Source organism: Ahaetulla prasina, chromosome 1, assembly GCF_028640845.1.
Source record: "Ahaetulla prasina isolate Xishuangbanna chromosome 1, ASM2864084v1, whole genome shotgun sequence".
NCBI classification, from domain to species: domain Eukaryota; kingdom Metazoa; phylum Chordata; class Lepidosauria; order Squamata; family Colubridae; genus Ahaetulla; species Ahaetulla prasina.
The window spans coordinates 1,212,314-1,354,093 of NC_080539.1; the positions used below are offsets into that span (position 1 = coordinate 1,212,314).

General features: G+C 46.6%; 4 protein-coding genes and 1 pseudogene across 9 annotated transcripts; all 5 read right to left on the bottom strand.

Annotated features, from left to right (window-relative positions):
* Window positions 1-4,246: 4,246 nt before the first annotated feature.
* Window positions 4,247-21,446, bottom strand: ERAL1 (Era like 12S mitochondrial rRNA chaperone 1). Of its 3 annotated transcripts, none has more exons than XM_058163938.1 (10): window positions 21,244-21,446; window positions 12,794-12,921; window positions 12,332-12,409; window positions 11,217-11,263; window positions 10,898-10,959; window positions 10,611-10,723; window positions 8,911-9,177; window positions 6,965-7,114; window positions 6,784-6,864; window positions 4,247-4,999 (listed from the first exon to the last, which is right to left on the bottom strand). In XM_058163938.1, exons 1-10 carry the CDS (start codon window positions 21,368-21,370, stop codon window positions 4,877-4,879), a joined length of 1,176 nt encoding a protein of 391 aa, XP_058019921.1. In that variant the 5' UTR covers window positions 21,371-21,446; the 3' UTR covers window positions 4,247-4,876. The 3 variants fall into 3 exon arrangements, 2 of the variants coding, with proteins under 2 accessions (XP_058019921.1, XP_058019920.1); XM_058163937.1 differs by having other exon boundaries at window positions 21,046-21,445; XR_009152808.1 differs by lacking the exon at window positions 4,247-4,999 and having other exon boundaries at window positions 8,907-9,177; window positions 21,046-21,446.
* A 15,536-nt stretch (window positions 21,447-36,982) lies between these two features.
* Window positions 36,983-75,492, bottom strand: FLOT2 (flotillin 2). 3 transcript variants are annotated; one of them, XM_058163940.1, is made up of 11 exons: window positions 75,336-75,492; window positions 62,974-63,055; window positions 53,257-53,347; window positions 44,751-44,874; window positions 43,517-43,635; window positions 42,875-42,988; window positions 42,657-42,776; window positions 40,945-41,159; window positions 39,788-39,971; window positions 38,770-38,919; window positions 36,983-38,549 (listed from the first exon to the last, which is right to left on the bottom strand). In XM_058163940.1, the coding sequence occupies exons 1-11, from the start codon at window positions 75,382-75,384 to the stop codon at window positions 38,511-38,513; spliced, it is 1,287 nt and encodes a 428-aa protein (XP_058019923.1). In that variant the 5' UTR covers window positions 75,385-75,492; the 3' UTR covers window positions 36,983-38,510. The 3 variants fall into 3 exon arrangements, with proteins under 3 accessions (XP_058019923.1, XP_058019924.1, XP_058019925.1); XM_058163941.1 differs by lacking the exon at window positions 53,257-53,347 and adding an exon at window positions 54,971-55,061; XM_058163942.1 differs by lacking the exon at window positions 53,257-53,347 and having other exon boundaries at window positions 75,336-75,390.
* A 7,170-nt stretch (window positions 75,493-82,662) lies between these two features.
* Window positions 82,663-104,884, bottom strand: DHRS13 (dehydrogenase/reductase 13). 2 transcript variants are annotated; one of them, XM_058163943.1, is made up of 5 exons: window positions 104,678-104,869; window positions 92,887-93,005; window positions 91,008-91,131; window positions 89,654-89,965; window positions 82,663-83,105 (listed from the first exon to the last, which is right to left on the bottom strand). In XM_058163943.1, the coding sequence occupies exons 1-5, from the start codon at window positions 104,811-104,813 to the stop codon at window positions 82,846-82,848; spliced, it is 951 nt and encodes a 316-aa protein (XP_058019926.1). In that variant the 5' UTR covers window positions 104,814-104,869; the 3' UTR covers window positions 82,663-82,845. The 2 variants fall into 2 exon arrangements, with proteins under 2 accessions (XP_058019926.1, XP_058019927.1); XM_058163944.1 differs by lacking the exon at window positions 82,663-83,105 and adding an exon at window positions 88,733-89,013 and having other exon boundaries at window positions 104,678-104,884.
* A 12,927-nt stretch (window positions 104,885-117,811) lies between these two features.
* On the bottom strand, window positions 117,812-128,064 carry LOC131188594 (dehydrogenase/reductase SDR family member 13-like). Its single transcript, XM_058163946.1, has 5 exons — window positions 127,926-128,064; window positions 126,421-126,539; window positions 121,411-121,534; window positions 119,407-119,718; window positions 117,812-118,236 (listed from the first exon to the last, which is right to left on the bottom strand). Exons 1-5 carry the CDS (start codon window positions 128,059-128,061, stop codon window positions 117,977-117,979), a joined length of 951 nt encoding a protein of 316 aa, XP_058019929.1. The 5' UTR covers window positions 128,062-128,064; the 3' UTR covers window positions 117,812-117,976.
* Window positions 128,065-140,374: 12,310 nt separating this feature from the next.
* LOC131188521 (dehydrogenase/reductase SDR family member 13-like) overlaps window positions 140,375-141,780 on the bottom strand; it is a 24,576-nt pseudogene continuing 23,170 nt past the window's right edge.

The following is a 141,780-nucleotide window of genomic DNA, read 5'->3' on the forward strand; positions in this document are numbered from 1 at the left end:
CCGCCCCATTTGTTCAGGGCTGGGCTGAACTGCCCCCATGGCCCTTGGAGCCTCCCAGGGGGATCCTGCACAAAACTGCAGGGCAAAATCCCCTTCACTTGCTACTTTGGAACTAGTCCTCTACTTATAACCATTCGTTTAGTGACCACTTGAAGTGACAGAGAGGCGGCATTACAGCGGGTTTTTTCAGGGCTCTGGAATAACCTCTGACACCTCAGCTGATGGGCGTCTTAATTGACCCGATCAGCTGGGATCAGGGGTCAATGTGGGAGGGACCAGACGGATCAATCCACAAACTTCTTGAACCGGTCATTGGAGAAAGCGGCCATAGGAGAAAGTGCACCATCTGGACGAGAACTTGGCTTTATAGAGAAAAGATTCCCTTTCACACCTACTTGGACTTAATAGATAGAATGGATAAGTGGCTAAAGCGAGGAGGGAGAGTGGGTGTGTATCAATATGTTCTCCATTTCCAGTATGGAGAAAGCCGCGAAGAAAGTGAAAAGTGAAGGTTTTTTTTCCTGAATGAACTAAATGAATTGATAAACTGATTGGGGATTGTCTTAAAAGTGTGGATTTGGAATTAAGAAGCACTAGAAAATTGTTTTTATTTTGAGGAAGAAAGAGAATGATTATGAAGGGATTTAAAATGAATGGAAACCGATTAAAGAATTGAAGAAGCTTGGACAGGCCTAGTTTGGTTATACTGCAGTGCCATCTAGTGGCAAAAAAGAAAAGACTTTAAAGAAAGGGAAGTGATCCTAAGACTTAAAAGCTGACCTTGAAAACGCTGGTGGTACAGATAAGAAAAGGGATGTTGGAGAGAGAAACACATTCTGGAAAGGAATGAAGAGTGCTGAATTTGTTTTTTTTTACTTTTTCAGTTTTTGTTTTTTTTGTTTTTCTATTTGTCTTTCTGAGTATGACTGTAACTTTGTTGCTTTTATCCTTACAATTTATACTGATATTGTTTCCTGATTGCTTATTTGTAGCCTATGACATCATTAAGTGTCGTACAACCACACCTGGCCAATAAAAAATTCTATTCTATTCTATTCTTTCTGAGTTTTTTGAAGTACTTTGTTTTGGAATTGGTTTTTTGGTTATTTCCTCCTGGGTTTTTTCCCCCCTAGTTTACTATTTGGTGTTGAAACAAAGCATGGAAAATTTTTGTTTTTGTTTTTTTGTCTTCTCTGAGTGAAAAAAGATAGAGGTGGACCGTTTTAAATTTGGATTAAGGCAAGAAGAGCCTGAAGAAGCTTCATTTTTTTTTAATTTTTTGGTGTTAATTTTTGGTTTTTATATAATTTCCTTTTTCTTTTCTCTTTCCTTTTTCTCTCTCTCTGTGCTGGACAGTATTTGTAGATAATTTTTCTCTTGGAGGGGTGTATTGAATTTTTCCACAAGTTCTTTGTTTTTCTATTATTCCCCCCCTATTTTTACTTTTTTTAGTTCACCCATCGGGGTGAACTAGATATTTGGATTACAAATACTAACCATAAGTGGATTACAAATTTGGGATATATAACATCAAAAAATGAAGAAATTTACAGCATACCTGCATTCAGCAGCAGGCTCCTCTACAACAGAAACATTAAAAACATCAGAAATCATGGATTTAAAAAATCTCATAGAGTCGCTGCATGATGATTTGAAAGAAGACTTAAAAGAAATGAAGGAGATGATTGGAAGAAATGAAGAAAGAATTCAAAAAGGCAGATTTTATAGAAAAGAAAATGGATGGAAAGGACAAAAGAAAAAGTGTAGATGGACTTTAAACCAAACAATTGTAAATGAAAAAGAATTTCAACAATTTCTGGAAAAAGAATTGGAGTTTTTCTTCAAAGTAAATAAAAAGGAAGATACATCTCTTGAAAATGTATGGGATACAATGAAAGTATATATTAGAGGCCTGGTGATAACATATTTGGGGGGGGGGAACAAAAAGAAAAGACAAACGCAGAAGAAACTCGAAGAAGAATACAAAAGATTAGAGAAAGAATTCCAAAAAATCCACAAAATGATAAAGTTAGAAAACAAATGGAATTAAAAAAAACATGAAATAAATTTAATTGAACAAGAATTTTTGGCACATAAATTGAGGTCCGCCAAACAGAAATTATCTGAAAATGCAAATAAACCAGGCGGATGGTTGGCATACAAAAGGAAAAAGAGAAGTAAGTTAATCGGCAAGATGAAAAAGGAAATGAAGAAAAAAATAATTGAAAACTATTATGAGAGACTATATAATCAAGAGAAGTTACCCGATTCTCAAATAACAGACCCCAAATTATTAAAACAAATAGAAGAATATGGAGAGGTTGCAGGACTAAAAATAAATAAAGCCAAAACAAAAATATTGGTTAAAATATAACAGAAAAACAGAAGAGAGAATTGACGGAAAAACTAAATATTCAAACTGTGAAGAAAATGAAATATTTAGGAATATATTTAACCTCAAGATAAAGGAAGATAACTACTATAAACTAAAGAAACAGATTAAGGAAGACTTGGAGAAACGGAAAAATCTAGTTATTAAAGGGAAAGACAGAGATAGTAAAGATGAACATATTGCCGAGACTGTTGTTCCTATTTCAGACAATACCGATAAAAGTGGAAAAGACATATTTTGAACACCTTAATAAAATAATAAGGAAGCTTATATGGCAAGGGAAGAAAGTGAGAATTAACATTAAAATGTTACAAGATGCAAGACTACGTGGAGGATTTGGACTGCCGAATTGGGAGCTATATTATTATATTAATTGAGGTCGTAAATCGAGGACAACAGGGCACAATAGAACCCCAAATTTCTGTTGAGTTTCGCATCATTTTACGACTTTTCTCACCTCGCTCTGTTAAGTGAATCACTGTGGTGGCTGAGTTGGTCACGCGGTCGTTTAAGTGAATCCGGCTCCCACATTGACTTGACTTGTCAGAAGGTTGCAAAAGGGGATCACGTGACCCCAGGATCCTGCAACCGTCGTGAATATGAGTCAGAGGCCAAGCGTCTGGATTTTGATCACGTGACCCTGGGGATGCTGCAACAGCTGTGAGAAAAGTGGTCCTAAGTCACTTCCCTCCCTCCCTCCCTCCCTTTTCCCTTCCTTCCCTTCCCTCCCTTCCTTTCTTCCCTGTAAGTTTGAACTGTCACTAAATGAACTGTTGCAAACCGAGGACTCCCTGTACCGCCTCCCCCATCCCAGCTGAGGAGAAGGCACCTTCTCTGATCAGGAGGTTCATTTTATTGCAATTCAATGCCGGTCAAATGAACCGATGACCCCGGACAGTCTTTACTCACGGAGGGGCCCAGCCTGGAGGGAGGCAGCGCCAGGACCCCCGGCCTTGGCTTTCTCTGCCATGCCTCCCTCTGGATGGGAAGGGGTCACCCCAACGCTATGGGGGTGTCCAAGATATGCGCCATCACACGCCTGCCATCCATGAACAGCCATCGGGCTGAGACGAAGGACCCCTTGACACAGGGGAGGAAGTTATTCCAACTGCAGCCAACATCTGCCAGAGGTGCTTCCGAAGGGCAGGGGATTCCAGCCTCTGTGCCAGGCAGGGCAAGAGTACAGTACTCACAAAAGTCAAAGAGACAAGATGGCACCAAGTTTCTTCTGCCAACCAAGGAGGCAAGAGGGTGGCATTGGTTCGGACCTGCCGGCCATTTGCCCATCGCCCCTTTGGGGTCTCCGAGATGGGAAGGAGGGAGCTCCATTTCTACCACCATCCCTGGCACAAGAGACAGAGGTGGGGGGGGGGGCTTCAGAGTCCAGTTAGCGCTCTGGCCGGACAGGAGCCGCGTCCACAGAGATCTGTCCTGGCAGGGCGGGCAAGAGGCAGGAGGGCTCACTCCTTCAGCTGGACGGAGAGCTTCAGCTGCACTTCACACAGGAAGGCGTTCATCAAGTCGTAGCCGGCCTCAGTGGCGATCCTGCCAATCACCTCACCGTGCTGGCCGATCAGCATCTTCTGCAGGAGGAGCAGAGAAGAGCCTTCAAGACAGCCCATCATCCCTTTTTCCCAGGACCCCCACTCCCTCCCCTTCCTGCTTCTCTGCATCCCACCTTTTCACCTCCTCTCTTTACGTTCCTGCCTATCTGCCTGCCACCTCCCTCCCTCCCTCCTTCCTTCCTCCCTCCCTTCCTCTCTTCCCTGTAAGTTTGAACTGTCACTAAATGAACTGTTGCAAACCGAGGACTCCCTGTACCGCCTCCCCCATCCCAGCTGAGGAGAAGGCATCTTCTCTGATCAGGAGGTTCATTTTATTGCAATTCAATGCCGGTCAAATGAACCGATGACCCCGGACAGTCTTTACTCACGGAGGGGCCCAGCCAGGAGGGAGGCAGCGCCAGGACCCCCGGCCTTGGCTTTCTCTGCCATGCCTCCCTCTGGATGGGAAGGGGTCACCCCAACGCTATGGGGGTGTCCAAGATATGCGCCATCACACGCCTGCCATCCATGAACAGCCATCGGGCTGAGACGAAGGACCCCTTGACGCAGGGGAGGAAGTTATTCCAGCTGCAGCCAACATCTGCCAGAGGTGCTTCCGAAGGGCAGGGGATTCCAGCCTCTGTGCCAGGCAGGGCAAGAGTGCAGTACTCATAAAAGTCAAAGAGACAAGATGACACCAAGTTTCTTCTGCCAACCAAGGAGGCAAGAGGGTGGCATTGGTTCGGACCTGCCGGCCATTTGCCCATCGCCCCTTTGGGGTCTCCGAGATGGGAAGGAGGGAGCTCCATTTCTACCACCATCCTTGGCACAAGAGACAGAGGTGGGGGGGGGGCCTTCAGAGTCCAGTTAGCGCTCTGGCCGGACAGGAGCCGCGTCCACAGAGATCTGTCCTGGCAGGGCGGGCAAGAGGCAGGAGGGCTCACTCCTTCAGCTGGACGGAGAGCTTCAGCTGCACTTCACACAGGAAGGCGTTCATCAAGTCGTAGCCGGCCTCAGTGGCGATCCTGCCAATCACCTCACCGTGCTGGCCGATCAGCATCTTCTGCAGGAGGAGCAGAGAAGAGCCTTCAAGACAGCCCATCATCCCTTTTTCCCAGGACCCCCACTCCCTCCCCTTCCTGCTTCTCTGCATCCCACCTTTTCACCTCCTCTCTTTACGTTCCTGCCTATCTGCCTGCCACCTCCCTCCCTCCCTCCTCCCTCCCTCCCTTTCTATCCCATTCCTTCCAGCCCATCTGCCTTCCTCCCAGCTTCCTTCCTTCCTTCCGGCCTACCTTCCTCCCTCCCATTTTCTCTTTCCTCCCTCCCTCCCCCTCTTGTCGCCCAGGAAAAAGCCCAGGCAGAGCAAGCAGGGCTGGACAGAAAGTGCCAAGAGTGAGGAAAGCCCAAATGATGATCCTAAAGTCGTTCTCTTCAAAAGGGGCATTTGGGGGCTTTCTAAATGCCAATCACTGAAAGCATTGCTATATATCAAGGGTGTCCAATCATGGCAACTTTGTGGACTTCGACTCCCAGAATTCTTCAGGTCTTCAAGTTGCCATGGTTGGACACCCACCCCTGCTCTACATAAACCAGAACACACCTTGAGGCACCCAGCTAAACTCCGATCAGAAAGAACCACACCAGGATCAGGCGAAATTTTCATTACCCCCAGACGGCGCCAATCCGCACATTTCCTACACCACCGTGCCCTTGAACATGTACAAAGCAAAGTCTTCTGCTTCAGGCATGGAGCTGGGATTGGATTCAATTGAGTCAGTTCAATTCAATTCAATTCACGGAACGCTAATGAAGAGCATTCAGAAGCTTCGACTGGTCCAGGAGGCGGCTGGGCAGGTAGCAAACAGTGCCAGCTCCAGGGCTCACTTAACACCATTGGTGGGTGAGCTACGCTGGCTCCCAGCGTGTTTCTAGGCGTAATTCAAAATGCTGGTGATCACTTTTAAAACCCTCCCTGGCTCGGGACCGGAGGTGGGTGGGTGGGTGGATCCCCTTTTTCAAAGTCTCTGCCTGTCCAATTCGACCCAGCTGGGGGCACCTGCTGCAGATCCCGTCAGCCAAAGCATGTCGGTTGTTGGGAACTGGAAGACGGGGCCTTTTCAGCAGTGGCCCCGCGGAACCCCCTCCCTTCGGAGATTAGAAGGCCTCAGTCCTGTCAGCCTTTCGTGATAAACTTGGCCTGCAGCCCTGAATGCATCATCAGGGGCCTCATTTCGCAGTTTTCCTGTTCCTTGGTTAACTATCTCAGGTGCTGCGTTTACAGGTTATTTTCCACTGTCGGCCACAACTGAGCCCCAAATTTCAGTTTATTGAGTTTTGTCCCATTATACAACCCTTCTTGCCACAGTCGTTAAGTGAATCACTGCAGTGGTTAAGTTAGTCACATGGCTGTTAAATGAATCCGGCTTCCCCATCGACTTTGCTTATCGGAAGGTCACAAAAGAGGATCATGTGACCCCCCCCTCCCCAGGACTCTGCAACCGTCATAAATACGAGTCAGTTGCCAAGCATTTGAATTTTGATCACGTGACCGGGGGATGCTGCAACGGTCACTAAGTGTAAAAAAAGGGTCACAAGTCACTCTTTTTCAGTACCAGTGTAACTTCAGTCACTAAATGGATGGCTTTAAGTCAAGGACTACCTGTGTTTATTTTTGATACATTTTCTATTATTTTTAAAATGCTTTTTGTTTTCATTCTTTTGGAATTGACTGAGATGGGCAGCTATGGAAATGGAATTCAACAAATAACTACTGAAATGCATTTTCACCCCTACGCTGCCCCCCACCCACCCCCAAGAAGGGAGACCCCAGCCACAAACACTCACCACGTATCTCTCCTTCGGGACTTCCAAATTCTGCACAATCTGGAGCTCTCCAGCCGGGCCCTCTTCCCAAAGGGCCGTTTTCTGGAAGAGACAAAGCCCACAGGAGGTCTGCCATGAACCTGCCGGGCAAGCAGGGAGGGGGCAAAGGTGGGACTAGGGAGCTGCAGGCGCTGGAGCTCACCTGGGTCACCATGTAGGGCACTTCGTGGGGCAGGTGTTCCAGGAGTCTCGCCCGGATGAGGTTAGCGCAGATCTCTTGCGGGGACTGGCTGGTCAGGACCTCGCTGTGATACTCCCAGGGACCTGGCTGGGCCTGCTTGAGGAGGTATTTCTGTGGGCACAAAGGATCCTGGCTCACACCTGCAGGAGCGGAGGCCTCCCTGCGTCTGCTTCCTAGCCTACCCCTGCCGCCCCCCACCCCCCCCACTGCAGAGAGGATTCCTCTGCTGGCTTTGACACTTCTTCTCTCCTATACAGGTAGTCCTCGACTTATGGCCACAATTGAGCCCAGATTTTCTGTTGGTAGTCAGAACAGTTGCTAGGTGAGTTTTGACCCATTTTGCAATCATTCTTGCCACGATTGTTAAGTGAATCATTGCCATTTTTAAGCGAGTCACACGGTTGTTAAGTGAATCTTTGCTTCCCCACTGACTTTGCTCATTGGAAGGTCGCAAAAGGACATCACATGACTGTGGGACACAGCAACAAATAGGACTCAGCGGCCAAGCGTCTGAATTTTGATCACGTGACCACAGGGAGGCTGCTACAGTTGCGTGAAAAACAGTCATAAGTCACTTTTTTCAGTGGTGGTTTTAACTTCGAATGGTCACTAAACAAGAGGTGATATAAGTCAAGGACTACCAGTATCGATGAAAACTCTCAGTCATCCAGGTAGAGTTGTCAGCAAGGTGAGTCACTGGACTTCTTTTAATTTTTCTTTGTATTTAAAATGTTTTGCTGCTTATCCAAGTAGCTTCTTTTGCTCCCCTAGTCTGAACAGGCCCCTTAGGCAAGCAGGCAGGCTCTTTCCTCCTAAATCTTTTCTCTTAAGCCAGAATTCCCCACCCAGCATAGCACAGCTGGCTGGGGAATTCTGGGAGTTGAAGTCCACAAGCTTTAAAGTTGGCCTAGCTATACAGAAGCTACTTAAACGAAACAAACATTTCCAACCAGAAACGAAAAGAAGTCCAGGTGCCATGAGTCAACTGCCAGATTCTGACAACTTCCCCCAACTCAAAAGAAAACCCAGTTTTAAGCTGAAATATTTTCTGCTGTTCTTCTCTCCGCCTCCCCATTTTGTTTAATCCCGGGGAGGCTGGGAATGAAGCATGTCAATCAAAGTCTATATGGCAGGACTCACTGCTGGCGTGCCAGATATGTCACATGCTGGCCACGCCCATCCCCGGTTTAGCGAAGGTGAAAAAAAGTCCTGATACGTCACGTGACAGCGCGAGTTTGACATCCCTGGTCTATGGAGGTTCTCCATCATCCAGGTCAGGACTGTTCCCCAAAGGTACTTTTCCAAAAGCAACTGGACTTTGTTATGGGGTTTTTTTGGTTTTTTGTTTGTCTTGTTTGAAAACCTTTCACTTCTCATCTGAGAAGCTTCTTCAGGTCTTCAGAGTGCTTTCCTTCCTTCCTTCCCATTCCTATCACCTTTTTTCTTTCTTTTCAAGTTCTGGATGTTCCAACACTGGAGTTTTTAAAGAAGAGATTGGAAAACCATTTCTCTGAAACGGTCTAAGGTTTCCTGCCATAGCAGGGAGTCCAATAGAACATGGGTCTCCAACTTTGGTCCCTTTAAGACTTGTGGACTTCAACTCCCAGAGCTTTGCTGGCTGAGGGACTCTGGGAGTTGAAGTCCACAAGTCTTAAAGGGACCAAAGTTGGAGACCCCTGAACTAGAAGATCCCTTCCAACTCTGTTGTTTTGTCTTGTCTCTTCCCTCCCACCTCCCCCCCCCGAAGAACTGAAGAAGCTTCTTGGATGAGAAGCGAAAGCTTTTCAAGGAAAACAACAAAGGCCCCGTTGCCTTTGGGACAAGCCTTTCCAGGGCTTCCCCTTCCCCGTGGCCGCCTAGGGCTCAAGGGCTGAGCACTGGCCTCCTAGCAGGGGTCACTCACGTGCCTTCAGAGTGTCCACCTCCTCCTCCTGCAACGCAGCCAGCATGAAGATCTCCCGGAAGCCAGGCCAGCCTTTCTGGTCCTTGGAGCCCTCCGGGGTCTCGTTCTCCTTCGCAGAAGCCAAGCCCGGCCCCTTCCCCACGATCTCCGCAGGGGCGTTTTTGGGGGGCCTGTACAGAGGCCTGGTTCCCAGCTTCTTTCCTCCAAAGGCGCCTTCGGTCAGCTCGACCACCAGCTCCAAGAGAAGGCCCTTCTGCTTCACCAGGTCCACCTGAAGCCACAAAGTGGAAGGGAAATCAAGTCAGCTGCTTCTCGGGGAACGGCAGAAAACGGACATTCAAAGAAGACCCAGGGATCCACCGAGCACGACCTTTGGGTGTTTGTTTTCTATTTATTATTTTTAATTATGACTTTTTAAAAAAAAAACACATTAGGATTATTTTATTTTTTATTTCTTTATTCATTTATCTTATGGCCCCTTCGCATCGTGTTTCAGTAAAACAGAACACGGGTGAAAATACAAAACACAGAACATAAAATCGGAACTCTTTAACAAAAGTGTGTCTAAGCTGAAATAGAATTTTTTATTTTGTTAAAATTTACTGCATTACTGGTAGTTCTTAACTTACGGCCACAATGGAGGCCAAAACTTCCACTGCTAAGTGAGACATTTGTTAAGTGAGTTTTAAGCCATTTCATGACATTTCTTATCACAGCTATTAAGGGAATCACTGCAGTTGATAAGTTAGTAACGACTTTCTCGCTTAGCGATGGAAATCTTGGGCTCAGTTGTGGTTGTAAGTGGAGAACTACTTGTCCTTATCCTAAAAGACATGCTAAAATAGAATCCCGTGTCTCTGGGATACTGCAAACAGGTGTTGCCAAGCTCTCGAATTGTGGTCATGTATGGGGCTGGGGGCAACTGTCCAAACTTCAGATGGGGATCCCGAGTCCCCTTTTTTAGGTACGTCATTAACTCTGAACACTCCCTAAGCGACTGCTTCTAAGTGGAGGACTATCAGTGAAATTAGTTTGCTTCTCGTCGCATTAACACAGGAAAGAGAAAATTCCAAGAATACCTTCTTTCTTATAGGAAAGATTGATTTAGACCCCTGCAGCATCCCCATGGTCACGTGATCAAAATTCTGACGTTTGGCAATGGACTCGTATTTATGACTGTTGCAGTGTCCTCAGGTTAGGTGATCACGTTTTGTGACCTTCTGACAAGCGGAGTCAATTTGGGGAAGCCAGATTCATTTAACACGCGTGCTACTAATTTAAGATCTGTAGTGATTCAGAAAGGTCATATAATGAGGCAAAAGTCACTTGTCTCACTTAGCAACAGAAATCTTGGGCTCAATTATAAGTCGAGGATTATTTGTACTGAAGACCCCACAAGCAGAAGTTTTTCACACAACATGTATTTGAGAATAACTGAATAAGAGAGTTGGAAGGGACCTTGGAGGTCTTCTATTCCAGCCCCCTGCTCAAACAGGAGACGGCTGCCCAGTCTCTTTTTGAAAACCTCCAATGTTGGAGCGAAACATCTGGAGGGAAGCTGTTCCACTGGTTAATTGTTCTCACTGTCATCACAAGCCAGAGAGGCCTCTTTGGCTCGTGGTGAATGAAAGACCCACCGAACCCAGAGATGACCCAGCAGGTGATACCCCTCCCCAGGCCGAAGTCAGAGCCAAACAAACTCACCTTGTTCAAGACAAGGAGGCTGGGAACCTGCGGAAACTGCTTCAGACAGCGAAGTACCTGCGGGTGAAGCTGGTGCCGGGTGTGGCGATCGGAAACATCCACAAGGACCAGCACTTAAGAAAAGGAAGGAAGGAAATGAACTTTGGGTCAACCATCTTTCTTGTGGGAGTGCAAAGTGAAATGCAGATAAATTTGTGGCACAAGCATGTGGCAGCCCTGCCACCTTCACCTAATCACTGGAATGAAACCAGGGAATGACATCCGATGAATGCAGGCCAAATCCTCACCTAAATCCGCATCGTTCAAGCTTTTGAATGGGTCGGACAGCATGGCCTTTTCCAGGTTGTGTCTGAAATGGGAGACAGGCAAAGCTTCTGTCATAAAGTGAATACTTATCTCACACCCACACCCACACGAGACCCACTACCCAGAGCAGAGGTGTCCAACCATGGCAACTTAAGACTTGCAGACTTCCATGGCTGGGGAATTCTGGGAGTTGAAGTCCATCCCTCTTAAAGCTTACTGAATGGGGAATTCTTGCAGTTGGGAGTCCACAAGTCTTCATGTGGCCAAAGTTGGACACTCCTGGTCCAGTCTCTTTCGTACCTTTTGCCTTTGGCAGCGGTGGTGAGGCCAGGGGTGTCCAAGATAATCTAGGGAGAGAACAGGAATTTAAGCATGTTCAAATCAGGACAACATTTTCCATACTTTTGGGACAATCTATCCAGGGTGCCTTGAGCTGTCACACTGACCAGCCTTCAGGAGAGAGGGACAACCTGGGCAGCCAAGCTATTCCCTGCAAATTGAAGTTTGCATTCTGGTCAGGAGAGCCATCTCTTCTGAAAGGATCAGGGAGAGAAAAAAGGAGGAAGGATCCACAATGTGATCTTTTAGATACCTGAAAAGTCTCCCTTTCAGCACCTGAAGCTGCCTCCCTTGGTGATCCACACAGATGGAAGCTGCTCACGCAGTCCCCGACTTAAGCCGGTCGCTTCGACTACAGGTAGTCCTTGACTTAAACCTATTCTTAGTGACCACTTAAAGTTACCATGGCACTGAAATAGTGACATGCCCGTTTTTCAGTTATGACTGATGCAGCAGGCCCATATCATGGTGTGTTGTGACCCAGGTTCCTGGACTCGGACTCCTAGACTCGGATGATTCAGAAAGTGAGGAAGAAGACCTGGCAAGGCCTGCTTCTCCTGGGCCCTCTCCCTCCCTGGCACCCACCCAAAGGGAGGAGGAGGGGCCTGCAAGGCCTGATTCTCCCGGGCCTTCTTCTGTTTTGGCAACGCCCCAAGAACAATTTTGGTTTGATGCAAAACTGTGCGGACGTGACCGGCGCGCACAGCAGAGGCGGCATTGGGACAAAGTCAAAGAATGATGATTAACGCAGTGACACCTAGAGGCTATAAAAGCAGGAGGCGGAACTTCCTGGCTTTTTGTCTTGGACAAAGCAGTGAATTTGCGCCGGCAAACTGTTTCAATGGAGGGAAGAATATCTTAGTAAGTAACTCCGGCTTTATCTATAATTTCTTAGTTATCTCCAGAGACTTGGCAGGCTTGTGGGTAGATGTGGCCAGAACATTTATCTATGTAAATAAACTAGAAAAGAAGACCTTTGACTGACTCTTTGTTGGGAGTATTAGGGGAGGGAAACAGAACATGGTTTTTCTTTGAATATTGAAAGAAAAACAGTTCACTGTTATTGGAATACTCACCAGTTGGGTATCCTCGGCTGTGATGACGCCTTGAGCGTTGCATCTTGTTGTGTGTACCTTCCTGGAGACGGGCAGGATCTGCCAAAAAAACTCAGAACGTTTTATATCGTAAGGCCTGAAGAGTAGCGTTTATTTTAGTCCTCAAACTTACGACCAGAATTGGAAGCAGAACTTCCATCGTTAAGCAAGGTGGGTTAAGTGAGTCGCATGCAATTTTACCACCATTCTTGCCAGGGTTGTTAAGTGAATCACACCCTCGCTAAGCGAATTGGGCTTCCCCAACTGATTTTGCTCATCAGAAGTTAGCTGGGAAGGTCACCAGTGACCATGGAGATGCCGCAACAGTTGTTCAGTGAGAGGAATGATTGTCAATCACTTTTTTCAGTGCCGTTGTAACTTCGAATGGCCACTAAACGAGTGTTGACGTGCTGACAAGAATTCAAGCCCTGTTTGTGCCTTTACCTTCCGTCCGAGCAGCTGATTCGACAGGGTGGACTTGCCAGCGTTGGGAGCCCCGATAATGGCCACTCTCAAGACTTTGGGGTTCTTCGGCTGATCTGGGCGGTGGGACATCAAGGATTTATGATCACCTGCAGGAACAATGTAAAGGTTCAGTGGGTCACCATGAGGGATTTCGGCAAGTGGCGATCAAAACTCGGGAGGTATTTCCACGCTCTAAATATTATGCATTTCTCTGGCACCCCGATCCGCGCAGAAGGATGTGTTTATTTATTTATATCCCACCTTTATTATGGTTACAAATGTATCAAGGCAGTGAGCATATTCAACACATCTTCCTCCTCCTATTTTCCCCACAACCACCCTATGAGGTGGGCTGGGTTGGGTTGAAAGAGAGGGACTGGCCCAAATTCACCCATTTGGCTTTCATTCCTAAGGCAGGACTAGAACTCACCATCTCCTGATGATTGGCCCAAATTCACCCACCTGGCTGTTATTCGTAAGGCAGGACTAGAACTCATTGTCTCCTGGTTTCCAATCTGGTGCCTTCACCACTAGACCAAATTTATTTACTTACTCAATTTCCTAAGTGACCTAGATGACTCTGGGTGGCTTACAACATAATTTTGTGTGTGTGTGTGTGTGTGTGTGTATAGAAACACTCACACATACACACAAACAAGAGTACAGAATAACAGAGTTGCAAGGGACCGTGAAGATCTTCTAGGAGTCCAACCACCTGCTCAAGCAGAAGACCCTATACCATGCTAGCTGAGGAATTCTGGGAGTTGAAGTCCACAAGTCTTAAAGTTCCCAAGGTTGGATACTCTCATCTTCCTCCATTCCAGACAAGTGGCTGGCTGTCCAGTCTCTTTTTGAAAACCTCCAGAGTTGGAGCACTCACAACTTCTGGAGGCAACTTCTGTTCCACGGGTTAATTGCTCTCCCTCTCAGGGAGTTTCTCCTTAGTCCCAAGTTTTTTCTCTCCTTGATTGGTTTCCATCCATTGCTTTTTGTCCTGCCTTCAGGGGCCTTGGAGAATAGACTGACCCCCAACTCTTCTTTGGGGCAACCTCTCAAATACTGGAATACTGCTATCATGTCCCCTCTCTAGTCCTTCTCTTTGTGAGACTAGACATATCCAGATATTATATTAATTACACACACTATATATGTATGCATGGTAGGTACCACCTGCGGACACACTGTGGACAGCCCCACAACCTGTTACATGTCAAGGTCCTCTTCAAAAACGATGGACGATCCATCCATCCATCCATTTCTATACACACAGACACACACACAAATATATATATGTGTCTAGTTTAATAAAAAGAAGGACTAGGGGAGACATGATAGCTGTGTTCCAATATCTCAGGGGTTGCCACAAAGAAGAGGGAGTCGGGCTGTACTCCAAAGTACCTGAGGGTAGAACAAGAAGCAATGGGTGGAAACTAATCAAGGAGAGAAGCAACTTAGAACTAAGGAGAAATTTCCTGACAGTTAGAACAATTAATAAGTGGAACGACTTGCCTGCAGAAGTTGTGAATGCTCCAACACTGGAAATTTTTAAGAAAATGTTGGATAACCATCTGACTGAGATGGTGTAGGTGTCAGCCTCCACTCCAATCTTCATATAGTTTTGAATGATTATATCAGTAGATAGAATGTAAAATGTTTATTTCTGTATTATAAACTGTTAAGGAAATGAGATGTATCATGCCTCCGTCCAGGGTGAGGGAAAGGAGCCTATTATGAGTGTCGGCTGACATAACAGGGGGGAGGGATGATTAACTACTGAGTGTTATCAGCGCGCGCTTTTCTAACCGACACTTCATTCCTAAGTTGACTGACATCCAGAGACCTGTGGAAGAAGATTACCACGAGGGGCCGTGAAGGAGTTGGCATTGGACCAGACCAGCCTGACCTCCTGGAGGAGGAGGGACAATTGGGGGGATATGATATGTTAGCCATATTTTGTCTCAGTTCCAGCTTTGCTTGGCTGCTATCAAGACTGTAAAAGTAAAAGTACTTGTTTTCATTCCAAATGAAGTCAAGGTGAATTCTTTCCTATTTATAGTCGGAGGTAGCCTGACATTAAGCTGGAACTCACATCATGTCTACCAACCAGGATTGCAATCGCAATACCGAGGGGAGAAACCCAAATGTGATGGAAGGCCTGCCGGCTGAGCTGGGGAGGCGTCCGGAGGAATTTCTGCTGACACTTTCGACCCTGAGCTGGAAGATTGCAGAGCTCGGTGGGCAGAGCAACTAAAACTGGAAGAGGAAGGGTGGAAACCAAGCACCGAAAAGCTTCCCTCTGGAGTAACTAAAAGGAAAAAGAAAAAAGGAAAAGAAAAACTTTCGGAAACAGAACAAGAGATAAGGGACAAGCTCCAGTTGGAGGAAGCCTTACGTCTGTTCCGTGAAGTGAAAGTGAGGCAAGCAGCTCGCCAAAGGTATGAATCCCCTATTCGGTCCTCCAGGTGGGAGGGAGAAGAGGAGGAAGAGAATACAAAGGGGCCAGCTAAGGGTGACTTCCAGGGTGGTGAGATTTCTGAAGAGCCAGGGCTGGAAACTCTCTCCCCAGAGGAGGCTGAATTGGATGAGGGCCGGGCGCCACCTGCTGACCAAGCAAGGCCGCGCAGGGGAAGGAAAAAGCCAAAAATTCCCCCCATATCAGAGAAATTTGATGGAAATGCGAAGGAGTTGGGACTGTTCCTGGCAGTGAATGACCACATGATAGACTGGGGGGAAGATTATTGGTCACAGGCAGCACAAGTGAGAGCTGTGACTCATAATTTGACCGGAAGAGCAGCTGCGTGGTATGTGTCGTTACATACAAACCACTCCCCCTTACTGCAAAACTACGAGCATTTTATGACTGCACTGAGGAGGAGGTTTGAGGACCCCCTGGCAGAGCAAAAGGCCAAAGGTCGGATGAAAACCATCAGGCAAGGGAGGAGGCCGGTGGCTGATTATAACCAGGAGTTCAGTGATTTAGTTCCCTTGATGAGAGGGTGGTCGGAGGTGACCCTTGTAGACATTTTCAAAGATGGTCTGAATGGAGATCTCTATGAACTGTGTCGAGCACGAGCCTCTCCAACTACGCTGTATGGCTGGTACACCCTGGCAGCAGAGATGGAAATCGAGTTAGTGAAGGACCGCGGCAGAAGACAGCGCATTGGAGGCCATCCTTGGCCGTTTTCCAGAAGGAACTTATAGGGACGTCCCTAGATTGGAGGGAGGAAGACCACGTTCGTCTGCGTGCTACAGATGTGGAAAAGAAGGCCACCGAGCAGCCGACTGTAGGGTTAAGTTGATGCCAAGCGCGACCTCTGGTGGTGAAAGGAACCAGTGAAGCCAGCGGCTAAGGCGCGTAAACCAGCAAAAGTGGGGAGGCCGTTGCCAAGAAGGGCACGCCCATCAAGGAGGATGGCGGTGTCGACCGATACTGATGACAGCAAAACCACGTCAGAGTCCGATGAAGACCTTCTGGTGAGTTGGGCACGGGGCCCTTTGGACATTCCAGTTAATCTACACGTACCCTCTTCGGGTAATAAGGGGGAACTGCTAGCACTACTCGATTCTGGATGCACTAGATGTATGGTCAGTCCCGAACTAGTAGAAAAAATGGAACTAAGGTTGAGAACCTTAAGTAGGCCCATAGCGTTTGCCCAGTTAGATGGCTCTGTGGCAGGGGAGGCCCGCCCATTTCGTAACGGAACCCCATAGAAATGATAATAGGAGACCACCGAAATTCTGAACTTCATAGTAGCCCCAGGAATGGACCAACCCCTGTTGTTAGGCTTGTCATGGTTGCGGAAATGGAACCCCCATATTAACTGGAGAACGGGAGTCCTACGTTTCCGTTCCAAAACCTTAAAAGGGAAAAGGAAACCCAAGAAGGACCTACCGTGACCTTGCACCAGGATAAGTTAGGGGCAATGATTGAACGGATAGACGGGGAAGAGAGAATACCCAAGGAATACTGGGACTTGCGAGAAGTCTTTAGTGAGAAAGCATCAGGCGTACTTCCTCCCCATAGGCCTATTGACTGTGCCATAGACATCCTTCCGGGGGTAAAGCTTCCAAAGCCAAAAGCTTATCCCATGACCCAAAAGGAATTGGGAGAACTACGTAAATTCATAGACAAAAACCTAGAGCGGGGCTTTATCCAACCGGCTAGGCCTCGTGTGGCGGCGCCAGTGATGTTCCGGGAAAAGAAAGATGGCTCCTTCGCCTTATAGTTGACTATAGGAACCTAAACGCAGTGTGCGCCGAAAACATATATCCCATGCCACTCATGAAAGATATGTTAGCACATTTAGCGAAGGGAAAATTCTTCACCAAACTGGACCTGCGAGAAGCCTACTACAGAGTTCGTATAAAAGAGGGGGATGAATGGAAAACCGCTTTCAACTGTCCACTAGGATGTTTCCAGTTTAGTACTGCCATTTGGACTGCAGGGGCGCCGCAGTTTTTATGCAACTAATAAATGAAATACTCCATCAGCATTTATTCAAAGGGTTCTTGTCTACCTTGACGACATACTTATCTATACAGAAACAATGGAAGAACATATTAAACTAGTAAGAGCTGTACTCAAAAAGTTATTATCTGCAGAACTATATTGCAAGCTATCCACATGTGATTTCCATCAAACCAAAATAGACTACTTAGGTATCGATTTCGGCTGATGGGTTAGAAATGGATCCAGAAAAAGTGAAAGCTGTCTTGGAATGGGCCCCCCCACGCACACGCAAACAACTCCAAAGTTTTTTGGGATTCGCAAATTTCTATCGTCAATTCATCCCCTCCTTTGCTCAAATTGCTTTACCAATAACTAACCTCTTAAAAACTAAAGGAGACACGAAACCCAAACCATCATTACCCCTTGAATGGACAATGGAATGTCAGGCAGCTTTTGAAAAATTGAAACGACTTTTTGCCGCTGAACCTATTTTAAAGCACCCTGACATGGATGTTCCTTTTGTAATACAAGCTGATGCAAGTGATGTAGCAGTCGGAGCCGTCCTGCTCCAAAACAATGCTGATGGTAATTTACAACCCTGTGCTTTCACTTCTCGAAAATTGACTGAAACTGAAAGACGATGGGCTATTTGGGAAAAGGAAGCATTTGCAGTTCATTGGGCTCTACGGACATGGAGACAATTCTTAGAAGGTTCAAATCATCCTTTTGAAGTTTGGACTGATCACAAAAATCTAGAAGCTCTAAAGACTCCTAGAAAACTTTCACCTAAACAAGCCCGCTGGGCTCAATATTTTAACCGCTTTAATTTTACTTTACATTATATTCCTGGGGGAAAAAACTTCTTAGCAGATGCTCTCTCACGTTTACCCCAATACAATTGCACTCGCTCCGAGGTGGTTCAACCAATACTTCCCGTACAACAGTTGGCGGCCCCAGCAATAACTAGAAGCCACTCCAAAGCTGACCCCTCACTCCCAGATGAACTAACCAAGTCGTTTAAAGAAGCTTTAAACACCGATGACTGGTACTTAACCCATTCCATGAATGCACACTCCGTGATGGACTAGCTTGGATTGGAACAAAACTATATGTTCCTCTATCACTCAGAGAAACCATCCTACAACGATGCCATGATGCCAAAATGGCAGGGCATTTTGGATTTGTGAAAACTTTGCATCTTCTTAAAAGACAGTTTTGGTGGCCAAGTCTTAAAAAAGACATTCAAGCATATGTAGCAAGTTGCCCTATTTGTGCATCATCCAAAAGGCCTCCAGGAAAACCTCCTGGACTACTTCAAACTGTAGCCAGGCCAGGAACCCCATGGAAAGAAATATCCATGGATTTCATAGTGGAATTACCTGAAAGTTCAGGCAATACTGTTATATGGGTTGTGACTGACCTTTTCTCCAAACAAGTCCATTTTATTCCATGTTCAAAAATACCCTCCTCAAAGACTCTAGCAAAGTTGTTTGTACAACACATTTATAGACTTCACGGAGTTCCTGATCGCATCATTTCAGATCGAGGAGTTCAATTCACTTCTCAATTTTGGAAAGAATTTTTACGACTCATTGGCTCCGCCCAAGGATTAAGCTCCTCCCATCATCCTCAAACTAATGGAAGCTGTGAGCGTTCGAACTCTGTACTAGAACAATATCTGCGATGTTATGTTAACTACCAGCAAGACAATTGGTCTGATCTCTTACCTTTTGCTGAAGTTGCCTACAACAACTCAATTCATAGTAGCACAGGATTTACTCCCTTTAAAATAGCTTCAGGTCAAGATTTTGTTCCTATCTCGGAACTCCCAAAGGAAGAAACTACTGTTTCCTCTTTGTCAGAATGGATAGATCAAATACAAAGCACATGGAAAATGACTCGCAAAGCGATCGACGACGCTCACCGTGCGCATAAAAAACAAGCAGATAAAAAAAGGTCCCCTGAGAATAAATATCAAGTGGGCGATAAGGTTTATCTTTCCACCAAATATCTTCAAACCACTCAGAAATCTAAGAAACTTGGACCCAAATATGTGGGACCTTTCCCCATAGTAAAAATCATCAACCCCGTGACGGTACAACTAGATTTACCAAAAACACTTAGAAGAATCCACCCCGTTTTCCATGTCAGTTTGCTGAAACCTGAACACACGTCTACTTTCCGTCCTAACCGTACACCCCCTCCTATACCAATTCTCATAGAGGGAGAACAACACTTTGAAATAAAAGAAATTTTAGATTCAAGAAAACATAGAAATAAAATTCAATATCTTATTTCCTGGAAACATTTCCCGTTATCCCAAGCTGAATGGGTGAACAAAGAAGATGTTCGTGCATCGGAAAAGATAGCACAATTCTATAAAAAATATCCTGACAAACCCTAACTTCTCTTTTTTCTTTCTAGGACTGACGTCCTTGTTGCAGGAGGGCCGAATGTCAGCCTCCACTCCAATCTTCATATAGTTTTGAATGATTATATCAGTAGATAGAATGTAAAATGTTTATTTCTGTATTATAAACTGTTAAGGAAATGAGATGTATCATGCCTCCGTCCAGGGTGAGGGAAAGGAGCCTATTATGAGTGTCGGCTGACATAACAGGGGGGAGGGATGATTAACTACTGAGTGTTATCAGCGCGCGCTTTTCTAACCGACACTTCATTCCTAAGTTGACTGACATCCAGAGACCTGTGGAAGAAGATTACCACGAGGGGCCGTGAAGGAGTTGGCATTGGACCAGACCAGCCTGACCTCCTGGAGGAGGAGGGACAATTGGGGGGGATATGATATGTTAGCCATATTTTGTCTCAGTTCCAGCTTTGCTTGGCTGCTATCAAGACTGTAAAAGTAAAAGTACTTGTTTTCATTCCAAATGAAGTCAAGGTGAATTCTTTCCTATTTCTAGTCGGAGGTAGCCTGACAGTAGGGTTCCTGCCTTGGCAGGGGGTTGGACTAGAAGGCCTCCAAGGTCCCTTCCAACTCTGTTGTTATGTTATGTTATATAATTATTCTCAATGAAAAAGGGCAGTTTTCTTTTTGTTCTAATCTACCGTGAAGCTTCTGATCAAATCCGGAACATCGTCTCTTACACAAATGCAGCAAAGAAGTGCGCACTTATTCCTACAGCTCCCGCACAGGGTGGCTTCCCACGTGGGGCTCGTTCTGTCGTTCACAAAGCAACCTGCATTTCCCACCGACCCCTTGAAGCCATCGGGAGTATCAGAATTGCAAGTAGCCCTCGACATACAGCCACAATGGAGCACAATAGTTTCTGTTGCTAAGCGGGACAGGGGTTAAGTGAGTTTTGCCTTTCTTGCCACAGTTGTTAAGCGAATCCCTGCAGTTGATAAGTCAGGAAAACGGCTGTTAAGTGAATCCGGCTTTGCTTGTCAGAAGGCCGCCAGAGGGGATCATGTGACCCCCGGGACGCCGTGACCGTCATAGATACGAACCAATTGGCAAGTATCTGAACTTTGATCACGTGACCATGGGGACGCTGCGACCGTCACAACTATGAGTCAGTTGCCAAGCGTCTGGATATAAACCACGTGACCATAGGGAGGCCACAACGGTCGTAAGTGTGAAACACGGCCCTGAGTCACTTTTTTCAGTGCAGTTGAACGGTCACTAAACGAACGGCTGTAAGTCGAGGATGCCTGCACAAGGACGGGCTGGGAAAACCCTCCTTCCTGGGCCAAGAGGGGAAGAGACGCCTGCCTCAGGGACCCCCCCATCGCCCCCCCCTCCAGGGTCGAGGCCCACCGTGAAAGGCGCAGGCGGGCGGGGCGGGCGGCCCCCCCAGAGACGGATCCGCTTCTCCCGGGGCGATCCCGGCCAGGTGGTCCAGGGCAGACTCGCGGCTCTGCGGACGAGCCGAGGCGGCCCAGAGGAGCTCCACAGGGCCGTTCCCCGGAGGGTCCGAGCGCCCGCAAGCCCGGCCTGCCTCTTGCCTCTTCACACCTCGTGGCCGCGAGTTCCGCAGGCTCAGTGCGCGGGCGGAGGCCGGCTCCAAGCGAGGGGAGGCGGCCGGGAGGAGCCGGGCCCGACGCGCGGCCAGGCCCAAAGCCCGCCAGCCCAGCGCCGCCATGGTGATCCAGCGCCTCACGAAGCGCCCTCACTCGCCTGCGCCGCCATCTTGGCTCTCGCGGCGCGAAAGGCCTTATGGGAGGCGAGGGAGGAGGAGGAGGGAACCGACCACAGAGACGAGCGGCGGGTAGAGCGACGCGGGGAGCCGCGCAGAGGCGTCGTGGGCGGGGCGCCGCTGCCGCTTTCTTCTTTGTGCGCTTCCATTTCACAGCCCTCCCCCGAGCATGCGCAGACCGCCTGCTTTAATTGGGCGCGCGTGTGCGGCGTCTGTGTCACGTGGTGGGGAGAAGGCCTGAGACAAAGTTCCTCTGAGCATACGCAGAGTGCATTCCGGACTTACTTGATCTCTGTGGGCCCAATTCTTCAAATTCTCTCTGCAGCAACCCCCGCTCCCCTGCCCTTGAGTTCCTCTGAGCATGTGCAGAGTGCCTTTGGGTCCTGGCCCTTTGATCTCTATGGAGCTTGGGAGGGTCTACTTAGTTTGCTTGTTGCAAATTCTTCAAAGGCTTCAGCGGTCTCTGCAGCACCTTCCCCCCCTCCGCTGCCCTTCAGTTTCTCTGAGCATATACAGAGTGTCTTTGCGTTCCAGATTCTTTGATCTCTATGGAGCAAGCCCCGATCTATTTTATTTTATTTATTTTATTTATTTTTATTTTTTGTCATAACATCATACATAAGTATAAGCATGAAGCAACAGTAGGACAGGAACGCTAGGCACGTTTGTGCTCTTATGCACGCCCCTTACAGACCTCTTAGGAATGGGGTGAGGTCAATAGTAGACAGTTTTTGGTCGAAGCTTTGGGGATTTTGGGAAGAGATCACAGAGTCAGGTAGTGCATTCCAAGCGTTAACAACTCTTGTTACTGAAGTCATATTTTCTGCAATCAAGATTGGAGCGGTTAATATTAAGTTTAAATTTATTGTTTGCTCTTGTATTGTTATGATTGAAGTTGAAGTAGTCTTCAACAGGAAGGACATTGCAATAGATGATTCTATGAGTTAAACACAGGTCCTGTCGGAGGCAGCGGAGTTCTAAGTTTTCTAAACCCAGGATTTCAAGTCTGGTGGCATAAGGTATTTTGTTGTATTCAGAGGAGTGGAGAACTCTTCTTGTAAAATATTTCTGGACACATTCAATTGTATTGATGTCTGAAATGTGGTATGGGTTCCAGACAGGCGAGCTATATTCAAAAATTGGTCTAGCAAATGTTTTGTAAGCTCTGGTTAGTAGTGTAGTGTTTCTGGAGAAGAAGCTACCTAAGATTAGGTTTACAACTCTTAATGCCTTTTTTTGCAATGTAGTTGCAGTGGGCTTTGGCACTTAGGTCATTGGATATGAAAACTCCAAGGTCTTTAACAGGGTGGGGGTCATCTGTAAGATAATGTCCGTCGAGTTTGTATTTAGTGTTTAGATTATTTTGTTCCCTTAGTTCGAGTGTTTCAAGGGCTTGATTGGCCTCCGTTGCTCTCCAGTTCCTCTGAGCATGCACAGAGTACCTTTTGAGATCCACCCAGTTTGATCTCCACGTCTCTTTTCTGCCCTGACTATTTTCTTAGTGCAAGCATTTCAAGGGTTTAACCATTCTCTGGAGCCCCCCCCCCACCTCTGCCCTCCAGTTCCTCTTGTTAGAAGCAGTTCGCATATGGAACTCCCTGAGACAGTGACTCGAGAGCAGCAAAGAATTTTTATTCACGTATTTGCAAAGAGGGGTGCACAAAAGGTGGAGCGAGAAGAAGGAAGCATCCATCATCCGCTTTTTACTCCCCTGCACAGGTTCAGTCCTCCCTCCCTCCCCGTTCAGCACAGCATCCTGTTAAAAACACATCTACCTGATACGGTTCGTCCTTCTCCTCTACCCTTAAAGCACGACCAAAGCATGGGCTCTGTTGTTATTTCCCTACTTCCTGGGCTTGTGGTTTCAGCCGGCATTCAGGCTGGCTCCTCTTGTGGTTTCCCACAGCTGACTTTTAGCTCCTGCAAAGCGTCAAAGCAGTTTATAGTGGTTCCATTTAACGCATCAAACTTCTCCTTTTTAGAAACAACAGCAACTCCGTTTTCCTAGAAATGATCGTTGTGATTCTTGTTGGAAGGAAAATCCATCTGGTTCAGTTCCAAGCAGGGAGAAAGACTCTGGAAGCAGGGAGGCTGTTTGGAAAGAGGGTTTATTGACGGACAGGACCACGTGGGTCTGGGGTCCTGGTGCAGCTGGTGCAGTCCTGGAAGGGAGAGTCAGGTATTCATACCAGAGCAGGGGTCTCCAACCTTGGCAACTTTAAGCCTGGCAGACTTCAACTCCCAGAATGCCCCAGCCAGCAAATTCTGGGCATTGAAATCCTCCAGACTTAAAAGTTACCAAGGTTGGAGACCCCTGTACCAGTTTGACTGGTTTGGGCAAATTGGTAGTGGCGACCTGCGGGTGGTGGCGGGGGCTTCCCACATTCTTTTAAATGATCACTTTTCTTATAAACGATACTCTGAGCATACACAGAGTGCTTTTTGCAAAGATGCGGCAGCCCTGCCATCCTCTCCTCTCTAGGGGTCTGGGGTCTGCCATCAGCCCCCACCCAACAGAAGGGACACGGGGCATTTGGGGTGCTTATGGAGGAGAGAACTGAGGGTGCTGTGAGATCCCCTGCCAAATGGCACACAATTGCCCCCTCCTCGCATTATAAACACAGATGAAATGCCCCAAAGAAGCCCACCCAGGCCTCCCTGTAGGGTGGTCCCTCCTGCCTTCTCGGGACACCCTTCCTGGCAAGGACCCCCAAATCTTCCCAACCGGCAGAGGAGGCTGAGTAGAACCCCAATCCCCCTCCCCTCTCCTTGATAAAATCCCAACTAGACTTTAAAAATCTTTATTAATTAAACCCTTGGCGTCTCCATTGGAATTCTTCTTTGGCCTCCGTCTTAAAAATGATAAATTAAGTGTCTCTGTGTGGATTAATGGAAAGTACCCTCATCCTGCATGGGGTATATGGTCCCACTTTGGCCACCCAGTCCAGTCCCATCCCACTGAGGCAGGGTCGAGACGGATGGTCCCAGCTTCCCACGCTCCATAAAAATAAGAGGCAGCAGACTCGGGAGGACTCGGGTCATATGCTTTATTTTTGCACAGGAAGATGGGCTACGGTGTTCTTCTGAGGCCAGTGGCGTCTTCCTGTTTTCTGCTGGAAGGAGATTATCTGGCAGGGCAGAAGAACCCTTACCATTACTAAACTCAGTAATGGTAACGGTTTCGCTGACACGCCGTGAGGCCGGCCTTCCAAGATGTTTGCAGGGCACTGGTGTTGCAGGTCAGAGTGCAGCCCCTTCCCCTCGTCTGCACCCCCACTTTCCTGGGGTTACCCACCCTCCATGCACAGAAATGTAGCTGCTCCCCTTGATAAAGTGAACCTGGTTTACATTGCTCAGAAACGCTTATTGCTTTCCTACTGCTGTAAGCCTGGGGAACAGCACGGGACTGGACTAGTCCAGGGGTCTCCAACCTTGGTCCCTTTAAGACTTGCGGACTTCAACTCCCAGAGTTCTTAACTCAGAGTTGAGAAACTATGGCCCCTTTGATGACTGTGGACTTCAATTCCCAGAATTCCTGAGCCAGCCATATTGGCTGGAGCTCAGGAATTCTGGGAGTTGGAGTCCACAGGTCATCAAAGGGGCCATAGCTGCCCATTCCTGCCTTAGGACAGGCTCAGGAATCCTTTCCACTCCCTGGCATTTCAACTGATGGAAAACATCCCCTCTGCAGGCAAAAGCGTCTGATCCGGAAAAAAATAAAATTAAAGATAGGAAATGCCACTCCCCAGCCTCCTAGTCCATATTAAGGAGTCAGGCTCTCTGCTTTATGCTTGCCCTTTTCCTGCTGGCGCTCTCCCTCGAATTAATAAAAATAAATCTTTTGCAGCCAAGGTGGTGGAGATTCTCCTTGAGTGGAAATCTTGAAGGATGGATCCAGGAGCCCCAGATAGTACATCATCTATACTGTAGTGTCTGATTCCAACTTACAGTATATGATGATATCCGAACTGGAACCTCAACAAGTTTTTTTTTCCTTCGCAGTGATGCCTGCAGCTGGAGCACTGGGAGAAAGAGTGGGGGGGGGGACAGAGAAATTAGAGAGATAAAACTAACTTAAAATGCGCAGTGGGGCACTGGCTGCACCCGCCCAAAAAGTGGGGTTTTTCAGCTATGCTCAGATTATGCTTTGCACCTGTACATAAATAAATAGTTGGGACTCTTCGGACCAATCTGCAAATTCCAAACTGAACTGAACTAAACTAAATTAAACTAAATTTAAACTAATCTAACCGAATCTAAACTGAACTAAATTATAAACCAAACTGAACTAATCCTGAAGCAAACCCAACCTAACCTAACCCATAACTGCAATAAAATTAAAATTAAACTGGAAACTAAACTACGTTGAGCTGAACTAAACTAAAGTAAACTAAACCTCCTAATATTGTAATTCCCTGGGGAGGAAAACGAAACCATTCCACTTATTTATTGACATAATTACAAAATTGATTGACAGGATGATTGCTCTCCACCTAAAGGGGCTGCCTCTTAAGGCCTTTTATTCTTTGCAGCGGATTGAGGCTTTCCAAATCTTTGGAAGACAGGCTGAACTGAAATGCAGTGAAAATACCTGTTCCTTACTGGTTTACCACCCTTCAAAGAAACAGAAATAAAACTTGACGGGCAGCACCCTCCTTGCTTTGGGAGGGTTTTGGGATTCTGGAGCAAAGTAATTTAAGAAACTGCTCACATAAAGAGGTTGTAAATATTCTCAGACATACCCATTAAAGCAACATGTTCAGAAATGTTTTATATTTCCCCGAGACTGTCGGGAAGCTAAATCGTATGATGAACGGTTGCGGGAATTTGGTAGGTCTAGTTTAATGACAGGAAGGACGAGGGGGGGGACACATGATAGCCATCTTCCAATATTGGAGGGGGGGGGTGGCTGTTCCAAAGAAGATTTGGGGGTCAAGCTATTCTCCAAAGCACCAGAAGGCAGGACAAGAAGCAACGGATGGAAACTCATCAAGGAGAAAAGCAACTGGAACTAAGGAAAAATTTTCTGACAATAAGAAGGATTAACCAGTGGAACTGCTTGCCTCCAGAACTTGTGGGTACTCTACATCACAGGAGGCTTTTCAGAAGAGATTGGAGATTTGTCCGAAATGCTTTAGGATTTCCTCTTCACAGGAAGTTGGACTAGAAGATCGCGGAGGTCCCTTCCAATTCTATGATTCTATAACAAAATAACAGAGTGGGAAGGGACCTCGAAGGTCTTCTAGTCCAACCCCCTGCTCAAGCAGGAGACCCCCGACCATTTCAGACCGAAGGTTCTCCAAACTCTTCTTAAAACTCCTCCAGTGTTGGAGCACCCACAATATCTGAGGCAAGATCTTGGGCAGCGGGTTGGCTAGAAGACCTCTGTGGTACCTTCCAGCCCTAGGATTGAATGATTCAACGTCCAGAAGACAAGAGCTGCACACACAGCAACACCCACGCACCACACATCACTTCCAAGGTTCCCCTTTTCCCCCAGATGGTTCCTGGCATCAGGTCCAGTGAGGCCCCCACCCCAGGGTCTGCCTGCCCCCTCCCCAGGTGAGTCCTTACCCTCTGGTGCATCTGGTCCTTCCAAGGGCAGCAGCATCGAGTGGGGGCTTGGGAGGGAGGCCCATTTATAGCCCCCGCAGCTGAGGCAGCCTATCTCATCAGCCCTCCTGCTTGGCCCCTCTCCAACCCCCCCCCACCCCCAGACAGCCAGGAATCCCAAGTGCTCTAAAGACACCCAGGTGGGGCTGAGATAAGGCAGCTTCAGGCCAAGTGGGGCTCCCCCCACCTTTCCTTCAGGGTGGGGGGGCTTCAAATTGGCCTCCCCACCCTCAGCTCACTAACTCAGCTGGTCTTTCTCTTTGGGGAATCCCCCCACCTCCCAGTTTCTGTCAATGACCCCCCCCCCCCCCGAACGTCAAAATACAGTCAAGGCTGAAGGGCAGCTCGGAATGAAAATGGGAGAGACTTTTAAGGGTGCGAGTTCAAGTTTTGGCTACCAAAAAAAAAAAGCCGTGACTAATAATCCATCTGCCCACTAACTGAACCCAAGATGAAAAAACCCCTTTGGCCTCAGTGTGAACATGAACAAAGCTGCCTCTGAGCTTAAGCAGAAAATCTTCTGCGGCACAGCTAGCTCCAGTTTTATTCATTTAGCATTTTGAATACGTTAATTTGGCCAAGTCTGGTTAGTTAGACATATAATAATTTTGCTTCTTTATCCCTACAGATAATCTTCCACTTACAATCATTCAATTGGTGGCCGTTCGCAGATACAGCGGCACTGAGAAAGACGACCTATGGCCGTTTTTCACACTTACGGCCGTTGCAGTATCCTCACATTCACACAATCAAAATTTCAGCTACTTGGCAACTGGTTCACATTTATGACCGTTGTGTTGCTGTGTCCCAAGATCGTGTGATCCCCATTTGTGATATTATTATTATTATTATTATTTATTCGATTTTTATACCGCCCTTCTCCCGAAGGACTCGGGGCGGTGTACAGCCAGGGTAAAACAAACGGTACAATATACAATTAAAATACAGATTAAAAAACTTATTATATAGTTGGCCTAAAAAACTTTAAAATATATAAAACTAAAAAACCCCTTAAAATTAATAATAGAAATTTAAAACCAATAAAATTTAAGCCAGCCCCGCGCGAATGAATAGATGTGTTTTCAATTCGCGGCGGAAGGTCCGAAGGTCAGGTATTTGGCATAAACCCGGGGGAAGTTCCAGAGGGTGGGAGCTCTTCTGATGAGCAAAGTCAATGGGGAAACCAGATTCACTTAGCGACCGGGTTACTAGCTTATCAACTGCAGTGTTTCACTTAACAACGGTGACGAGAAAAGTCGTAAAACAGGGCAAAATTCACTAACGTCTGCCTTGCTTAGCAATGGAAATTTTGGGTCCAATTGTGGCCGTAAATCGAGGAGTGCCTGCAACTCAAGGCAGTGAACATCCCTCCTCCTCCTTTCTCCTCCTCTTTTCCCCCCCTGTGAGGTGGGCTGGGATGAGAGGGAGGGATCTGCTGAAAATCAACCAGTTCACAGAATCAGAATCAGAATAGAGCTGGATGGGACCTTGGAGGTCTTCTAGTCCAGCCCCCTGCTTAAGCAGGAGATCCTATACCATTTCAGAGGGTCAGGGTCCTTGTGATGCCCACGGCTTGAAGGTGCCCAGGCCTAGTGCTGAATTGTATTACCAACGGTGGTTTTCTTGCAACCTTTCATGACCTATCTAGATAACACCATCAGTGCTAGAAGGGAGACGGTTTTGCAAAGAGGAGGAGGAAGGGGAGAAAGAGAAGGAAGGAGGAGGAGGGAGGAGGAGGAGGAGTGTGGGGTCCCTGGTGCTTTCTGAACCTGGTGGTTTTCTTGTGGACCTTTCATGACCCAACTAGGTAACATCATCAGTGTTAATTGTTTCATTCTGCAGGTGTTGTAGGGATGAACCGGACACTGGAAGCTGGGCCAGGAGCCGAGTGTCTTTGCTTTTTGGCCATTGGCGTTTTGGGGGGTGGATGGGGGAGACAAGAGGTGGGGCTGGTTAGAGAACTCAGATCGGGAAACCAAGCCAGGTTTCCTCCAATGACTCACCCCAGGGAGTGTGTTTGTCCGCTTGGCCTGTCCGCTGCTGATAAAGACCGCCGTAGCATCCTCCCCATAATCCCCTCCTTATCAGGGACCCGGCCCAGGCAGACAGCTGGGCAGGGAGGCCTCAGACTACACAGCCAACCCTCCACTGCACCCAGCTTGGTGCCCTGTGATGCCATCTGCCTCTTTTCAGCCCAGTGTGTTTTGTTACATGGCGGTCAAGTCCCTGCCTGCCCCATATCCCTTGGGGATCCTAAGGGGAAATGGGGTGCAGACCCAATCTGCTTACCCACAGGAGTCCTCGAGTTACAACAGTTCGCTTACTTACAGCGGCACTGAAAAATGTGACTTGTGACCGTTTTTCACACTTACGACCGTTGCAGCGCTCTGTCACATGGTGGCAAAATTCAGACTGACTCATATTTATGACGGTCGTTGTGTGCCAGGGTCACGTGATCCCCTTTTGCAGCCTTCTGATGAGCAAAGTCAATGGGAAGCCAGATTCACTTAATAGAATAGAATAGAATAGAATTTTATTGGCCAAGTGTGATTGGACACACAAGGAATTTGTCTTGGTGCATATGCTCTCAGTGTACATAAAAGAAAATATACGTTCATCAAGGTACAACATTTACAACACAATTGATGATCAATATATCAATATAAATCATAAGGATTGCCAGCAACAAGTTATACTCATACAGTCATAAGTGGAAAGAGATTGGTGATGGGAACTATGAAACGATTAATAGTAGTGCAGATTCAGTAAATAGTCTGACAGTGTTGAGGGAATTATTTGTTTAGCAGAGTGATGGCCTTCGGGAAAAAACTGTTCTTGTGTCTAGTTGTTCTGGTGTGCAGTGCTCTATAGCGTCGTTTTAATGACAGTGTGACTAAATTAACAAATGCAGCAGTTTGCGTTTTTTGCATTAAGAACCATGGCAGGAAAAGTCATAAAATGGGGTAAAAACTCACTTTTTATTTTATTTTATTTGCATTTATACCCCGCCCTTCTCCGAAGACTCAGGGCGGCTTACACTATGCCAAGCAATAGTCTTCATCCATTTGTATATTATATACAAAGTCAACTTTTATTGCCCCCAACAATCTGGGTCCTCATTTTACCTACCTTATAAAGGATGGAAGGCTGAGTCAACCTTGGGCCTGGTGGGGCTTGAACCTGCAGTAATTGCAAGCAGCTGCTGTTAATAACAGACTGTCTTAGTCTGCTGAGCCACCAGATGTTTCCCTTGGCAACATAAATTGTGGGCTCAGTTGGGGTCGTAACCCGAGGACTGCCTGTTACTGAATTATGTCTCTTTGGTTCTCCAGAAAGGCTTAGGTGGGATCGCCGTGTCCGATTCTCGTCCGGTTTGGGGTTCAGGAGGAGCCTGATCTGCCTCGCCCTGCCTTGTGGAGCCCTTCTGAGGTCATATAGTCTTTCCTTGTCTTCCACATTGGCTTTGCTTGCCACTTTGTGTGCCAGAGGTGCCCATTCCAAGATCAGTTTGTTGGCCAAGGTTTCCCAAGCGGTCTGTCAATTGTTCAATGCTCTGATAAGCAATGACTCTTTCTGATCAGGGGCCACTTTAAGACTTTGTGACTTCAACTCCCAGAATTCTCCACTTTCCACTGGAGAATTCTGGGAGTTGAAGTCCACCCATCTTTAATGTTGCTATGATGGAGAAACATTTTTTGGAAAGAGGCAGCCGGGTTAGTAACAGTTCACTTAGTCCTTGACTTACGACCATTCATTTAGTGGCCGTTCAGAGTTGCAATGCACTGAAAATACTGTCTGATGACCGTTTTTCACACTTACGACCATTGCAATATCCCCGCGGTCACGTGATCAAAATTCAGACGCTTGGCAATTGACTCGTATTTATGACGGTTGCCGCGTCTCCGGGGTCACGTGATCGCCCTTTGCAACCTTCTGACAACCAAAGTCCACGGGGAAGGCAGATTCGTTTTACAACCATATTACTCACTTAACGACAGAAGAAATTCACTTAACAATGGTGGCAGGAAAGGTGATAAAATGGGGCAAAACTCACTTAGCAACTGTCTCTCTTTGCAGTACAGATTTTGGGCTCAATTGTGGTTGTAAGTCAAGGACTACCTGTCTTCCAAATATAGTTTAGTGGATGCAAAATTGTCCTGTATCCCAGATGCTATGGCTCAAATTGTACTTAATCGCAGACGGTGTTGGCAGGGGGGCAGAGGTCGACCTCGAGGCGCCTCCTTTGTGGGGTGCCACAGGGGTCGGTTCTCTCGCCTCTCCTGTTCAACATCTACACGAAGCCGCTGGGTGAGGTCATCAGTGGTTTTGGGGTGAGTTATCAACTGTACGCGGATGATACCCAGCTGTACATTTCCACCCCTGACCACCCCAATGAAGCTGTCGAAGTGTTGTCTCGGTGTTTGGAGGCCGTGCAGGTCTGGATGGGGAGAAACAGGCTCATGCTCAACCCCTCCAAGATTGAGTGGCTGTGGATGCCGGCATCCCGGTACAGCCAGCTGCAACCGCGGCTGACTGTTGGGGGCGAATCATTGGCCCCAATGGAGAGGGTGCACAATCTGGGTGTTCTCCTGGATGGACGGTTGTCTTTTGAAGATCATTTGGCGACCGTCTCCAGGAGAGCTTTTTACCAGGTTCGCCTGGTCCGGCAGTTGCGCCCCTTTCTAGACCGGGATGCCTTATGCACGGTCACTCACGCCCTCGTCACTTCTCGCCTGGACTACTGTAACGCTCTCTACATGGGGCTCCCCTTGAGGTGCACCCGGAGACTTCAGTTAGTTCAGAATGCAGCCAGCGGGTGATAGAGGAGCCACTCGTGGCCCCATATAACACCGATCCTGCGCAGGCTGCACTGGCTACCTGTGGTTTTCGAGTGCACTTCAAGGTGTTGGTTACCACCTTTAAAGCGCTCCATGGCATAGGACCGGGATATCTTGGGACCGCCTTCTGTTACCACATGCCTCCCACCGACGATGCGCTCTCATAGAGAGGGCCTCCTCAGGTGCCGTCAGCCAAACAGTGCAGGCTGGCGACCCCAGGGGAGAGCCTTCTCTGTGGGGCACCTACCCTCTGGAATGAGCTTCCCCAGGACTTGACAACTTCCAGACCTCCGGACTTTTCGCCGCGAGCTTAAAACATATCTATTCTTTCGAGCAGGACTGGCTTAATAGGGTTTTAAATATGGATTTTATTGGGGTTTATTTCATATTTCGTATTGTATTTTAAATTCAGGCTATTGGAATAAGTTTTTTAAAATATTGTTTTTATTGAATGTATTGTCTTTATTTTATCTGCCTGTTCACCGTCCTGAGTCCTCCGGGAGAAGGGCGGTATACAAATTAAATTATTATTATTATTATTATTATTATTATTATTATTATTATTATTATTATTATTATTATTATTATTATTATTATTATTATTATTATTATTATTATTATTATTATTATTATTTCATGCCGCTAGTCCTGATGGGTTTCAAAAGAGAAAAGAACAGCTTTTAAGGTATTTATAGACCTTTATTTGAGGGCCAGTTTGGGCTGCTGGTTAAGGCATCAGGCTAGAAACCAAGAGATGGTGAGTTCTAGGCCGGCCTTGGGGACAAAGCCAGCTGGATGACGTTGGGCCAGTCACATTCTCTCAGCCCTAGAAAGGAAGCAACGGCAAACAACTTCTATCACCACCAGGGGGCATCTTCTCGGACTTCAACTACAGCTGGTCCTCAACTTAGGACCACAACTGAGCCCAATTTTTTTGTTGCTGTGTGAGACATTTGTTAAGTGAGTTTCACCCTATTTTACCTTTCTTGCCACCGTCATTAATGGTCATTAAGTGAATCTGGCTCCCCCATTGATTTTGCTTGTCAGAAGGTCGCAAAAGGGGATTACGTGACCCCGAGACACTGCAATCATCATTTTTACCAGTCAGTTGCCAAATTCTGAATTTTGAGCATGTGATCATGGGGATGCTGCAAAAATTGTAACTGTAAAAAACAGCTGTAAGTCAGTTTAGTTTGGTTTGGTTCTGCAACCCAACAAGACATTCACAGACTTCAGAGGATAATTAGAACTGCAGGAAAAAAAACAATTACTACCAACCTGCCTTCCATGGAGGACCTGTATACTGCACGAATCAAGAGGGCCGTGAAAATATTTGCAGATCCCTCACATCCAGGACATAAACTGTTTCAACTCCTACCCTCAAAACGACGCTATAGAGCACTGCACACCAGAACAATTAGACACAAGAACAGTTTTTTCCCGAAGGCCATCACTCTGCTAAACAAATAATTCCCTCAACACTGTCAGACTATTTACTGAATCTGCACTACTATTAATCTTCTCATCGTTCCCATCACCCATCTCCTTCCACTCATGACTGTATGACTGTAACTTTGTTGCTGGTAATCCTTGTGATTTATATTGATATTGATTGTTCCTGATTGCTTATTTGTGCCCTGCGATTATTATTGTCGTATCATTAAGTGTTAAATTGTACCCTATGACCATCAATTGTGTTGTAAATGTTGTACCTTGATGAACGTATCTTTTCTTTTATGTACACTGAGAGCAGATGCACCAAGACAAATTCCTTGTGTGTCCAATCACACTTGGCCAATAAATTCTATTCTATTCTATTCTATTCTATTCTATTCTATTCTATTCTATTCTATTCTATTCTATTCTATTCTATTCTATTCTGAAAGTCTCTTTTCTTTTATGTACACTGAGAGCATATGCACCAAGACAAATTCCTTGTGTGTCCAATCACACTTGGCCAATAAATTCTATTCCATTCTTCTATTCTATTCTTTTTTTCAGTGTCATTGTGGCTTCAAATGGTCACTAAATGAACTATTACAAGTCTAGGACTACCTGTCAATCAAAGGCGAGAAATATTTGAATTATCTTTGTATGTGCCACTTAGAAGGCCATTTAGACCGAAGCAGAATATTTTCTAAAATACTTTAAAGCTGTTCTAAACAAATACACACACACACATATATACAGGGCCCCCCCAGGTTTTATCCCTAAATCTGGCAAGTATAGGTAGTCCTTGACTTACAACCATTCGTTTAATGACTGTGTTGAAGTTACAATAGCACCAAAATGACCATTTTCACACTTACGACCGTTGTAACATTCCCATGGTCACGTGATCAAAATTCAGATGCTTGGCAACTGGCATGTACTAATGACGGTTGTGCTGTCCCTGGGTCATGTGATCACTTTCTAGCTGGCTTCCGACAAGGAAAGGCATTAGGGGAAGCCAGATTTGCTTAATGACCGAATGTTTCACTTAACAACTACATAAAGCTAACGATCCACCTTTCTCTTCTACAGAGTTAAGACACTTGTGAAAAAGACCCCCAAAAGGAACATCTGGAATGCCAGCTAAGGTGCTGGTTATGGGTTTTGTTCTACCAGCTGCCCACCTCCAAGACCGAAAAAGTGCAGAGAAGAGCAACCAGGATGATGAGGGGATGATTGGAGGCTAAAACCTACAATGAACGGTTGCAGGAACTGGGCCTGGCTAGACTAGGGAAGAGAAGGACCAGGGAAGACAGGAGAGCATCTCCCAATATTTGAGGGGCTGCCCCAGAGAGGAGGAAGGGGGTCAAGCTGTTTTCTAAAGCACCTGAAGGCCAGACAAGGAACAATGGATGGAAACTGACCAAGGAGAGATTCAACCTGGAAATGAGGAGGAATTTTCTGACGGTGAGAACAATCAACCCATGGAACAGAAGTTGCCTTCGGAAGTTGTGGGAGCTCCATCCCTTGGAGGCTTTCAAGAAGAGACTGGACTGCCACCTGTCAGAAATGGTGTAGGGTCTCTTGCTTGGACGGGGGTGGGTGGGGGGTTGGACTAGATGACCTACAGGGTACCTTCCAACTCTGTTAATCTGCAAAACCTTCTGGACCATGTTTCTTGGCCTTCTCCATCAGGGTAGGACGGCAGACCCAGTCGAATGCTTTAGGTGTCCCATTTTCCCAGCATTCCCTTCGAAAGAAGAGAGCTTGAGCTGGGGAATTCTGGGAGTTGAAAGTCCACAAGTTGCCAAGGTTGGAGATGGTGATCTAGAGATGGGCCAAAGAAAGACGCTGGTGATTGGGGCCCCTCCAGCTGGTCTGGCACCAAAGCTACAGGATTTGGGGGTGCTGCCGATTGAAGATGAACAGGGGGGCAGCTTCAAGCCCCACAAGTGCATGCCAGGGCAGGGTGTTCCTTGCCGATCACCCAAGAGAGTCAAGGAATGGGTGGCATCTTTCTGGGCAGTGCCAGAAGAAGAATTATGCCCGTTATCAGTCTCCAGCTGGACCTCCTGCCCTGCCCAGGAGGCCCCCACCAGCTGCTTCTCCCCAGATAAGGACCCCCCAACAAGGAGTCCAAAAAGGACTGTATCCTGCCTTATCGGTAGCTCCACCTGGGATGCCCCACCCGAGTGAGCTGCCCCCCCTCTGAACAGAAGCTGGGGCGTCACTAGTCCCAGGGGTTATCAGAGGGAGCAGAGACAGCCGCCCTGCGTGGCCCTAAGGGCCCTGTAGCTCTCAGCAACCGACCAGGCAGATGGCTGGCTTCAACTCCCAGGATTCTGCTGGTGTGGGGGGGAGAATCATAAAATCAGGAGATTGGACCTTGGGACCTTGGAGGTCTTCTAGTCCAACCCCCTGCTCAGACAAATGGTTGTCCAATCTCGTCTAAAAAAAACCTCCAGTGTTGGAGCAACCACAACTTCTGGAGGGAAGCCGCTCCACTGGTTAATTGTCCTCACTGTTAGGAAGTTTGTTAGTTCCGCGTTGAATCTCTCCTGGATCAGTTTCCATCCGTTGCTTCCTGTCCTGCCTTCTGGGGCTTTGGAGACTCACTTGATTCCCTCTTCTTTGGGTAGCCTCTCAAATATTGAATAGAGCAGAGCAGAATAGAAAGAGTTGGAAGGGACCCCGGAGGTCTTCTAGTCCAGCTCCCTGCTCAAGCAGGAGACCCTAGACCAGGGGTCTCCAACCTTGGCAACTTTAAGCCTGGCGGACTTCAACTCCTGTGTAGGGTTTCCTGCCTGGGCAGGGGGTTGGACTAGAAGACCTCCAAGGTCCCTTCCATCTCTGTTATTATGAACTCCCAGAATCCCCCAGTCAGCTTTGCTTTGCTGGGGAATTCTGGGAGTTGAAGTCTGCCGGGCCTAAAGTTGCCAAGGTTGGAGATCCAGACCAATGGTTGTCCAATCTCTTCTTAAAAACCTCCAGCGATGGAACACCCAGGACTTCTGGTGGCAAGCTGTTCCACTGATTGTCCTCACTCTTAGGAAATTCCTTATTTCTAGGTTGCTTCTCTCCTGGATTAGTTTCCGTGCGTTGCTCGCTTCTTGTCTTGCCTTCTGGTGCTTTGAAGAATAAGTTGACCCTCTTCCTCCTCTCTGTGGCAGCCCCTCTAATATTGGAAGACGGCTATCACGTCTCCCCTTCATTAGACCAGCCATGCCCAGTTCCTGCAACCGTTCTTCATATGTTTGAGCCTCCAATCACCCCCTCATCCTCTTGGTTGCTCTTCTCTGCCCTCTTTCTAGAATCTCAGCATCTTTTTCATATTGTGGTGACCAAAAGTGGACAGTCTCCCAGGTGTGAAGTCCACTCGTCCGACAGCTGCTGAGGCAGCATCTCAGTGAACTTCTAGGGCTCTCCAAAACTTGGCATCTGGCTGGGGAATGCTGGGAGTTGAAGTCCACAAGTCTCAAAAGTGCCCACGTTCCGAGACCCCCAGCAATAGAGGAGCCCGCCTTCGGGCAAAGCCTCAGCAGCAGCAGCAGCGGAACAAGGGGCAGAGCCAAGGCAGGGGGTCTTTGGCCAGCCAGGGGAAGAAGGCGGCCCTCAGACCCTCGACCGGTGTTCCTGCCAGAAGCCCCCCTCCTCAAGAGTCAACACTAGGAGCAGCTTTAACAAGATCACAACAACTTTATTGTCCATTATAACTTCACATTTGGCTAAATGAGAATTCCTGGCCACGTTGGGCCAGGCCAGCAGCCATGCGCCACGCCCAAGCAGGGAAGGGAGTGGGGGAACAGGCAGCTTCTGTGGGGCAGCGGGCTGGCCGAGGGGGGCTGCAGAAGGAGCAGCGGGGCTGGGAAGGACTTGGTGACCTCCAGAGGCCGAGGAGGCAGCCCTGCAGGGATGCTAACCTTTAGAAATGGGACTCCAGCCTCGTGGCATCCCCCCCGCCCCCCCCAGCCCAAGACCCTGGCAAGGACCCCAATTCACAGCACGGGAGGTGCCACCCTGAGAATCCAGGGCGCCTCATTTCCCTCCTTGCCTTCACAGCAAATGGGAGGGCAGAGCTGCCCCCAAATCAGTAACAGGATGGATCCCCTCCTCCGCAGACCGAAAACACCTTTCGTGGACTGTAAGGGGGGTGGGGAGAGGTGTCAAGCCAGCCAGACAATTTGAGCCCTCAGAGTTAGGCAACACCAGGGCCAGTTTCCCCTCTGGTCTCAGCATGGAGCCCCGGCCTTTCTCAGGGGGGCGTCAAGGAGAGAGCCCCCCAAAACAGGGTGCGAGGAAGGGGCCTGCTGTTTGGGGGAGGTCATTGGGGGCTCGAAGCCGGCCCTTGGAAGCTGCCCGGATGAAAACTCGTGCTGGTGAGGAAGGGGGATGGGCCGGAGGAGCAGGGCAGAGCCCGGAGGGGGTCTTCAGGCCCCCCAGCCTGCCCTTCCAGGGCTTCCGAGGCACGGAGGGGGGGGTGGCAGCATGCAACGTCTGGGATCCAGACGGACCGGTCAGGCACTTTCGCGGGTGGGCCAGGTGGGCCAAAGGGGAGGCGGTTCCACTGGACACAGGCAAAGCTGCGGACGGCTGGTGAGGGGTGGGCTCTGGGAGGTCGGACCCCCCACTCCCCGCCCAAGGAGGAGGCAGCAGACCGGCTAAAGACCAGGAACAATCTGGAGACAAACTACTGAATGGAGGGAGGCTGTGGGAAGGGGGACGACTCCCAGTCAAAGCCGTCTGTCAAATCCCCCCCCTCCTCTTCCGGGCACCTGGGCAGACCCTGCGCTTGGGGGCTGCAAGGCAGCCCATCCACTGGAGGGATGGAGAGGATGGGGGAGGTCAGAGACCTCCAGGTGTGTACTTGAAGGGCGGGGAGGTCAGGCCCATAGGGGGCAAGCAACAGTCTGTGTGGGGAGGGGGGTGGCGGGTGCAGGCAGTCAAGGCACGAAGTGGGAGGGGAGGGGGAGAGGGGGGAGGGGGACGGGAGGTGTTGGCTAGCACGACACAGAGCAGAGAAACGACTCGGAGACCCTTCTCTTAGAGATGCAAGGGCGGTTGGGGGGACTGGGGGGCAGCCGTGTTCCTCCCACGATTAAGGCACCCACTGAGAGGGGCTCCCCCCCATCCCCTGCTGAACCACGAGACCGCAGCGGGTGGGAAGTGCATCATGGGAGGGGTGGTCTTCCCCAATCGGTGGAGACTCAGGCTTGCACTCCGGTGGCCTTCTGGATCAGGGGAATCTGCAGGAGGAAAAGAGACGGAGACTGCAGCCGCCAAAATGGGTCTCCAGGCCCCCCACCTGGCATTACCCTCAGTCTCCACTCTCTGCCTTGAGGGCAGCCCCTCCCCCAACGACCTCAGGTGGAACCCCGCCTCCAGCAACCAGGCTCCTGCATCCCATGCGGCAGACCTCCCGGGCCAAAGGGGGCGAGTGCGAGGAGGCGCGGCCCCCTGGCTCACCTTGGTGAGATCGACTCCGGTGAGGGCATGCACAGACGCCGGGATCTCAGCCAGGAGCCGGTTCACCTCCGACGTCACCTTGTTGTTGTCTCCGCTGAGGATGACGATCTCGTCCACCTTGGACAGGGGAGCCGAGACCTTGGCTGCGATCTGCGGAGGGAGAACAGAATGACAGAGTTGGGAGGGAGCTTGGAGGTCATCTAGTCCAACCCCCTGCTCAGGCAGGAGACCCTAAAACCATTCCTGACAGAGGGCAGTCCGGTCTCTTCTTGAGGGCCTCCAGTGATGAAGCTCCCACAACTTCCGAAGGCAACTTCTGTTCCATGGGTTGATTGTTTTCACGGTCAGAAAAAAATCCTCCTTATTTCTAGGTAGAATCTCTCCTTGATCAGTTTCCATCCATTCTTCCTTCTCTGGCCTTCAGGTGCTTTGGAGAATAGTTTGAGCCCCTTCCTCCTCTCTGTGGCAGCCCCTCAAATATTGGAAGACTGCTGTCATGTCTCCCCTGGTCCTTCTTTTCCCTAGACTAGCCAGGCCCAGTTCCTGCAACTGTACATCGTAGGTTTCAGCCTCCAGTCATCCCCTCATCATCCTGGTTGCTCTTCTCTAGAATCTCAACATCTTTTTTAACAGAATGACAGAGTTGAAAGGGACCTCGGAGGTCTTCTAGTCCAACCCCCTGTTTAAGCAGGAGACCCTATATACTATTTCGTACAAATGGCTACCCAGTCTCCACAACTGCACCCATAACTTCTGGTGGCCAGCGGTTCCACTGGTTAATTGTCCTCACTGTCAGGAAATCTCTCCTTAATTTCGGGTTGCTTTAGTTTCCATCTTGTCCTGCTCTTGTCCTGCCTTCAGGTGCTCTGGAAAATAATTTGACCCCCCTCCTCTTTGGGGCAGCCCCTCAACTACTGGAACCTGTCACCCCTAGTCTTCCTTTTCGTTAAGGATGAAGATGCTCAGCAGGAGGGAAAGGGAGCCCCCTGCCCCCCCCCCCGGCAGGCCAGGCACTCACGTGAGGCAGGGCGTCCAGCACCAAGGCCATCTTGGCTGCCTCCCCATACTGCTGGTAGGCCTCCGCCTTGAGCTTCATCTTCTCGGCCTCGGCCTTGCCAATGGCCTCGATCACCAGGGCTTCGGCCTCGCCGATCTTGCGGATCTTCTCCCCTTCGGCCTGGGCGATCAGCACCTGCTTGACCCTTCGGAGAGGAAGAGACGGGCACTGCTAAAGGGGTCCGGGGGGGGGCCCTCGGCCTTCTCGGTCAGGGCAGAGCATGGCCACTTTAAGACCTGTGGACTTCAACTCCCAGAATTCCTCAGCCAGCAAAGCAAAGCTGCCTGATGAATCCTGGGAGTTGGAGTCCACAGGACTTAGTGGCCAAGGTTGGAGAGCCCTGCTCTGGAGGGTTGAGTCTTCCCACCTGTGGAAGGCCTGCCTCGACTTAGCCCAACGTTTCCATTGCTAAGCGAGATTTGTGCTTCGTTTTACAACCTTTCTGCCACCCTTCTTAAGAGAATCACTGCAGTCATTCAGTGAATCAGTCGGTAAGCGAACTTGGCTTCCCCATGGAATGTGCTGGTCAGAAGGTCACCAAAGGGGATCCCGTGACCCCTCCCCCCCGTGGGACAGTGTGACCATCATAAATACGAGTCAGTTGCCAAGCCTCTGAATTTGGATCACATGATGCTACGACGGTCGTAAGCGTGAAACACAGTCCTACCAAGTCACTTTTTTCAGTGCGGCTGTTTGAATGGTCACTAAACAGACTGTTGTAAGTCGAGGACGACCTGGAGGACGGGTGGGGGGGGGCCTTTCAGAATATCAAAAGTTGACTTTGTATATAATATACAAATGGATGGAGACTATTGCTTGACACAGTGTAAGCCGCCCTGAGTCTTCGGAGAAGGGCGGGATATAAATGCAAATTAAAAAAAAAAAGGGATGGGGCCGATCTAATTTTTTTTGTGTGGGGGGGAAGGACATTGCAGAAGGTGGGCACCACAGCAGAGAAGACGAGACCTCTTGGGACTCCCCCCCCCAATGTAGGTCTCTAACTGATGGTCCCCATCATTTCACCCCATGAGGAGATTCAGGATTGGGGAGGGGGGAAGCCCGTGGAACAAACAACCCCCCGCCCGAGCCAGGTCTCCTTCCCTCTGCCCCACGCTCACTTTTCCCCCTCGGCGATCTCCTGCATGCGGTGGGCCTCGGCCTCGGCCGGCAGCCGGACGGTGGCGATGAGCTCTTTGTCCATCCTCACGATCTCCTTCTCCTCCACGTCGATCTGCCGCCGGCGCTGGACCACCTCGATTTCGATCTCCTCTTGGCGGATCTTCTGCTGCTCCTTGGCGCCCTGCAGCTCGTAGGCCAGCTGAGCCTCGGCCGACTGTCCGGAGGAAAGGAGGCGGTCAGAGCCAGGGAGTGGCCGGGGTTAAGGCCGCTGCTCTGCCTGGAGCCCTGAGGGGGGGGGTTGATTTTCCCTCCAACCCAGAGCTGCGGAGGAGGTTTCTCCTTGCCAACCCAAATCTTTTCCTGGTTTTCCCACCCAAGACCTTTCTCACTGCCCCCTTGGCTCCGCCCCCACCCCCCACCCGAGGCTGGGATAGCCAAAACATGCGGGGTCCTGGATGAGCTCTCTGAGCTGGGCTGGTTTTCTTGCACTCATTTCCTGACCCGACTAGGCAACATCATCAGTGCTAGAAGGGAGGGTTGTGGAGAGGAGGAAGAGGAGTAGGAGAAGGGGAAGAAGAAGGAATTAAGTGTGTGTGTGCGGGGGGGGGGGAGATTAAGAGGAAGGAGGAGGATTTTGGGGTGTTTATTAATCTCTGAGCTTGGCTGTTTTCTTGCAGACATTTCGTGACCCGACTAGGTAACATCATCAGTGCTAGAAGGGAGTGGAGTTTGCAAGGAGGAGGAGGAGGAGAAGGAGGAAGAAAAAAAGGACTGGGGTGTCCCTGCTACTGAGCTTGGGGGTTTTCTTGCAGACCTTTCCTGACCCGAAGGGAGCAGGGTTGGCTCTCTGTTTATATAGAAGTGTCTTGCCCTGCCTGTGTTGATGGGAGCCTTGTTTTCCTTTTGGTGGCTCCTTAATGAAGGAACTGCTGGAGAATTCCGGCACTGAGACAAATCAGCTGTTATTAGGCATATCAAGATAAAAGACATTTAATTCCACTCAAAAGAAAGAAAGAGACCAAGATAGCTTCTTGCTGGCAATCAACACCCAGATATGCAGAGATTCAATTAACACCAGAGTGACCAGACCGACAATCAAGCGTCAGACAATCCGCCCATCAGGAAACTGACAGACAAATCAAGAGGAAAACCAGGCTAATCAAGGAAGCATCTCCCACCAACACTGACAGGGCAAGCTGTGACATATCAGCTGGGAGCAAAGCCCACGGCCTACTGGCACTGATGATGTCACCTAGTTAGGTCACGAGACGTCTGAAAGAAAAACACCAGGCTCAGAAAGCCTCAAGGACCGCCCAGTCCTCCTGCCCCCCGCAAAACTCTACTCCCTTCAACCACTGATGCCGTTACCTTACTGGGTCATGAAACGTCTCAAGTAAACAGTCAAACTCAGAGAGCACCAAGGACCCCACAATCCTCCTTTTCCTCCTCCTCCTCCTCCTTTGCACAAAGACACTCCCTTCCAGCACTGATGGTGTCACCTAGCTGGGTCATGAGACGCCTGAGAGAAAACCAGCAGACTCAGAGAGCCCCAAGGACCCCAAGGTCCAGCCCTGGGCTTCAGAGGTCCTCTTCTGCTGGGATCCAAGCGTAAAGGGAGCTTCTAGGGAAGGTGCTGGGGGCTTCCCAGGCTCTTTTCTCCTGCAGCTTCAAGCTCTCTCCCCCCCCCCCGCCCCCCACAGGAGAGTCTCACCTTCATGTTGATCTCCTGAGTGAAGGCGGCCTTCTTCATTTCAAAGGCCCGCTTGGAGTCGGCCACTTTGGTGTCCGCCATGAACTTCACATCTAACATCTCCTTCTTGCACTCGGCCTCCTGCAGCAACAAAAAGCCCACGTCCGCTCAGCGGGGGCCCCAAGGACCCTCCAGAGAAGAGGGCAAAGCAGCTGAGGGGTTTCGCTCACTCCACGTACCCGGATGCCGGCGTCTCGCTCGGCTTCGGCCACGCCGATATCGGCGTCTCGCTGGACCACGGCAATCTGGGTTTTTCCCAGCGAGCTCAGGTAGCTGACTTTATCGTAGACATCCTGCAAGGGAAGGAATGAGGAGGGCTCAAGGCCGGATCCCCCTCGGGAGGGTGCAAAACGCCCCCTCAGCACATTCCAGTCTCACCTTGAACTGGGATGTCAACTCCCAGAATTCCCCAGCCACTGTCTATGGAACAATTCCCAGAATCCCTCATCCACCGTCTGTGGACTTCAACTCCCAGAATCCCTCAGTCAACAGGTGTGGACTTCCAACTCCCAGAATCCCTCAGTCAACAGGTGTGGACTTCAACTCCCAGAATTCCCCAGCCACTGTGTATGGAACAATTCCCAGAATCCCTCATCCACCGTATGCCAGGCCCCAAACCAAAAATGAGAGGTGGTGATTCTTCAGGATCTTCAGACCTGGAGACCGAATCTTGCCGGACTGAAGACTCGACTCTCTGGGAACTCTGAGGGAGCAGCCGTCTTCTTCCCCCTCTTTCTCTCACCTAGGCTGTCTGGGAGGTTCCCCCTCCCTCCCTCCCTCCCCCCTGCCCAAAGGTGCCCCCCAGCCCCAGCCCCTCGTACCTTGATAGTGAAGCTGAGGATCTCGATGCCCATCCTGCCCACGTCTGGCGCTGCCACCTCCCGCACCAGCTTGGCAAACTGGTCTCGGTCCTGATAGATCTGCTCCACGGTCAAAGTGCCTGCAAGGCCGAGAAAGAAATCACGCACCCACAATATACACACACGTGTACAAAAACAAACACCGACAGCCGAACAGGACGGAGGGGAGCAAGTCTCAAAAGGGACTCCTTTGCCTGGGTTTGCAGGCAGTTACTGACGGTCCTCGACTTACAGCTGTTCATTTAGTGACTATTTGAAGTTACGACAGCACTGAAAAAAATGATGTGACTGGTTTTCACACATATGACCATTGGAGCATCCCCAGGGTCACATGATCAAAATTCAGATACTTGGCAAGTGGCATGTATTCATGACAGTCGCAGTGTCCGGGGCAACTGATCTCTGTTGGCAACCTTTTGACAAGCAGAATAACAGAGTTGGAAGAGACCTTGGAGGTCTTCTAGTCCAGTCCCTGCTCAAGCAGGAGACCCTAGACCATTCCAGACAAATGGCCGTCCAGTGTCTTCTTCAAAAGCCTCCTGCGATGGAGCACCCACAACTTCTGGTGGCAAGCAGTTCCACTGGTTAACTGTCCTCACCGTTAGGAAATTTCTCCTTAATTCCAGGCTGCTTCTCTCCTTATCTTTCATCCATTGCTTCTCATCTTGCCTTCTGGTGCTTTGGAAAAATAGATTGGCCTAGTTTGACCTAGGATCTCAACATCTTTTTTTACATCGTGGTGACCAAAACTGGATCCATTATTCCAAGTGTGGCCTTTCCAAGGCCTTATAAAGTGGTATTAACCCCTCACATGATCTTGATTCTATCCCTGTTAAGGCAACATAGGATTGTGTTGGCTTTTTTGGCAGCTGCTGCACAATGCGGGCTCATATTTAAGTGGTCGTCCACTAGGACTCCAAGATCCCTCTGGCAGTTACTGCTGTTGAGCAAGGTACCAGCTATTTTTCTTGGATGAGAAGCAAAATGTTTCCAAAGAGGGGAAAAAAAAACCCCTCCGATTGGAAAAAGCATCTTCCGGACAACCATGACCTGGATGAGGAGTATCTCCACAGACATCTGCCAGCCTAAGTCGCCTGGCCTGGCCTCACAAGGGAGACTAGGAGGCAGTTTGTGCTTCAGTTACGAGCGCTTTGTAAGCCATTTATTCATGACCTTCCTGCCTGCCGATACGCACCCAGGATGGACCGAAGGTGCCCCTCCAACGTCTGCAGAACCACGTTCTTGATGTCCTGGACATTCTTCCCCAAGAACTGCTCGCAAGCAACGGCCAGGAGTTCCTTGTCGGTCATTATTTTCACCTACAGGCCAAAGGGAAACAACGTGAGAAGACCCGGCTGGTCACCAGAGATGGCCAGGTGGACATTTGCTTGGCTTTTAGGACTCCTGGCTTCCCAGAGGCCAGCCAGAGGAGAGGGAACCCCTCAGCCACCCTCCCCCCTAACCCTTTTAAGACCAGCCAGTAGTGGGGAAGAGGTCAGGAGAAGAACCCAAGGCGAGAAGGCTGACCTCCCGATGGAGGCACCAAAATGGTGAATTCAGGTGAAACCTCCTTAGGGGCTTGTATGCTGCTATGTTCAAGGGGACTCTACTTTAAAGAGAGTCCCAGGGCCCCCCGGGTTCCGGCACAAAAGGAGGTGCTTTCAATTAACGAGACCAGTACAGGTAGTCCTTGACTTACAACAGACTGTTCAAACTTACAATGGAGCTGAAAAATAGTGCCGTTTCACACTTATGACCGTTGCAACATTCCCTGTGATCAAAATTTGCAGCTGGCTCCTATTTACAACAGTCCCATTCTCCTGGGGTCACGTAATCCCCTTTTGTGAACTTCTGAAAAGACGAATCCATGGGGAAGCCAGATTCACTTAATGAGCACGGGACTAGTCTAAGCAGTGATTTGCTTAACAACGGTGGCAAGGAAGGTCGTAAAATGGGATAACACTTACTTAACAGCTGTCTCACTTAGCACTGGAAATTTTAGGCTCAGCTGTGGTCATAAGTCAAGATCTACCTGCATTTGTCAACCTTATAAACTTTTAAGATAGGAAGACTTCAACTCAGCAGGCTGAGGAATTCTGGGAGTTGAAGTCCACTTACCGTAAATGTTTATAAGGTTGGAAAATATTAGTCTATTTGAACTGATGGATCATTCTACACTGCCCCCCAGACCTGTAGCTTCATATAGATCAGGGGTGTCCAAACTTGGCCCCTTGAAGAGTGGTGGACTTCAACTCCCAGAATTCCCCAGCAAGCAACTTGCTCATGTTTATAGCTCATACTGGCTGGGGAATTCTGGGAGTTGAAGTCCACCATTCTTCAAAGGGCCAAGTTTGGACACCCCTGATATAGATATTAAATCCCTATTTCTTTGGCCACTTGAAAATGGGTGGACTTCAACTCCCACAATGCTCCAGCTGGCTGGCTTCTCAATTTCCTGCCGGCTAGGGAATTCTGAGAGTTGAAGTCCACCTATCTTAAAAGTTTATAAGGTTGAAAAATTTTGGTCTATTACTCTAGTTGAACTCATGGGCCACAGCTTCATATAGATCAGGGGTGTCAAACTCAAGGACTGTGGGCTGGATCAGGCTTAGATCTGGCCCCTGGGGCCACCCTGGAACAGTGGAGGACTGACCCGCGGTGCCTCTGCCACCTTCCCAACCTCTGTTTTTGGCTGCGACGGCCTCCTGCGACCCTCTACCCCTGAAGATGGACCTCCGTTTTGGATGGCAGAGATGCTCGAGCTGCCACAGGTGCCCCCGACATGAGTGACGTCGAACTGGCCACACCCATCCTGCCCCCCCAAGGTCAAACACAACCCTGATGCGGCCCTCCATGAAATTGAGTTTGACACCCCAGATACAGACATTAAATCCCTATTTCCTTGGCCACTTGAAGATGGGTGGACTACAACTCCCACAATGCTCCAGCTGGCTGCCTTCCCGATTTCCTGCTGGTGGGGAATTCTGGGAGTTGAAGCCCACCCATCTCCAAGTGGGCAAGACTGAGAAACACTGAACTGGCCCACACAAAAATCTGTACCAAATTCTACGGTTAAGCCTCTCTTCCTCCTTAGCCGCTGCCGGCAGTTCTGTTTTCCTTAATTTAAGCAAGATCTCTTCCCCCTTCCCCAGCCCAGCCCAGCCCCCACTTGCGGGACCCCACGATTATATTGCAAACACAGCCAAAAGGAGATATAGGTAGTCCTTGACTTAAAACAGTTTGCTTAGTGACCGTTTGGCTCTGGAAAAAGTGACTTACAACCGTTTTTCACACTTAACGAGCATTACAGAATCCCCACTGCAAAATTCAGACATATTTATGACGGTCGGAGTGTCCTGAAGCCCCTTTTGCGACCGTCTGACAAAGTCGATGGGGAAGCCAGATTCACTTAACAACCCTGTTACTAACTTGAAAGTAAGCATGAAAGGTTGTAAAATGGGGAAAAACTCACTCAACATCTGTTTTGCTTAGTAACAGAAATTTTGGGCTCCATTGTGGTCGTTAAGTCAGGGACTACCTGTATTTTGGGATCCAGGCCAGGCAAGGAATCCAGCAGAGGAGAGGCTGTTAAAACTGTGCAGGGAACGGGGCTGAGTCAATGGGTCTGGCCATGTCAATCTCCTGCCTTGGGAAAGGGGGTTGGGCTAGAAAACCTCTTGAGGTCCCTTCCAGCCCTAGTTCTCCTTGGTTCAATTTTGAGAGTCAGTGACTAAGATGGGCAACCTCAGAAATTCAACAAATAGATGAATTTTGAAACCAACCTCTTCACTTTGACAAGGTTCCCTCCTAAACACAGATTGCAGGTAGTCTTCAACTTACATCCGTTTTGCTTAGTGACCATCAGCACTGCAAAAAAACTGACTTGCGACTGGCCGTTGCAGCATCCCTGGGGTCACGTGATCAAAATTTGGGCGTCGGGCAAACCAGCATTTAACACGATCGCAGCGTGCTGGGTTAGGGGATTGAAACAGGCAGCCCTTCAACAAGCAAAGTCAATGGAGAATCCGTTTGGATTTAGAACATGGAATCACAGGGTTAGAAGGGACCTTGGAGGTCTTCTAGTCCAACCCCCCCTGCCTATGGCAGGAGACTCTATTTGGCCGCTTTTAAGCCTCGGGGACCTCTTATGAGTAGCCAAGGTTGGAGATCCCTGCCCTATATCATCCCCTTTTAATGACCCCATAATCCCTTGTGGGGTGGAGTCTGGGCAACTGAATGAAGCTAGCAGAGCGCTGAATGGCCGGATGCCTTTCCTGTCGCCAATGCAGAGTTTTGTTCAGCAGATATATTCTCATTGTGCCCCTGCCTTATCACTCTGGATAAACGCTTCATGGCTGCATGAGGAACTTCACAACCGCAACTGATTGGCTTAACAACCATGGCAGAAAAAGATGGTAAAATCAGCCATGATTCCCTAAATTGCTGTCTTGCTTAGCAAGTTTCATTCTCCTCCCAACTGTGGTCGTAAGTTGAGGACAACCTGCATACATTGAAAGCCTAGGAGAGAACCATCGAAAAACGTTCAATTTGCTAGAAAATTGTGCCCAGGTACATATACCACCAGGGACACGTCCAGGTGATGGACTATGGAGAGGCCTTGGCACTCTTCCAGGATCAAGGATGAGGGTGGGTGGGGGATTTGCAAAAGCCCCCAATTCTATCAGGCCCTTATAACCCAAAAGAAAGCCACTCAAGTGACAATGCTCTGTACATCTGTCCAGAATCCAGATCTTGTAGCCAGGGGCTGCCACAAAATTGAGGAGAAACTTCCTGATAGTGAGGACAATTAACCAGTGGAACAGCTTGCCACCAGACGTTGTGGGTGCTCCATCACTGGAGATTTTTAAAGAAGAGATTGGACAGTCGCTTGTCTGAAATGGTATAGGCTCTCCTGCTTGAGCCGGGGTTGGACTAGGCGGCCTCCGAGGTCCCTTCCAGCTCAATTCTGATCCTGCCCTCCCAAACACTGAGGGCAGGTGTGTAGGAAAGACCAGGATCAGCCTAGCTACCACTAATACAGGTAATCCTCAATTTACGACCTCTTATTTAGTGACCATTCAAAGTTACAAGGTGACTGGGGAAAAACGTGACTTATGACCAGTTTTTCACACTAAACGACCATTGCAGCTTCCTCATGGTCACATGACCAAAATCCAGACGCTTGGCCAACCGACTCACATTTCTGACCGCTGCCGTTTCCTGGGGTCCCACAATCCTCTTTTGCAACCTTCTGACCAGCAAAGTCAAGGGGGAAGCCAGAATGACTGAACAGTTTTTATCTTACTAAGTTAACACCTGCAGCGATTCCCTTTAACGACCGCAGCAAGGAAGGTCGTAAAATGGAGCAAAACTCACTTAGCAACTGTCATGCTCAGCAATGGGCTCCATTGTGGTTGTAAGTCGAGGAATACCAGCACCTGGTGCAACCTTCCACACCTGCCTTCATCAGGGTGGCAGGAGAGTGGCGAGGGGCTTCACCGCTGGCCCCAAGGAAAGCCCGGGGGACCCAAGACCCTCCTCCAGGCCAACTCTAGGATAGGAGACACCCAGAGTAACACATCTGGTGTAAGCTCTCCTCCACCAAGGGGGCGCTCTTCTCCAGGGCTTTGAGTGGGTCTGGGTCTCCACAAGGGGCTTCCCAGCATTTAACAGATTCACAGAGTTGGAAGGGACCTTGGAGGTCATCTAGTCCAAGCAGGAGATCCTCCACCATTTTTGACAGATAGCAGTCCAGTCTCTTCTTGAGGGCCTCCAGGGATGAAGCTCCCACAACTTCCGAAGGCAACTTCTGTTCCATCGGTTGTTGGTTCTCAGAGTCAGAAAATTCCTCCTCATTTCCAGGTTGAATCTCTCCTTGTTCAGTTTCCGTCCATTGTTCCTTGTCTGGCCTTCAGGTGCTTTGGAAAAATAGCTTGACCCCCTTCCTCCTCTCTGGGGCAGCCCCTCAAATATTGGAAGATGCTCTCCTGTCTCCCCTGGTCCTTCTCTTCACTAGACTAGCCAGGCCCAGTTCTTGCAACCATCGATTGTAGGTTTTAGCCTCCAGTCATCCCCTAACCATCCTGGTTGCTCTTCTCTACACTCTTTCTAGAGTCTCAACTTCTTTTTTATAGCATGGTGACCAAAACTGGATGTCGTATTCTAGGTGTGGTCTTACTAAGGCTTTATAGTGTGGTCTTAGTACTTCCCTTGATCTGGATTGTGTATCTCTGTTAACGCAGTTTAGGATTGCATTGGCTTTTTTAGCTACCGCCGCACATGGGTGGCTCATATTTAGCTGGTTGTCCCCTAAGACTCCAAGATCCCTCTCCCAGTTCCTGCTATTAAGTCTGGTTTCACCCAGCCTATATGTGCAATTCAAGCAGGATTGGGGTGGCAGCTGGGAACTGCTCCCCAGGGCTCAAGATCCAGACTGGGGCCCGGATAGAATCAGAATTGGTCTCTCTCTTCCTTATACCCTACTCTGTGCCTTAAAACAGGGCTGTCCAACCTCAGCAACTTTTAAGACTTGTGGGCTTCAGCTCCCAGAATTCCCCAGCCAGCAGGGCTTTGATGGATCTCATATTCCAGCTTCCCCGAAAATAAGACCCAACCGGAAAATAAGCCCAAATATGATTTTTCAGGATGCTCATTATATAAGCCCTACCCCAAAAATTAAGCCCCAGTTGTCAGCCAGATGGATGCATTTAGTACCATATTTCCCTGAAAAATAAGACCTAACCGGAAAGTAAGCCCGGATGCATCTTTTGGAGCAAAAATTTATAAGAATTTATTTTCGTGGGAAGATGGGGTATGTCAGTAATATATGCATAAAGCTACTCATTACTAGTGACACGTTGGCCTCAATACAGGTAGTCCTCAACTTAACAGTTCATTTAGTGACTGTTCAAAGTTACAATGGCACCAAGTAACTTATGACTACTCATGACTGTATGACTGTAACTTTTTGTTGCTATCATTAAGGGTTAAATTGTACCCTATGACCATCATTTGTGTTGTAAGTGTTGTACCTCGATGAAGGTATCTTTTCTTTTATGTACACTGAGAGCAGATGCCCCAAGACAAATTCCTTGTGCGTCCAATCACACTTGGCCAATAAAAATTCTATTCTATTTTTCACACTTACCACCATTACAGCATCTCCAACGATCACGTGATCGAAATTCAAATGCTTGGCAACTGGCATGTACTTAGGACGGTTGCAGTGTCCCGAGGTCACACGATCCCCTTTTGCAACCTAGTGACCAGCAAAGCCACTGGGGAAGCCAGATTCATTCAACAACTGTGTTACTAACTTAACAACTGTGGCAAGAAAGGTTCTAAAATAGGACAGAATTCACTTGTCTCACTTAACAACAAAAATTTGGGCTCAATTGTGGTTGTAAGTCGAGGACTACCTGTATACTGATTCATGGTTGATATGGTCTAAATATATTCCCAACCTGTAGTCAATTTTATCATCTCATAGCTGGGTTGATGTTTTTTTTTTTGCCTTTATCTCCTATGTATGTTATGAAATGCTACAGATTTTTTTTCCTCATCTGTGTGTGTTTGTTTTGCAAATCTGGAGTTCCTTTTTAGTCTACTTAGGGCTTCTTGAACAAAATCACCTTTTCTTCTAATTTTTCTCATGGGGCGCTCAGCATTGATGTGGTAGATGATGTCTCCTGATTTTGGGGGATTCGTAATTTTGAATAAACACCAAGCATATTATGTTACAGCTTTTTATTTTTATTCTCTTCCCAGGATGGCCGGAAGAGCTATGCGGGAAATGGAATGGCATTTTCCTCGGCTTTCACTATGATTGCTGCTGGGCTGTCGGACAATATAATCTTTTGTTTTAATTATTCAACTGAATTATTTAAAATTCAATTCAGTGTAATTATTCAATTGGATTATTTAAAATTTAAAATTTTTGCCCGTTCATATTTCGTTTTGTCCCCCTTTGGCATCCATTCTTGAATGATTCTATTCCACCATTTCTTCGCTCGTAACGTAACTCTTGTCCCGCAGTGAGCTGGCCGTGGTGAGCTGTCCTAGACCCAGGGGCCTTGGGTAGGGTAGGATGAAAAAGGAGATTCGTTCTTTTAAATAATACTACAGTAGTACTGCTATCCCTTTGGTTACTACGGGTATGGCTGAAGGTAGTTGGCTGGGGAATTCTGGGAGTTGAAGTCCACCCCTCTTACTAAATTTGCCAAAGTTGAGAACCACCGGTCTACTCAAACCCCTGAAAATAAAAACAGGCATCAAGTAAGTGGTAGCCAAAGACAACTGAAACTCCATCTCTTTGTGGTAAACAGACCTCCTCCCATCAGCCTCTTATAGCGTCCTCCCACAGAGAAAGGAGAGAGAAAGGAGCCGTGGTGGCTCAGGCTGTAAGAAGCCTGTTATTAAAACACAGCTGCTTGCAATTACTGCAGGTTCAAGCCCCACCAAACCCAAGGTTGACTCAGCCTTCCGTCCTTTATAAGGTAGGTAAAATGATGACCCAGATTGTTGGGGGGGCAATAAGTTGACTTTGTAAATATACAAATAGAATGAGACTATTGCCTTACACACTGTAAGCCGCCCTGAGTCTTCGGAGAAGGGCGGGGTATAAATGTAAATTTAAAAAAAATTCCATTTAAGTCCTTCATTTTTAAACATCCCTATGATTAGGAAGGGACCAATGGTGTGGCCCATCCTGTGTATCAGCTAGCATCCCAAAGACAAAATAAGCGGGGCCCATGGTGCCCTCCGAGCTGCGTTGTTTTCTTGCAGACGTTTCATGACCCAACTAGGTAATGTCATCAGTGCTGGAAGGGAGTGAGGTATGCTCTCTCTATATATGCACAAGTGATTTGGGTAGAATATTCGTAGCTCCGGGTGGAAGGGTGGGGGTCCTTGGGGCTCTCTGGGTTTTGCTCTTTCCTTGCAGACTTTCATGATTCAGTTAGGTGAGACTGTCAGTGCTAGAAGGGAGGAGGAGGAGGAGGAGGAGGAGGAGGAGATGATGACAACCATGGGAGTCCTTAGTGCTCTCTGAGCTGGGTGGTTTTCTTGTAGACGTTTCATGACCCAACCAGGGAACATCATCAGTGCTAGAAGGGAGTGGGGCTTACTCTCTATAAAGCAAGAGCCCTTTCTTGTAGCACTGATGACGTAACCTACTTGGGTGATAAAATGTCTGCAAGGAAACCACCAAACTCAGGGAGCGCCAAGGACCCCACATTCCAACCCTGAGCTACAAACATTCCCTTCTATCGGCACAAAATAGGTACCCCAAGTAGCGATGCAACAGCTTCTGGATTCAGTGCCCTGCTCCTGATCCAAACACCAGAAACACCAAACTAAAAACCGGAGCAGAGGAGAACGTCCAGACTGTGTGACCGGCCCAGTGACCCGTCTCGTAATCCAGCAACGTAGACTCCGCAGCAGGCAGACGCGCTCTGTGACGTGCGGAGGGAAGCACCCGTTTAGTGACCACGAATAAGAAGAAGCAGACGGGCTTCCCACCCGAAACGTGGCCGTTGTGCAGCGTGGGCTGGTGGCAGGGGGAGTGAAGAAGCCCCTCCCCAGCTTTGGCAAAAGAAAGGCTCCCTCCGTCCGGGTGACCGCTGCCTCCTGGCCGGCAGGGAGGGGAGGAAGGTTAGACCAGAGACATGCATTCCTGAAAAGAGGCGCTGGAGGTACTGTACCTGGGCCACACCTGTGACAGTTAAAGCTACCCCCTCCGCCGTCTCTACGTCCTCACACCTGGGCTGTAACGTCATTATCTCTAGGGAAATCCTGCCAAGAAACGTAAAATATTGGCGCGTTTCCAGGTGGCTGGCCCAATTCTCCCCTTCTCGGCTCAGGGGGGCCACCTGCTGCAGGGGGTCCAAGGTAACACGGAGGCTTCCCGGCCTTTTGCGGGATAACCAGGCTGCCGGTCTGCTTCGGCCGACACCATCACAAAAGGGAGGCTTTCGGGAGAGCAGCTTTCCATTCACCACGGGGATTGTGAGATGCTGCTGGGGCTGGGAAGTGGGGGGGGGGCACGAAGGTCTGATCTGCAGGCCCTAAGGCAGCTTCTCCCCTCTCTGGCAACCCCCCCCCCCAAAGGGTTGCTCGGAGGTCCTGAAGCTGTTCCTGGCTAGCTTCAACCCTACAGTCAAGACCACCCATGGCAGGGGAGCCTTCCCTGGTCCTAGAAATCAAGGAAACCATCCCCCCCTTTTAATAAAGAGAATAAGTGACCCTGGTAAGCCATGTGTGAATCTGCCTGACCTGGAAGATTATCTGCTGTCTGATACCGGTTTCCATTGTTTCATCAGCCTTGTATGCCTATTGTTAAGCAAAGTTAAAAGACTACGGACTTCAACTCCCAGAATTCCCTAAGGAGTGTGGGGCAGTTTTACAGCCCATGGGCCACATCTGGCCCTTTGGCTGTCGCTGTCTGGCCTCCGTGGGTTGCCTTAACTTTGAAAGCAATTATTATTGGGGTTTTTTTCAATTTACGTACAGGTAGTCCTCGACTAATGACAGTTCCTTTAATGACCGAAGTCATGTTGGCGCTGAAAAAAGGGCTCATCCTCCCAGCACCTCCACGGTCGCGTCATCAAAATTCAGAAGTTTGGAAACTGACCGGTATTTATGACGGTTTGCCGTGTCTCACATTTACGACCTTCTAGCGAGCCAAGCCCATCTGGGGAAGCCAGATTCCCTTCGCAACCGTGTGATTCGCTTAGCAACTGCGGGGATTCGCTTAACGACGCCGGCAAGGAAGGTCGTAAAAGGGGGCAAAGCTCACGTAACAACTGTCTAGCCACAGGGCCCGAGTGTGCAGTACCTGTATCTTTCTTTTCTTCCCAACGTACACATGTGCGTGCGGGCGTGCCTACGCAACTTCACAGCCCTATTGCTTCCGTTCTCCGCCACAATCCCAGGTTTTTGATGTGGCTCCTCGGGAAAATTCATTGCCCACCCTTGGCCCAGGTTGATGGAGGCCTCCTGGGCCAAAGAGACCCACACTGGCAGGTCTGAAGAAACCTGCCCATTTTGGACCTAGCAAGGGGTGGCACAGTTTGCCCCGGGGTTCAGCTGCTGCCCCCAGACACCTGGGTCGGGTGTTGCTGTGTCAGGTTTGCGAAGCGAGTGCCAGCCGCGTTCCCACCGAGACAAGGAGCATTCCCCATGCGCCTCTCTGGATCACCATGGAGGGCAACAGCAGGGAGCCAGAGCCAGAGACAGAAGGGGGGTGCGGGGGGGGGGAGGAAAGGCGAGAGGACCGGTGCCAGGAGGGGCCTGTCGGAAGAAAAACAGGCCGGGGAGGGGGCCTTCGGCTGCTGCTGCTGCTGGTGCTGCGTGGGATAGAAGGAGGCAAGACGGAGAAGGGTTAGGCAGAGACGTGGGAAGCAGGAGGATTATTACCTGAGCGACCCCCGTTACGTACAGTGGCACCCCCTCCGACGTCTCAATATTCTCACAGCGACATAGGATGGTCATGACTTCCAAAGACAGTCTGAGCAGCGATAAATAAGGGTGGGACACACCAAACACACAAAGGCGGTTACCAGAGAGAACAGAGACCCCCTTGCCGAGAGAAAAGACGGGGCTTTGTGCGTCTTTGGGGGGAAGGGGAGGGAGGAAAATGGGCATTTCAGGGCAGGATGTGCGTCGGGGTGATTGACTTTGTGGGGTATATGATATGATAGGGGCTCCAAAGGGGGAGATCAGCCTTCTCCAACAGGGTCCAGGCAGAGGGAAGGCTCCCCTTTGTGGTCTTAGGTCCAGGAGGGGAGGGCATTGGGGCGCAGGAAGATCAGAAAGGATCCGGCCCCTTGGGGGAGCACCCTGTGCCCGGGTCTCCTCCAGAGACTAGTCCAGCTTTGAAGTCTCTTTCCGGACACCCCCGCTCTGGTGCAATGGATGGCGACGAATGGATGGAAGCTAAGCAAGGAGAGAAGCAACCTGGAACTAAGGAGTCGTGTCTTGACCGTGAGAACAAATTACTCCTTGGAACAACATGACTCCAGTAGTTGTGGGGGCTCCAAAACTGGAGGCTCCTAAAAAGAGATTGAACAACCACTTGTCTGAAATGGTGTAAGGGTCCCCTGCTCGAGCAGGGGTTGGGCTAGAAGACCTTTAAGGTCCCTTCCAACTCTGTTATTCTGTTAATTAATCGGTGGAATGACGTGCTTTCAGAAGTTGCGGGTGCTCCAATACTGGAGGCTTTTAAGACTTCGAGAATTTTAAGACTCGTGGACTTCAGCTCCCAGAATTCCTCAGCCAGCTTAGTTTAGGGGGCTGGGGAATTCTGGGAGTTGAAGTCCACAAGTCTTAAAATTCACGAAGCTGGACATTCCGGACAAACGCCTGTCCAGTCTCTTCTGGAAAACCTCCAGTGATGAAGCCCCCACAGCTTCTGGAGGCAACTGATTGTTCCACTGGCTAATGGTTCCAATGGATTCTTTCTGCACGGAGGAAGAAAGAACCCCGGGTGACACCACCCAACTCAAGCTGGATTGAGTGGGGGCCTCTTGGGTGACTCCCCCTGGCCTCCTGTCCGTCTCTCCTGGCAGAGCAGAGGCCGGATGCCGTCACCCCCCCTGGGGCCTCCAGGCAGGCTTGGAGTGGCAGTGCTGGCAGCTGAAGGGGAGAGGGAGTCCTGCCAAGCACACGTTGGCAAGGAGCTCTGATCCTTCCTGGAAGCCCCGGGTGTTCCCTTCTTCCCTTCCTGCTCCCCCCCTCCTTTCCCGGGCAAAAGAAGGGGGAGGGGAATCCGTGCATCCCTTCTTCCTCTGCCTGGGTTCCCCGAGAGCAGGAAGGGGAGGGGAAGGAAGGGGAGGGGCTGCTGTCCCCCTGCAAAAAGGGGGCCTGGAGGGGGGCTGCTCCAGAGGAAGGGGGAACAGGGACTGGGAAATGGAGCCCTCCCTGCTCTGCGGATATCTTCCAAAGTGCCAGCTTTGGAGACTTGCCAAGGGGACCCTAGAAACCTCGGAGGAAGCTTTCAGGCCCCCCCCCCTTGCCCTCCCTGGGAGGAGGCCTTCCCCCCACCAGTCTTGGGGTCCTCCCCGGGGAAACCCAGAGCCTCGTCTTTTTCTGTGTTAGTACAAGCAGAAGGGGAAGGAGACCCCCCAACAACCCCATCCCGTGCTGCAAAGCCTGGCCCATCACCGGGGTGGGGGGGAGAGGGGGGGCTTCACACAGCAGAAAGGACGGCACCATCACAAAAAGGGGGCCCAGAGGTTGCACAGAAGACGCCCAGGGAGGGAAGGAAAGAAGGAAGGAAGGAGTGAGTGAGGGAGGGAGAGGATGGGAGAGAGGGAGAAAGGACAGGAGAGGAAGAGGAGGGAGGGAAAGGAGGAAGGAGAGGATGGGAGAAAGGATAGAAGAGGAAGAGGAAGGAAGGAGGGAGGGAGGGAGGGAGGAAAGGAGAGGATGGGAGAAAGGATAGAAGAGGAAGAGGAAGGAGGGAGGGAGGGAGAGGAGGAAGGAGAGGATGGGAGAGAGGAGAAAGGACAGAAGAGGGAGAGGAGGAAGGAAGGAAGGAAGGAAGGAAAGGAGAGGTGGGTGGGTGGGAGAGAGGAGAAAGGACAGAAGAGGAAGAAGAGGAGGGAAAGAAGGAAGGAGAGGATGGGAGAAAGGATAGAAGAGGAAGAGGAAGGAAGGAGGGAGGAAAGGAGAGGATGGGAGAGAGGGAGAAAGGACAGAAGAGGAAGAAGAAGGAGGGAGGCAGGAGGAAGGAAGGAAGGAAGGAAGGAAAGGAGAGGGTGGGTGGGTGGGTGGGAGAGAGGGAGAAAGGAGAGAAGAGGAAGAAGAGGGAGGGAGACAGAAAGGAAGGAAGGAAGCAAGCAAGCCTCCCCATCTAGGCTGGCCCCAAGCCACTGGATATGCCAGCCAGCCCATTAGCTGCAGAAGACAATCCTGCCCATCAGAAGCGCCAAGCGCCCCCTACTGGCTCTGAAGAGCAACACCTTTACAACTCGGAGCAGCCTTGCTCGTGGGTCGTGTGGTGTGACAAAAAAATAAAGCCAAGGGAAGCTAACTCATCCTTCGGCCTGCACAACCGAGACATGTTTACTTCTGGGGTTAAAAACAAGGTGAAGGTTAGCATTAGCAAAGGCAAATGAGATTGAGGATGAGGAATTGGGACTCTCCAGTTTTGGGAAAACGGTGTTTCCAAGCTTTGGGGGGGGGGGAAGCAAAATATACCTGTTATGCTCTAAGAAATGAAGCAAATTCACCCCAAAACATCCTTTCGTGTTGACTAGGATGTTTTAAAAGATTTCCAGCCTGGCCGCAGCCTGGAGGGTTCTTAAAAGTCTTCTCAAGAGGTTGTGTCTCTTTGAGAAAAAGTAGTAATTTAAAAAAGTGTAAAGTTGAATTAAGACTCCCAAATATGGAATCTCACATTTTAGGAGGAACTCGCTAGCTGCGCTGAGCCAGGGACGCGGCAAAGATCATGATTTCATTCACATGGATGAAGTTTAAACTCCTGATTTTAAGGAATGGATTCAAGACGCGCGTTCTTTAAAATATTACTTTTTGAAACGTCTGGTCTCTTTTTGAGGGAGATGGGGGGAGGGGTGTCTAGAAATGCGGAATATAAACAAATAAATACATAGATCAGAGGTGGCCAACCTTGGCGACTTTCAGACCTGTGGACTTCAACTCCCAGAATTCCACAGCCAGCATGGGATTCTGGGAGCTGAAGTCCACAAGTCTTAAAATTGCCAAACTTGGGACATATGATCTGATCTAGATTCAACCAAGAAGATTATGAAGCAATTGATTTTTACATGATCTACATTTAATAATGTTCGGAGGCGAATTAATGCTATATCAATATATGGATTTTTGAATTCCTGCAATGCAGGCAGTTTCTTCATGTATTATCCCTCATGTAGATTTATTTTCTTACACTTCACTAAAATGAAATTATAAGTAAACCTCCCGGTATTAATAATGAAGTCATCCTAATTTATATTTATTTATTTATATTTATTTATTTAAACATACAGGTAGTCCTTGACTTAGACCCATTCGTTTAATGACCGAAGCTACATGAACAACTGAAAAAAAAGGGATTTATGACCATTTTTCACGCTTAATGACCGTCGCAGTATCCCCATGGTCACGTGATCAAAGTTCGGAGGCTTGGCAATTGACTCATATTTACGACGGTTTGCAGTGTGCCAGGGTCACATGACACCCCTTTTGTGACCTGCTGACCAACGAAGTCAACAGGAAAGCCAGATTCACTTAACGATCGTGCAACTAACTTAACCACAATGATTCGCTTAATGACGACAGCAAGAAAGGCTCTCAAACGGAGCAAAACTCGCTTCGTAACCGTCTCTCTTAGCAACGGAGGTTTTGGGTGCAATTGCGGTCGTAAGTTGAGGACTACCCGTATTCCATATTTCTTAACCCCAGATCTCCCTATCATTATGATATTATGATATTATGACCTATCGTGACAGGTCATTATCCTGTCATGATGATATTGATGTCCCAAGAGCTTCATTCTTGGGGGTGCAGGAGAGAAAGGGGGAGCCTGCCCCTCCTGGTTCGGTGTTCCTGCAGGGGCTGTTCTGTTCAGGGGGAAGAATCTCAGCGGTCAACCCCTCCCCTCCCTGGGCACAGGGAGGAGTTGTTCAATCCCGGGATGGACAGAAGGAAGGAAGTTGAGCCCGGGGATGGCAGCGGACAGTCAGCCAGGATCGAGATCTATTGAGATCTCTATCATCTATGGAGATTCTCAGTCATCCAGGTCATGGTTGTCCCCAAAATGCCGTTTTTGAAGAGGCAACTGGACTTTCTGGTGTTTCTTTGAAGACGTTTCACTTCTCATATCCCAGAAGCTTCTTCAGCTCTGCCTGGATGAGTGGGGGAAGGGAAGGATTGATACTCCTTGCAGACAGAGCTGGTCATTTGCATCCTTTTTAGAGGGTCGTTGAGGCCACCTGGAGGCTTAGCTGTGTCCTCAGGGTCACCTGAGTGCTGCAAATGGGGGCGGAGCCTTCTTGGAACTGTTGAAAGTTGTGGAAATTGTTGTCAGCAGTTCCAAGAAGGCTCCGCCCCCATTTGCAGCACTCAGGTGACCCTGAGGACACAGAAAAGCCTCCAGGTGGCCTCAATGGCTCCCTGAAAAGGATACAAATGACCAGGTGTCCGCAAGGAGTGTAAATCCTTCCATTCCCCACCATCCAGTCAGAGCTGAAGAAGCTTCTTGGATGAGAAGTGAAACTTCTTCAAAGAAAAAACCAGAAAGTCCGGTTGCCTCTTGAAAAAAGCACCTTTGGGATTAATCTGATCATTCATTTTTGGGGGTTTCTACACTGCCCAAACCAAGCAGAATTGTGGGGTCCTTGGTGCTCTCTGAGCTTGCTGGTTTTCTGCAGACCTTTCACAACCCAACTAGATAATGTTATCAGTGCTCGGAGTGAGTAGAGTTTGCTCTTTGTAAAGAGTACTTTTTTTCCTCTGTACGTTTAACCCGACTTTTATCCTTTTAAAGAGGAGACTAGAGAGACATTTGTCTGAAATGGCAGAGGGTCTTCTGCTTGAACAGGGGTTGGACTAGAAGACCTCCAAGGTCTCTCTCATTCTGTTATTTAACCCCATGAACATAGCACAATGTTAAGTGGGCACAGTGGCTCAGTGGTTAAAGACACTGAGCTTGTCGGCTAGAAAGCTGACAGCCTGGGTTCAAAACCTGAGCGTCACATGATGGGGTGAGCTCCCATTCCATAGCCCGGCTCCTGCCCACCAAGCAGTTTGAAAAGATACAAATGATCTCCTTTTAATGACCCCATAATCCCTTGCGGGGTGGAATCTGGGCAACTGAATACAGCTGAGTGTTCTACTGGCCGGATGCCCTTCCTGTCGCCAATGCAGAGTTTGGTTCAGCAGATATATTCTCACTGTGCCCAGAGAGAGAGAAATATCTGCCTCTATCTAGGATCGAACTCACAGCCTCCTGATTGTGAGGCGAGAGCTCCACCTCTAGGCCACCGCACCACTCTTTGAAAGCATACAAATGCGAGGAGATAATAGGTACCACTTGGGTGGGAAGGTAACAGCATTCCGTGTGCCTTTGGCATATATTCATGCTGGCCAGATGACCCCTGTAAAATGCCTTTGGACAATGCCTTAGCTCCCTCGGCTAAGAATCGGAGATAAGCACTGCCCCCAAGAGCTGAACACAACTGGACAGGGAAATGTAACCCTGATGATGGTTCCTACTTTGGTAATGAGACGTCTGGAAGCAAAACTACCAAGCTCAGAGAGCATCGAGGACCCCACAGTTCAACCCTGAGCTACAAATCTTCTCTTTTATCGCAACCAGAATTGGAGCAGCCAACAGTGATGTTACTTAGATCCATCACCAGTAGCTTGATGTCTATGGAGATTCTCCATCATCCAGGTCACAGTTGCCCCAAAGGGGCTTTTTTCCCCAAGAGGCAACTGGACTTTCTGGTTTTCCTTTGAAGAGGTTTCCCTTCTCATCAGTGGTGGGATTCAAATAATTTAACAACCGGTTCTCTGCCCTAATGATTTCTTCCAACAACCAGTTTACCAAGATGCTCAGAAAGTTAACAACTGAAGTGGTGCGAACTGGCTGAATCCCACCACTGCTTCTCATCCAAGAAGCTTCTTCAGCTCTGACTGGATGAGGGGGGGAAACAGAAGGATTTATACTCCTTGCAGACGGCTGGTCATTTATAATAAATCCTTCCATTCCCCACCATCCAGTCAGAACTTCTTGGATGAGAAGCAAAACGTCTTCAAAGAAAAACCAGAAAGTCCAGTTGCCTCTTGGAAAAAAAAGCCCCTTTGGAACAGCAACAGCTTGTTCTTCACTGGCAAAACTGCCGGACGACTCAGTACATGGACCGAGGAATTGTTTTCTTCACAACAAGGTATTTTTAGGGCAGGGGTCACCAACCTTTCAGACCTCAGGGACCACCAAATTCATAATTTTAAATCCCGCAGACCACTAATATGATTTTTTTAAAAAGATAAATAGTATTTAGTGCAGTATAAAAAATGCAAATAATCTTCCTGTGGACCACCAAAAATTTCTTGCGGACCACCAGTGATCCACGGATCACCAGTTGGTGACCACTGTTTTAGGGGGCTCTGGGACTCTAGCTCAACTTCAAGGAAAGATCTCCGCTACCAGCCCAGGGAGAACCACTCTGGTATTAAATTGACCCTCAAATCTGATTATAATTTTAATTGTAGGTAGTCCTCGACTTACAACCAAAATCGGGACCACCCTTTCCCTTGCTAAGCAAGATGGTTGTTAAGTGAGTCTCGCCCAATTTTATGATCTTTTCTGCCAGGGTTGTTAAGCGGATCCAGCTCGCCCCACTGAGTTTGCTTGTCAGAAGCCAGCTGGGAAAGTTACCAATGGCGTTCCCAAGACCCCCGAGGCCATGCAACCATCGTAAATACAGGTCGGTTGCAAGTGCCTGAATTTTGTTCATGCAACGGCGTCACAGCTGTAAGTGTGAGGATCGATTCTAAGCTGTCTTTCTCCGGGCCTGACTGGGGTAGATTGCAGCGGTGATATATAATTTTATCTCATTTTATTCTATTTTATATATTTATGTATTAAATTATTGTATTTCATCATATAACTATTGTATTTTACCCTACTCTCATTTTAAATTGTTTAGAATTTTATTGTAATGTGTGTTTGAATCTATCTATCTATCTATCTATCTATCTATCTATCTATCTATCTATCTATCTATCTATCTATCTATTAATCTTTCTCCAGTGCTGTTCTAACTTCCAACGGTCACTAAGTGACTCGCTGTGTGTGCCTCAATTTAAAAGTTGTGGTGTTTTGGAAGCAGGGAATTGTGACTTTGGGAGGGGATTCCTCCCCCCCCCCCCGGCTCACCCAGAAAGCAGGAAGTGGACACTCCCCCAGAAGGGGTCTAAGCACCCAGAATGCCTGGAAGCCCTTCCGTATCTATGGACAGGGTGGGCGTGTGACCCCTCCCCCAGACCACCGTGCTGGGCTTGGTCTAGGAGACTTGGCCCCCGCCTGCAGGTAGGCAGAGTCCAGGGTCTGCATGATGGCTGGGCAAAGCATGTCTGCACCCCATTTCTGGAGAGAACTCTAAAAGGGTCCTGCCTCTTCCCTCCTCCCCCACCCGCTGCCCCAATAAACAGTTCCATCCGTCCGTTCTCTTCCCAGCGTGAAGGCTGGAGGCCGGCTGCCAAGGGAGAAAGCCAAGGGATGCAGAGGTTCAGGGCAGGTGGGTCCAACAGGAGCCGAGAGGCACCAGCATCTTGCCAAGGTGCTCCTCGTACTTATAGGACTGCTCCCTCCACCCCCGCTCCTGCCCACAAGTCACAACAAAGGCATGCCACATCTAAGGAGAGAGAGAGGAGGGGAGGGAGGGTCCTACCTCTGGGTGTCAGAAATGCACCACCAGGCCCAGGCCCAGCCGCCGTAGATGTACTGCTTGTCATCGGAACCGCAACAGCCGCCTGCAGGGGAAAAGCAGAGAACGGGCGTGGCAAATGACGACTGAGAAAAAGCAACCCCACTCTTAGATATTTATGTGTTTTATTATTCTTATACATAACACAAAAGCAGAAAGCATACGGTAGTGGCCAAAATTGTGGAAACCTTTTGGGAAATGTGTATTTGGGAGGTTTGATGGCTAATAACACCACTTTTTTTTTTTTGGAGTTTCAAAATAATCCTATTCCACTGCTGGAATGGCCTGGGAAAAGCCCAGATCTTAACCCAATTGAAAATCTATGGAGCCGACTAAAGAAACTGGTTAGTCAGAAGCGACCCAGCAGTAAAATCCAGTTAATAGAAGCCATCATTCTATCTTGGTTTCACATAACAGCTGCAGAACTAAAAGACTTGGTTCACTCCATGGGAAGATGTTGTAAGGCCATCATTCATGCTAAAGGTTACCCAACAAAGGATTAACTGACATGGGGATAATTTTTGTATCTTGTTTTTTCTACGTGTTTCACTTTTCTTCTTTATCCTGTAACTGCTATTCTAAAAAAAATAAGAAAAAATAATTGCTACCAACCTGCCTTCCATTGAGAACCTGTATACGGCACGAATCAAGAAGAGGGCCGTGAAAATATTTACAGACCCCTCGCATCCTGGACATAAACTGTTTCAACTCCTACCCTCAAAACGACGCTATAGAGCACTGCACACCAGAACAACTAGACACAAGAACAGTTTTTTCCCGAAGGCCATCACTCTGCTAAACAAATAATTCCCTCAACACTGTCAGACTATTTACTGAATCTGCACTACTATTAATCGTTTCATAGTTCCCATCACCAATCTCTTTCCACTTATGACTGTATGACTATAACTTGTTGCTGGCAATCCTTATGATTTATATTAATATATTGACCATCAATTGTGTTGTAAATGTTGTACCTTGATGAAGGTATCTTTTCTTTTATGTACACTGAGAGCATATGCACCAAGACAAATTCCTTGTGTGTCCAATCACACTTGGCCAATAAATTCTATTCTATTCTAATAGCAAGTCCTTCATAAAAGTTATTGCATTACATTCTTGATTAAATTATCTTTCCATTGATATATAATTTTAGGGTACTACTCCCCCCCCAAAAAAAAGTGGTGTTATTAGTTTTAGAAAATACACTTTTCCCAAAAGGTTTCCACAATTTTGCCCATTCCTGTAGTACTCCTTCCTCCTTCTATTTTCCCCACAACAATCACCCTGTGAGGTGGGCTGGACCGATAGAGAGGGACTGGCCCAAAGTCACTCACTTTGCTTTCAGGGCTGAAGTGGGACTAGAACTCACCATCTCCTGGATGATTGGGCAGAGTCACCCAGCTGGCTTTCATGCTCAAGGCCAGACTAGAACTCCCTAGACCAAACTCGTTCAGTGCAAAACATTTTAAGCTTTCTCTCCCAAGGCAATGATTACCTTATTATAATGATTACGGTAATTACCACCCCCCACACCTCAGATCACTCTCCATTTCCTTCTGCTCGGCAACTGCTGGGAATTATTCTGAGTTGAATTTGAATTTGAATTTGGATGGATCCAGGAAGAGATTTTGCAAAGAGCAGTCTGTTCTTCTCCACCTTGGCAAATAAGAGGGGTCGACTTCAACTCCCAGAATTCCCAGTCACCTATGCTGGCTGGGGGATTCTGGGAGTTGGAGCCCTCCCCTCTTAAAGTACATCTGGCTGGGGAAATCCTAGGAGCTCAAATTCACACATTTTTGGAAGCTGACCGAGGATTCCCCCCAGCCAGAGCAAAAGCTCTCTTTCTTACAGACACACAACATACGTGCAAAACAAAACCAGTCCCAGGGGCTCCACCAACAAAATCCCTTGGCGCGGTGCCAGTGCTCAGCCTCTGAGCTCCTCTGCGGCAGAGATGAGAGCATCCGTCCTCACATCATGCCAGCGTCACTGGGCTATGCTGGCTGGGGAATGCTGGGAGTTGGAGTCCACCCATCCCATCTTCCAGCTCCCGAGATTGAGAACTCTGCCAGATATCTCTCTCACAATTTCACCCTATTGTAGACATTAAGTGGAGACTTATCGATCAATCACTCAATCAATCAATCAGAGGACCGGCTTCCCTCCAGAAGTCGTGGGTGCTCCAACCCTGGAGGTTTTTAAGGAGAAATTGGATAACCATTTGTGGAATAGAGTTTCCTGCTTGTGCAGGTGGTTGGACTAGAAGGCCTCTGAGGTCCCTTCCAAGCCTGTTTAGATTAGATTAGAGCAGAGCAGAGCTGGAAGGGACCATGGAGATCTTCTAGTCCAGGGGTCTCTAGCCTTGGTCCCTTTAAGACTTGTGGACTTCAATTCCCAGAGTTCCTCAGCCAGCTTTGCTGGCTGAGGGACTCTGGGAGTTGAAGTCCACAAGTCTTAAAGGGACCAAGGTTGGAGACCCCTGTTCTAGTCCAGCCCCATGCTCAAGCAGGAGACCTATATACTGTACCATTTCAGATAGTGGCTGTCTAGTTTCTTCTTAAAAACCTCCAGTGATGGAGCGCCCACAACTTCTGGTGGCAGGCTGTTCCACTGATCGTTCTCACTGCTAGGAAATTTATCCTTAATTCCAGGTTGCTTCTCTCTTTGGTTAGTTTCCAACCGTTGTTTCTTGTCCTGCCTTCTGGTGCTTTGGATAATAATTTGAACCCCCTCCTCTCTGTGACAGCCCCTCAAGGATTGGAAGACCGCTATCATGTCCCCCCTAACTCTTCTTTTCTCTAGATTGGCCAAACCCAAATCCTGCAGCCGTTCTTTGTAATGTTTTAGTCTCCAGGCCTTTGATCATCTTAGTTGCTCTTCTCTGAACTTTTTCCAAGTCAACTCCTTTTTTTTTTTTTAGTATGGTGACCAAAATTGGTTGCAGTATTCTAGGTGTGGCCTTACTAAGGCTTTATAAACTAATACTTCACGTGATTTTGATTCTATGCCTCTGTTTAAACAACCCAGGATTGCATTAGCTTTTTTGTCAGCTGGCTTGTCTTTAAGTGATCGTCCACTAGGACTCCAAGGTCCCTCTCCCAGGGACTGTCTTTGAGCCAGGTCTCAACTAATCTGCATTTGGGCCCCTGCCTAAATGTAAAACTTTCCTCCACATGAAAATTCATTTTGTTGGATAGGGCCCAGTGTTCAAGTTTGTCAAGATCTTTTTGTTGGTCTGTTTCTCTCCTGAATCCACTACAGAAAAGCTGCTTTGGTTCATTACCAGCCTGACGGGAGCAAATTGTGGCCAGAAGGTTGCACTTGTGTGCTAAACGTAAGTGTGAGTGCTTCACACGGGCTGCCAAGCAGAATGTCTCTCTGAGGAGCTGGGAGGAGCAGGCACGGCACGCAGGAAGAGTCCGGGGGCCACCCGGGAGGCTGCACTGGGCATAATCCAATCGCCACCACAGTGCGATTGAGCAAGCCAGTAGTCACTTGATTGAATTAGGCGGCCATAGTTTTTTTAAAAAATCAATTAAATTTAAAAAGATAAATAAGGCTCATCAGCTGGTTTGCTGGCTGGGCTGCTGGAGGGGTATCAGGCATGCTCTTCACCATTCTGGGGGTAAAGGGGGACCCCCCGTGTACAGCTCCTTGGTTGCAGGAGGGGACACGTGAGCAAATGGTCACGCCTGCCGCTTTTTCCACTTATGTTCTCAGCACTTTATCTATCACCATGCGCTCATGTTCCACATCACCAGGTCCACCTAAAGTGGCCAAGATTGGGAAAGGCTGCCCATGAGGAAAGCTACATACAAAACACAGAATCACAGAGTTGGAAGGGACCTTGGAGGTCTTCTAGTCCCACCCTCTGCTCAAGCAGGAGACCCTATACCGTATCAGACAAGCGGCTGCCCAGTCTCTTCTTAAAAGCCTCCAGTGATGGAGTACCCATAACCTCTGGTGGAAAGCAGTTCCACTGGTTACTTGTCCTCACTGTTAGGAAGTTTCTCCTTAATTCCAGGTTACTTCTCTCCTTGATTAGTTTCTATCCGCTGCTTCTTGTCCAACCTGTTGCCAATAACCATGATACAGGTATTTGCTGTATTTGTATTTGCTGATTATATAAGGTTACCACGGCATGGAAAACAGTGACTTATGACCGTATTTCATACTTACAACCGTTACAGCCTCCCCATGGTCACCTGATCAAAATTCAGGAGCTTGGCAACCAGCTCATATTTATGACGGTTGCAGTGTCCCTGGGGTCACATGATCTCCTTTTGTTAGGCTGGCTGGGGAATTCTGGGAGTTGAAGTCCACAAGTCTTAAAAGTGACCCCTGTTCTAGTTCAACCTCTCCCCACCACCACCCACTTAAGGAGCTTAGTGGCTTAAGATCAGGAAAGCTCCAGACAGCTGGGCCATGCCTCCTCCCCACTCCCACCCTCCAAGAGCAAAGCAACCTGGCCTATTCTTTCCAGTCCTCTTATAAGGACATTAATTTGATCCCCACATGAAAAAAAAAAGGCATCAGGACTTTAGAAAAAGTACAAAGAAGAACAACTAAGATACAGTCATCAAAGGCCTGGGGACAAAAGCATACGAAGCAGGATTGCAGGAGTTGAGTGGAGTCTAGGGAAAGGGAGCCCCAGGAGGTGACATGATACCAGTTTTCCAATATTTGAGGGGCTTTCACAAAGAAGGAAGGGGACAGCCTCTTCTCCAAAGCCCCTGAGGGTAGGACAAGAAGCAATGGATGGAAACTAATCAAGGAGAGAAGCAACCCAGAATTCAGGAGAAAGTTCCTGACAGTGAGGACAATTAATCAGTGGAACAGCTGGCCACCAGAAGTTGTAGGTGCTCCATCACTGGAGGTTTTTAAAAAGAGGTTGGACAACCATTTGTCTGGCATGATAGAGGGTCTCCATCTTGAACAGGGGGTTGGACTAAAAGACCTCCAAGGTCCCTTCCAACCCTAGAATTCTATGATTCTGGAAGGAAGGAAGGAAGGAAGGAAGGAAGGAAGGAAGGAAGGAAGGAAGGAAGGAAGGAAGGAAGGAAGGAAGGAAAGCAGGTAATGGCTGGAAACTAATCAAGGAGAGAAGCAACCCAGAATTAAGGGAGAAGCTTCCTAACAGTGAGGATAACTAACCAGTGGAACAGCTGGCCACCAGAAGTTGTGGGCGCTCCAATACTGGAGGTTTTTAAAGAAGAGACCGAACACTCACTTGTTTAGAATGGTCCAGGGCAGGGGTGTCAAATCCGCATCGTCATGGTCACGTGATGTATGGGGGCTTTTTCCCCCTTCACTAAACTGGGTGGGGCCAGCACGTGACGCATCCCGCTCACGGGCCATGAGTTTGACACCCCTGATCTAGGGTCTCCCGCTTGAGCAGGGGGCTGGACTAGAAGACCTCCAGGTCCCTCCCAGCTCTGTTCTGATTCTGATAAGGGCCCCAAACCCGGATTGTAGTCAGAGAGTCCTTAAAAGAAGCAGGCCTTTCAAATAACATTCTGGCCTGCCGGGAAGCCTCCCTGACTACAGTATATGAAAAGAATGAGGTTGGGAAACACACGACAACAGGAAACACACCCAGCCAGCGCAGAGGCCGCCAGGCAGCCCCTCTCTGTTTGTGCAGTCTTGGCAAAGCAGCCGCACATTCCAGAAACGATAGCCGCCTCATGCTGCCCTTCCCCAAGAGAGAGGGTTACACAACAGCCCTTCCCCAGACTGCCAAAGCCACTTCGCGGAGGCCCCGCCAGCACCTGGTCAAATCCCGCTTTGCAGGCTGGGCTCCTGCTGGGGGTGCCCAGCACACAGGGAGTACTCCTCAACTTACAACAGTTCGTTTAGTGACTGTCCGAAATTACAACGGCACGGGAAAAAGGGGACTTATGACTGATTTTCAGAGTTGTGACCACTGCAAGCATTCCCCCTGGTCCAAAGTGATCAGAATTAGGGTGCTTGGCAATTGGCTTGCAGCCCTCGAAGTACGACCGCAATCAAGCCTGAAATGCCTGATGCTAAGTGAGATATTTGTTAAGTGAATTTTCCCCTATTTTATGACCTTTCTTGCCGCAGTCGTTAAGTAAATAACATGGTTGTGAAGTGAACCTGGCTTCCTCATTGACTTTGCTTGTCAGAAGGTCGCAAAAGGGGATCGTGTGACCCCAGGACACTGCGACCATCATAAATATGAGTTGCCAAATGCCTGAATTTTGATCACATGACTATAGAGATGCTGCAATGGTCACAAGTGTGAAAAATGGTCGTAAGTCACTTTTTCCAGTGCCGTTGTAACTTTGAACAGTCACTAAATGAACTGTTGTAAGTCGAGGACTACCTGTACAAGTAGTCATCGTCTTACGACCACAAGAGTCCAAAATTCCTGTTGCTAAGTGAGACATTTGTTAAGTGAGCTTTGCCCCATTTTACGACCTTCCTTGCCATCGTTGTTAAGCAAATCGCTTCGTTTATTCAGCTAGTGACACGGTTGTTAAGTGAATCCGGCTTCCTCATGCTTGTCAAAAGGTCACAAAAGAGGATCATGAGACCCCAGGATGCTGCAACTGTCAGAAATACGAGTCAGTTGCCAAGCATGGGGAGAAACAGGCTCAAGCTCAATCCCTCCAAGACGGAGTGGCTGTGGATGCCGGCACCCCGGTACAGTCAGCTGCACCCGCAGCTGACTGTTGGGGGCGAGTTAGTGGCCCCAAAGGAGGTGGTTCGCAACTTGGGTGTCCTCCTGGATGGTCGGCTGTCCTTTGATGAACATCTGGCGGCCGTCGCCAGGAGGGCCTTTTACCAAGTTCGCTTGGTTCGCCAGTTCCCTTCCTTGACCGGGATGCCTTATGCACGGTCACTCACGCTCTGGTTACGTCTCGGCTGGATTACTGCAATGCTCTCTACATGGGGCTGCCCTTGAGGTGCACCCGGAGGCTGCAGTTAGTCCAGAATGCAGCTGCGCGAGTGGTAATGGGAGCCGCTCGTGGCTCCCACGTAACACCACTGCTCCGTAGTCTGCACTGGCTTCCTGTGGTCTTTCGGGTGCGCTTCAAGATCCTGGTTACCACCTTTAAAGCGCTCCATGGCTTAGGACCCGGGTACTTACGAGACCGCCTGCTGTTACCTTATGCCTCCCATCGACCCGTACGCTCCCACAGAGAGGGCCTTCTCAGGGTGCCGTCCGCCAAACAATGTCGGCTGGCGGCCCCCAGGAGTAGGGCCTTCTCTGCGGGAGCACCAACACTCTGGAACGAACTCCCCCCTGGCTTACGTCAACTGCCTGATCTTCGGACCTTCCGTCGTGAGCTTAAAACATATTTATTCATTCAAGCAGGACTGGCATAAATAGTTGATTTTAAATTGGGGTTTTAATAATATTTTAAATTTTAAATTTTAAATTGTTTTAATTATCGGCCGTATAGTAATAGTTCATTTTAATTTCTTTTAATTGTATATATTCTGTGTTTTTATTCTGGCTGTACACCGCCCTGAGTCCTTCGGGAGAAGGGCGGTATAGAAATTTAATAAAATAAATAAATAAATAAATAAATAAATAAATTTTGATCATGTGACCGCAGGGATGCTGCCACGGTCGTAAGTGTGAAAAACGGGCATAAGTCACTTTTTTCGGTGCCATTGTAAACTGTCACTAAATGAACTGTTGAGGAATACCTGTATTTGTGCCAAGTGCCAAGTCATATAATCCAACTCTCCACTAACATTAACAACTCTGTGTGTGTGTGTGTGTGTGTGTGTGACTAACTTAACAACTGCAATGATTTGCTTAATAATTGTGGCAAGAAAGGTGGTAAAATGGAGCAAAACTTGCTTAATGAACCCCTCGCTTAGCAAAGGACACTTTGGCTCAGTTGTGGTCATAAGTCGAGAACCCCCCCATAAAGGGCACATTTATACAAATCTTTTCAGGAAATCTATAAAATAAAAGTGAAAATAGGAAGCTGCTGAGGTAAATCAGTTGTACTGTGGGTGTCACTCGATTTCACAACCAGCTATTATTAGACCAAGAAAACCCAAATGCTAGTCTGACTGGAGGAACTTCCTTGAAGAGGTTTAGAATATTTCACCCTCCCAGAAGCCACACTGTGATGTTGGTTTAATCATTAACACCCCAGGCGTAGAATAATTGCCATGGAATAATCCAGAAAGGCCATCCCGTATCCATGTCGTTCTCGTCTTATGACCTCAACGGGAGCCAGGATTTCTGTTCATAAGCCAGGCAGTTGTTAAGCGAGTCATGGCTGATTTTACAAACTTTTTTTGGGCACGGTTGCTGAGCCAATCACCGAAGTCGTTAAAGTGCATTGAGGTCATTATGCAAATCCCAAATAAACTGTGGTTCTCGGAGGCTCTTGGGAAATGTTGAGCACAGGACCTGGGGATGCTCACAAGGGAGAGCACAGGACAAACACATGACCTGGGGATGCTGCCACTGTCATGCTGCGACCAGGGGTGGGTTTTAAAACCCGTCGCTACCGGTTCGCTCGTGGGCATGCCTCCTGCTGCTTCCAGTTCACCTGAACCGGGGCGAACCGGTAGCAACCCACCACCGGCTGAGACTCCGGAAAGGGTTCAGAGAAGAGCCACAGAGATGTTCAGGGGACAGGAGACTAAACCACGGGAAGGACCGTTGCAGAATTGGGGATGTCTAGTTTAGTGAAGAGAAGGACTAAGGAGGACACGAGAGCCTCTTCCAATATTTGAGCGTTCATACCATTTCATAATTCCTGAGTAAGGCCACACTTGGAATATTGCATCCAATTTTGGTCGCCACGATAGAAAACAGATATTGAGACTCTGGGAAGAATGCAGAGAAGAGCAACAAAAATGATTAGGAGACTGGAGACTATGAAGAACAGTTGCAGGAATTGGATAAAGCCAATCTGGAGAAGAGAAGGACCGGGGTGGGGGTGGGGGTGGAGATGATAGCAGGGTTCCAGTATTTGAGGGGTTCCTCCAAAGCACCTGAAGGTAGGGCAAGAAGCAACGGATGGCAACTCATCAAGGAGAGAAGCAACTTGGCATTAAGAAGGGATTTCCTGACAGTGAGAACAATTAACCAGTGGAACAGCTTGCCACAATATTATGGGTACTCCATCTCTGGAGTTTTCTGAGAAGTGATTGGACAGCCGTTTGTCTAAAATGGTATAGAGTCTCCTGCTCACATAGGAATTGGACTAGAAGACCTTCACGATCCCTTCCAACTCTGTTATTCTGTGTGTAGTATTTTATTTATGCTTTTATCACTGTTCAGTTTTTGTTTTTTAGGATGGTAAGCTGCCCACAGGTACCCTGAGGTAGGAGGGCGGCCAATAAAATTTATAAATAAATAAATATCAGTCACCAAACATCAGATTTTGATGATGTGACTGTGAGAATGTTACGACAGTCATAAGTGTGAGGACCACTTGTAAAACACTTTCAGTGGTGTGGTGACTTTGAACGAACAGTAAAGGAATGGTTGTAAGTGTAATGACTATCAATATGGGAAGTCAAGCAGCTCCTATGCTGCTAAAGATTGAAGGAAGATCTTTTCAGATCGCCAAAGATCAGGGATCTTGGTCAAGAAGGAATCAGTCCAACATGAATGATTTTTGCAAAAGCCTAACCTCAATAGTAACAGAATACAGAATGACAGAGTTGCAGGGGACATTGGAGGTCTTCTAGTCCAACTCCCTACTTGGGTAGAAGACTTTAGACCAAGGGTGTCCAACCTTGGCCACTTTTAAAACTTGTGGACTTCAACTCTCAGAATTCCCAAGCCAGCTGGCTGGGGAATTCTGGGAATTGAAGTCCACAAGCCTTAAAGTTGCCAAGATTGGACACTGTTACCCCAAATCATTCCAGACAAATGGTTTTCCAAGCTGTTTTTCAACACTGCCAGAGTTGGAGCACCCACAACTTCCAGAGGCTCACGGGGTTAATTGTTCTCACTGTCAAGGAAATTTCTCCTTAATTCTAGATTGAATGTCTCTTTGAGGAGCTTCAATTCCTTCCTTCCTTCCTTCCTATCCTGCCCTCAGGCATGTTAAATTAATTAAACCTCTATGGTTCCAGAAGAAGCCAGATTTGCAATGCAAGCGGCCCACAGATAAACTGGCCCTGAAGGTTGAATCCATCATCTGGAACTGGGTTGCATTTAATTGTTTCTTTTAATTGCTGTAGTCAATAATTAACATATAGCCTTGTGCAGGTATAGCTGCAGCACCCAGGGTCACCCATTGTCATTTATGACTTTCTAGGCTAGCTTCTGACAAGCCAAGTCAAGCCCCTCCATTCACTTAATGACATGATTCACTTAATGACCATGTAATTCACTTAATGGCCATGTAATTCACTTAACAGTGCCAAAAAAGATCGTAAAATTGGGCACAATTCCCTTAACAGCTGCCTTGCTTAGCCATTGAAATTCGGGTCCCAATTGTCATAAGTTGAGGATTATCTATATGTACAAATACTACCTGTATCCTCCATTATAGGCAGTCCTCGACTTACATCAATTCACTTAGTGACCTTTCAAGTTACAATGGCACTGAAAAAAATGACTTATGGCCGATTTTCACACTTACAAACATTGCAGCATCCCCATGGTCGTATTTATGATGGTTGCAATGTCTCAGGTTCACGTGATCCACCTTCTGCGACCGTCTGACAAGCAGCTCAATGGGGAAGCCGGATTCACTTAACAACTGCATCACTCACAACTGCACTTGATTCACTTAACAACTGTGGCAATAAAGGTCATAAAATGGGGCAAAATTAACTTAATAACCGCCTCACTTAACAACAGAATTTTTGGCCTGAACTCTGGTCGCAAATCAAGGACTACCTGTCATCCCAGGCAACACCCCTTTCCCAAGACCATCTTCAGAAAGGCGACAAATCCTGAAGCCACAGAAGGGACCCTTCTCAAGCTACAAAGACTCAATGGGGTCACAAATTCGGGGTCCCGCCCGGGAGCCCCCTGCTACCACGGAAAAGGAAAATGAAACGCAACTTTGATGAATAAATCCATAAAATAAATGACATTATTTCCAAGCCCAGCGGCTCTCCTTGCTTGGAAGCCAGGAAAAAAACCCAGGGTGTGGCACCAGTAGCGGGTTGTCACTTCCTTATCAGCTGCACGTATCTTACAGAACATGACATACACAAAACACACACAAAGGTGATCTGCTTTTCTCAAGTCAGTGGGCCTGGCTACTGTTTTCTTTTCTTTTCAACATTTTTTTTTTGGTTTTATTCAGAGAATTAAGATAAAATATCAACTTCCAATATTTCTGTTGTTACAAGAACAAAACAAAGATAGCCCAAAGCATTAAATAGGAAAGAAGACAATGTGCCACCCAGCGTATAATGTGATCCTGGGGCCTGTTTTATTATCCATCCTCAAAGCAACTGGGGTTGCCCATCTTACTCCCTTCCAGGGACACCTCCCCCCCCCCCCCGCCCCGCAAGGAGAGAGCCCTCTGTGCACGCTCAGGGGCAACCTCTCCTCTTTCATTTATTCAAATTGGCATGCCACCCACCTCGCTCTAAAGCCGCCAGATTGCTCTGATGGGGTCCGAGGTTGCTTATGGGCAGGAAGGGGGGAGTTTACACCCTCCTGGGGGGTCTTCTTGCCCCCTCCGCCCTCACACCCCCAGAAACAGGTGCAGGGGGGGAATCTGCAGAGGCGGAGGGTGCATCCCTCCATCAAGGGCTCCCCGGGAGGGATGCATCCCCAAAGCAGCCCCCCCCTTCTGCAATATGATCAGCTGAGACCCCAAGAGGCGCTTGGAACCCCCCCTCGATGCCCCCCAGCCCCAAAGGTGGGGCCAAAGGTCCCCCTCCCCTCCCTATCCTGGAAAGGGGAGTGGTAAGGCCCCTTCCCCTCCCCAACAAGGGAGTAAGATCTCCCTCCTCTTCCTCCCCCTCCCCATATTCGGGTCGTAAGCCCCCCCCCCTCCGAAAGCGGAGGCATAAGGCCCCCTCTCCTCCCCCAAAAGGAGGGGGGGTAAAATTGCCCTCCTCCCCCGGAATTCGGGTCATAAGGCCCTCCCTCCCCTACCCCAAAGTGGGGCATCTCCCCCTCCCCTAAAGGCACTATAACGGGGAGCTGCCCCAGAGGTTTCCAAACGGGCCTGGAGGGGTGTGTGTGCGCGCTTGCAACCCCGAGGGGACGGGGGCGCCTCGAGGCAGGTTCCCGGAAAACACGCGAAGGCAGCTGCGCCGCGTTCACACGTGACGCGCGTGTTTGACTCCCCACGACACGCGTCCCGTCTCGCCCCGCCTTTCCTTTCCCTCCCCCGGCGGCCTACCTGAGACGACGAGCGCCTCGTTGGGCCCCACCGTGTGGCAGTTCCCCATGGCGGGATCCGCTCGCCTCAACTCGGCTCGGCCGCCGCCACAGCCGCCTCAGGCAAGCGCGGAGGCGGGGCTCCAGGCCACGCCCACTCACCGGAAGCGCGCGGGGCGGCCACTTCCGGCGGCGCCATCTTGGGCGCGGCTGAGGCGGCGGAGCTCCGCTCGCTCGTCCCTCCGGCCCGCCTCTTGCTGAGGGTCGCCGCCCGAGGGGGGGGATCCGGCGCTTCTTCTCGCCGCCTTCTTCCCCCGGGGCGGATTCCCACAGCCGGGTGGGCTCCGCCCGCGGCATACAAATTGAATCACTAAAAAGACCGTTTTCGTCGCTCTCCTCCGAACCTGCCAATATTGGTGGTCTCTGAGCGCGGTTATTGTAACAGGCAGGCCTCGGTTTGCAACACCTCACTTAGCGACCATTCGGAAAGCACTGAAAAAAGTGGCTTGTTTTGACCAGTTGTCGCACTTAACGACCAGCGCGGCGTCCCTGCAGTCACGTGATCTACATTGGGATACAGGCCGACTCTCACATTTATGACGGTCACAAGTGTCCCAGGGTCACGTGATCCCCTTTTTGCGACCCCGTGACGAGCAAAGTCAAGGGGGAAGCCAGATTCACTTAACAAGTTTGTTGCTAATTTAACAAAGGCAGTGACTCACTTAACAACGGTGGCAAGGAGTTGTAAAATGGGCCAAAACTCAACCCATTTCTTACATAAATTTTGGACTCCGTTGGTTTTAAGTTGGGAACTACTTGTATTTTCTTGGGGGGTGGAGGTTTTATTTTCTTGCAGAAAATAAAAAATAAAAGAAAATTATTTTCTTGTTCCCAACTAGGGAACATCATCCGTGTGAGGAGGAGGACTGTGAGGTCTTCGGTCCTCTGAGCTTTGCTTTTTTTTCCTTGCAAATATTTCATTACCCAAACTAGGCAGCATCCTCAGTGCAAGTCCTCAAGTCTTTTGGGTCAACATTTTGGTCAGTGGTGGGGAATGATGGGCCCTTTTATGACTTCTGGCCTTCAGCTCCCAGAATTCCTGAACCGGCCATGCTGGGAGTTGAAGTCCACAAGTCAGAAAAAGGACCCATTAGAAGATTAAGTTTACTCCGCAGTTCTTTCTACTAGGAATAATTATGGACTATACAGCTATAGAGACTAAATTGATTTTGAACTTAATAACAGTCGCAAGACTTTTGATTGCTCAGTATTGGAAGAAAGAAGAATTACCTACAATCGAAGAATGGACACTCAAGGTATCAAATCTGGCAGAGATGACAAAAATCTCCGCTTACTTGAAAGACTATACACTAGAAAAATATATTCTAGAATGGAAAATGTGGATTGATTATATTTAAAATAAGTATCAGATAAAAAAATATCGAATAGCATATGAGTAAATTTAGGAAATATTTTGTATTAGATATATTTCTGAAGGAGAGGGGAATTGAGAGTGTGATTAAGTGTGGAGAGACTAGAGATTATAATTTAGGAATTATTTTAGATTATGATTGTTAGTTTTGATACCCTGCATTTTATTCTGGGAAGTCGGGGGGGGGGTAAGGGGGAGGGGAATTGGGGGGTTGAGGCTAGAGATGGAGTGATGGTTAATGTACAGGGATTACTGAAGAAATATAATTAATGTAGGGTCGGGTCTGCCCAGTTACCATTTTAGAACGGTGGGGAGGGAGAAAAGAGAGAGTAGGAGGTAGGAAAGAGGAGAAGAGGAAGGAAGAGGGGTAGAAGAGGGAGAAGGAGGGTGGAGGGAGGAGAGGATGTAGATAAGAGAAGGAGAGGAAGGTTTGGAAAGTAAAAGAAGGTAGAAGAGGGAAGAGTGTTAAAAAGGGGGGTGGTGACTGGGCAAGCCCGACTAATTGTATATAACTGTACATTGGATGAATTATTTGATATGATTGTAAAAATAAAACTTTTTATAAAAAAAAAGAAAAAGGACCCATTGTTCCCCACCTGATTTAGGTAATGAAACGCCTGCAACAAAAAACAGCACCCCTCATTTCCATCCTGAGCTACAAATAGTCCTCAACTTACAACCACAATTGAACCAAAAATTTCTGTTGCAAAGTGAGAAATTTGTTAAGTGAGTTTTGTCCCGTTTTTTACTTTTCTTACCACATTTGTTAAGTGAACCGCTCCAATTGTTCAATTAGTAACTTGGTTGCTAAGTGAATTTTTTTAGAATTTAGAATTTTTTTTTTAGAATTTTTATTGGCCAAGTGTGATTAGACACACAAGGAATTTGTCTTGGTGCATATGCTCTCAGTGTACATAAAAGAAAAGATACCTTCATCAAGGTACAACGTTTACAACACAATTGATGATCAATATATCAATATAAATCATAAGGATTGCCAGCAACAAGTTATAGTCATACAGTCATAAGTGGAAAGAAATTGGTGATGGGAACTATGAAACGATTAATAGTAGTGCAGATTCAGTAAATAGTCTGACAGTGTTGAGGGAATTATTTGTTTAGCAGAGTGATGGCCTTCGGGAAAAAACTCTTCTTGTGTCTAGTTGTTCTGGTGTGCAGTGCTCTATAGCGTCGTTTTGAGAGTAGGAATTGAAACAGTTCATGTTCAGGATGCGAGGGATCTGCAAATATTTTCACGGCCCTCTTCTTGATTCGTGCAGTATACAGGTCCTCAATGGAAGGCAGGTTGGTAGCAATTATTTTTTCTGCAGTTCTGGTTTTCCCCCCCACCCCCATTGATTTTGCTCATCAGAAGGTCATAAAAAGGGATCACGTGACCCCGGACCGCTGCAACCGTCATAAATATGAACCAATTGCCAATTGAATGTAAATCACATAACCATGGAGATGCTGCACGGGTCGCAAGTGTGAAAAACGGTCAAAAGTCACTTTCTTTGGTGCTGTTGTAACTTTGGTCACTAAACAAACTGTTGTAAGTCGAGGACTACTTGTATTCTCCTTTACAGATAGTCCTCTTACAACAATTCACTTAGTGACCGTTCAGAGTTACAACAGCACAGAAAAAGGTGACTTAGGACCATTTTCACAGTTACGACCGTTGCAGCATTCCGGTGGTCGTGAGATCAAAATTCAGAAGCTTGACAACTGATTCACATTTATGATGGCTGCAGTGTCCTGCGGTCACATGATCCCCTTTTTTGTGACCTTCCAACAATCAAAGTCAATGGGGAAACTAAATTCACTTAACAATTGGTTTACTAATTTAACAAACTGCAGTGCTTCACTTAATAAACATGCCAAGAAAAGTCCTAAAATGGGACAAAACCCACTTAACAAACTTCTCAGCAACATGAATTCTGGGCTCAATTGTGCTTGTAAGTTGAGGACTACCTGTATTGGTGCCTGTCGATATTCTTCTGCAAATGGTGCCTGGAATTGTGTCCAGGTGTGGCCTCTCCAGGGCCAGCAGAGAGAGCAAGCCAGAGGTGGACAAAAGGCATTGCCTCTGGACACCCACCCTTGCAATGGCCAGAGGCAAAAATCAGGATTTACCGAATAAAGGAGAGGGTCTGTCTCCTCTCCTTCTAAATTTAAGATGGTGTCACCAGATGGTCTAAACAACATGACTCGTCAAAAAACAAGGTCCAAAAGTTTTTCCAACTCACCTGTTCTCATCCAGGTAGTCCCTAACTTCCAACCATTCCTTTAGCCACCATACGAAGTTACAATGGCACTGAACGAAAGGACTTTATAACTGGTCCTCACAGTTACAACCTTTTGCAGAATCCATACGGTCAATCCATTGATCAGAATAGAGCTGGAAGGGACCTCGCAGGTCTTCTAGTCCCACCCCCACACACTCCCCCCTCTCAAGCAGAAGACCCAATATACTTCCGAGAAACCAAGTCAGTGGGGGAAGGCAGATTCACTTACTGACCATGTGATTCAGTGACCTGCAGTGATTCATTTAACAACGATGATGAGAAGGGTTGTAGAATTCTAGTGGCTTGTTTGACAACCAGGTTGCTTAGCAGCAGAGAAAAGCTGTTTACAATTGTGGTCATAAGTGAAGAACTAAGGTGCCTGTAGTACAGGGGTCTCCAATCTTGGCAACTTTAAGACTTGTGGACTTCAACTCCCAGCATTGCTGGCTGAGGAATTCTGGGACCTGAAGTCCACAAGTCTTAAAGTTTCCAAGATTAGAGACCCCAGCCGTAGTACCTTGTTTTGGAACCAAAACATCAGTGCTAGACTTTCTGGTTTTTCTTTGAAGACATTTCGCTTCTCATCCAAAAAGCTTCTTCAGCTCTGACTGGATGGTGGGGAAAGGAAGGATTTATACTCCTTGCAGACAGCTGGTCATTTACATTATTTTAGAGCCGTGATGGCAAACCTATGGCACGTGTGCCACAGGTGGCACGTGTAGCCATATCAGTGGGCACGTGAGCTCAGCTCTGGCGCGCATGTGTGCGCCTGCCAGCTGATTTTTGGGCCTTCTGGACCCAAACAGGCTGTAGGGAAACAAGCTGTTCCCTGCCTCCGGAGGGCCTCGGAGGGTGGTGGGGAAGGCCCATTTTTCTCTCTCCCCAGGCTCCAGAGCCTTTCTAGGAGTCTGGGGAGGGTGAAAACGGCCTTCCCCACCCCCTCAGAGGCCCTCTGGAGGCAGGAAACGCCCCGTTTGTCCGTTCTTTGCTCTCCCCAGCCTCCAGAGCCTTTCTAGCAGTGGTGGGTTTCAAAATTTTTTACTACCAGTTCTGCGGGTATGGCTTGGTGGGCGTGGCAATAGAAGGTTACTGTAAAATCCCCATTTCCTCCCAATCAGCTGGAACATGGGAGGCAGAGAATAAATGGGGGCAGGGCCAGTCAGAATTTTTACTACCAGTTCCCCAGAACTGGTCAGAACCTGCTGAAACCCACCTCTGCTTTCTAGGAGTTTGGGGAGGGTGAAAACGGCCTTCCCGACCCAGAAGTTGGCAAATGGGCTATTTTTGGCCCCCAGAGGGCCTCCAATGGGGTGGGGAAGGCCGTTTTCGCCCTCCCCAGACTCCTAGAAAGCTCTAGAGGCTGGGAAGAACAAAAAACGGGCCTACCATGCAGTGGTGGGTTGCTCCCGGTTCACTCCAGTTCTGAAGAGCCAGTAGTAAAAATCTGCTGGCGTTCGGTAGTAATGGCTGGCTGGCCACGCCCCCAAACCGGTTCCCCCAATCATCAGAGGCTTTTCTTTTACTTTTAAAAGAATCTTTTCTTCAGCCAAAAAAAAGGCTTTTAAAAGTAAAAAAAAACCTCTGATGATTGCATGGCTGAGCAGGAATCATCAGAACCCTTTAAAAGTTTTTTTTTTTTTTTAACCACCTCTTCAGCCGAAGAAAGGTTTTAAACAGCACCTCTGGCAATCCCAGCTAAGAGCTTCTGGGCTGCTACTAGGCAACTTCAGCTGCGATCGTCAGAGGAGCCTTTTAAAAAATATTTTTCCTCTGGCCCACCCAATCCCCCCTCCTCACTTACCTGATTACAGCTTCTTTCGGGCTGGCAAAGCTAGCAACTGAATCTGCCTGCCTGGAATCCATCTCCTCAGTGAGCGACTGCTTTGCTAGCTGAGGAACTCTGGGAATTGAAGTCCACAAATCTTAAAGTTACTAAGGTTAGAGACTCCTGATCTAAAAAATATAAATAAAATAATAAAATAAAATGAAATATTTGTGCAGCTTTCTGAGATTTGGTGTGTTTCTGTAGTGTTTCACTCTAACTACACAAACACAAAAAATCTCACAAAGCTGTATGTGGCATTGTGTGTGTGTGTGTGAGAGAGAGAGAGTCAGTTGTGTTGTGTGTGTGTAAAGTGTGAAAGATGGTTTTTGAGCTTTTTGTGGCTGTGTGAGGTTCCTGCTTGTTGCAGGGGCCATTTTGGGTGAAGTGCAGCTGCTTTTACATTGTGTGTGAGTCTGTTGTGTTGTGTTATGTGTATCCCTTCGCAAGGGCTTGTAGGCAGCTCCTCTGAGGAAGAGGAGGCAGCGAAGCTCTGGCTGTCCCCCGGGAGAAATCGCCCTCTCTCTGCAGCATTGGTCATGTGACTGAGTGGGCGGGGCCAACTTGATGTCACTCACAATAAGGTGCCACCCCACCTTGCCCTGAGTGACTTCAATTTGCCCACACCCACTCAGTCACATGACCACCAAGCCATGCCCATCAAATAAGCCACACCCACAGAACCGGTAGTAAAAAATTTTGGAACCCATCCCTGCTACCGTGCCATCACATGCCAGGAGCAGGGGGAGTGGGGGGGGTCGCATGCATGGGGGCAGGGTACATAGAATTATGGGTGTGGGCACGCACATGCACGCGACTCCCGCCCTCCGCTCCTGGCATACGATGGCAAAAATGTTAACTATCACTGTTTTAGAGGGTACAAATGGGTTTGGAGCCTTCTTGGAACTGCTGAAAGGACTTTGTTGTAGACTAGAGATAGATGAGGTCCTATCCCTCCCTCCTCCTCTGTTGAGAGAGGGGTTTTCAATTTGGACACAGATAGATGGCCTCTTAGACCCCTCTTTCAAACCAGCCGTCCTCTCTGTCCAAAATGTGGACTTAGCTGTCTTCAAAGAGGGGCCTTTGTCCTTTAAATGCAGATGGACTGCTGTGTTTGTTCTCCTAGGTTGTGCCATGCGTTGATGAAGTGGTGGTTTTGTTTCCCCAACGTACAGATCTGAACATGGTTCATTGCATTTTACTGCCTATACCATATTGCTCAGACACTTCGGGATAACCATGACCTGGATGACCAAGAATCTCCATAGACATTTAACACTGATGACGTTACCTAGTTGGGTCATGAAATGTCTGCCAGAAAACAGCCAAGCTCAGAGCATCAAGGACCACACAGTCCTCCTCCTCCTCCTCTCCACAACCCACCCACTCCCTTCTAGTACTGATGGCCGTGATAGCTCAGGCTGGTAAGAAGCCTGTTATTAGAACACAGCAGCCTGCAATTACTGCAGGTTCAAGCCCGGCCCAAGGTTGACTCAGCCTTCCATCCTTTATAAGGTAGGTAAAATGAGGACACAGATTGTTGGGGGCAATAAGTTGACTTTGTAAATATACAAATAGAATGAGACTATTGCCTTATACACTGTAAGCCGCCCTGAGTCTTCGGAGAAGGGCGGGATATAAATGTAAATAAATTTAAAAAAATGATGTTACCTAGTTTGGGTCATAAGTGTTTGCAAGAAAACCACCAAGCTCTTAGAGCACCAAGGACTCCACAGCCCTTTTCCTCTTCCTCCTCCTCTTCCTGGCAACCCCGCCTCCCTTCTACCACTGATGAGAAAAGAGAAACCAATGACTTGATGGGGTTTATTTCAAAGATTCTTAAGGCCAACGTTGGGCAACTCACCACAACAAACCTCACCATTCTGAGACACGCTTGTCTCAGTCACTCCAAAACCTCTGCAGGTTGGATCTCCCAGGTTAATTGGATGCCTTCTTTTGATTACCCCAAACTCCGTCTCTGTCCCTTCCCATCTTAAGCAGCCAGTCCCAGCAGCCTCTCGCTGAATTCCCAGAGCTTCTTGGCCATCTGGTCATCACGGGCTTGTGGCCAGGGTACCTTCGGCCGGCAGTCCACAAAATACTGCCCGCTCAGCCTCTCGATGCCCTCCTCAGTGGCACAGTAGATGGTCGTCTGAGCGCCAGCATCGGAATCTCGGACAAACAGCCTCATGAACCAAAGGGACCAAAATATCCACTGTGGAACGAAGCGATTAATTTCGGTTCTAACAAAACCTGAAAGCAAAGGAAAGTTGGTTGTGTGAACGGCCCGGGATAGAAAGAAGCCCCATCCGGGGTGACCCAGATGGAGGAGGAGGAAATCCCAAATAAATCCTTCGTCCGTTGCCCTTTGGAGCCTTGAGGCAACTTCTAAATATTTTTCGGAAGACCCAATGCTGAAATGAGTGGATGATGGTGCAAAGGGAGTGTGTGTGTGTGTGTGTGTGTGTGTGTGTGTGTGTGTGTGTGTGTGCGCGCGCATCTGCAGTGTTGCACACATGAATCCACTGTCATTGGGTGGCTAATTGATTCAAATAGATAATATTACATAATGATCAGAGGTGGGTTTCAGCAGGTTCTGACCAGTTCTGGAGAACCGGTAATGGAAATTTTGAATAGTTCGGAGAACTGGTAGTAAAAATTCTGACTGCCCCCCCCCATCTATTCCCTACCTCCCAAGTCCCAGCTGATCGGGAGGAAATGGGGATTTTGCAGTATCCTTCTCCTGGATTGGGGAGAAAATGGAGATTTTACAGTATCCTTCCCCTGTCATGCCCACCAAGCCACGCCCACCAAGCCACACCCACAGAACCGGTAGTAAAAATTTTTGAAAGCCACCACTGATAAATGATTGTATGTTTGTTCCCTGAGTTGTTTAAAATAGTGCATATACGTGTGAATTTGTGTGTGTCTGTGTTGTTGCAGAAATGATAACACACAACTGGAGGCCGTACGGGTCTGGATGGGGAGAAACAGACTCAGACTCAATCCATCCAAGACGGAGTGGCTGTGGATGCCGGCACCCCGGTACAGTCAGCTGCAACAGAGAGGGTGCGCAACTTGGGCGTTCTCCTGGATGGACGGCTGTCGTTTGAAGACCACTTGGCGGCCGTCTCCAGGAGAGCCTTTTACCAGGTTCGCCTGGTTCGCCAGTTGCACCCCTTTCTGGACCGGGATGCCTTATGCACGGTCACTCATGCTCTCGTCACTTCTCATCTGGATTATTGCAATGCTCTCTACATGGGACTACCCCTGAAGTGCACTCGGAGACTCCAGTTAGTCCAGAATGCAGCTGCGCGGGTGATTGAGGGAGCTCCATGTTGCTCCCGGGTAACACCACTCCTGCGCAGTCTGCACTGGCTACCTGTGGTCTTTCGGGTGCGCTTCAAGGTTCTGGTTACCACCTTTAAAGCGCTCCATGGCTTAGGGCCCGGGTACTTACGGGACCGCCTGCTGTTACCTTACGCCTCCCACCGACCCGTACGCTCTCACAGAGAGGGTCTTCTCAGGGTGCCGTCCGCCAAGCAATGCCGGCTGGCGGCCCCCAGGGGTAGGGCCTTCTCTGTTGGAGCACCTACCCTCTGGAACGAACTTTCCCCCCCGGTTTGCGCCAATTATCTGACCTTCGGACCTTTCGCCGGGAATTAAAAACTTATTTATTTATCCAGGCGGGACTGGCTTGATTTTTAAATTTCCAAATTTTAATTTTTAAATTTTATATGGGGTATTTTAGGTTGGGTCAATTGATGGTTTTAATTTGGCCATTATTGAATATGTATTTTAAATTGATATTTTAATTGTGTATATTTAAATTGTTTTAACTTTGGCTGTACACCGCCCTGAGTCCTTCGGGAGAAGGGCGGTATAAAAATTTAAATAAATAAATAAATAAATAAAAACTGTGTGGCTAATACATTCCAGTGAATAATATTATAGCTAGTCCTAGACCACATTTTGGCCTTAACCACAGTTAAACCCAAAATTTCCATTGCTGAGCAAGACAGATGAGTTTCGCCCCATTTTACGATCTTTCTTGCCATAGGGACCATGGAGGTCTCCTAGTCCAACCCCCTGCTTAGGCAGGAAAAACTATATCATTTCAGACAACCGTTGTCCAGTCTCTTCTTAAAAATTTCCAGTCTTGGAAAGAGTTTTGAATATAGAAGGTTATGGTTTGTTATATGGGTGGCATGCCTATTTATTATATGATAAGAAAGTAGATAAAATATTTAAAAATAATATAATTAGAAATGCATTATTGAGGGTTTGGGGGAAATATCAATATAAATTAGATGGAAAGATTCCAATATGGGCAATCCCGAGACACATGATAGAAAATATAAATATATATCAAAAGATGGAGGTAGTTACCTATAAAGAAGTTGTTTGGATGGAAAAGGGGGAATTACAATTAAAATCTAGAGAAAAGATGGGGGAAGAAGGGAAAAATTATACATGGTTCCAATATGGACAATTACAAGCTAGATGGAAATTAGATCAAAAAATAGGTGTTAGGCAAATTGAGGATAATTTGTTAAAACAAATGAGAGATCAAGGCCAACAGCATATTAAGAGGTTGTATAATGTATTAGTAGAAATAGACTCAGAGACTGAATTGGTTAAGGATTGTATGATTAAGTGGGCACAAAATTTTCAGCAACCAATAATGTTGGAAACTTGGGAAAGAATTTGGGTGAGGAATGTTAAATTTACACAAGCGCAAAATATGAGAGAAAATTTTTATAAGATGTTTTATAGATGGCATATAGACCCCAAAAAATTGTCATGTATGTATCCTAATGTACAGGCTAAATGTTGGAGATGCGATTGTGAAGATGCCACTTATTACCATATATGGTGGACTTGTAAAAAAGTTAAAGCATTTTGGATTAAAGTATGGTGGATTATGCAGAATATTTTGAAAAAGATTAAGTTTACTCCGCAGTTCTTTTTACTAGGAATAATTATGGACTGTACAGTTATAGAGACTAAATTGATTTTGAACTTAATAACAGCCGCAAGACTTTTGATTGCTCAATATTGGAAGAAAGAAGAATTACCTACAATTGAAGAATGGACACTTAAAGTATCAAATCTGGCAGAAATGGCAAAAATCTCTGCTTATTTGAAAGACTATACACAAGAAAAATATATTTTAGAATGGAAAATGTGGATTGATTATATTCAGAATAAGTATCAGATAAAAAAATATCGAATAGCATATGAGTAAATTTAGGAAATATTTTGTATTAGATATATTTCTGAAGGAGAGGGGAATTGAGAGTGTGATTAAGTGTGGAGAGACTAGAGATTATAATTTAGGAATTATTTTAGATTATGATTGTTAGTTTTGATACCCTGCATTTTGTTCTGGGAAGTCGGGGTGGGGGGGGGGTATGGGGAGGGAATTGGGGGTTGAGGCTAGAGATGGAGTGATGGGGAATGTACAGGGATTATTGAAGATGTATAAATATAATTAATGTAGGGTCGGGTCTGCCCAGTTACCATTTTAGAACGGTGGGGAGGGAGAAAAGAGTAGGAGGTAGGAAAGAGGAGAAGAGGAAGGAAGAGGGGTAGAAGAGGGAGAAGGAAGGTGTAGGGTGGAGGGAGGAGAGGATGTAGATAAGAGAAGGAGAGGAAGGTTTGGATAGTAAAAGAAGGTAGAAGAGGGGAGTGTTAAAAAGGGGGGTGGTGACTGGGCAGGCCCGACTAAATGTATATAACTGTACATTGAATGAATTGTTTGACATGATTGTAAAAATAAAACTTTTTTACTAAAAAAAAAAAAATTTCCAGTCTTAGAGCACCCACAACCTCTGGTGGCAAGCTGTTCCACGGATTAATTGTTCTCACTGTCTGGAAATTTCTCCTTAGTTCTAAGTTGTTCTCTCCTTTTTTTGTTTTTTGTTTTGTTTACATTTATATCCCGCCCTTCTCCGAAGACTCAGGGCGGCTTACAGTGTATAAGGCAATAGTCTCATTCTATTTGTATATTTACAAAGTCAACTTATTGCCCCCCCAACAATCTGGGTCCTCATTTTACCTACCTAATAAAGGATGGAAGGCTGAGTCAACCTTGGGCCGGGCTTGAACCTGCAGTAATTGCAGGCTACTGTGTTCTAATAACAGGCTCTAACAGCCTGAGCTATTACAGCCCCTTGATTAGTTTCCACCCGTTGCTTCTTGTCCTGCCTTTTGGTGCTTTGAAGAATAGGTAGACCCCCCCCTCATCTTTGTGGCAACCCCTAAAATATTAGAAGACTGCTATCAGGTCCTTCTTTTCATTCAGCTACATATTCCCAGTTCCTGCAACCATTCTTCATATGATTTAGCCTCCAGCCCCTTAATCGTCTCTGTTGTTCTTCCCTGCACTTTTTCTAGAGGCTCCATATCTTTTTGAGATTGTGGTGACTAAAACTGGATGCAGCATTCCAAGTGTGACCTTACCAAGGCCTTATAAAATGGTTTTAACACTTCACATGATCTTGATTCCATCCCTCTGTTTATGCAGACTAGAACTGTGTTGGCTTTTTGGGCAGCTGCAGCACAGGACTGGTTCATATTTAAATGGTTGTCCACTAGGACTTCTTTCTGAATGCAGCTTTTTTACTGTCTGGAATGAGACCACTGAGAGCTGTATCATCTGCAAACTTCAGTACTTTAACAGAAGGATCCTTTGAGATGCAGTCCTTCGTATAGAGCAGAGGTAGTCAACCTTTTTATACCTACCACCCACTTTTGTATCTTTGTTAGTAGTAAAATTTTCTAACTGCCCACCGGTTCCACAGTAATGCGCCGTGTATTGTCATCTGTGCATGCCTCTCGTGCATCGTGGATTGGGTTTTGCAGGGCGGGGGGTGCCAGCTACCAGTTCTGCTTGTCTGTTACAGCTGGGTGGTGTGGGGGGAGATGCATAAGCTATTCTGGGACGAGGCTCTTTTGTTTGCGACAAAACAAACAATAGCGCCATTTAGTTTCACTTACGTAACGTGAACTGCAGAAAAAATAATTGCTACCAACCTGCCTTCCATTGAGGACCTGTATATTGCATGAATCAAGAAAAGGGCCGTGAAAATATTTACAGACCCCTCACATCCTGGACATAAATTGTTTCAACACCTACCCTCAAAACGACGCTACAGAGCACCGCACACTAGAACAACTAGTTACTAGACACAAGAACATTTTTTTCCCGAAGGCCATCACACTGCTAAACAAATAATTCCCTCAACACTGTCAAACTATTTACCAAATCTGCACTACTATTAATCTTCTCATCGTTCCTATCACCAATCTCTTTCCACTTATGACTGTATGACTGTAACTTTTTGTTGCTATCATTAAAGGTTAAATTGCAACCTATGACCATCATTTGTGTTGTACATGTTGTACCTTTGATGTATTTTTTTTTCTTTTTCTTTTATGTACACTGAGAGCATATGCACCAAAACAAATGCCTTGTGTGTCCAATCACACTTGGCCAATAAAATTCTATTCTATTCTATTCTATTCTAAACTTATGCGCGGGCGATACAAATAGTATATTTTCAGAAATTTAAATTGTCACAGGGAATTTTATAAAAACCTAATGTAAATGCTATGAATTTTTTTTTTTAAAGTCCATTAAATTAAAAAAAAAAAGGAATGTGCTTCAGTATCGGACAAAACCCCTACTGCCCACCATGAAAGCTGGAACGCTCACTAGTGGGCGGTAGGGACCAGGTTGACTACCACTGGTATAGAGAGAGAAGAGCAATGGGTAGAGCATCCAACCCTGCACTAATTGTACAGGTATCTGATGTGATTTTGTGTCTGCTTTTCCATGTGGTTTTTCCTGCCTTCAACTCAGCAAAATGAAGGAGTCAAATTTAAATTGGAAATATTTAGCTGGTCAATCCCAGCAGCCTCTCGCTGAATTCCCAGAGCTTCTTAGCCAGCTGCTCATCACAAGCCGGCGAACTGGGCACCTTCGGCTGGCAGTCCACGAAATACTGCCCGCTCAGCCTCTCGATGCCCTCCTCGGTGGCACAGTAGATGGAGGTCTGGGCACCAGCTTCGCAGTCTCGGATGAACAGCCTCATGAACCAACCCAACCAAATTATCCACCGGGGATAGAAGCGAGTAATTTTGGTTTTAACAACTCCTGAAATGGAAGGCAGAGAGAACATGCTAGGGGTGGAGTGAGGGGGGTGGGGAAGATCTCAAATGAAATGTTCGCCCAATACGTTTTTCCCAGCAGGGAACCATGGGACTCTTTGGGCAACATGTTTCTTGCAGAGGTTTCATTACTCAACTAGGTAGCATAATCAGTGCTAGAAGGGAGGGGGTTTTCAGAGAAGAGGGGGAGGAGGTGGGGAAGAGGAGGAGGAAGAGGGTGGAGAGTGGTAGAAAAAGGAAGAGAAGGGGAGGTGAAGGAGGAGGAAGGGGAGGGGGTGGAGAGGAAGGGAGGAGGAAGAAGGGGAGGAGGGAGGGGAGGCACAAGAGTAGAAGGGGGAGGAAGGAAGAAAGGAGCGGAAAAGGCAGAAGAAGAGTAAGAGACTGGGGAGAGTCTCATCCCTGCCTTAGGCAGTGAGTTGGACTAGAAGACCTCCAAGGGCCCTTCCCACCCTAAGGTTCTAGGATTCTGAACCTGGGAAGGTGGGAGACCTCTCCCTCCCCAGCTGAGCCCGATGGAGGAAACTTCTGGGGTATCTTTACAGAGGGGGTGGAGGGAGCCCCCAGTGGGAGAGAAATGCCTCGGGAGGGCTCCACCTGGGGCGCCTTGGAGCCAGACTTCCACTCACCTGGATGAACCGCATAGCAGGTGATGTTGGTTCCTTCTAGCCGGTTGGCCAACTCTCTCGCATGGAGAATGTTGGCTAGTTTGCTGCTACCGTATGAATGTAGAGCTTTCCACAATCCCTCCACTGGTTTGTGGATGGTCCGAAAGTCAATCTTCCCATACTTGTGTGCACTTGAGGACAGAATTATAACCCGGCTCGGGGCGCAGCGCTTCAGCCGGTCCAGGAGCAGGTGGGTCAGCAGGAAGTGGCCCAAGTGGTTGACCTGGAAGGCCAGGTCAAAGCCATCAGCCGTTTGGCCAGCCTGGAAGACCCCTGCCAGAAAAATAAGCGTATTACAAGTAGTCCTTGGCTTATGACGGGTCACTTTGTGATCATTCGAGGTTACAACAGACACTCAAAAGGTACTTACCATTTGGTTCCCCCTGGGAAAAACGTCATATGACCACATTTTAATCACTTGGCAACGTGCCCAGCAGTCACGTGATTTATGATATTTTTGTCAAAAAACAAGGTTTCTTTGATTTTCAGCAAAAACACCCCGTTGTGAACAAATGGTTCACTTAAAAATCACCACACCAAGGTCTTGAAATCCCAGAGGTCACAGGAGCGACCTGGTTCCTAACTGTCATGCCATACGACCATAATGGGCAGCCTCCATCACAGTCATAAGTCAAGGACTACCTGTAAAGCTTTCAGGTTGATCTAGTGCTGAGATGGCGAAACTGTGGCACACGTGCCAGAGTTGGTATGCAGAGCCCTCTCTGTGGGTACACATGCCACTGCCGGCTGCTATTCTGGTTTCCTCCACGCATCTCTGTGGGCATGTGCGCCAGCCAGCGGGTTTTCGCAGGTGCCGAAGTGTCAGAAAACGGGCCCAAAAATGGACCTAAAACGGCCACAAAACAGGCATGCATGCACTGGCCAGCTGACCTTTGGGTTTCTGGTGCTCCGGTGCAGGCGAAGACCAGCTGGCCGGCAGATATGCGCTTGCCGGAAACCCAAAGACCAGCCGGCCAGCGCGCACATGTGCACTGGCCAGCTGATCTTCGGGTTTCCGGCACTCCGGCGCAAACACATGCATGTGCATGCAGGCATATTTCAGTTTGGGCACTCGGTGCTGAAAAGGTTCGCCCTCATTGGTCTAGTGGTTAAGCTTAGAAAACGGGAGGCCACAAGTTCAAATCTCACCTTAGGCAGGAAAGCTGGCTGGGTGGCTTTGGGCCAGTCTGTCCCTCTCTCTTTCTCTCTCAGATCAACCCACCTCACAGGGTTAGAGAAATCCCAGACAACTCCCCCCCCAATTTTCTCCCCTTCCTTGCCCAGAGACCCTGGGGAGGGTCTGCTCTGCCCCCACCTGCGTTGTTGATGAGGATGTCCAGACGGGGCTCCGATTCCAAGAAGGTCTGCGCAAAAGCTCTCACGGAGTTCAGGCTGCCCAGATCCAGGATCATCAGGATCACCTCCGAGTTCCCACTTTCCTGGAAAAGGAGTGGAAGGAATCCTGAGCCTCGGGATCCGGTGTGAATTCAAAGGCTGATCCCGGTTTACTCACCTTCTGATCTCTCTGGCTGGTGTGTAATAAAACAATACCGGCAGCCCTTATGACCATTGGTTTAGTGACCCTTCAAAGTGACCATGCCAATGACAAAAAGTGATTTATGACCAGTCCTCAAACTTACGACCATTGCAGCATCTCCAGGGATCATGTGATCAGAATTTGGGTGCTTGGCAACCAGCCTCATTTCCGATTGGTGGTGGTGGTGGCATCCCCGGGGCAAAGTCAATGGGAGGAGCTGTATTCACTTAACAACCGTGTGATTCGCTTAACAACTGCCGTGATTTGCCTAATTAGTGGGCTGCCCCAAAGAAGAGGGGCTCAGCCTCTTCTCCAAAGAGCCCCTGAAGGCAGGACGAGAAGCAAAGGATGGAAACGGGTCAAGGAGGGAAGCAGCCTGGAAATAAGGAAGAAGCTCCTGACCGTGAGAACAGCTGGCCTCCAGATGTTGTGGCTGCTCCATCACTGGAGGTTTTTCAGAAGAGATTGGGGAACCCTTGGTTTGAAATGCTACAGGGCCTCCTCCTTGAGCAGCTGGGTGGACTAGAAGACCTCCAAGGTCCCTTCCAACTCTGCCATTCTGTAATACCACATACCACAGTCTTACGGTCGAGATCAGGGGTGTCAAACTGGCAGTCCCCGGGTTGGAGGCGTCACACGCAGGCCACGCCCACCTCAGCTCCGCAAAGGGGGAAAAGTCACGAAACATGACATGATGGCAACGGGATGTGGCGAGTTTGACCCCCGTGGTCTAGATGAAGAATGGTGATTCAGATCCAACCAAGAGCCCCCCAAAATATGCACAATGGGCCAGAAGATACAGTTGCAGTTGCTTAGTTAGAGGGTGCTGCCTCCTGCATGAGGTAATCGAAGCTATGATTGGTTGCTGTGGGTGTAAAGGGGGAGTTTCCCTTTTTTCCCCGCCTTTTTCTTCCGTATGTTCTGTTTACTGCTTAATTTACCTCATGATGCTCCTGTGTTGCTGACTATCTTGTCTGCTGTAGATATAGATCTTACATCTATTCATTTATATAAAACTATAAGTTTGTTCCAGTGTCTCTGATTTCATTTGGACAGTTGTTACATAATTCCCTGACCCAGATCCAACAATACCACTTCCAGGAATGAGGCTGCCCCCCAAAATATGGAGCCCCCTGAATAGAACCAGGACAGGCCGTGACAGAAATAAGGCAAAGCTCTTTAAGTGGGGAATGGCTGAGAGTCCGCAGTGAAACTGAGGCGCTTCAGAACTCTTGGGACATTGAACTGAGTGGCTGGAACAGTAAAGTGTACAGTGGTAGATGATTGGTTGGAGGTTGCTGCCTCCTGCATGAGGCAATGTAAGCTACGATTGGTTGCTGTGGTTGTAAAGGGGGAGTTTCCCTTTTTTCCCGCCTTTTTCTTCTGTGGGCTCTGTTTACTGTTTAATTTACCTCATGATGTTCCTGTGTTGTTCTCTTGTCTGCTGTAGATACAGATCTTAAATCTATTCATTTATATAAAACTATAAGTTCGTGTCACTGTCTCTGATTTCGTTTAGACAATTGTTATGCTGCTGCCTGACCCAGATCCAACAATACCACTTCCAGGAATGAGGCTGCCCCCCAAAATATGGAGCCTCTTGAACTGTTTGGATTTTGAACGGAGGGACAGAGAGAGTCGCACGGCAGGCACTTACCCGTCTAATGTCGTACACGGCCGATTCTCCTCTCGCTTTGTCGCGGCATGCCAGAATGACACGGGCGCCTCTCCGGGCCAGATCCACCGCTGTGGCCTTCCCGATCCCTGCATTTCCACCTAGGAAAGGGCAGAGAAAGGATCCATGGAGATCGCCCAGCCTTTGATGGGGATCCAGGAGTTGGGGCTGCATTTTTGTCCCTGTAGATTTTGTGCTGTTGCTGTTCAAGATTCCGACTGACAAACCCAACTCAGCAAGTACTGTTGAGGGGATCCAATCTCTTAATGCAGAACTTTATTGAATACATCATTTTGTACAGATGAAAACAAAACCAACTCTGATTGCAAGGCAGAATAGAATAGAATAGAATAGAATAGAATAGAATAGAATAGAATAGAATAGAATAGAATAGAATAGAATAATGAATGGAATGGAATGGAATAGAATAGAATAGAATAGAATAGAATAGAATAGAATAGAATAGAATAGAATAGAATAGAATAGAATAGAATAGATATGCCATAGGTTCTCCATCACAGGTATAGGGTCTTTTGCTTGAGCCAGGGGGTTGGACTAGAAGACCTCCAAGGTCCCTTCCAACTTTATTTTGATTCAGCCCAGCCCAAACCTCACAGGGTGGTTGTTATGGGGCCAATGGGAGGAAACAATGTCGGATAGGTTGGGATACAAATAAATAGATGAATAAACAACCACTCTTTCTCTGTGACCAAAGGCCTTCTTATGTTTTTCACCAGCCCTTGGCCGGGGGTCTTGGACCGTTTCTTAACCCTAACTAACCCCCTTTTTAAGTAGCCTCCAACGTGCTCTGATTTTCCTCATAATCTCCCCCCCCCACCAATTCTCTCCTCCCTTTAGCAAAGTGGGGAGGAGGAAGCATCGGCCAATCCCAGATCTTTTCAGCTCTTTCAACAAGCCAGCATTCCCCACAGCAAACCCCCCTTTCTACCCCCTGCATTTCTAGCCAGCTTTGACCTTCGGTAACCTTCCTTCCATATCCGTACTTTAAGAAAGCAATCCGTCCAAGCGTACCTGGATCACATCCATTTCAGTATCTCTTGCAACCGTTATTTTCCCGGTCAGTCACCTCGGACTTTGACTCGTCCATTTGCCTCAACCCATCAATCAATTCACTGCAAATTTTGTTTTGCCTGCATAGGTAGTTCTCGACTTACAATCGCTCATTCAGAGACCAGTTCAAGTTACAAGGGCACTGAAAAAGGTGACTTACGACTGGTCCTTGCACTTACAACCATCGTAGCATCTCCATGGTCACATGATCCGAATTCAGGCGCCTGGAAACCGGTATGTATTTACATCCAAGGATCACCATGGTTGCCATTGGCGCCTGGCTTCTGACAAGCAAAATCCAAGGGAGAAACCCGATTCACTTAACGACTGCAGTGATTCACTTAACAACCATGGGGGGAAGGTCATAAAATCAAGCATGTTCCACTTAAGAACTGCCTTCTTTAGCAACAGAAACTCTGGTCGCAATTGTGGTCCTAAGTCAAGGACAAACTGTACGTTAATGTTCATAGCTGTTGTTACTGGTTAGTTTCCAATTGTCATAAATCATACATAGAATAATAGAGTTGGAAGGGACCTCGCAGGTCTTCTAGTCCAACCCCCTGCTCAAGCAGGAGAGACCATTTCAGACAAATGGTTGTCCAGTCCCATTTTAAGGCCTTCAATGATGGAGCACCCACAACTCCTGAAGGCAAGCTCTTCCATTGGTAGGTGACTCTCAAACTTCTCTTGAGTTCTAGGTGGCTTCTCTTCTAGGTTAGTTCCAACCATTGTTTCTTGTCCTGCCTTCAGGGGCTTTGGAAAATAGGTTGACCCCCCTCGTCTTTGTAGGAGTCCCTCAAATATTGGAACAGTCCTATCATGACCCCCCTAGTCCTTCTTTTCATGAAATTCCTCTTAAGTGTTCTTCATGCGTTTTTGCTACCAACCTGCCTTCCATTGAGGACCTGTATACTGCACGAATCAAGAAGAGGGCCGTGAAAATATTTACAGACCCCTTGCATCCTGGACATAAACTGTTTCAACTCCTCCCCTCAAAACGACGCTATAGAGCACTGCACACCAGAACAACTAGACACAAGAACAGTTTTTTCCCGAAGGCCATCACTCTGCTAAACAAATAATTCCATCAACACTGTCAAACTATTTACTAAATCTGCACTACTATTAATCTTCTCATCATTCCCATCACCAATCTCTTTCCACTTATGACTGTATGACTGTAACTTTGTTGCTGGCAATCCTTATGATTTATATTGATATATTGACCATCAATTGTGTTGTAAATGTTGTACCTTGATGAGCATATCTTTTATGTACACTGAGAGCATATGCACCAAGACAAATTCCTTATGTGTCCAATCACACTTGGCCAATAAAAATTCTATTCTATTCTATTCTATTAACCTCCAGCCCCCTAATCATCTTTGTTGCTCTTCTCAACATCTATTTTATATTGTGGTAATCAGAACTGGATACAATATTGTAGTACTGCAGTACACATTCTATTTCTAAACGTTCTATTCCTTTATATACATTTCCATTCCTTATTTCTATTATCTATCCATTCATACCATTTCTCCCATACCGCATAATATTCCGAGTCATCCTTCCCCTTTAACTCTAATGTGAGTTTATCCATTTCCGCGCAATCAAATATTTTTTGTATTACTAATCCATCTGGCAGTATAATTTTGCAATTTAACCCTTAATGATAGCAACAAAAAGTTACAGTTATGACTGTATGACTGTAACTTTTTGTTGCTATCATTAAGGGTTAAATTGCAACCTATGACCATCATTTGTGTTGTAAATGTTGTACCTTTGATGAAGGTTTTTTTTTTCTTTTCTTTTATGTACACTGAGAACATATGCACCAAAACAAATTCCTTGTGTGTCCAATCACACTTGGCCAATAAAATTCTATTCTATTCTATTCTATTCTATTCTATCTTTCAATAGTGCGCAAAAGCAATCCTTGCCGCCGTTAAAATATGTAACATCAAATATTTTATCTTTCTATTATATTTTGCCCTAAATATCCCCAGGAGAAACAATTCCGGTTTAAGTTCTATTTGACACTTAGTTAAATCCTGCAGCCATTCCTGTATCTTCATCCAATATCTTTTCGCTTCGGGGCAGAACCACCAGGGGTGGGTTCTACTTATCTTTACTTCCGGTTTGCATCGTGCCTGCACACGAGCGCTCATTCTGCTCACGTACGCGTTCTTCTGCACAGGTGCAGAAGAGTTTTGATGACGTTTGAGTCAGTGGGCAGAGCCTCCCGCTGGTTTTACTACCGGTTCTATAGAACCGGTCTGAACTGGGGGCAACCCACCACTGATGACCACCATGAGTGAAAGAAGGTACCTTGTCCCTGTTTGCATTTCCAACATTTTGGATTTAAATTTGGATACATCTAGGCCACCCTTGCTGGCACAATATGCCAACGATAAAACATCTTACATTGGTTTTCCTTATAGGCCACATATTTAGTTATTGTATAGTTTTTATTCCTGATTTTTTCCCAGTCTTCTAATTCTATGTTTTTATATAATATAACAACAGAGTTGGAAGGGACCTTGGAGGCCTTCTAGTCCAACCCCCTGCCCAGGCAGGAAACCCTACACCATCTCAGTCAGATGGTTATCCAACATTTTCTTTAAAATTTCCAGTGTTGGAGCATTCACAACTTCTGCAGGCAAGTCGTTCCACTTTTTGGCCCAGGCAATCATGGGTTCTTTCACCACCTCCTCCGCCCTATAAAATTTTAGTAAATAATTATATATTTGGGTTATTAGTTTTCCCTCTGGACCTTCCAACAGTTTATCTAATTGTTGTGGTTCAATATCGAATCCATATTCTTCCGCGTCCTTTTTATATCTAGATTGTAACTGTAGGTATGGCCACCAATCCATAAATATTCTCTGTTCCTTTAACTCCTGATTGTTTTTGAGTTTCCCTTGATCATCTAAAATTTCTTTATATCTGAGCATTTTGCCCACATGTAAAGTACTGGGGTGGATCATTGCCTCCATGGTGGATAGCCACCCAGGGATCTTCATATAGTGTTTTTTCTTTATGTCTTCCTACGTATGTAACAGCGCATCCCTTATCTTATGTCTGTAAAAATACAAATGTGCCTTATCTCTCCTGTACCACCTCTTTTGTAAGTCATGCCCTCTCCAATGTTAAGATTCTTCTACTTTTTAGATTTATCCAATCTCTAATTCATACTAATATCGCTGCTTTATAATAGAGTTCCCACGCTGGCAGTCCAAAGCCACGTCTACTTCTACTATCCTGAAGTGAAACTAATTTTATCCGTGCCTTCCTACCTGACCAGACAAATTTTATAATTGTTTTGTTTAGATCTGTGAAAAACTTATCCAATTTTATAGAGATTGTTTGGAATAGATAAAGTAATTCAGGTAAAATATTACTTTAATAGTCGCTACTCTTCCTAATAGAGATAATTGTAATGTCCCCCACCTTTCCAGATCCTTCTTTATTTGTTGAAATAATTCTATGTAATTATCATTTTTTATTAAAGAGCACCTCGCCATTAACCAGATTCCTAAATATTTAATCTTCTTAGCGATTTGTAATCCCATTTCCTTCTCTAAATCTCTTTTCTGGTTCATTGTTAATTTTTTAACTAACATTTTGGTCTTTTCTTTGTTAATTTGGAGGCCCAATACTTCTCCATATTTTTCTATTTCTTGTAGTAAGATGGGGGCAGTTTCCAATGGTTCCTCGATAAAAAATACCAAGTCATCGGCGAAGGCCTGTACTTGATACTCTTTAATTCTCGTTCCTTTTATTTCTTGGTTCGCTCTAATTCTGATTAATAATATTTCTAATGTCAGGATAAAGAGTAGAGGTGACAATGGACATCCCTGATGTACTCCCTTTGTAATTTGGAATGCTTTTGTGGTGTCCCCATTTAATATTACACTTGCCTTCTGAGTGGTATATATTGCTTCTATCATATTCTCAAAATTATCTCCAAAGTTCATATTTCTAATTTGTCGAATCATAAATTGCCAATTTAAGTTATCAAATGTCTTTTGAGCATCCAGAAAAACAAGCGTTGCTTGTTTTTCTGGATGGGCTTTGTAGGATTCCAGCATATTCACTACATTCTATTATCTCTTATTTGCCTTGTGGGTAAAAATTGATTCTGGTCAAGGTGTATATTTTCATTTAATAATTTTTTCAACCTCTCTGCTATAATGTTCATAAATATTTTGTAGTCGGCATTTAGGAATGAGATTGGCCTATAGTTTCTAATTTGGTTCTTGTCTGTACCTTCTTTCAGTATCAAGGCAATATATGTCTCCCTCCACAATTCCGGTAATTTTGCTTCCCTCAATGCTTCATTGCATATTTCCATTAGTAACGGTTCTGTTAACTCACCCATATTTTTATAAATTTCCCCTGGAAGTCCATCTGGTCCTGGGGTCTTATTATTCTTTTGATTCTGAATTGCCTCTTTCAGTTCTATTAATGTTATTTCTCTATTTAACATCACTCTCTTTTCTTCCTCTGATGGCAACATCCCTTCCCCCTTCAAATAATTACTTATTTTATCCTTCGCTATTTCTTCCTGTTTGTAAAGATTTTCAAAGTATTTTTGCATAATCATCTTTTCCTCTTCTTCGTTATTTTGTAAATTTCCCATTTCATTCATATAGCTGCTGTATTATCCTTCCTTCTTTTTCTTTTTTCAATTTATAAACTAGCCATCTCCCTGGCTTATTAGCATGTTTGAAGAAGTTTTGTTCGGTAATTTTAAGTTTCTTGCAATGTCATCTTGTTCTAATATATTTAATTTGTGTTTACCTAATCTTTCTTTAATTTGTTCATTCCCCGATTTTATTTGGAGTTGGTTTTCTAATTTTCCAATTTCTTCCTTTAATATGTTATGCTGCCTCCATTTCTCCTTATTTTTCTTTGCCGTGTATGCTATCGTTATCCCTCTTATTTATGCTCCAAGTGTGGTCTTACTAAGGCTTTGTAAAACGGTACTAGAACTTCACATGATCTTGATTCAATCACTCTGTTAATGCAGCCTAAGATTGCATTGGCTTTTTTGGCAGCTGGTGTGCATTGTTGGCTCATATTTAAGGGATTATCCACTAGAATAGAATAAAATATTTTTTTTTATTGGCCAAGTGTGATTGGACACACAAGGAATTTGTCTTAATGCATATGCTCTCAGTGTATATAAAAGAAAAGATACATTCATCAACAATCATAAGGTACAACACTTAATGATAGTCAAAGGGTACAAATAAGCAATCAAATCGTATAGGAAACAGTCAATATAAATGTAAGGATACAAGCAACAAAGTTACAGTCATACAGTCATAAGTAGAAGGAGATGGATGATGGGAACAATGAGAAGATTAATAGTAGTGCAGACTTAATAAATACTTTGACAGTGTTCAGGGAATTATTTGTTTAGCAGAGTGATGGGATTCGGGGAAAAAACTGTTCTTGTGTCTAGTTGTTCTGGTGTGCAGTGCTCTATAGCGTCGTAGGAGTTGAAACAGTTTATATCCAGGATGCGAGGGGTCTGCAGATATTTTCATAGCCCTCTTTTTGATTCGGGCACTATACAGGTCCTCAATGGAAGGCAGGTTGGTAGCCATTGTTTTTTCTGCAGTTCGAATTATCCTCTGAAGTCTTTCTTGTTGGGTTGCAAAACCAAACCAGACAGTTCTAGAGGTGCAGATGACAGACTCAATAATTCCTCTGTAGAATTGGATCAGCAGCTCCTTGGGCAGTTTGAGCTTTCTGAGTTGGCGCAGAAAGAACATTCTTTGTTGTGCTTTTTTGATGACGTTTTTGATGTTAGGTGCCCATTTTAGATCTTGCGATATTGTAGAACCTAGAAATTTGAAGGTCTCTACTGTTGATACTGTGTTGTCTAGTATTGTGAGAGGTGGAAGTATGGAAGGGTTTCTTCTAAAGTCTACCACCATTTCTACGGTTTTGTGTGTGTTCGGTTCCAGATTGTTCCGGTCGCCCCACGAGGCTAGTCATTCAACCTCCTGTCTGCATGCGGAGTCATCATTGTCTCGATTGAGACCGATCACTGTTGTGTCATAATAATAACAATAATAACAATAATAACAATAATAACAATAATAACAATAATAACAATAATAATAATAATAATAATAATAATAATAATAATAATAATAATAATAATAATGTTTTAATTTGTATACCGCCCTTCTCCCAGGACTCAGGGCGGTAAACAGGCAAATAAAATACAAAACAGAAATATACACCATAATTAAAGTTCATCTGTGAACTTCAGTAGTTTAACAGATGGATCGTTAGAGATGCAGTCATTGGTATACAGAGAGAAGAGAAGTGGGGAGAGCACACAGCCTTGGGGGGGGGGGCTGTGCTAATTGTACAGGTTTCTGATGTGATTCTGCTTAGCTTCATCTGCTGCTTCCTGTTTGTTAGGAAGCTTGTGATCCACTTACAAGTCTGTTCAGGTACCTGTAGCTGGTTTAGCTTAGTTAGAAGAGTGTCTGGAATGATGGTGTTGAATGCTGAACTAAAGTCTACAAAGAGGACCCTTGCGTAGGTCTTTGGAGATTCAAGATGTAGGATGTAGTGCAGAGTCATATTAACAGCATCATCTGTTGATCTATTTGCTCGATATGCAAATTGCAAGGGGTCTAACAGCAGATCCGTGATGGTTTTCAAGTGGCATAGCACTAGCCTTTCAAAGGTTTTCATGACTACAGATGTTAGAGCAACTGCTCTGTAGTCATTCAGTTCCTTGATGGTGGGCTTCTTCGGAACTGGGATAATAATAGAGCATTTGAAGCAAGAAGGAATATAGCACATCTCTAGTGATTTATTGACAATTTTGGGTGAAGATGGGGGCCAATTGGTCAGCACAGACTTTTAAGCAAGAAGGCGTTATCTTGTCTGGGCCTGGAGTTTTTCCTGGCTTTTGTCTGTGGAATAGGTCTTGCACTTCCTTTTCTGTGATCACTAGGGGTTGTGAACCCAATGGGATGGGGTCAGGAGGCTTGGCTGTTGTTGGTGTGTCTGAGATGGGGGTTGTGGAGATAGGTGGCTGTAGTTTCCTTTCAAACCTGCAGTAAAACACGTTCAAGTCATCTGCCAGTTGTTGATTACCTTCAGCCTGGGAAGGAGGTTTGCTGTAGCCGGTGATATTTTTAAGAGCTTCCCACGTTTGCTGGTTCATTTGTTGAGAACTGATTCTTTAGCTTTTCAGAGTAGCCTCTTTTTGCTGCTCTGATCTCCCTTGTTAATACATTTCTGGCCTGATTGTACAGCATTTTATCACCTTTTCTGTAGGCTTCCTCATTGGAATGACGTAGCTGCTTAAGTTTACCTGTGAACCAAGGTTTGTTGTTACTGTATATTCACAAGTTCCTGGTGGGTACACATAGGTCTTCACAGAAGCTGACATATGATGTTACAGTCTCTGTGAGTTCATCTAAGTCTGCAGAGGTACTTTCAAAAACATTCCAATCAGTGCAGTCAAGGCAGGCCTGTAGCTTTAACTTTACCTCCTCCGTTCACTGATTTAATTGTTGGTTTTGTGGTTTTAAGTCTTTGCCTGTAAGCAGGTACAAGGTGAATCATGCAATAATCAGAGTGTCCTACAGCTGCTTGTGGTAAAGACCGATTAGTGTTGTGTAGCAATGGTCTAAATTATTCTTGTCTCTAGTGGGACAATTGACATACTGAAACTATTTTGGTAGCTTTTTTCTTAAGTTTGCTTTGTTTAGATTTCCCAAAAGAATAGCCAGTGAATTGGGGTATTTGGCTTCAGCCTCCATAATTTGGTCAGATAGAATTCATAATGTCTTGTTTACACAGGCTTGTGGTGGGAAATAAACAGCATTAGAAGAAATGAGGAACATTCATGAAGCAAATAGTATGGTTTGCAGTTGCTAATTAATGTCTCTAAGTTTTTGTCACAGAATTTATATATTATAGTTATATCCTGAGACCAGCTGTTGTTAATATATAAGCATAAGCCTCCTCCCTTCTTTTTACCAGATGTTTCTGCAATCCTGGGCTCCAAGATCACTGCAGATGGGGACTGCAGCCAAGAAATTAAAAGACACTTGCTCCTGGGGAGGAAAGCTATAGTAAATTTAGACAGCATACTAAAAAGCAGAGACATCATCCTGCAAACAAAAGTGCATATAGTCAAGGCTATGGTTTTCCCAGTTGCAATGTATGGCTGTGAAAGTTGGACCATAAAAAAGGCTGAGCGCCAAAGAATTGAGGCCTTTGAACTATGGTGCTGGAGAAGCCTCCTGCGAGTCCCCTGGATTGCAAGGTGAACAAACAAGTCAGTCCTAGAGGAGATCAACCTTTAGAAGGCCAGATCCTGAAGATGAAACTGAAATACTTTGGCCACCTAATGAGAAGGAAGGACTCCCTGGAGAAGAGCCTAATGCTGGGAAAGATGGAGGGCAAAAGAAGAAGGGGACGGCAGAGAAGGAGGAGGCTGGATGGAGTCACTGAAGCAGTAGGCGTGAGCTTAAATGGACTCCAGAGGATGGCAGAGGATAGGAAGGCCTGGAGGAACGTTGTCCACGGGGTTGCAATAGGTCGGACATGACTTTGCAACTAACAACAACATCATCAATTGATTCATTTAACCAAGTTTCAGAGAAGCATAGGACTGCTGAATTGTAAAAGTCAGAATTGTATCTGTTTAAAAAGAGTATTTCATCCATCTTATTAGCAAGTGACCATACACTGGTTAGGAAAATTGAAGGCAGAGAAGTTTTATTTCTCCTATTCTTTAATCTGTTTAAGATCCCCACCCTTATACCTCTCTTTCTTCACTTCTTCCATTTGGTTTGTTGGGTAATCCATGGCTCAGGGGAAATTGCTTCTACCTGTGTTAGAATCTCCTCCACGTTTGTAAAGGGGGTGTGCGAGATCACAGAAAGCTGCTCCTTAAAGAAACGTTGCTTAATTTTTAGCAGATGGTCTCTTGAGTAAGAAATCCATAGTGAATCGCAGAGAATAATTAAAAATAAAGAAATCATTAGCATTTCATCGAGGCAGCCTTCGGTGGTGCCATCTTAAAAACAAAAAAGGACAAAGGACAGAAAGACAAAAAAGGGACAAAAAAAGAGCCAAATATCCCTAATTATTTCATCGTGAAGTTGAAGAACAGTTCAAAGGATAATGTTGGAGAAGATGTGAAAATGCTATTAAGGAGGGCAGGAAAGAAAACCATCCAGAAGAGGCCTGGTTGCACAGTCCAGAGGTAGAAGGCAGGGTGAGAAGTCAACTCAAGATAACCTCACCTTTTGTTATCTTCTTTAGGACAAGAAGGCTCAGAGTGGGTGACTTTGAGCAGATCCCCAGGAGCCTGTGAGTTCGAGTCCCACCTCAGGCACGAAAGCCAGCTGAGTGACTTTGGGCCAATCAACAGGAGACGGTGACTTCAGCTGTCCCCTTAGCCTGGCTTTCTCACCTAAGGCAGGACTAGAACTCACCGTCTCCTGGTTCCTAATTGGGTACCTTCACCACTAGGCCAAACTTTCCTGTTTCTGGTGTAATTGCTCTTATAGCATCCGGAATTGTTTCAATCATTTAATTGGAATCTCTCTGCTGGCAACTGCAGGAATGCTAAAGGGACCGTCCACTTTGCTAAACTTCCCAGCTCCTCCTGTCTCCCTTCCAGGCCTGAAGTGGCTCTTCTGCATGTTTGGCTCCTTCTCTGGATTGCTCCCAGCTTCTCTCCGTCCTGGGGGCAGGACTACAGCCGGTGGGGCAGCTGAAGCAGAGCCAGGGACTAAGAGAAGCGACCCTTGGCCCCATGGAAAATGAGCCCTGGCAACCAGCCTGAAAGGCCCCTTTCCAGCCGTCTCTTATGCCAAACAGCTGGCACAAATCAGAGGTGATATAATAGGGTCTCCTGCTTGAGGTGGAGGGTTGGACTAGACGACCTATCAGGTCCCTTCCAACTCTGTTAATCCTTTAAATAGCAGGACAAGAAGCAACAGGAGAGAAGCAACCTGGAAGATCCTGAGAGTGAGAACAATTTGCCTCTGGGACCCGTTGTGGCTGCTCCACCCCTGGAGACTTTTGAGAAGAGACCGGGCAGCCCTTGGACTGGAGTGGTGGGAGGGAGGGTCCAGCTTGGGAACTTTGAGACTTAATAGCTTAATGGCTGCCTGGGGGATTCTGGGGTTGAAGTCCACAAGGTTGGACAGCCCTGGTAGAGGGTCTCCTGCTGGAGCAGGAGGGTTGGACTAGAAGACCTCCAGGGTCCCTCCCGACTCTTGTTATTCTATTCGTCCTTCCGAGGCTCTCCCTGGCTGGTCCAAGCAGGCTCTCCGGCAGCCCAGCCCAGCCTTTCCCGCGGCTCTTCCGCACCGGCCTTCCTGCCTTCCTTCCTGGCCGGGGCTCCGAGGCAGCCCCGGGGACGGCTGGCATCTGCGGAGCCTCCCGGGTCAGTTCTCACCCGGTTTCTTCCCGAGGGGCTTTTTTTGGCCGGACTTTCTCGGCTGCGTCTGAAGCGCCTTTGGGGCAGGCAGGACCTGATGGGGCAGAAGCTGCGCGGACTTTGTGGGTCGCGCTGCGCTTTTGCTCCGGGATTCTGATCCTGCGCGGAGCCATCGAGGTGGGAGGGGGGTTTATGGAAGGAAGGAGGAAAGAGAGGCAATGCCCCCCCCGAGACCCCCCCTCCACTTCCCTCCCAGCTGACCTGTGATGAGCACCGTCTTGCCCCGCAGGCTGACCGCGTTCCGGCACCAGGTGGCCGCCACCAAGTAGTAGTAGAGGAGCCCGTAGAGCCCCAGCAGCAGCGCCGCCCCCGCCGCCAGCGCCCCCGCCGCCTCCATGGCCCGATCCCCGCTGGCCCCGCAGCCCTACACCGCTTCCCTTTGTATCTCCCAGGCCCCCGCCCCGCCTCGCCAACAGGCCCCGCAGCCCGCCAGCCTTCCTTCCCTTTCCCCGGACCGCCCCCGCCCCGCCCCCGCGTGGGAGAGCTTCGGTCACTCGTAGCGCTGCCCCCTTTCGCCTTCCCGTCGCCCCCCCTTCTAGCCTCCACTGGTGGTCTTCCGTCCGAAGTGGGAGGGGGTCTCCTAGCCACCAGCAATCTGCCGCCCTCTCGCCCTCCTGGGCTAGGAAGGGAGGGAGGGAGGAAAGAAGGAAGGTGATAGGAATGAGAAGGAAGGAGGGGAGGGAGGGAGGGAGGGAGGAAGGAAGGAAGGAAAGACGGAAGGTCATACGAATGAGAAGGAGGGAGGGAGGGAGGAGGGAGGTTGGAAGGAAAGAAAGGGTGGTAGGAATGAGGAGGGAGAGTGGAAGGAAGGAGGATGGAAGGAAAGAAAGAAGGTGCTAGGAATGAGAAGGAAGTGGGGAAGGAAGGAAGGAAGGTGGTAGGAATAAGAAGGAGGGAGGGAGGGAGGAAGGAGGGAGGCAGGTGTTCTGACCCAGCCTTCTCAAGCAATGAGTAACCACTTACTACTGAGTAAAAGACCCCCTTTTTAAACCAGGGCAGGAAGAGTCCTTTGCCAGAACCAGGTTTGTGGGGAGGAAGGATAGCTCTGTGTCTGAGGTGGCAGCTGAGTCTCCCTGCTGGGAAGTAACAGGGAGTGAACTGGGACCTTTTCTGCTCTGCTGAAGCACTGAAGGCCTTGTGGAAATCTGGAGTTCTCCGGAGAGCAGAGACGGTTCCTGCCCTGCTTCAGAAGAGGGAAAAAGGATTCCTTTGGGACGAATTATTGTGGTTTTGTCCATCCAAAGGGGTTTGTTTTACGTGTGAGGGTTGCGCATTGCTTGTGAAGGCTGGGGCAGAACTCCTCTCCCTCCTCCTCCTCCTCCTCCTCCTCTTGGGAAACCCCACTCCTTGCTAACACTGATGACATTATCTAGTTGGGTCATGAAATGTCTGCAAGAAAACCACCAAGCTCAAAGAATCCCCTCCCTTCTAACACTGACGAGAAAAGGGAGACCAATGACTTGATGGGGTTTGTTTATTTATATATATTTTGTGGACAGTGTATTGACTGGGTCAAATCTTGTTTAACACGCTCTAAAAGGAAGCCTTCTCACGAGTTCAATCAAACTTCTCGAACTCGCTGTAAAAGAGGCTCTCTTTTACAGCGTTTCCCTGGACACAATGGCGAGAAATGTGACAGAGCTGGAAAGGTAAGACCTTCGTCCCGCTTCTCACCCGCCCTACCTGCCACCCCCAAATTGCATCCTTAAAGGGGGTGGGTAGTTAAGCAAGGGGCAGGAGCCCTGCCATGCCTGGGGGGGGGGAGAAGAGCCGGCAAGGGGAGCCACGTTTTGGTCCACGCATCTTGCTTCTTCCCCGCCCACCTGCCACCCCTCTTGATAAAGAAACAGCGGGGAAGAGAAGCAGCCAGGCTGCTGTTACCATTGGGGTGGGGTGGGACGTGTTGGGCCGCTTGGCTGGTACAGAGAACAGGGAGGGGAGGGCATGTCCCTCCCCTTTCCCCCCTCTGGCCTTGCCGCCTCAACTCATTTTGGTTGTGCGGCAAGCAACCAGAGGAAATGGCGGGACCGGCTGTGCATGTGTGTAAGTAGTTGGTGGAAGGGCTTATTTTGCAGGGGTGGCTTCAGGGGTGAAATGCTCCTGGTTCGGACCGGATCGCATGATCCGGTAGCGATGGGAGCAGATAGTTCGGAGAACCGGTAGCAAAAATCCCTGGCCCCCACACTGCCTACCCCTCGTTGTTCCTCTTCTCTGCCCCTCAAGCTCTCGGTGGTGATATAGTGTTGCTGTTGGTCTGCAACACGTATTTGTTGTCCTAGGTTCCCTGTTGATGTTGTCCTGGGTTCCCGCAGGAACGAATCTCAGCCCTCGCTGAGACAATTTAGGAGGTCCTCGCAAGGACGAAAGAAGCCGAATAAAAGACACCACACCAGAAGTTTTTCAAGATGAGAGAGCACGAAGAAAGGGGTTGTTAAAAAGCTCCCCCTTAGATCGCAACAGTCTCTTTTATTATGCAGTTTTAGCAGGGAGGGGTAACTACAGCAAGGAGGGAATTAGCATATAGAAACTTAGCTATACCAATCAGCGAGCGTTTAGAGTATACGTATTAGCAAAATACCACGTGGTTCTCAGGAAATCATACATTTTACCTGAATAGAAACCTAACTCAGGGAAAGCAAAACTATGCATCTAACTCAGGGAAAGGTAGGGCCCAAATCAGGAGAGCAAAACTATGCATCTAACTCAGGGAAAGGTTAGAATAGAAACCTAATTCAGGGAAAGACTATTAATCATGTCTGTCATGTAGCACTGAAAAAAGTCAAGTCAAGTTCTCCCGGCTGTGAGGCCTAAGAAAACCTGAACCAATGATATATCCATATGTCCTCTGTTTTTATTTTTAAGATGGGTAAATGATATATCCATATGTCCTCTGTTTTTATTTTTAAGATGGGTAATATTCTTCTAAAGCTATGACATCCCAGTGGATCCCCCTCCGGGAGACCCGCAGGAGTCAGTACACTTTTCAAAGGAATGGTTCCCGATTCAGAGTCTTCATCAGCCTCAGAGGCTAATTCTAAAAGAGGTTGTTTATATTCATTTTCAACAGTGTTCCTTAGCAAGAGGACATCATCTCCAATACTGTTTAGTCGTTGTTTCAAGAATGCTAGAACTCTCCCATGACACATGGGCCAATTGTACATGCAAGGAGCAACAAAATCAGAGGACCAGCTAGGGCAGAGAGGAGGGTGGTCAACCAGGAGAGAGATTAAACATTCCCTGATACCACGTGTGGGATTGAGAACGCTTTTTCTATCTTTCAATCGGGTATTTAATTCTGCCATAGAGTCAAGCACAACACCAGAACTTTCAGTGTAAAACAACATTCTTCTTTCAAAGCTACACACAGACCGCCCTGTTTTAAGAATAGCAAGTCCAAACCCTTCTATTTTGTAACACAACTCGGAGAGAGAGGTCAGGGAATTTTGAGGGCAACCATAGATTGCTCAATGCGTTTGAGATCAGCATCTATTTCAATACTGAGCTCATGGATGTTTTTGTCAGCCACAACCATTCCTGCGATTCCAGTTGCAGCACCAGTGGCTCCTAGGCCCAGGAGAAGGGCCAAAGTCATAGTAGTAACCACCTCCCGCTTGGTTCGTGGAAGGTATTGGGGTGTTTCTATGCAGAAAAGAACTCATTATTGGAAAAAACAGACATTTTAGGGAGAAGATAAACCTGAATGCAAAAAGCGTGTTTTGTGTGTAAAATGTCTCCACTGACACACGCAGTAGCACCCGTAGAGCAGGCCCAAATAGAGCCATTGGAAGGAATAAAAAACTGACCATTTAAACGCTTTGGAAAGATCTGCAGTTGATAGAGTAGTGTATTATAGTCCACCCTCCAGTGTCAAGTCCTAGCCTTCCTTTGGACAAGTATATTGTGCAGGAAGTATAGGCATCCGAGGAGGCATTGATACAATAGTGAGAAAAGTTAGAGGGTACATACCCAAGGCAACAACCTTGACCTTCAATTGAGGATACCGTTATAGAAGAGTTAGACCACCTGCAACCGTATCTGAGGTGCTATTGGTAAAAGGTAGGCGGAACCTATGGCCTCATAAAAGGGGTTGAGAAGACAGACACAGCCAACATCTACTATCATTGTTAGAAAGTACGGGCTGCCACAAGGGCATCATGCGCAGAGGAGACCAAGGACACCAATGGATTGTTGCTTTTAATGAAGGGCTGTAAAAAGGGCGAATTGACTTGTTTGTTTGGGCCCACAGGTGGGGATGTTTCTAAGGACATGGTAAGACGAATTATGAATATATTTCCTGGATGTCTGTATTCGAATTATCGCTCGACCTTCCCCCATCTTTTCCCTTTAAGCCATTCAGTAATCGGAAGACTCCTTCCATGAGATGTAAAAGTAACAGTCATAGGATTGAGGCGAACGCCGCAGCAGGCCCAATTGAGCAGGAATTCCAAGGCAAATTGTTATCAGGGCCTAGTATAGCTTTGATATAGTCAGTAGTATAGGAGCAGTCCACCAAATCTTTCCGTTGACACACATTGCCAGGACTTGCAATACCAATCAGAGATGGTCCCACATTCATCTAGGTGGGAGAGATCAGTAAGATGTCCTGGGCAGATATACAGGCCTGGACCAACTGTCCAGACGTCCCGAGGGGAAGGATCACATTTTGTTTTATGTTTAAATCCATGGGCGCCACCAGCATTTCAGCAAAGTCAAAGTAGAGTGCAGGAAACCAAGGCCACAGAGTTCGATTAGAGATGGAATGAAGGACGCCTTGGAAGTCCAAAATAGTCCAAGTATAATTGGACGATGCAGGTTCTGCTGTGCTCGGATAAGGAGCGCGAACGGAGAGCTGCAGGGGTAGAAACGTGGGAAGAGGGCAAGGAGCGAAATATGCCAGAGGAGAAATGGGTAGCAGAGAGAAGGGAAATTTTCATGTACATTTAGGAAGAGAGGAAGAGGCATTAGAGACAGAAGAGGCAAGAGAGATCAGGGATAGGATCAGGAGGATCTTCATCTTTCTTTTTTGGTTGATTGAGATGACAGGGGCGAACACAGCGAGCCGGAACCCACAGGACTCGATCAGGCAATTGAACTGCAGCGTAGCCTTTTCCCCAGGTAATCAATTGAGCTGGACCTTTCCAAGCTGGATCCGGAAGATGCCTATAATATACCAGAGGATGAGAAGAGGGGAGGGGAGGAGCGGAAAAATGTCTCGAGGCAGCAGTGGAGGCAGGAGATCCGGTTAGATTAAGAAAATTCAATGAATACAAGCAAACATTTAATACATTTTGCAACGCCGGGAGTGTCGGGGGGCTGATGCCTTTTGACCCCAAGTGTCTCTCCAAGGCCTGTTTAAGAGTCACATTCGCTCTCTATAATGGCCTGGCCCTGGCTATTGAAAGGAATGCCGAATTTATGGATTATTGACCAGCGATGGCAAAATTGTGCAAAGGCAGAGCTCGATAGGCTGGTCCATTGTCAGTTTTTAGAGTTGTTGGACATCCCAACGTTACGAAAGTCCGAATACAATGATTAATTACTTGTTTTGCGGTTTCACCCCTTTGCAAGGTTGCCATGATGAAACCTGAATATGTATAAAGGATGGATATTGAGTTACATCCATTTGCCATAGTTGACAGGCCACTGTTCCTCTGGGGTTGACCCCCATCGGAAGAGAGTTACCTTGGCGGCTGCAAGTAGGGCATTGATGTATGATCAGATGCCTCAGCAGCCGTGAAGCCAAATTGTTTCATGAGCGCCTTTTTGTTTTGATGAAAATAGGAGTGACTGTCCCAAGGAGAGACAGGAGAAAGTGTCAAAAGAGAGGAGGCAGAGGCCGCAGCGTCTGCTACATAACAAAATAGGGATGTGTACGTTTGTAAATGAGAGACTGTAAAGTTGTGAAAAGAGAAGTGAGATTAGAATCAAGAGAAGGGGACAAGTAAGATTGAAAAATAGTTTTTACTATTTGAGTAGACTGTCTAAGATGAGGTTGAAAGGTACTATGTGGAAGACAGAGAAAAAGACAATCAATCAATAAAAACCCAACTCCCACCCTTTTTATTCATGTGTGGAAGTTGGTCACTAACAAATCCATGCTATCAAAAACTTCCAAAAACAAACCACAACCTTCTAACTTATCACATCCTATAACTTTCTAACTCATCTCTGAAATAGTTCCTAAAACAGGGCACATATTGTGCTGCTAAAAAAGAAAAAGAAACAATACAAACAGCAAATAAGGGTGAGTCAGTTTGTGTGGAAAACCTAAATGCATTTTCCAAAAAACAGATTTACGCTTAAAAAAAATGCATCCATACATAAGAAGATAGCCATGTGTCTGAAATGCTGTAGGGTTTCCTGCCTGAGCAGGGGGTTGGACTAGAAGACCTCCAAGGGTCCCTTCCAACTCTTATTATGTATGTTAACAGCTGCAAAAATACAAAGCTAAATGAAACATTTTTAGTCAACTCAGTGCTTTGAAAACATTTATAAAGGTATAGGTTTAATCAGGCAGGTTAAACCTCAAAAAGTTCCAGAAAAGATAAAAATGAAAATTAAAAGCAAAACCAAAATTGTATGCATGATTAAAAATTAAAATCAAAATTGTTTTCATGGTGAAAAAGAAAATATATCTGCATAGTTTTTACATAGCTCTTTGCAAAAGCAATGCTTCCAGAGAGCCTAATTGTCCCTCCCTTCTCAGACAAGAAAGAAGAGAGAGAAGAAAAAAAAATGGAGTGGGGGTGAATGGTTCTCCCCCCGTAGCCCACCCTTTTTCCTGGCACAGCAAGGAACGAAGGGGGGAGTAGTTAAGATAAGCCAGCGAGGGCAGAGAAAAAAAGTTAAAAGTAACTCACTGCTCACAAAGACACTCTCATGCATATGAAGAAAAAAAATCCAAAAATAACTCACTGCTTGCAAAAGGAAAAGTTTTTTTTCCCCCCCCAAAAGTACCTGACTGCTTGCATACGGAATTCATGCAGACAGATACACACAAACACACACGCATACACATATGCAGAGACAATTTCTCACACATGCACACTTTTCTTGCAAATCCAAAAGACAACACAGAAATCTCACACCTTCTCAATGAGTTTTGCACATACACACATTCCATGCAAATCAAGCATCACAATTATCTCTACAATTCTTATGCAGGTCTGAAAATGATCACATACATACATACACATGCACACACATCATCAAACAACATTTACAGACCTGGGGAAGTTGTCTGAGAAAACTCAGCAGTTTAAATCATGACTGTGATTGTGGATCCTTTTAAGTCATTTTTGATCTAAGTGACGTCTGCAAGTAAAATGAGGCATTCAAGGATCATGTGCCACTTGGGCAGAATTGTTACAGGGGCTCTTGGACTTTCATGGAAATAAGTTCCCAATTTTTTCCATATAGTCACTGTGAGCAAATCCTTGTCCAGATTGTTTCCAGATATAGAGAAGTAATCGAACCAAAGCAGTTGCTTAGTTTGAGCGATCGCACCCATGGGGGAAAGAGAGGGGTGCTCTGGGGGAAGGGAGGCAGGCAGGGGAAAGGAGGCAGTTTTCAAAGCAGGGATGGAAGAAGCAGGTATAGGTTTAACTTCAATATGCTTTGAGAGTTGAAAGCAAGGGGCTGAAGGGATAGCAAGCACAGAGTTAATTTCTAGCTCAATATGCTTTGAAGGTTCAGAGTGGGGGGAAAGGGAGGAGGAGGGAAAGGAATGAGCAGGCATAGGAACTGAAGGAACGGAGAGTAAATGCCGTAGGAAGAACAGCTTTTTAAATTTTTAAGCACCCGTGACATTGATGTTCTCGTATCGGCTGTCCCCTCCTGCTGGATTGAGGTTTAAAGGGTAAGCCGATATCGGGGGTTCAGTTCTTAGAGAAAGAGAAGAAAAGGCAACCAAGGCAGAAAGAGTGCCTGCAGCCGTGTCTGTATCCTCCGGCGGAGGGGGAGACGCTGCAGGAGGAGAAAGAGCTGTGTCTGCTGGGGGAGCAGAGGCAGCTACAGAGACAGAAGGAGACTAGAAAAGAGGTAAGAGATTTCTTAGAAAGAGGATAGACAGTGGTGCCATTAACTTTTTGCAAACAATTAGCCTTCTTCACCAGAGAGTAAAGCTCATTCCTATCAATGATGAGACTTTCGAGTTCGAGGAGCCCATTACTTACGTGTGCACATGTCGCGTCCGGACGGGTAAGCAATGAGGGTGAAGGTGACGCACCGCTAGACAACGATCGCGCCTCTGGACAACTCAACAGGATAGGACGAGCCCCCAGATGTTGCTGCTGGTCTGCAACACGTATTTGTTGTCCTAGGTTCCCTGTTGATGTTGTCCTGGGTTCCCGCAGGAACGGATCTCAGCCCTCGCTGAGACAATTTAGTGGGTCCTCGCAAGGACGAAAGAAGCCAAATAAAAGACACCACACCAGGAGTTTTTCAAGATGAGAGAGCACGAAGAAAAGGGTTGTAAAAAGATCCCCCTTAGATCGCAACAGTCTCTTTTATTATGCAGTTTTAGCAGGGAGGGGTAACTACAGCAAGGAGGGAATTAGCATATAGAAAGTTAATACTACCAATCAGCGAGCGTTTAGAGTATACGTATTAGCAAAATACCACGTGTTTTTCAGGAAATCATACATTTTACCTGAATAGAAACCTAGCTCAGGGAAAGCAGGGAAAGTTCAGCGGAATAGAAACCTAACTCAGGGAAATCAAAACTATGGGTACTATAAATCATGTCTGTCATGTAGCACCGAAAAAAGTCAAGTCAAGTTCTCCCGGCTGTGAGGCCTAAGAAAACCTGAACCAATGATATATCCATAATATAGCTGCAAATGGCCTTAAATGACTGCCGCGGCACTTCAAAGGGCCGCACTACAGCTGATCAGCACTGTAGGCAGTTAGTAGACCAGTGACTACTAGATAGACTACCTTCTATTTTTTTTTATTGCTTTTTTCTAACAAACAGAAAAAAAATACATTATCCCACCCTTGTGCTATACATAAAAAAAGGAAGATTTGGGTCTTCGGATATGTCCTCATGATTGCCAAAATCCACGTTCTCGAGCTACAGGTACCGAGGCGTCCAATTTTCCAAGCGCATAATCCACGAATGGTTTCCAAATCTTCCAGAAAATATCTTCTTTATACATTATATGTAGTGTGTATAAAGACTACCTTCTATTTTTAAAGAAGGTAGACCGGTGCCTGCCCAAAAAAAGGCACTTGGTAGACCAGGGCCTCTCAGTAAAAAGCAATTGGTAGACCAAGGCCTCTATTTTTAAACAAGGTAGACTGGTGCCTCCCAAGTTTTGTATGCTTTATTATTTTTATTATTTATTATTATTGACCATTCCCATTCAGTCACCTAACCACTAAGCCACACCCACCAATTAAGCCACGCCCTCAGAATCGATAGGGAAAATTTTTAGATTTCATCCCTGGGTGGCTTATATTATCGCATGTGCTGAAAAGCCCAATTGGGCTTATTATCCGGACATGTCTTATTTTCAGGAAAACATGGTATTATCGTTATCCATCATCTCTTAACCTTTTTGGAATTCCATCATGTGTTGACTTTTTAATCACCCTTTTATTTCTCTCTGTTGGAGTCTTATAACTCTTGTTGATATTTTTATACTTACTGAACATTCCCTTCGGGTTGCCCTTTGTCTCTTTCTGCTGTATTATCGAGACATCGAGACATAGGGCCTCCCGACGGTGGTTACGGGCAGGGCGCAGCGGAACCCCCTAATTTCCAAGCCGTTCTTGCCGCGATATCAACCGGAAGTCTCTTTAAAAGATTCTTATGGCTAACGTTGGGCAACTCACCACAACAAACCTCACCATTCTTTCCCGTTTTTAAACTTCTCAGAAATTCAACGCTTGTCTCAGTCACACCACAACCTCTGCTGTTGGATCTCCCAGGTTAATTGGATGCCCTCTTTTGATTACTCCAAACTCCGTCTCTGTCCCTTCCCATCTTAAGCAGTCAGTCCCAGCAGCCTCTCGCTGAATTCCCAGAGCTTCTTGGCCAGCTGGTCATCGCGGGCCTGTGGCCAGGGTTCTAAGGGGTGGCAGTCCACGAAATACCACCCGCTCAGCCTCTCGATGCCCTCCTCAGTGGCACAGTAGATGGAGGTCTGGGCGTCAGCATCGCAATCTCGGATGAATAGCTTCATGAACGAAAACGACCAATACAACCACTATGGAAAGGAGTGATTCATTTCGGGTCTAACAAAACCTGAAAGCAAAGGAAAGTTGGTTGTGTGAATAGCCCAGGATAGAAAGAAGCCCCATCCGTGGTGACCCAGATGGAGGAGGAGGAAATCCCAAATAAATCCTTCATCCGTTGCCCTTTGGAGCCTTGAGGCAACTTCTAAATATTTTTCGGAAGACCCAATGCTGAAGTGAGTGGATGATGGTGCAAAGGGAGTGTGTGTGTGTGTGTGTGCACGCATCTGTATGGTGGCAACTGCAGGAATGCTAAAGGGACCGTCCACTTTGCTAAACTTCCCAGCTCCTCCTGTCTCCCTTCCAGGTCTGAAGTGGCTCTTCTGCATGTTTGGCTCCTTCTCTGGATTGCTCCCAGCTTCTCTCCGTCCTGGGGGCAGGACTACAGCCGGTGGGGCAGCCGAAGCAGAGCCGGGACTAAGAGAAGCGACCCTTGCCCCCATGGAAAATGAGCCCTGGCAGCCGACCTGAAAAGCTCCTTTCCAGCCATCAATTATGCCAAACAGCTGGCACAAATCAGAGGTGATATAATAGGATCTCCTGCTTGAGGGGGGTTTGGACTAGGTGACCTATAAGGTCCCTTCCAACTCTGTTAATCTGTTAAATACCAAAGTTCCAGTATCTGGGGGGCTGCCCCAAAGAACTGGGGGGACCAGCCAATACCCCAAAGCACCTGAAGGCAGGACAAGAAGCAACAGGAGAGAAGCAACCTGGAAGATCCTGAGAGTGAGAACAATTTGCCTCTGGGACCCGTTGTGGCTGCTCCACCCCTGGAGGCTTTTGAGAAGAGCCTGGGCAGCCCTTGGACTGGAGTGGTGGGAGGGAGGGTCCAGCTTGGGAACTTTAAGACTTAATAGCTTAATAGCTGCCTGGGGGATTCTGGGGTTGAAGTCCACAAGGTTGGACCCACCTGGTAGAGGGTCTCCTGCTGGAGCAGGAGGGTTGGACTAGAAGACCTCCAAGGTCCCTCCCGACTCTTGTTATTCTATTCGTCCTTCGGAGGCTCCCCCTGGCTGGTCCAAGCAGGCTCTCCGGCAGCCCAGCCCAGCCTTTCCCGCGGCTCTTCCGCACCGGCCTTCCTGCCTTCCTTCCTGGCCGGGGCTCCGAGGCAGCCCCGGGGACGGCTGGCATCTGCGGAGCCTCCCGGGTCAGTTCTCACCCGGTTTCTTCCCGAGGGGCTTTTTTTGGCCGGACTTTCTCGGCTGCGTCTGAAGCGCCTTTGGGGCAGGCAGGACCTGACGGGGCAGAAGCTGCGCGGACTCTGTGGGTCGCGCTGCGCTTTTGCTCCGGGATTCTGATCCTGCGCGGAGCCATCGAGGTGGGAGGGGGGTTTATGGAAGGAAGGAAGGAAGGATGAAAGAGAGGCAATGCCCCCCCCGAGACCCCCCCTCCCCTTCCCTCCCAGCTGACCTGTGATGAGCACCGTCTTGCCCCGCAGGCTGACCGCGTTGCGGCACCAGGTGGCCGCCACCAAGTAGTAGTAGAGGAGCCCGTAGAGCCCCAGCAGCAGCGCCGCGCCCGCCGCCTCCATGGCCCGATCCCACACCGCTTCCATTTTTATCTCCCAAGTCCCCGCCCCGCCTCGCCAACTAGCCCCGCAGCCCACCAGCGTTCCTTCCCTTTCCTGGCCCCCGCGTGGGAGAGCTTCGGTCACCCGCAGCGCTGCCCCCTCTCGTCCTCCCGTTCCCCACCAGCTTCTAGCCTCCCCTGGTGATCTTCCGACTTGCATCCGAAGGGTGGGGGGTCCCCTAGCCACCAGCAACCCTCTCGCCCTCCTGGGCTAGGAAAGAAGGAAGGGAGAAAAGAAGGAAGGAAAGAAGGAAAGTGATAGAATAGAATAGAATAGAATAGAATTCTTTATTGGCCAAGTGTGATTGGACACACAAGGAATTTGTCTTGGTGCATCTGCTCTCAGTGTACACAAAAGAAAAGATACCTTCATCAAGGTACAACATTTACAACACTTAATGATAATCATAGGCTACAAATAAGCAATCAGGAAATAATATCAATATAAATCCTAAGGATACAAGCAACAAAGTTATAGGAATGAGAAGGAAGGAAGGAAGGAAGGAAGGAAGGAAAATGGGAGAGAGGGAGAGGGGAGGAAGGAAAGCAGGAAGGTGTTCTGACCCAGCCTTCGCAAGCAGTAGAAACCACTTACTCACAAGTAAAACAATCCCCTTTTAAAACAGGGCAGGAACAGTCTTCATTCCCCTTGGATGGACAAAACCACAATAATTCATCCCAAAGGAAGCTTTTCCCCCCTCCTGAAGCAGGGCAGGAACCATCTCTGCTCACCGGAGAGCTCCAGATTTCCACAAGGCCTTGCTGACCTTCTGATGAGCAAAGTCAAAACCACGTTCACTTAATAACTGTGGCAAGAAGGAGAAGCGGGATTCCCTTACTGACTGCAGGATTCGGTGAACTGCAGTGATTTGTTTTAACAGCAATGGTGAAAAGGATTGCAATATCAGGCATGGCTCACTTAACAACCAGGTTGCTTAGCAGCAGGGAAAATCCCAATCTTGGGATCTTGGTCATAAATCGAGGACTACCTGTAGTATCTTCTTTGGGGAAGCAGGCCACGTCGGCACTAGAAGGAACGGGGCCTGCTACTCCCTGCTTGCCTCCTCAACGGCTTCAGAGCAAACAGCAGCCTCATCAAGGAACCACCAAGAAGAAAACCAGAGATGGCTGGTAATAGCCTGTTATTAAGAACACAGAAGCCTGCAATTATTGCAGGTTCAAGCCCGGCCCAAGGTTGACTCAGCCTTCCATCCTTTATAAGGTAGGTAAAATGAGGACCCAGATTGTTGGGGGGGGCAATAAGTTGACTTTGTAAAAATATACAAATAGAATGAGACTATTGCCTTATACACTGTAAGCCGCCCTGAGTCTTCGGAGAAGTGGGGTATAAATGTAAACAAAAAAAACAAAAAAAAGAAAACAACCAAGCTCAGAGAGTCCCAAGGACCCTACAGTCAGTGGTTCTCTTCCTCTTCCTCCTCCTCCGCCTCTTGGCAAACCACCCCTCCCTTCTTGCACAGATGGAGAAGAGAGAGACCAGCAACTTGATGGGGTTTGTTTCTTTATTTGTTATGCCCAACATTGGGCAACTCACCAGGGCAAAATTCATCGCTTCTCCCAGCCCCACCACAACCCCTGAGTAGTTTCCAGATTCCCTGCAGGTTGGATCTCCCAGGTTAATCCAACGCCCTCTTTTGACTACCCCAAACGCCGTCTCTGTCCCTTCCCATCTTAAGTGGTCAGTCCCAGCAGCCTCTTGCTAAATTCCCAGAGCTTCTTGGCCAGCTGGTCATCGCGGGCCTGTGGCGAGGGCACCTTTGGCTGGCAGTCCACGAAATACTGCCCGCTCAGCCTCTCGATGCCCTCCTCAGTGGCGCAGTAGATGGTCGTCTGGGCACCCACGTCGCAATCTCGTCCGAATACCGTGAGGAACCAAAGCAACAAAAATGCCCACCGTGAAACGGAGCGAGTAATTTCGGTTCTAACAATTCCTGAAAGGAAAAGAAAGTTTGTTTGTGTGAACGGCCTGAGACGGAAGGAAGCACCTTCCAGGGTGACCCAGATGGAGGGAGGAGGAGGAGATCCCAAATAAACCCTTCGCACAACATCCGTTGCCCCTTTAGCAGCCTTGGGGCAACTTCTAAATATTTCTTGGAAGACAAAATGCTGAAGTGAGTGGGCGATGGTGCAAAGGGAGTGTGTGTGTGTGTGTGTGTGTTTGTGTGTGTGCATCTGTGTGCTGAGTCCACTGTCCCTGGGTAGCTAATAGATTCAAATGGATAATATTACATAATGATCTTCTGTCTGTTCCCTCACTTGGTTAAAATAGTATGTACATGTATGTGTGTGTGTATTTGTGTGTGTGTGTGTGTATTGTTGCACACATGACAACATACAACTGGGTGGCTAATACAAGAAGAAGGTTATAGATGGTCCTCGAGTTAACGACCACAGTTAAGCCCAAAAACCTAACCCCTTGAGGACCTGGCCAAATCCTGCTTGCAGGCTGGGTTCCTGCTGGGGCTTATGACTTATGACTGATTTTCACAGTTATGACCACTGGAGCAGCCCCCTGGTCACGTGATCAAAATTAGGACGCTTGGCAATTGGCATGTACAGGCATAGCCCTCGACTTACGACCCCAGTTGAGCCCAAAATGTTTGCTGCTAAGTGAATTTTACCCCATTTTATGACCTTTCTTGCAGTACTTGTTGCTTCCATATGGCAGAAGACTAGCTTGCCCTTGTTTAACATCTGAAATCATTGGGGGGGGTATGAGCAGACCCTCCCCACCCCCCCAGCAAGCCCAGAGCCTCAGATGGCACAGGAACAATCCTGCCCCTGTTTCAGGCTACGATACCCAGCTGCCAGGACCCTCCGTGCCCAGGATGGGCTGGAAGGCTCCAGAAAGAGAGAGAAAAGTAGCTCAGCCCTTCCGAACAAATCCTTCCTTCGGCCTCCCATAATTTTTAATCATGCAGGGTGAAAATAATTCTAAGAATGCAGGGTGAAAAGTCTCCACCTGGACTGTTGGACTGGCAGGAATGCTCGTTTTCTACTGAGGAGCAAAAGGAAGTGAAAAAACAAACAAACAGGATTTAAAGGACTATCTGGATCTGGTTGGTCCATCTGGGGCGCTTTGGAGCCGGACTTCCACTCACCTGGATGAACCACGTAGCAGCTGACGTTGGTTCCTTCCAGCTGCTTGGCCAACTCTCTGGTGTGCAGAATGTTGGCTAGTTTGCTGTCGCCGTACGAACATAGAGCTTTCCACATTCCCTCCACCGGCTTGTGGATGGTCCGAAAGTCAATCTTCCCGAAGACATGAATACTTGAGGACAGAATTATAACCCGGCTCGGGGCACAGCGCTTCAGCCGGTCCAGGAGCAGGTGGGTCAGCAGGAAGTGGCCCAAGTGGTTGACCTGGAAGGCCTGGTCAAAGCCATCGACAGTTTGGCCAGCCTTATGGACTCCTGCCAGAAAAGTAGCAATAGCAATAGCACTTCGACTTATATACCGCTTTACAGAGCTTTCCAGCCGTCTCTCTAAGCAGTTTACAGAGCCAGCCTCTTGCCCCCCAACAATCTGGGTCCTCATTTTATCAACCTCGGAAGGACGGAAGGCTGAGTCAACCCTGAGCCTGGTGAGATTTGAACTGCCAAATTGCAGGCAGCCGGCGGTCAGCAGTAGTCGGCAGTACTGCACTCTAACCACGGCACCACCACAGCACACCAAGTAAGTGGATTATAGGTTGTCCTCAGTTTACAATGGATCACTTTGTCAGGCCTGGAAACCGTATTAAACTTTAGGTTTCCAGACGCTGCCACATTTTTATCTTGAGGGGAGGAGGGGGGGTTGAGGGGTATGGTAACATTCTTCCAGCGGTCAAGGTCGGATGGTGTTCACGTCTGCAGGAAGAGTGGCAAGAAGTTACTCGAATGAACTGGAAGAACGTGGGACCGTGTGATCATCAGAGGGGTCAGGGGGGTGGGACTCTTGGGGTTTGTATAACTGGGGAAACGAATCCGGAACTTCGGTTTTGGGAATTGCACTCATCGTGTGCCAGTCTCCTCATGCTAGTAAAGGACTTTGAGAAAAGATGCCTCCGAGTCTCTTTTACGCAGAAGAGGTATTTCTGGAACCTTGACACTTTCATTACAACAGACATCCAAAAGGTATAATCACCCGATTCCCCTTAGGGTCATATGCAGAGGTGGGATTTACTTACCTTCCCTACCGGTTTGCAAATGTGAGCATGCAAGTGCGTGGGCAAGCTTCACTTACATGCACCTCCTCTGCGGGTTTTTGCACGTGCTCTTTGCTCGTGCATTACATCTGGGTGGGTGGGCAGAGCCTCCCGCGGCCGCCACTACCAATTCACCCAAAACCGTACAGTACCAGCTGAATCCTACCTCTGGTCACATGACCACATTTTAGATGCTTGGCAACTGGCCTTCACTTGGCAATGTGTCCCGCAGTCATGTGACTGTGAGTTACATTTTTGTCAAAAAACAGAGTTTCTTCCACTTTTCAGCAAAAACACCCCACAGTGAAAAAATGGTTCAATTAACGACTGCTGCAACAAAGATTTTGAAATCCTAGTGGTCACAGGAGTCACCCGCTTTATAACAGTCATGCCTTACCACCGTAATGGGCAGGATCCATCATGGTCATAAGACGAGGATTACCTGTAAAGCATCTAGTTTGGTTTAGTGGTTAAGACAATAGGCTTTTGCAGTAGGTTAAGTCAGTTTTATCTAGTTCTTAAGCCTAGAAAATGGGAAGCTGTGAGTTCAAATCCTATCTTAGCCGTGAAAGCCGACTGGGTTACTTTGGACCAAACACCAGGAGGTGCTGAGTTCTAGTCTTAGGCAAGAAAGCCATCTGGGTGACTCTGGGCCAGTCCCTCATTCTCAGCCCAACCCTCCTCACAGGGTTGTTGTTTAGAGGAAAATAGGAGGAGGAAAGAGCATTGGATCTGTTTGCTACCTTGAGTTACTCATAAAAATAATAAGGCGGTATACAGAAAAAACGAACAGCCACAAATAGGAGAGAGCTGCTTCTCAAGTTATAGCCAAATTCCCAAAGGAACGAGAAACACCGGAGACGGCCAGAATCTTCCCCCTTCCTCCCCCTTCCCTGGGGAGGGTCTGCTCTGCCCCCACCTGCGTTGTTGATGAGGATGTCCAGACGGGGCTCCGATTCCAAGAAGGTTTGCGCAAAAGATCGCACGGAGCTCAGGCTGCCCAGATCCAGGATCATCAGGATCACCTCCGAGTTCCCACTTCCCTGGAAAAGGAGCGGAAGGATTCCTGAGCCTCGGGATCCGGTATGGCTTCCAAGGCTGATCCCTGTTTACTCACCTTCTGCATAGGTCGGCTCACCTCCCGGCAATCTCGCTGGGTGATGTGTAATAAAACAATACAGTCAGTCCTCAACTTACAACCATTTGTTTAGTGATCATTCAAAGTTACAATTCCAATGGGAAAAAAAACGTTATTTACGACCAATTCTCACACTTAAGACCATTGCAGCATCTCCAGGGGTCATGTGAACCAAATCCAGGCACTTGGCAACCAGCATATATGGTGGCGTGTTGGGAGGTCGTGTAAACCGCCCTGAGTCCTTTGGGAGAAGGGCGGTATATAAATTTAATTAATAAATAAATAAAAATAAATAAAATCGTCATCCCAAGAAGCTGGATCGTCATAAGAACCACATGATTCACAAAACAGCTGCAGTGATTTGCTTAATTATAAGGGGCTGCCCCAAAGAAGAAGAGGTCAGCCGATTCTCCAGAGCCCTTGAAAGCAGGGGAAGAAGCAACGGACAGAAACTGACCCAGGAGAGATTCAACCTGGAAATAAGGAGAAATTTTCTGACAGTGAGAACAATCAACCGATGGAACAGAAGTTGACTTTGGAAGTTGTGGGAGCTTCATCCCTGGAAGCTTTCAAGAAGAGCCTGGACTGGCATCTGTCAAAAATGGTGCAGGATCCCCTGCTTGGATGGGGAGGTTGGACTAGATAACCTCCAAGCTCCCTTCCAACTCTGTTAATCTCTGTTTATTTTATTTTATTTATTTACTTATTTTGTCACACAGTATATATAAGCATAAGCATGAAAATAACTATATAATATATAAGCATATATATGAGTATGAGTATATAATAATTATATTAATTGGATATAACGAAAGGAAACAATAGGACAGGAACGGTAGGCACTTTGCTCTTATGCACGCCCCTTACAGACCTCTTAGGAATGGGGTGAGGTCAATGGTAGATAGTTTTGGTTGAAGCTTTGGAGATTTTGGGAACAGACCACAGAGTCAGGTAGTGTATTCCAAGTATTAACAACTCTGTTACTGAAGTCATATTTTCTGCAATCAAGATTGGAGCGGTTAACATTAAGCTTAAATCTATTGTGTGGTCGTGTATTGTTGCAATTGAAGCTGAAGTAGTCTTTGACAGGAAGGACATTGTAATAGATGATTCTATGAGTTAAACTCAGGTCATGTCAAAGGTGGCGTAGTTCTAAATTTTCTAAACCCAGGATTTCAAGTCTGGTGGCATAAGGTATTTTGTTGTTTTCGGAGGAGTGGAGAACTCTTCTTGTAAAATATTTCTGGACACGTTCAATTGTATTAATGTCAAAAATGTGGTATGGGTTCCAGACAGTCGAGCTGTATTCAAGAATTGGTCTAGCAAGTGTTTTATATCCTCTGGTTAGTAGTGTAGTGTTCTTGGAGAAGAAGCTACGCAAGATTAGCTTTACAACTTTTAAGGCCTTTTTTGCGATGTAGTTACAGTGGGCTTTGGCACTTAGATCATTTGATATGAAAACTCCAAGATCTTTAACAGGGTGGGGGTCATCAGTAAGGTAATGTCCATCAAGCTTGTACTTAGTGTTTAGGTTCTTTTTTCCAATATGTAAGACTAAGCATTTAATGGTTGAGATCTGGAGTTGCCAAGTTTTAGACCAATCGGATACAAAGTCAAGGTCTTTTTGAAGGGTAGTAGTATTGTTGGTGGTGTTAAATAGTTTGACATCGTCAGCAAAGAGAACACAATAACTTGAGATGAGGTCACAGAGATCATTTATGTATAGTATGAAGAGCGTTGGTCCAAGGACGCTGCCTTGAGGAACGCCACTTTTGACAGGGACAGGATTTGATAGAACATTGCCAATTTTGACCACTTGTTGTCTGTTTGATAGAAAAGCTGTTATCCAGTTGTGGAGGGGTCCTGAAATGCCATAGGATTTTAGTTTTAGGAGAAGTTTATCATGTACTACTGAGTCAACAGCTTTGCAGAAGTCTATGTAGATTTCATCTATTGCCTTGCCTTGATCAAGGTTAGTAGTCCATATGTTTTTGCAGTGGAGAAGTTGTAAGTTACATGATAATTTTTTTCTGAAACCAAATTGTTTATTAGAGAGTAGATTGTTTGTTTCTAGATGGAGGGTAATGGATTGGTTGATGATAGATTCCATTACTTTGCAGGTGACGCAGCATAGAGAGATTGGTCTGTAATTTTCAACTAGGCTGGGATCTCCTGTTTTGAAGATAGGAATGACTGTGGCTAGAGACCAAAGTTTGGGAAGGGAATCAGTCGTGAAAGCTTTATCAAAGATTATGCTTCGGGGTTCTGCTATATTAGTGGAAAGTTTTTTTAAGAAGTATGCACATAGTCCATCAGGCCCAATAAATAAAGATGGTTTCAGTTTGCGAAGAGCTTTTCCAACATTTATCTTCTGTGAAGTCTATATGTGTTAAGTCGTTGTACTCATTGTTGGTAAGATTGGGGAATGTCGGATATGAGCCATCACTGTTAACAAAGACTGAGCCAAAGAATGTGTTAAAGAGGTTTGCTTTAACTGTTTCATCATTACATTCTTTGCCATTAGATTCTTTTAGTGGTGGGATGGATCTTTATTTATTTATTTATTTATTTATTTCGATTTTTATACCGCCCTTCTCCCAAAGGACTCAGGGCGGTGTACAGCCAAGTAAAAATACTAAAACATTAAAAGAAATTAAAAAACATATTATAATGTGGCCGAAATATTAAAACAATTTAAAATCTTAAAATATAAGTAACCCCAATAAAATTTCAATCCAGTCCCGCTTGAATAAATAGGTGCGTTTTCAGCTCACGGCGAAAAGTCCGAAGATCAGGCACTTGACGTAAACCAGGGGGAAGCTCATTCCAGAGCGTAAGAGCTCCAACAGAGAAGGCCCTTCCCCTGGGGGCCGCCAGCCGACATTGTTTGGCGGACGGCACCCTGAGAAGGCCCTCTCTGTGAGAGCGTACGGGTCGGTGGGAGGCAAAAGGTAACAGCAGGCTGTCCCATAAGTACCCGGGTCCTAAGCCATGGAGCGCTTTAAAGGTGGTGACCAAAATCTTAAAGCGCACCCGAAAAACCACAGGAAGCCAGTGCAAACTGCGCAGGATTGGTGTTACATGGGAGCAATGAGTTGCTCACACTATTACCCATGCAGCTGCATTCTGGACTAACTGCAGCTTCCGGGTACACTTCAAGGGCAGCCCCATGTAGAGAGCATCTTGATTCTTTAAGTTTATTGTTCACAAAATTATAAAAAACACGATTGGAATTTGTGTGCAGAAGGTCTTCTTCTTGTTTGGTGTGGTAATTGGTGCATTCAAAATTTGGTTGCATATATTTTTGTAGCGGTTTCTGAAGTTGTTTACATAGCCAGTTTTGTTTCTTCGCCAGAGGGATGTTTTTTCGGATTGAAGCTTTTTTATTGATATGGGTAATTTGTTTTTTCTGATTTTGGTGGTGGTTCGTGGTACATATAGTTTGATGATTCTATTGATTTCAGGTAGGAAAACTCTATAATGGTCTTCAGCAGTGATACAGGTTGAGAACAGATTTTGCCAGTCAAGAGATGAGAGGTCGTTTATTTCTTGGTTAAGAGTATATAGCCTAGTTAAAAGTTATATTGTTACTTCTACTGTTTAGTATTGGGAATGGGGTAATGGGGAGAAGGAGTTAGAACCGGGAAGGAAATCTATCCATCCATCTATCTGGATAACACACGATTTTGTGTTAGAGTGTCTGATTTCATCTGAGCAGCCGCTGCACAATTCCTTGACAGGAACAAACAATAACAATTTAGTCCCAAAATTAGGCAAATTCAAGGCAGCTGGGATGATTTCATCACCGCTATCACAGATGCAGTTAGATGATTAGCTTCCCTCAGATATCGAATTATAACATCTATCTCATTCTGACTCTGCGGTGCCATATTTAGCAATCGCCCTTAGACTTAGATACCGCTTCACACTCTTTTTACAGCCCTCTGCAAGTGGTTTACAGAGTCAGCCTCTGGCCCTCAACAATCTGAGTCCTCATTTTACCCACCTCGGAAGGATTTTATTATGCTTTTACTCTAATATTTTATCTATTGTATTGTCCACCTATTACCATATATATATTCAAGTAGTCCTTGAACCTCAAACTTTGCTAAGGGAGACAACTGTTAAGTGAATTTTGTCCTATTTTACAACCTTCCCCCCCCCCACAGTTGTTAAGTGAATCTAGCTTCCGTATTGACTTTGTTTGTCACGGGTCACAAAAGGTGATTGTGTGATTCCAGGATACTGAAACCGTCATAAGTGTGAGTCAGTTGCAAAGTATCTGAATTGTGATCCCAAGATCATTGGGATGCTGCAGTGGTCATAAATGTGAAAAACGGTCATAAGTGCCTTCAAACTTTAAACAGTCATTAAATGAATGTTGTAAATCGAGGATTACCTTTATAACATCTATCCCATTGTGAATCTATGGGGCCATATTATGGCGATTTTATCATGGTTTTACAATAACAATGTTTTATTTTGCCTATTGTACTGCCAACTGATTTGATACATGTATTTGCTGACGCTTTATTTAAATTTAAATTTATTTAATGCTTGGGCGGGGGTTGGACTAGATGATCTACAAGGTCCCTTCCAACTCTGTTAATCTGTTAAATCTCTTAAACATACATTCGTGTTTGTGTGTACGGTGTTTTATCTGTGTTGCATATCAGGGATCGCATAATCGCTTTAGATGCCACATGCTAAATAAATAAATAAAAATAATCAGGCAAATACCTGGATGCAGGGGAACAGAGGAACGGAGAGAACCTCACGGCAGGCGCTTACCCGTCTAATGTCGTACACGGCCGATTCTCCTCTCGCTTTGTCACGGCATGCCAGAATGACACGGGCGCCTCTCCGGGCCAGATCCACCGCTGTGGCCTTCCCGATCCCTGCATTTCCACCTAGGAAAGGGCAGAGAAAAGCCTTTGATGGGAATTCAGGAGCCGGGACTGCATTCCTGTGCCTGCAGTTTTTGTGGTGTTGCAAAGTGAAGCATTTCTTTGTCAGCGTTTGTCAACCTTGGCAACTTTAAGATGGGCGGACTTCAACTGCCAGAATGAAGGTCAAGGTCACCTGAGTGGCGCAAACGGGTGTGGAGCCGTCTTGGAACTGCTGAAAGGACTGTGTTGTAGAAGGCTCCACACCCATTTGCATTACTCAGGTGAGGACAGAGACAAACCTCCAGGTGGCTTTAACTACTCTCTAAAACAGGGGTGTCAAAATCGATTTCATTCAGGGCCGCATCAGCTCGATGTCACTCATCAAGGCTCCGTTTTCGGCCCTGACAGCCTCCTGCAGCCCTCTGTCAGCAAAAACGGCGCTCGGGGGAGGCCACGCACGGCTTGCCTTCGTTTTTTGGTGGCCGAGGCACCAGGGGCCGGGCCTTCGCTATTTCCAGGATGGGCCCGCAGGCCACATCTAAGCACCCCGTGGTCTGGATCTGGCCCACGGGCCTTGAGTTTGACGCCCTTGCTCTAAAAGAATGCAGCTGAGCAGATGTCTGCAAGGAATATATTATATCATCAGAACAGAACAGAATAACAGAGTTGTAGGAGACCTAACACCATTTCTGGTAGATGGCAGTCCAGTCAGAACTGAAGAAGCTTCTCGCATGAGAAGCGAAACATCTTCAAAGAAAAACCAGAAAGTCCAGTTGCCTCTTGGGGAAAAAAAGCACTTTGCGGCATTCCTATACCTAAACTTTGGAGGAGGGCAGAAAGTAAAGGCCGTTCCCTCGCTGCGCTTCGTTGCGCAACGCAAACCAAGAAATCCTCCACTTTTGCCTCCGCTGCGATCCTTTCCTCCCCAGCCAGCAGACACCGCCAGAGTTTACCGCAACGGTTAATGCTGGCAAGGAAGCAAAGCAGGCGCGATCTTCGTCCTTCCGAGGCTCCCCCTGGCTGGTCCAAGCAGGCTCTCCGGCAGCCCAGCCCAGCCTTTCCCGGCTCTTCCGCACCGGCCTTCCTGCCTTCCTTCCTGGCCGGGTCTCCGAGGCAGCCCCGGGGACGGCTGGCATCTGCGGAGCCTCCCGGGTCAGTTCTCACCCGGTTTCTTCCCGAGGGGCTTTTTTTGGCCGGACTTTCTCGGCTGCGTCTGAAGCGCCTTTGGGGCAGGCAGGACCCGATGGGGCAGAAGCTGCGCGGACTCTGTGGGTCGCGCTGCGCTTTTGCTCCGGGATTCTGATCCTGCGCGGAGCCATCGAGGTGGGAGGGGGGTTTATGGAAGGAAGGATGAAAGAGAGGCAATGCCCCCCACGAGACCCCCCCTCCACTTCCCTCCCAGCTGACCTGTGATGAGCACCGTCTTGCCCCGCAGGCTGACCGCGTTCCGGCACCAGGTGGCCGGCACTAAGTAGTAGTAGAGGAGCCCGTAGAGCCCCAGCAGCAGCGCCGCGCCCGCCGCCAGCACCCCCGTTGCCTCCATGGCCCGATCCCCGCTGGCCCCGCAGTCAGCGACCGCTTCCTTTTTATCGGGACCGTCCCCGCCCCTGCCTGGGAGAGCCACGGCTCCCCGCCGTTCTGCCAACCCCTCGTTCTGGTTGCACCATCCCGTTGTCCTGGCTTCTCCTGATTGATTGATTAATTGATTGATTGATTGATTGTCACACAGTATATATAAGCGTAAGCATGAAATAACTATACAATATATAAGCATACAGTATATATAAGTATGAATATGTAAAAACTATATTAATTGGATATAACGAAGGAAAGAAATAGGACAGGAACGGTAGGCACGCTGGTGCTCTTATGCACCCCCCTTATAGACCTCTTAGGAATGGGGTGAGGTCAATAGTAGACAGTTTTTGGTCGAAGCTTTGCGGATTTTGGGAAGAGATCACAGAGTCAGGTAGTGTATTCCAAGCATTAACAACTCTTGTTACTGAAGTCATATTTTCTGCAATCAAGATTGGAGCGGTTCACATTAAGCTTAAATCTATTGTGTACTCATGTATTGTTGCAATTGAAGCTGAAGTAGGAAGGACATTGTAATAGATGATTCTATGAGTTAAATTCAGGTCATGTGGAAGGCGGGCATAGTTCTAAATTTTCTAAGCCCAGGATTTCAAGTCTGGTGGCATAAGGTATTTTGTTGTATTCAGATGGTCTCCCATCCTGCGTGGGAGGGGGAGGGACTGTCGCCTTTCGCCCTCCACTTGTCCCTTCCTGGGGCGGGAGGGAGGCTCCTCAAAGGGAGATCTATGGAACAATGTCATGCTAGGGAGAACAATCAGTGGCAGAGCTTCCTTCCAGAAGTTGTGTATCTCCATCAGTGGAGATTTTAAAGAAGACATTGGATGGCCATTTCTCTAAAACGGCATATAGGCTTTTCTGCCTGAACATGGGGTTTGATTAAAAGATCAGAACAGAACAGAACAGAATAACAGAGTTGGAAGGGACCTTGGCGGTTTTCTAGCAATCAAATTTCTCTGGCATGTCTGTTTTTGACAAACCCATATTGGCTTTGTTGCTTTATTTTCTTTTGCAGAATCTTTCCAGGTATTGAGGTCAGGCTGAAGGATATGTAGTTTCCTGGCTCCGTTTTTTTCCCCTTTTTTGAAGATGGGAACTACATCAACTCTTTTTCAGTCCTCTGGCAGTTCCCCGGTGCTCCAGGATCTTTGAAAGATATACTTCAGTGGTTCTGCGATCTCGTCTGCCAGTTCTTCAGAACTTTAGGGTGTAATCCATCCAGTCCTGGTGATTTGTACTCGTCTAGGGTGGACAGGTGCTCACTTACCATTTTCTTCCCTATCTTAACTTGTGTTCCCAATCTGTTTTTTATGGAGGTGGTTGTTGTTAGTTGCAAAGTCATGTCCGACCTATCGCGACCCCATGGACAACATTCCTCCAGGCCTTCCTCTCCTCTACCATCCTCTGGAGTCCATTTAAGCTCATGCCGACTACTTCAGTGACTCCATCCAGCCTTCTCATTCTCTGTCATCCCCTTCTTTTGCCTTCAATCTTTCCCAGCATTCGGCTCTTCTCCAGGGAGTCCTTCCTTCTCATTAGGTGGCCAAAGTATTTCAGTTTCATCTTCAGGATCTGGCCTTCTAAAGAGCAGTCAGGGTTGATCTCCTCTAGGACTGACTTGTCTGTTTGCCTTGCGGTCCAAGGGGCTCATAGGAGTCTTCTCCAGCACCAGAGTTCAAAGGCCTCAATTCTTTGGTGCTCAGCCTTCCTTATGGTCCAACTTTCACAGCCATACATTGCAACTGGGAAAATCATAGCCCTGATTAGACGCACTTTTGTTGGCTTTTTAGTATGCTGTCTAGATTTGTCATAGCTTTCCTCCCCAGGAGCAAGCATCTTTTAATTTCTTGGCTGCAGTCCCCATCTGCGGTGATCTTGGAGCCCAGGAAAATAAAATCTGTCACTACCTCCATTTCTTCCCCATGTATCTGTCAGGAATTGAGAAGGCCAGATGCCATATTCTTAGTTTTCTTAATGTTGAGTTTCAAGCCAACTTTTGCACTCTCCTCCTTCACCTGCATCAAGAGGCTTTTTAGTTCCTCTTTGCTTTCTGCCATTAGAGTGGTATCATCTGCATATCTGAGGTTGTTGATATTTCTCCCGGCAATCTTAATTCCAATTTTTGATTCATCCAGCCCCGCCTTTCTCCTGATGTGCTCTGCATATGAGTTAAATAGGCAGGGTGATAGTATACAGCCTTGCCGGACTCCTTTCCCAATTTTGAACCAATCAGTGGTTCCATGTCCAGTTCTCACTGTTGCTTATTGACCTGCATACAGGTTTCTCAAGAGACAAATAAGATGGTCTGGTACGCCCATCTCTTTAAGAACTTGCCACAATGTGTTGTGATCCACACAATCAAAGGCTTTAGCATAGTCAATGCAGCATATGCAGCCATGCCTCTTCTTGGCAACAGAGAATTGTTGCCTATTGACTGTGACGTTTCCTTTTAGCCAGCAGGAGAAATGAGCGGCCGTTATTGGCCAATAGTTGATTGCTGCTATATTAATAGCAGCTGTGAGAGAAAGTGCGTTTGCTTGGTAATATTGCCTTTTTATTTGCCGTTCGTTTTTTCCTTTTGTCAGTGAGTCATTAATAAAGAGTTATTGCTTACCATCAAGCCTCCATTCCTTTCTTCATTCTTTGAATGAAGCAGTCAATGAAGCAGAAGTAGATGGAAGTTTTGTGGAACTTTTCTTTTATGTACACCGAGAGTATATGCACCAAGACAAATTCCTTGTGTGTCCAATCACACTTGGCCAATAAAAAAAAAATCTATTCTATTCTATTCTATTCTATTCTATTCTATTCTATTCTATTCTATTCTATTCTATTCCATTCCATTCCATTCCATTCCATTCTATTCTTTCTCCATGATCCAGCATATGTTGGCAATTTGATCTCTAGTTTCTCTGCCTCTTCGAAATCCTGCCTATACTTCTGGTAGTTCTTGATCCATATACTGCTGGAGCCTAGCTTGTAGGATTTTAAGCATAACCTTACTAGCATGTGAAATGAGTGCAATGGTGCAATAATTTGAACACTTTGGCATTGCCTTTCTTTGAAATTGGAATGTTAACTGATCTTTTCCAATCCTGTGGCCACTACTGAGTTTTCCAAATTTGCTGACAAATTGAGTGTAGCACTTTTACTGCATCATCTTTTAAGATTTTGAACAGCTCAGCTGGAATACTGTCTCCTCCACTAGCTTTGTTGTTACTCAGATTTCCTAAGGCCCATTTGACTTCACATTCTAGGATGTCTGGCTCAAGGTCAGTGACCACCCCATTGTGGTTATCAGGGATGTTAAGCTCATTCTTGTATAGTTCTTCTGTGTAATTTTTCCACCTCTTCTTAATCTCTTCTTCCTCTGTTAGGTCCCTGCCATTTTGGTCCTTTATCATGCTCATCTTTGCATGAAACATTCCCTTCATATCTCCAATTTTCTTGAACAGATCTCTGGTCCTCCCTATTCGATTGCTTTCTTCTATTTCTTTGCACTGTTCATTTAAGAATGTATTCTTCTCTCTTCTAGCTATTCTCTGGAATTCTGCATTCAACTGGGTGTATCTTTCTCTTTCTCCCTTGCCTTTCGCTTCCCTTCTTTCCTCAGCTATTTGCAAAGCTTCCTCAGACAGCCGTTTTGCTTTCTTGCATTTCTTTTTCTTTGGGGTGGTTTTAGTTGCTACCTCTTGTACAACGTTGCAAACCTCTGTCCATAGTTCTTCAGGCACTCTGCCTATCAGATCTAACTCCTTAAATCTATTTGTCACCTCTACTGTATATTCATCAGGGATATGATTTAGTTCATACCTGAGTGGCCTGGGGCTTTCCCCTACTTTCTTAAATTTAAGCCTAAATTTTGCTCATGATCTGAGCCACAGTCAGCTCCTGGTCTTGTTTTTACTGACTGTATAGAGCAGCGGTTCTCAACCTGTGGGTCGGGACCCCGTTGGGGGTCGAATGACGATTTGCCAGGGGTCGCCTAAGACCATCGGAAATATGGGAAGTATACTTGCGAGTCGAAGAATCGTGCTCCAATGGTTGACTCCATAAGCCAGCTGCAGGCTCTTCAAATCGCTAGCCGAATTCGGCTTCAGGTGCGATGAATTAAAAAAGAGAGAAATCTTTCCTCTGATGTCTCCCTCTCAAGCCAGCTGCAATCACTCCCAATCGCTAGCCTAATCTGGCTTCAGGCGCGATAAACTTAATAGGGAAGGAGTCTCTGCTTTAATGCCTCCGTCCTCAAGGCAATTGCAAGCAGTTCAGATCGCTAGCCGATACGGCTTCAGGCGCGATAAATTCAAAACAAAAATAATTTTATGGTTGGGGTCGTGAGGAATTGTATTAAAGGGGTCGCAGCACTATAAAAGTTTAGAACCACTGGTATAGAGCTTCTCCATCTTTGGCTGCAGAGCACATAGTCAATCTGATTTCTGTGTTGACTGTCTGGTGATGTCCATGTGTAGAATCATCTCTTGGGTTGTTGGAAAAGGGTGGTTTTTTTAATTTATTTTTATTTATTTTATTTTGTCACAACAATATATGTAGTTATCATACAAAAAGATTATATAGTAAATAAGTGTTTGCTATGACCATCATATTATCTTGACAGAATTCTATCAGAATAACTTGCCTGTTATTCTGGTTATCTTTTGGCTTCCTACTTTAGCATTCCGATCCCCCATGATGATAAGGACATCATTTTTTGGTGTTAATTCTATAAGGTGCTGTAGGGCTTCATAGAACTGGTCAATTTTAACCTCTTCAGCACCAGTGGTTGGGGTATTGACTTGGACTACTGTGATATTGAATGGTTTGTCTCGGATTCGAACTGAGATCATTCTGTCATTTTGGGGATTGTATCCCAGTATTGCTTTTCCTACTCTTTTATTGATTATGAAGGCTACTCCATTTCTTCTGAGGGATTCTTGCTGCAGTAGTATACTAGATGGTCATCTGAATTAAATTTACCCATTCCTATCCATTTTAGTTTGCTGATTCCTAAAATGTCGATGTTCAGTATTGTCATCTCTTTTTTTTTTATTTGAAAATTTTTACAAAAACAAATAAATTTTTCTTCCCCCCTCCCCCCTCCCTCCCCCTCCCTCTAAAACCCCCCTCCCCCCCAGACTTCCCGGAGCAAACACAAGGTATAGTTCAAAAAACTAACATTCATACATTAAATTTTTAAAGTCTAACACAATTATAATCCTTCTCTTTCGCATATCCTGACTTCCTCCTTTAAAATCAAAAATTACGTCCTTCATTCAAAGGCAGTCTGATATCTCTTAGATATCTATTTTGAATATAGTCAATCCATTTCTTCCATTCGTTTAAATATCTTTCTTGCGTATTGTCTTTCAAAAGGCTGAAATTTTGGCCATCTCCGCCAAATTAGAAACTTTCAATATCCATTCTTCTATTGTGGGTAATTCTTTTTTCTTCCAGTACTGCCCAATCAGTAATCTTGCTGCTGTTATCAAGTTCAAAATCAATTTAGTATCAGTTACTGTATAATCCATCGTAATCCCTAAAAGGAAAAATTGTGAAACTTAATCTTCTTCTTCAAAACATTCTGCATAATCCACCAAATTTTTATCCAGAAAGACTTAATTTTCTTACAAGTCTACCATACATGAAAATATGTAGCATCATCACAATTGCATCTCCAACATTTCGCTTGCATATCTGGATACATACATCTGGATACATTCTTAGGATCTAAATGCCATCTATAAAACATCTTATAAAAGTTTTCCCTTAAATTCTGTGCTTGCGTAAATTTAACATTTCTAACCCAAATTCTCTCCCAAGTTTCCAACATTATTGGTTCCTGAATATTCTGCCCCCACTTTATCATACAATCCTTTATCAAGTCCCTTTCAGAATCTTATTTCTACCAACACATTATACAATCTCTTTATATGCCCCTAGGTTTGATTTCTAATTTGTTTTACCAAATTTTCTTCATTTTGAATAATACCAATTTTCTGATCTTCTTTCCATCTAGCTTTTAACTGCCCATATTGAAACCGCGTGTAATTCCTCCCTTCTTCTTTTAATGTATGCAAATATTTTAATTGTAAATTTCCCCTCTCATTATATAAAAGTTCTTTGTAAGTAATCATTTCTTGTTCCTGTTCTATACTAATATTCTTTCCTGAGTGCCGGGGACTCGCCCATATAGGAATTTTATAATTTAACTTATAATAGTACTTCTTCCAAACACGCAAAAGAGCAATTCTCAACACATGATTCTTAAAAGCTTTGTCTACCTTCTTATCGTATAATAAATATGCATGCCAACCATATAATAAATCATAACCTTCTATATTCAAAATCCTTTCCTCCGTTAAGTTAAACCAATCACTTATTACAGAGAGAACAACTGCTTCATAATACAATTTTAAATTAGGCAATTTTAATCCTCCTCTTTCCCGTGTATCTTGCATTATTTTCATTTTGACTCTTGCTTTTTTGCCTTCCCATATAAATTTATTAATTCCAATCTGCCATTCTTCCAAATTTTTATCTTTCTTAATTATCGGTATCATCTGAAACAAAAACAAGAATTTAGGCAAAACATTCATTTTTATAGCTGCTATTCTCCCCAACAGAGATAATTGTAATTTTCCAAGTATTCATTTCTTTCTGAATTTTGTGCCATAACACATCATAATTATTCTTATACAATTTCACATTTGATGAAGTAAGGAAAACTCCTAAATATTTAACCTTTTTTACAATTTCAAATCCTGTTATTTCCTCTAACTTTTCTTTCTGATTCTTAGTCATGTTTTTTATAATCATTTTTTTTATTTTGATTCACTTTAAACCCTGAGACCTTTCCGTATTGATTAATTAATTCCAACAAATATACACGAGTTTATAGGATGAGTCAACATGATCACCAAATCATCTGCAAATGCTCTCACTTTATATTCATGTCTTCTACTTCTAATACCCTCTATCTCCCTAAATTCTCTTATCTTATCCAATAAGGGCTCCAAGGACATAACAAACAATAAAGGTACAACAAAGGATTCATACTGATCAGTCAGGATTTATAAAGGGGAGACAAATTAGGAATAATGTCAGGCAGATAGTGAATTTATTAGAATATTTGGAAAAGAAAAATCAAATTCCAGCAGCGTTTATTTTTCTGGATGCAGAGAAAGCTTTTGATCGATTGCATTGGGAGTTTTTATTTAAATTAGCAGATAAGATGCAATCTGGAAATAGTTTTACAAGAATACTTAGGGCAATTTATGGAGAGCAAACGGCTCAGATAATAATTAATGGTAGCTTGACAGATAGTTTTAAAATTGCAAAAGGAATGAGGCAGGGGTGTCCCCAGTCTTGTCATCTCTTGTTTGACCACGTCCAGCTTACCTTGATTCATGGATCTTACATTCCAGGTTCCTATGGAGAAAAAATCTTTACAGCATTGGACTTTCCTTTCACCACCAGATATATCCATAGCTGAACGTCCTTTCGGCTTTGGCCCATCGCTTCATTCTTTCTGGCGCTACTAGTACTAGCCTTCCGCTCTTCTCCAGTAGCATATTGGACACCTTCTGACCTGAGGGGCTCATCTTCCGGCGTCATATCTTTTTTCCTTTTTGTACTGTCCATGGGGTTTTCATGGCAAAGATACTGGAGTGGGTTGTCATTTCCTTCTCCGGTGGATCATGTTTTGTCCGAACTCTCTGCTATGACCTGTCCATCTTGTGTGTCCCTGCACGGCATAGCTCATAGCTTCATTGAGCTACGCAAGTCCCTTTGCCATGACAAGGCAGTAATCCATGAAGGTTTTTTTTTTATAATACTATTTTTGATATGTTGGACTGATTTTTTTTCCCTTTTGTGTAAAGATGGACACAAAAACCAGCTAAGCGGTTCTTCTTTCTCGCTGTTGCTTGTCACCTTCTTGCCATTTTCTTCCATTGAAGCCTTTTTTGTTCTTTTTGACTTGTGTCGCAAGCCTTAGTTCATTTTGAGCCTCAGCTTTCCTGACATAATCATTGCAGGCTTGGGCTATTTGCTAATATTCTGCCTTAGTTATGTACCTCTCTTTCCACTTTTTATATTTGTCCCTTTTGTCTTTCAGTTTCTTTTTGTGCAGCCATGCTGGTTTCTTTTGAGAACTGTTATTTTTCTTCTTCATTTGGTATAGTGCTAGACTGGGCTTTTATAATGTCACTTTTCAAAATTTCCTAAGCTTCTTGAGTTGTTTTCCCTTTGAGGATTCTCATCCAGGGAATCCTTCCCAAGCTCTCTAACTTTATTGAAATCAACTTTCTTAAGGCCCTAGACTCTAATTTGACTTTGTTCTATTGCTTGTGCTTGCATAATGTTGAATTCCAATATTGCATGATCCCACCCCCCACTCCAAAGGTTCCTGTAGCTTCAATACCTTCTATCATTTCATCTTTGTTAAGAATTACTGTATTTTTCGGACTATAAAATATATTTCTCCCCCCCCCCCAAAAGTGGGTGGAAATCTTTGTGTGTCTTACAGAGCAAATATTGATGCGGTGGGAGAGGAGGGTTGGTGTAGCACCAATCAGCTGTTCCAGACAACGGGAATCACTGCCGCTTCTCGCCTCTTATCACAGCCACCTGTTCACTGCCGATCACCATGATATGCGGCGAATGGGCCATGGCAGCAGCAGCAAATGGGTGGCAGTGAATGGGCCATGATGGCCGCAAATGGGCTGCGATGGCAAAGAATGGGCTGCGGTGGCGGCAAATGGGCAGCAGTGAACAGGCAGCGGCAGTGTCAATAGGCAGTGATAGGTGGCAATAGGTGGCGGCAGCAATCCCTGCCGCCTAAACAGCTGATTAGTGATATTCCAGGAGGCAAAACCAATTGCTAAGCAGCTGATTGGCAGTGAAAGCTCCAGCATTTAGTGGCAGCGGCAGCAGCTCAGCTCAGTTGACCAGTGGTGGGTGCAAATAGAGTGGAGCCCTGACAAGCCACGTGCTGAAACTGACCAGGCTGTTTGCTGTTTGCTGCAAGGACACTCACCAGGCGAATGCTGGGAGGCAGATTTTTTTTTTGTTCTCCTCCTCTGAGGCTAATGTGCGTCTTGTAGTCTGGAGCATCTTACAGTGGGGCAAAAAAGTATTTAGTCAGCCACCAGTTGACTAAAACACATCCAGAAAATCACATTGTCTGATTTGTAACGAATTTATTTGCAAATTATGGTAGAAAATAAGTATTTGGTCAATATCAAAAGTTCATCTCAGTACTTTGTTATATATCCTTTGTTGGCAATGACAGAGGTCAAACGTTTTCTGTACATCTTCACAAGGTTTTCACACACTGTTGCTGGTATGTTGGCCCATTCCTCCATGCAGATCTCCTCTAGAGCAGTGATGTTTTGGGGCTGTCCTTGGGCAACACGGACTTTCAACTCCCTCCCTCCCTGTGGGGTTGAGATCTGGTGACTGGCTAGGCCACTCCAGGACCTTGAAATTCTTCTTACGGAGCCACTCCTTCGTTGCCAGGCGGTGTGTTTAGGATCATTGTCGTGCTGAAAGACCCAGCCACGTTTCATCTTCAATGCCCTTGCTGATGGAAGGAGGTTTGCATTCAAAATCTCACGATACATGGCCCCATTCATTCTTTCCTTTACACGGATCAGTCGTCCTGGTCCCTTTGCAGAGAAACAGCTCCACAGCATGATGTTGCCACTCCCATGCTTCACAGTAGGTATTTATTTATTTATTTACATTTATATCCCGCCCTTCTCCGAAGACTCAGGGTGGCTTACAATGTCTCCCAGTTGATGTCAGGGCATTTAAAGTCCTCCATTGCTATTGTGATGTGCTTACTACATAACTTAGTTAGCTGACAAGCAAAAAGTTCATCTATTTCCTCTGTTTGGTTGGATGGCCTACAGTATAGACCAGGGGTCTGCAACTTTAAACACCAATTTGGACCTGTTTCCCACAGAAAAGAAAACACCGGGAGCCACAAAACCCTTCCTGTGCCTGACTATTTCTTGAGCGGCCAGAAAACTAGCATATGTATTTGAATTAAACATTCTGTTTCTTCTGAAACTTTTCTTTTCTTGGATTTATCCCTGGTTGGCCTACTGGGGATTGAAAAGCTCAATAAATCATGTGCTGGTGGGTGTCACACATTGGCGGTTGTGATGCATATTTTGAGTGACAAGGAGCCGCAGCAGAGGGGTGAAAGAGCCACATGAGGCTCCAGAGCTGCAGGTTGCTGACCCCTGGTATAGACCTAGAGCAATGTCATATTTTCCCCCTTTTATATTGTCCCAAATGCATTCGGGATGGTTTTCATCATTGTGCTGTATTTCTATAGAGATGTAGTTATTCCTTATATTTAGTGTAACTCTCTCTCCTCTTTTAATAGATCAGTTTGTTTTAAGTAATTTAAAATTCCTCTAGCTGTATATTCCATTCATGGGTTTCATCCCACCAAATTTCCATAATGGCAACAATGTCGTGTCTGCCCCCATTTTGTTGAATTTCTAGTTCACCGGGTTTATTCCTCATACTTTGCGTATTGGTCTGTACACATTTGAGTCCTTTTTGACTGACCCCGTGTCAGCTTTCTACATAACCTGTTTTGGGCCTCAGTTCCCCTACTTCCTTACCACCTGCTTGATTAGTGCACATGGTATGGCCCCCATTATGAAAAGTTTGATTTTCTTTGACAGCACGGTTGATATTCTTAATGTCTATGTTAGAAGACCTCTAAGGTCCATTCCAACTAGAAATGGGAAGGGCCTGGAAAAAAACTGGAAAAATTGGGCCAATTACCAGGGGACAGTGAGTTCTAGTCCTGCCTTAGGCATGAAAGCCAACTGGGTGACTTTACAGATTAACAGAGCTGGAAGGGACCTTGTGGGTCATCTAGTCCAACCCCCACCCCCTGCCCAAGCAGGAGACCCTGCACCATTTCTGACCGAGGGCAGTCCAGTCTCTCCTTGAAAGCCTCCAGTGATGAAGCTCCCACAACTTCTGAATAACAGAATAATAACAGAATAACAGGGTTGGAACCAGGGGTGAAATCTAAAAATTTTCCCTACCGGTTCTGTGGGCGTGGCTTAATTGGTGGGCGTGGCCTGGTGGTCAGATGACTGGGTGGGCGTGGCCAATAACAGTAAATAATAAAAATAATTAACAAAGTATACAAAACAATAAGAGGTACCAAAAACCAACTTTCACACTTTACACACACACAACACAACACAACACAACACAACACAACTGACTCACACACAATGTAAAAGCAGCTGCACTTCACCCAAAATGGCCCCTGCAACAAGCAGGAACCTCACACTTTCACACTTTACACACACACAACACAACTGACTCACACACACACAAAATGCCACATACAGCTTTGTGAGATTTTGTGTGTTTGTGTAGTTAGAGTGAAACACTACAGAAACTGAGTCCTTCGGGAGAAGGGCGGTATTAAAATTAAAAATTTAATAAAAATTAAATAATAATAATAATAATAATAATAATAATAATAATAATAATAATAATAATAATAATAATAATAATAATTATTATTATTATTATTATTATTTTGCATTTATATCCCGCCCTTCTCCGAAGACTCAGGACGGCTTACACTGTGTTAAGCAATAATTAACAATAGTTAATTAATAGTTAATTAATAGTTAATTAATAGTTAGTTAATAATAATTAGCAATAATAATAATAATTATTATTAAACACACCAAATCTCAGAAAGCTGCACAAATATTTTATTTTATTATTTTTATTTATTTTTTTAGATCAGGGGGTCTCCAACTTTAGTAGCTTTAGGTTTGTAGACTTCAACTCCTCACTTACCTATAATGACTGCTCCTTTCGGGCTGGCAACAGCATGCTTTTCTTCAGCTACTGATTACAGCCTGCTTTGACTTCCTGCTTTGCTGAATGAGGAACTCTGATCAGTTGAAGAGGTTGTAGAAAAAATGCTTTTAAAGGGTTCTGACGATCTCAGCTGAGTCGCGCGATCATCAGAGGCTTTTTTTTTTACTTTTAAAAGCATTTTATTGGCTGAAGAAAATATGCTTTTAAAAGTTAAAAAAAAACCCTCTGATGATTCTGCAGCTCAGCTGGGCATGGGTGGGGTGTGGGGGAGGGATTTTTGCTACTGGTTCTATGAACCACCTGCCACCATCGCTACCGGATCGAGTGATCCGGTCCAAACCGGAAGCATTTCACCCCTGCCCCAAACTCCATCTCTGTCCCTTCCCATCTTAAGTGGTCAGTTCCAGCAGCCTCTCGCTGAATTCCCAAAGCTTCTTGGCCAGCTGGTCATCGCGGGCCTGTGGCGAGGGCACCTTCGGCTGGCAGTCCACGAAATACTGCCTGCTCAGCCTCTCAATGCCCTCCTCAGTGGCACAGTAGATGGACGTCTGGGCGCCAGCATCAGAATCTCGGACGAACATAATCATGGCCAAAAGCAACCAAGACAACCATTGTGGAAAGGAGCGACCCATTTCAGTTCTAACAGCTCCTGAAAGCAAAGGAAAGTTGGTTATGTGAATGGCCCAGGATAGAAAGTAGCCCATCCAGGGTGACTCAGATGGAGGAGGAGGAAATACCAAATAAACCCTTTGCACAACATTCATTGCACTTTTGGAGCCTTGAGGCAACTTCTAAATATTTTTCGGAAGACCCAATGCTGAAGTGAGTGGATGATGATGCAAAGGGAGTGTGTGTGTGTATGTATGTGCACACATCTGTATGTTGCACACCTGAATCCACTGTCATTGGGTGGCTAATTGATTCAAATAGATAATATTACATAATGATGGTATGTTTATTCCCTGAGTTGTTTAAAATAGTGCATATATGTGTGAGTTTGTGTGTGTCTGTGTTGTTGCACACATGATAACACACAACTGGGTGGCTTATACATTCAGTGAATAATGTTATAGCTAGTCCTCAACTTATGACCACACTTAAACCAAAATTTCCATTGCTGAGCAAGACAGTTGTTATGTGAGTTTTGCCCCATTTTACAACCTTTCTTGCCATAGTTGTTAAGTGAATCACTGCAATTCTTAAAGTAGCCACATAGTCAATTGCCAAGTGTCACGTGATGTGACCATGCGGAAATTGCAACGGTTGTAAGTGTGAAAAAAAGGTTATAAGTCCCTTTTTTCAGTGTCGTTATAACTTTGAACGGTCACTAAACAAAAGATTGTGAGGCGAGGGCTCCCTCGACCTTCAAATGAAGAATATTAAATAATGACTTTTCTGTCCTTTCCCCAAGTTGGTTAGAAGATGTGGGTGTAACTGTGAAACCATCGTGGGGAAGCTATTCCTTCTCTGTTATTCTTTTCTTGCTTACCTAACCCTAACCTTGGCAGCCTTCAACTCCCAGAATTCCCCAGCCAGCCATGCTCAGAGAGCACCGAGAACCCCACAGACTCCCCCTCCTCCCCGTCCCTTCTAGCCCTGATGAGTGTCCAGCTGTCTGCTGCACATGGCAGGCTCGTATTTCAATGGTTGTCCACTGGGACTCCAAGATCCCTCTCACAGTCACTACTAATATAATATAATATAATATAATATAATATAATATAATATAATATAATATAATATAATATAATATAATATAATATAATAATATAATATAATATAATATAATATAATA

Bases quoted from the DNA above. Each gene is read 5' to 3' on its own strand.
- ERAL1 (XM_058163937.1), bottom strand. From the start codon at position 21,370: ATGGCGGCGCTGGGCTGGCGGGCTTTGGGCCTGGCCGCGCGTCGGGCC. The intron at 7,115-8,910 runs GCACGTGAGTGA...TTGTGCCCACAG, and splicing joins AGGAGGTGGACACTCTGAAG to AAATACCTCCTCAAGCAGGC. The intron at 5,000-6,783 runs GTGAGTGTTTGT...CTCCTCCTGCAG, and splicing joins TCCCGAAGGAGAGATACGTG to AAGATGCTGATCGGCCAGCA.
- FLOT2 (XM_058163940.1), bottom strand. From the start codon at position 75,384: ATGGGGAACTGCCACACGGTGGGGCCCAACGAGGCGCTCGTCGTCTCA. The intron at 44,875-53,256 runs GTACAGTACCTC...TTTGGCCTGTAG, and splicing joins CTGTCACAGGTGTGGCCCAG to GTGAAAATAATGACCGACAA. The intron at 38,550-38,769 runs GTGAGCCAGGGG...TTCCTCCTGCAG, and splicing joins CCGGAGTCGATCTCACCAAG to ATTCCCCTGATCCAGAAGGC.
- LOC131188594 (XM_058163946.1), bottom strand. From the start codon at position 128,061: ATGGAGGCAACGGGGGTGCTGGCGGCGGGCGCGGCGCTGCTGCTGGGG. The intron at 126,540-127,925 runs GTCAGCTGGGAG...GCCCTTTCCTAG, and splicing joins CAAGACGGTGCTCATCACAG to GTGGAAATGCAGGGATCGGG. The intron at 119,719-121,410 runs GTGGGGGCAGAG...CTTTTCTGGCAG, and splicing joins CATCCTCATCAACAACGCAG to GAGTCCATAAGGCTGGCCAA.
- DHRS13 (XM_058163943.1), bottom strand. From the start codon at position 104,813: ATGGAGGCGGCGGGGGCGCTGGCGGCGGGGGCGGCGCTGCTGCTGGGG. The intron at 89,966-91,007 runs GTGGGGGCAGAG...TTTTTCTGGCAG, and splicing joins CATCCTCATCAACAACGCAG to GGGTCTTCCAGGCTGGCCAA. The intron at 83,106-89,653 runs GTGAGTGGAAGT...CTTTGCTTTCAG, and splicing joins CTGCTATGCGGTTCATCCAG to GTTTTGTTAGAACCGAAATT.